The sequence below is a fragment of the Epinephelus fuscoguttatus genome, linkage group LG21 (assembly GCF_011397635.1).
Source record: "Epinephelus fuscoguttatus linkage group LG21, E.fuscoguttatus.final_Chr_v1".
NCBI lineage: Eukaryota > Metazoa > Chordata > Actinopteri > Perciformes > Serranidae > Epinephelus > Epinephelus fuscoguttatus.
Window position 1 is genome coordinate 4,350,730 of NC_064772.1, and position 117,830 is coordinate 4,468,559.

At 40.2% G+C, this 117,830-nt stretch overlaps 1 protein-coding gene across 2 annotated transcripts; it reads right to left on the reverse strand.

Moving 5' to 3' along the window:
- Positions 1 to 8,274: 8,274 nt before the first annotated feature.
- On the reverse strand, positions 8,275 to 109,951 carry LOC125882095 (melanoma receptor tyrosine-protein kinase-like). 2 transcript variants are annotated; one of them, XM_049565763.1, is made up of 27 exons: positions 109,709 to 109,940; positions 63,800 to 63,951; positions 62,615 to 62,822; positions 53,637 to 53,771; positions 51,902 to 51,970; positions 48,801 to 48,919; positions 48,108 to 48,249; positions 43,468 to 43,581; positions 43,260 to 43,386; positions 42,870 to 42,943; positions 42,498 to 42,588; positions 42,093 to 42,292; positions 41,868 to 42,000; positions 41,071 to 41,161; positions 37,455 to 37,612; positions 37,311 to 37,343; positions 32,128 to 32,272; positions 31,695 to 31,817; positions 28,883 to 28,981; positions 28,169 to 28,354; positions 25,813 to 25,968; positions 24,064 to 24,139; positions 21,361 to 21,507; positions 19,898 to 19,995; positions 15,014 to 15,157; positions 14,649 to 14,742; positions 8,275 to 14,342 (listed from the first exon to the last, which is right to left on the reverse strand). In XM_049565763.1, exons 1-27 carry the CDS (start codon positions 109,788 to 109,790, stop codon positions 13,978 to 13,980), a joined length of 3,561 nt encoding a protein of 1,186 aa, XP_049421720.1. In that variant the 5' UTR covers positions 109,791 to 109,940; the 3' UTR covers positions 8,275 to 13,977. The 2 variants fall into 2 exon arrangements, 1 of the variants encoding a protein (XP_049421720.1); XR_007448298.1 differs by lacking the exons at positions 8,275 to 14,342; positions 14,649 to 14,742 and adding an exon at positions 19,684 to 19,746 and having other exon boundaries at positions 15,020 to 15,157; positions 109,709 to 109,951.
- Positions 109,952 to 117,830: the final 7,879 nt, after the last annotated feature.

Here is a 117,830-nt window from a genome sequence, read left to right on the forward strand (position 1 = left end):
TTTTTGCCAACAGCAACTAGGGGCGCTGCGGTAGCGCTGCCGCCATTTTGGACTGTTGAGCGTGGACACCCCGCACCTGGCCTTCCACCGTAGGATCCCGACAGGTAAGAACTCCAGAGGTGTATGTTTTAAAGTGTTTTAATATCAATTTAATATGTATATGTATATACATGTATATATATCTATATCTATCTATCTATCTATCTATCTATCTATCTATCTATATATGTATGGCCTCTTGGACCATTTATATCAGAACTGATTACTGCTTTAGCATTAAAATATTATACATATATATATATATATATATATATATATATATATATTGTATTATATTATATTATTATTATTATTATTATTATCATTATTATTATTATTACTGTCCCCTTACTGTACAAACTGTAAATAAATCTTTATTCCTGACTATGTGACGTCGCCATTAATGTGTTTATAGTTAAAATATTGATTTTTTTTTTTTTTTTAAAAATAAAATTATTTTTTGGTAGATTGGCTTATGGGGTGATTTTGAAGGAGTAATTAAAGGTAGGGTCTGGAGGATTTTCCAGTTGCTGTTTGTAAACACACATTCAAATTCAGCCCCTCCTATCAGGCTCAACTCTCCTGGGTGTACAGAGCCCAGAGGTACAGAAGAAGGCTTCACAGAAGAGGTTCAGGCAAAGCTCGCGCTGGTGCACGCTCGGACACGCTCGGGCACGGCACCTGCACTCTCTCATTGGCTGTGGAAATCTCCGCCCAGAAGCGGTCAAAAACATCAAAATACAGTTAAAGGGCAGGAGCTCTGCAAACAGAGTCACTGCCAGATATGAGTAGAAACCCATAGGTGATTATTAAGCAGGATTTCATTTGTATACGTCTATATTTTGTTTTGTTTGAAAATCCTTCAGATCCTACCTTTAAGTTAATCTTCTCTTAAGTGGATGTAATATGTAGAGATGCCATCTCGGCCGTTTTTCTTCGTTTTTGTTTTTTTTTAAGGCTATATTTTGCTTTACAAAAACGTGAAAAAGCAGCTGTGACCAAGCTATCACGAGGTGAGTAGCACTGTAAGCATAGTTTGTCTGTGTGTTTTTGTATGCAAGCGGGTCTGCTGCGGTCTGCTGACAGTCCAAAATGGCGGCAGTAGGACGAAACCATGGGCGACTCTGTTGCTATGGGGCGTTCTATTGAGCTTCGCCTCTTGGTATCCATGCTCTTTGGAATATAACAGAGTCACGACAACGGAAGTCCAAAATGCTTGTGCGTCACATGACTCATGTAGACCCGCCCTGCGTTCCAAATCGCATACTTCTTTTAGTATGTACTGCAGCTGCCCTTAAAAAGTATGTAGTGTAGTATGCAGTATGCATGCAGTATGCATACTATTGGGACACACTACATCCGCCATCACATCGCTCCCTGAACGCCGACCCTCTTGCTCACTTCCGCCGCCGTCCGTAGCGCCACATTTGAATATTTTGTTTTGTTGTACTTTGGAGATGCAGTAAATCTCCTCTCGTCGAGCTTGCCAGAGTCATGCGTACTGTCGGAGGAGCCAGAGAGCTCTGTTGCTGTTATGTCGTAATGTATGTTGTTGTTTCTAATAAACTGACATGTTCACGTAAACAGTTCCAAGCCTATTATTAGTGACCTGTCTATTGAACTAGTCACCAGTAGGCATATTATACACACAGCTGTCTGTTGCTGGCAGATGTTTGTTGTTAAATATATTTACAGCTATGCAGCTGCTGGCACTATATTCTGTCTGCACGTGAAGCAGCCTTACATTCACATTACTTTTATTTGTAGTGTAACATATTTGCACATTCTTACTACATTACTTAATATGTATTTGACTTTTACTATTTATATATTTACTAGTCTATACTGCTCATACCTGGCCCATAGTGTATTCATATTTAGTCATATTCATTCATTATTTATACCACACTTACACCACTGCCTATACTGGTAGAATCTTCTATATTGTAGTCATAGTTGAACCCTAACATTGATTATACTATAATCACAATAAAGTTGAATGTTGTAACCGTGTTCTTGCAAAACTGTATATGTGACAGTATATAATCAGATCATTGCAGTCCTAATATGTAGTGTCTTAGTATCTCAAATTAAATAAACCATGTATGAAAGGAAGTGTGGGCGCTGGTTGCAGCTCAGTCAGTGCGACGTAACTTCCGCTGCGCAAAGGATTGTGGGTCAGAATGGCCAAAGCATGCTGACATGCATACTGCGAAATATGACCGGATGTAGTAGAACATCCTGATACTTTTGGCATACTGCATCTGACATACTATGTATTGGGACACACTAATTCTTTTTCTGGCATACTAAATAGTATGGTAGTATGGGTATTGGAACGCAGGGCCGTAGACCTCGGATAGTTCCTGGAAGTTACTGGCGGGCCGTTTAAATACATAATACTGAGAGACAGAACTCTGATTTTGGTAAGTAGCTGACGATAACTACATTGATTTATAATATATGTGTAGCATGCTATAAACAGTTACATCTTGTAAAAACAGTTGTTTTTTAAAGTAAAATGTGCTAATATTTGAGGATTACTGTTACTACGGTTAGGTAAGACTCTATTAATCCCAACCTTGGAAATTCACGTTACAGCAGCTCAGAGCTCAGAGCAGAGGTAATAGAAAAAGGATAAAATATTTTTTAAATACAAATTAGACATAATGAAAATAATAGAAAATCCATACACCTTTCACTGAAACAGATACTGTATGCTCATGATTAATAGCTGCACAGGATGAGTGTAATATACATGATGTGTAGTATTTTTACTGTAAAAATATAGAAATGTATAGATATCCCACAGGAAGTGGCAAAATATTGCACACAGGAATATTACTCAGTATGTACACAGTGCACAGTTTGAATATAAGGGATGTGGATAAGGATATGTATGTATATATGTATACAGGCCAGTATAAGTATATTAATGACATAGCATAATTATATGATAGAAATGTATCATTACACAGTATAACTATGTGTAATGTGTATATAGTCTTTCCTTACCTTGGTGAAACAGCATGTTGCTTTTATTGCTTTAAATTATTTTTTCAATTCTGTCCTTAGTCTTGTATGGTTGTGAAGAGCAATCACGTCCTAACATTTATTGATAATGTAATGATTGTAATGATTTATAACTAATGTTATCTTAATTACTTTCAGTGGGACAGAAGGAGACCGACGACAGACAGCCGAATCACACTCAAGCTCTTTCCTTCAGTCAACAGGTCAATCCTGTTCTATTCACTAGCTGTCTTTAGCTTACACTCAGGCAGTCCTGTCCCAGGTGAGACCGGCATCCCTCCACTGTTAGCTGGCTTTAGCTAGAACAGCACACTCACTGTACTGTCCAAGCGATCAGCAAATGGCGTCCTCTCTTCAGTGGCTTGCCTACAACAACTTTGCGTTATTCTAGCTCAAAAAACATTCACACAAATCACTCACTCCAATCTAGTCTGTGACTAAAAGTAACGTACTGGTTTTTTCTCCTCTCTTCTCTGCTCCTTTTCTTTTCGCTTTCCCTCTCTTTTCTGCACTTCTCTCCCTCAGAGTCCCTCACCTCCATCTCACCCAATCACAATCTAGTTACGCTGGCTACAGTAACCAATAACACAAAATAACTGAAATTAAAGATACAACCTGCATTTTTCTCTTACTGTAAGTTCAATCCAGAAGCTTCCAAAGAGGTAAAGTCTCTCACGGACACCCAAGAAACACGACTGTCAAAAATATTTGTGGCAGCTTTGGGCGCTCTAGTCGCTCATCACGTGAATCATTGAACGTTCAATCGTGTTTGTCAGTTTAAAGGAGCCACAAAGCTGACTAATGGTTTGAAAGCAACGTAGTTGCTGCTTGCTGTTGTCCAGTCAAAAAGCTCATAGTTGGCCTACAGAAAGTTATGTTTGGTCAATGAAAACAGAAAACGTATGTCATCCCATTCAAACCAAGAAGGAAGACTTGCATGCTCATTGCAACATTAGCCTGCAATTCTCTCCTCTATTACTAACATTACACACTTCAAAACTCACCAGACCAACCAACCACGTCCGCGAAGCAGTCCCAACCCTCATTCTTTTTATTTTGGTCTCTTTAACTGAACAGCGACACATTATAAAGGACTGTGTGGGCACGAATGCAAGTAATAAACTTCTCGATATCCATTGTCGGAACAGCTGTAGGAACCAAAGTTACATGGCTCGTTCTCTGGGACCCGCTTCATCGAAGCACATCAGCATTCCGATTGGTTGTCGCTGAACTGTGTCAGAGCTCATTACCATAAAGTTAAACAAGTTTTAACTTCCCTCCGGACCAACTCCAGTCGCTTTGGTCACCCAAGTTGCGCGCCTGACAACCAGGTCGCCAAAGTCACCCAAGTCACCCAAGTCACTGGGCTCTCAATGAAAATGAATGACTTGTGCCTTTTGGAAGCTCTGGTTGCTGTTGGTTTGAACGTACAGTTACACAGCTTACCTCAGTTTGTCTTAAAAACAGTTACATTTATATTCTGCTTAAAGCCCCTACAAGGAACTTTCCTTTTGAGTTGATTTTGGCGACCCTGTGGACAAAAGCGGTAGTGTTTTGCCAGAATGAAACCTACATTTCCCATGAGCTCTAGCGCGTATTGTCGTAAAGACGCTTACCTGGCTCGATTTCCTGACTTCCCGAGGACTGGATTTTCTCTGTGTGACTGAGACGTGGCTGACTGTTGGTGAGTCCAGTGCTTTCACAGAACTTTTACCCGATGATTGCTGCTATTTTAACTCCCCGCGGACATCGGATCGAGGAGGAGGAATATCAATCAATCAATCAATTTAAAAATAGCGACTATTTATAAGAGTCACTATAAATGTAAGCAGCTAGGTAAGATGACGTGTGCCGTCTGAGTGCCGTAAATCATTTCGTCCTGGAAGCGACCTGGGGCGGACCCGGAGACAGTTTCCTAAAGGTATGGATATACACTATATAGAAATAGCTTATCTTCACACCGATGGTCTCATTTGCTGTTGTAGGTCACGCACAGACATCAGCAGAAACGAGAGACTTTTGCATATCCAGTTAAAAGTTCCTTGTGGCGGCTTTAAGTGTATTAATCCTATATTAATCCTTCAGTTAACCACTTCCTCTTTATTTACTAAACAAAATTACTGTCAGTTTAATGGCCCCCCTGCATTATTTTCATTTAATTTATAGGAATTAACTTGTTTTAATACCTTGGTTTTTACACCGGGCTACAAAGGTGTTTTATGATTGTTTAATATTCTCTGAGTTTTTATGTTTTTATTAAGACTTGTCTTACTTTGTTTAATTCACATCCACAAAATTAAAACCAACCCAACTTCAGAATTTGAGTTCAGTCCACGGTGAGAGTAAATTATAAACAGCTGATACTAAACTGTGTTTAGAGAAAACTAAAGATTAAAGATTTAAATAAAGTTTAATCTTGTTTAGACACCAGGGGCCTCATTTATAAGAGTGCTTAGGATTCATACTAAAAGTTGACGTGCGCCCAAAAGCTGAAAATGGCGTGCTCCAAAAAAGAATATGATTTATAAAACCGTGCGCACGCACACTTGCACACCTGCACACCTGCACACTATCTCTTTATAAATCACAGACCTCCTGTAGTTGTGCGCACCCAGATCCGCCTCATATTCCGCCCTCTACACGCCCTAGTTCAACCATAAATGGTCATGCAAATCACCTCATGAATGCGATCTGCATATAAATAAGCCGGCATGCGGGTGAGAAATGAACCAAAAAACGGAATTTCTCCGAGACTGAGCTAGAGACCCTTTAACGGGAAGAGGAGGACTGAAGAAAGATTTTATTTGGTGGCCACAGCAGCGGGATCACTAATAAAAGAAAGCGAAAAAAAAGTGGCAACACATCAACGCTGCTGATGCTGTCAGCTGTGTTTGTGGGACTGCACGGACAGTGACAGAGAAAAAAAAAAAGTGGTCTGATCTAAAGGTAGACCAAATACTTCTACTCCTTTACCAACATGTAGTTAATGTGTTGCTTTTAAATCTGAGGATGTTTGACATTGATGTGCGACATAAAGAATCACATTTATTAAAGGTGGAGGCAAAAAGGAGTATGTGCCAGTGCCATCTTGCGCAATTACACACGAGGGTCACTGCAGTATTTATATGTTTATGGCAATTAGTCTTATCAGACACCTGGCCTGAATTACAGCATGAACCAGTGGTATCCCTGTCCCAAAATACAACGTGTAATTTGAAATACAATTCAAAGATGAAAGTGTAATAGGCGAACACGTTTCTTCATGCCGGTTTTGTCATGAACAGCACATGTCTAAGTAGGGCTGATGAAATGAGTGTAACGGTTGTATAAATATATATATATAAATATATTCCATGCAGTCGCGCCGTCCTCTCCCCCTCCTGCGCTCACGGAGTGGACAATGAGACGTTAGAGGCAGTGCGGATTAAATATGCATTTAGAAAGAATTTCAATTCAGGATTTGAGTTGGATTTTACAACGTTTTTATGAAACAATTATCACTCACTCCAAGCACAAGATAAGGCTGCTGGATTTAATTTCAATGATAACGTGGATCTAAGGCAGATATAGCGTGACATTAAATTTGTGTGAGACATCAATAAAAATCTGACTCCACTTCTCCACCTCGCCATCTGCGTTGCCACTTCCCAGTGTCTTCCAAAATGTGCGCACGCATGACTCAGAGTTTGCTTACAGGTGCGCACATTCTCCTGCCAAGTTTATTTTTATAAATCACAACCTTTGCGTGGTAAGTGGCATACGCCACTTTCAAGGCCTGTTTTGTACGTAAGCAAGCTTTATAAATGAGGCCCCAGAACACAGCATGAATTAGTTTCAGTGACATCTGGGGTGTCTTGAAACAATATTTCTCTTTCCTGTGTATATGTTCCTAAAATATCTTTTTTTGTTTTGTTTTCTATCGTCACAGCGTCATGTTTACCATAGTTTGTCCTTTGTACTGAACTGTTCTGCTCTGTTCTATTGTATTTAATTCAACAAAGATTTTGGGGGGTGAAAAATTGAACATATTTTTGTGGTAAAATTGTTGACATAAAATGGCAGCATGTTGAGACCACAAACAGAAAGTTTTCCCCGGTCAAAATTAGACTTTTGCTGAAATTATCATTTTGTTCACTTACCATGCAGATACTCAGCTTCATCTAATGTAAGACAATAAAACAGACACAACTTTAATGTTTTTCCAACAAAAAGGTGGCCTTGTTAGCAGGTTTGATGAACCCTGTAGAACAACCAAGATTACTCAAACTGTGGCTTCACAACAAATTTCACATTTTTTGAGGGGGGGGGGGGGGTAAAAATGTGTAAACTGCATCGTTAAGGCAGACGAGTGGAGCTGGTAAACATCACGTTTATACACTTTACACAGAATTAAAATCAAAACTGAGTTAAGTAAAATATTTACTGAATGTGTTAGTGTCTGTTAATGAGTTGTAAAAAATAGTAAATCATTTTTCAGAAGATGTAGATGTTTATCGTAAGCTAGCTCAGGCTCTGTTAAATTTAACAACATGCTAACATAGCAAGGCAAGCTAATCACTAACATGCTCATTTAAAAAGGAAAACAACCAGTGCCTTGAGATGGCTGTCAGAGATGACAGAGGTATGATCACGTTACACTGTCTGAAGTGTTACAGGTGCTGTATTCCATGTTTTATTTAAGAGGATTAGCGTACCGTTACCTAACTTTTACAACTGGAAAACACCAATTACGATTCAGCGCCAGAAGTTGCGCCCCCTTAATTCACACAAGGATCATGGGGGCTAGAAATATGGTGGATATAGTTGTAGTTACAATTAATCATGCAACAGTAAGTGCGTTAATATCCACTTGTTTTTATGCACATTTTTAATTTCCTGTTGTATGAGGTGCAAAGGTTGGGGTGTCAATGAACACTTTAAAAGCTTTTTAAAGATGGGCAGTAAGTAACGTTCCATAAATATGGGCACATTTGTTTCTCTTGTGATCAGTAATTAATGTCCTCAAGAACCTGAAGAGTAAACAGTCTCTCAGCTTCCGTACATTTGCACTAACAGCAGCAATGAACAGTAACAAGCAGTGATAGTTAACAGAGTCAGTGTGCAGTTACAGTAAATCAGAGTTTGGCTCATTCTCATCAAGTAAAGGAGAAAATAAAAAAAACTTTTTACACTCAAGCACAAATTCATCAAAGCTAGTACACGAAAAAAAAAAAAAAAGCTTAACTCAAGGTGTTTCAAGTCAAATGGTGACAGAAGGTTTTTCACTTTGTTGTGATTTAACTGGTGACATTAACTAGTAAAACTGCTTGGAAACCTTCTCTCCTAGTTCAAGTGGGAATTTAACCTAAAAACAAGCAAATTATTCATTCAACATGTGAACACAAATGTTAATATTTACATCATCATTCAAGAGCTCACCTGTCTAACACAAATACTGTTGGTCCATCCAAACAGTCACTGCCCAGTGGATGGAAACTCGCCTTCTTCTTCTACGTACACAACAAACCAAACTAATTAACTCAGCCAGAAGGAATGCAAATAAAACTAAACCCAGGTGAGCAGAAACTTTCAAAATGTCCACAGCATGAAATAAAAACCTTTCAGCTTCAACAGAGGAGGAGTCTTTGAGAATTTGTTCTCCAGCCAGTGGCGCCCCCCAGAAATTTCTCGTCAGTGTGGTCAGATGGGGCCATTCTGAAAATCTTGGGGTGGCTCAAGAATACCAGAAGCCATCACTGAATTTCATGAATTAGCTCATGTTGTTAAAGTATAGAGGCTAGTTGAAAACTATGTTACTGTGGAGAGTTAAGGAATCACATACTGATGTACTTTTGTTTCTTATTTTACAATGAATGTTACTAATTCTCTGATGTGTATAGACTAATAAAGGTAAGGTTATCATTTTCACTTCCAAGACAATCCTGTTTTAATGTGTTGTGTATCTGTATTCGGTGATTCATTGTTCTTCAAACAGGCTAGCCATGCCAGTGGTTCCCTGCAAAATTTTGCCTAAATTTGGAGGGTTATTCAGCCTCTGACAAGCTGTGCCAACATGGTTGGTACCAATCAGCCCGTTCTCATTCTGAAGTTGTTGAATACAACCGTTTTGTCAGTGATTTCAGCCTCAGACACCTGACGGCAAAAGCCACCTTTGGCGACGGTATGTTATGCCACCAGGTGGTGTCAGATTGAAAGGATGCCGGCAACAACATAATATAAGTTGGAAAGTCCCTATGGGCCGGGTGGGAGGGTTGGTGGATGGGTCCAACAAACACTGGACTTTGACCCAGGAGCCTGGTATTCACTACCTGTATGAATGTAGAGGCAAACCATGATGTTTCTTTCCAAACCACATGCCTTTGTTAACATCCCAGTATTGGTTGCGGCGTCATGGAATGTCAACAGCAGACACAGGAGGATACCTCACATGTAATATGTAGACATGAAAGGCCACTGGCAAAGCTGCGATATGTGATGACCTGGCATGAGAAGGTGTTGTAACAATGGGTGGTTAGGCTGTCTAGATAAACCAGATAAATTGTGCCCAGATATAAATGAGTGTGCTGCCACCCATTGAATTATTTTCTTGGGAAGGGGGGTTAGTGCCACCAAAGGTAAAAAAACAAACAAACAAAAAAAAACAGACTCACTGTTCCTCTGGAATTACTGCTCCTTGAACTCAACGCTTTTCATGGACCAAAGTTTTAAAAGGAGATGTTGTGAATATTGAGAACATTGAGTGGGCACTCGATGGAAATACAGCTACAAATACAATTAAAAGTTTAAGATGGGCAAAATATTTAATATTTAAGGATATGTTGTCATAACAAAAGTTTTTCTTACTTAAAATGGAATAATTTGGTATCTAACAACCAGGACTTACGTAAGTTCCCCTATTTAGCATTTACAAGCAATAACGTTTCAGAAATAATTCATAACAGACTGGAATGTAGCTGTAAGTAGATCTAAGTGTTTGTTAACACTACTATAACTAATCCTGTGGACAGACAGAAGTGGAGGCTGCTATATAAATAGATCATGAATGATAATATATTAAAGCTGTTTAAGTTATATAAAATATATCCTCATAGGAAATTTTTTTAATTGTTTATGAAAACAAAATTAATTGATAAACATTTTAAAAAAAATCTCATAAAAATCTGTTATATTGAGGTGTTACCATAACATGAGAAATATCTTGTTATAACATGAAATATATCTCATTCTCACAGAGATTTAAAAATGTCTAATAATGTTACTGAGTTTTCAGCCTATGGCGCACTGAGAGATATGCTCCAGAGGCTTCTCACCCCCAGTTGGAGGCGCCACTGTGCTTACTGATACATGATGGAGCTAAGGATCTATTAGGTATCCCTGCATACTGTCTCTCTACAGCCTTTCTAAACAAGACTATATGATTACAAATTATAAGACGCAGGTCACAACCACTTTGTGTTGATTTGATGACAATTACGAAATACTAGTCATAAGAACACATTTGCAATGTTTCATCTTTGGTGAATCCACCTTTATAAACCTTGTGTCAGTTTATTAATTTTCAGCTTTTAAGTCCTGATTTTGTTTCTCTCATTCTTATTGTTGATGAACAAATTCATGCAGGATGGAAGGAAGGATGCAAAGGAATGATGAGGTGGAAAACAAATTGAAAATGATGTGGTGCTTTGTCAGCAATAGAGAAAGGTCTGGAATCACAAATGATCTTTCTGCTATATCAGGAAAAAAAGAAAAAAAAATTGGCTTGTTTGCATTTCTTTTAACCAATTACAGGGGCCAGGATGCAGTGATGGTGCTCTTGCAAAATAGTGTCAGGGGTGAACTTGTCTTGATGGAACATTTACATGTGGGGAGGTGAGTGCTGTCATTGAAATGGCCCCACAAAAGGAAACGTTACAAAAAAAGATTAACAGTCGTGTGTCACTGTGTGATTCAACTTTTCGTGATGAAAAAGACAAACATGATCAAATACTCAGAGGCCTGATTCTACTTTAGCTCTGGAGGAGCTCCCTGGACCCATTAAAACCACAGATGATCTGCTGGCTGTATGTGGCTCTGACAGAGCATTATTATGATGATATCACAGAAGCTCATATGAAGTGGAACAGATCGGTACATTACTGTAAATTCAATCCAGAAGCTTACAAAGAGGCAAAGTCTGTCGTGGATGCCCAAGAAACACGACTGTCAAAAATATTTGTGGCAGCTTTGGTCGCTCTAGTCGCTCATTACGTGAATCATTGAATGTTAGATGGTGCTTGTCAATTTAAAGGAGCTGCAAAGCGGACTACTGGCTTGAAAGCAGCGTAGTTGCTGCTTGCTGTTGTCCAGTCAAAAAGCTCATAGTTGGCCTACAGAAAGTTATGTTTGGTCAATGAAAACAGAAAACGTATGTTATCCCATTCAAACCAAGCAAGGGAGACTTGCATGCTCATTGCAACATTAGCCTGCAATTCTCTCCTCTATTACTTACTTTACACACTTTAAGGGTCCTATTTAGATGGTCTAAAATGGACGGCAGAGGGCGCATAATCCATGTCGCAAGTGTCACTGCTATTTAGATGCAGGCGTAGTTGTCATTTTCACGCCCTGCGCCCTCGTCCCCTAACAAGCAAATGAACTTGCGCTTCTCTGGGTGTGTTGGTCTAAAAATGAGGAGTGGTCAGGCGCAGTCATGGCGCGTTGCTAGTTAGATGACGTAAAAAGCAAATGCGCCAGTGACCAACAAAAACCTGGTCTAAAGTCAACGGCACAGTATTTCGCTGTTAAACAAGTTAGTAATATGCGTCTCTAGGCGGGTGCACAACGCGCGTGCACTCTGCTCAGACACACACGGAGCAGCCACACATATGCAAAAGATAACAAATAAAAATATTACAATGTGAAAGGTTATTATTGTGCACATTAAAATATTTATCAGAAACACGTCTTAATGGTCAGTCATTAATCAGAATGATCTAATCGCAGTAATAATGATTATCATAATCTGTAATAATGACAAATGAAATTGTGAAATTATCTGACCAATCCATCATTTTTTTGATTGAAAACCAAAATTCACACATTGCATTTATTTTAACATGTTATACTAGGCTACATTATATACTAGGCTACATTATATTATATTATTATATTGTAATCTGAGTGTAGAGAGGACACACATGCAAATAAGAGGCAGAACACAGCTCTAGGAAACATGTGAAAACAATTCACAAACGTGGGTGGGGGAGAAAACGCTGAACAGGTCCTAGCTGCAGGATTAGCGCCTTGGGGAACTCTGCGGCAGTCCTGACAGCTGTGCTCTGTTATATGTTGAAAACAGGTTTGAATAATATTCCACAGATATTTAGTAATGTCTTTCTTGTATTAGTGATCCCACGCCTGCTTTACCTCGGGGAGCTTGGGTGCCTGTTTGCTGTCCTCGTAGATCTGGTTCTGACGGGCCTTCACCTTCCACACAAGGAGATCCATCTCCTCAGCTGTAAAATGCTCACTCTTTCCAGTTGGTAGGTCCGCCATCTAACTAGCTCTCTGCCGTGTGCTACAATCGCGCCTCTTTTAAAGGGAATGAGAGGTGACACTCTGATTGGCTTATTGAATGATACGCCCAAAACACACCCATGACTAATTCACAGAGTAAGTCCAACCCTTTTAGACTCTCCGCCATGGCGCACAGTCTAAAATCGCGCTGTCTAACTAGCAAGTGACTGGGACACGCCCATGCGCCGCACGCCTGGTGCTTTGCGTTTTAGACCATCTAAATAGGGCCCTGTCACTCCCCAGACCAACCAACTATATCTGCAACGCAGTCCTAAGCCTCATTCTTTTTATTTTGATCTCTGTAAGTGAACAGCAACACATTATAAAGGACTGAGTGGGCGCGAACGCAAGTTACAATCTTCTTGATATCCATTGTTGGAACAAGTGTGCTGTAGGAACCAAAGTTACATTACATGGCTTGTTCTCTGGGACCCACTTCATCGAAGCACGTCAGCATTCCAATTGGTTGTCGCTGAACTGCGTCAGAGCTCATTACCATAAAGTTAATCGAGTTTTAACTCTGCTTCGGTCGCTTTGGCTGCCCAAGACGCGCGGCTGACAACCAGGTCGCCCAAGTCGCCAGACTCTCATTGAAAATGAATGACTTCCGCCTAACGTACAGTTAGCGAAGTAACTGCCACTGGAGATGAGGTGCTGCTGCTAGAGTTAAAATGTGGCAAATTAACTCCCAGTGACCGTGTCAGAAAACAGATCAACATCAGGCATGAGAGTCCTGTAAGTCTGGATTTTTCCGAGGTGCGTTCACAAGTGGTTTTATTTGTTATAGATCTTTAAAATAATTCACTGAAACAACAAAGCAGATGTGTCTTATTACACGATCCAAACCTTCATCAAAATGTGCCTTTTTCAACGTGTAAGCTGTCAAAGGTTGTTGCTTCCATAGTGAAGGGGATTTGGAAACAGTAACACGCAGACGGCACTGGCAGGTTTCCATCCACAGTCTACATCTGGTGAGTCAGACTACCATCTGAGGGACCGGGATGTACCAATTAAAATCACTGTTCAGGTGACACTGAAGAGTTTATGTGAGTTTTGTTGAGAGACTCAACAGCTTGTGGCTGTTTGGTTTTCACGTTCCCACTCCAAGTGTCAAACAAATGAATGCAGCCATTTAAAAGTTGAAGAAACATCCACTTTGTAAGCAGGAGGTTGGTTTGAATCCCTGCTTAAAGTCTGGCTCTCCTCTTCCTCAGTAACTGTTTGGTCAGCGTGTGGGTTCCAGTCAGGATTTCCTGGAAATTTTTACAATTAAAACAGATAAATTAAATACTGTCTGCAGCCACAGAAACCTCACACCATCAGTCTAAACTCTCTGAGTGTTGCTGCCCCCTAGCGGACAGGGGTGTGCAGTGCAGCACCCAGACCCAGGTACTCGAGGTTCTCTGCTGCCGGCAGGAAAAGACCGTTCCCAGTTAAAGTGGTGGGGTTGGTGCTGGGGGGCGTTGCCTGTGGTGGGAAGTCAGCCTGGTAGTCCGGGCTGTTGAGGCTGTCGCTGTTAGTCAGGGGGAGCGAGTTTTGGGCAGTGTTCAGGTATTCAGGTCCCTCAGGAACTCGGGTGAAAGGCTCCGGATCCTCCCGCAGGGAGGGGTGCGAGGCGGCACCCCATCCTGGGCTCAGGTCCTCGTAGTTGGGATTCAAAACCTCCGACAGCTTGCTGCTACAGCTGGTTTCACTTAAACTCTGGTTCATGTATTCTGAAAGAGAGAAAAGGAGAAAAGATTTGTGTGTTTATTTACTCACTGATTTATTTATTGTCCTTCAGTCTTTATTTCATGTGTTTTGTCTTTTTTCATGAAACACTGAGTGACATTTTGCTCTGTATAAACAAATGTTTGATCATTCACAAATTAGCTAAACCATTTCCACTGTACCACATGCTGACTTAGTGTTTTTTACATTTCTTATTTTAACAAGCGTGTCACATTGTTTTCTGTTAGGTTCTTAATCGTTCTGTTATCAATTTTAATAATATTTTGTCAGTAATCCACACAGATGTGTACCATGGCTGGTGAAGTCTTCCTTATCCAGTGCATTGTGAGTTGGATCGGTGATGTAACGCAGAGCGATACTGTTCTCTCTGACTGGATGACCGTTCTGACATGAAGAAAGAGAGGCAGCAGAGGACGCACATTTTGTCAACAGAACACTTGAAGAAAAAGTTTGTTTACTTTTCATGCAACAGATCATTTTAATTATTTATTTACTGTTTTTTTTTTTCTATTTTATCTCTTCTTCAGTGACACAATTTTTTTTTACATCATGTCAATGACTCAAACTGAAAGTGGAGAGAGAAAACAAGAGACCAAAAACATAAGTTATTAAAGGTCATACAGACCTGATAACTGTAAGAAAGGTGTGTGTATACCGTGGTGTTGCAGGCACGGTTGTCATGGTTATCCAGTCCTTTGTAAGGCAGCAGGTACTCATCTGCATCGACCACGTCCTCCATGTCATCTGAGCTCAGCAGGCGAGAGTAAAACCTGCTGTCTGTGGGACTGGGGAGGTCACCCTGAGACAGGAGTCAGATTATGTTCACCATTTTTAGTGCTATTTTTGGTTGGGTAATTTACCAACATAAAAATGCAGTTATTTTGACCAACAGGCGCAAGTTTGACAAGAAAACTGTCGTTCACAATGATGTGCATGTGATATTTAGAGCTGCAGATGAAAGGCTGCACATTATTATTTTTTTTCTTCTATATAAATATGCACACATACACAGAGGTGGAAAAAGTACTGAAAATTCTACTCAAGTAAACATACCTACTTTTACTTTAGTTACTTCCAACAACTTGATGGGGGTCACTCATATGCAGTGCAAAAATGGTCCAGGTAGGGAGTATAAGTAACTTAAGGGGTATGCTGTAAATCCAATCTGAAAACTGGTTATTTTTCTATGATGAACCATAGAATTCAATCAAATTTAGGGCTGCACAATATCATTAGAGCATCACCATCGCAATGTGTTCTTGTGCAATAGTCACATTGTGAGACTCGCAGTTTAAGTTCATCATAACAATATAATATTAGTCAAAGGCAATATGCCATACTTATTTTGCTGGTTAATACTTTAGGTTGTGAAGTTCTCAATTTCCAGGACAGTTTGATTGTAAAATGTATATTTCATGCAAATACAGCCTTTCCAAAGCCCAAATGATGACTTCTTTCCAAATAGAGCTATTCAAGTTATTGCAATACACTGTATATTGCAAGGGCGGCACAGTGGTGTGGTGGTTAGCACTCTTGCCTCACAGCAAGAGGGTTGCCGGTTTGATCCCAGGTGTGGGAGCCCTTCTGTGCGGAGTTTGCATGTTCTCCCCGTGTCAGTGTGGGTTCTCTCCGGGCACTCCGGCTTCCTCCCACAGTCCAAAGACATGCAGATTGGGGACTAGGTTAATTGGTGACTCTAAATTGTCCGTAGGTGTGAATGTGAGCGTGAATGGTTGTCTCTATGTGTCAGCCCTGCGATAGTCTGGCGACCTGTCCAGGGTGTACCCTGCCTCTTGCCTGATGCCAGCTGGGATAGGCTCCAATGAATGTATATTGCAATACATGTCACAGTATACAAAATTGTCGTCGCATTGTCAGTTTTGCCTAATATTGTGCAGCCCTCATTCATTTTGACTCACCAACACAACTGTTAGACTGATGATACACAGAGCAACTTTTTGAGCAATGTCGTTGGGCATTATTCTCAGGGATGCAAACAGGTGTATGGTCAACAAAGAGAGAGCTTGTCAAAGTGAAATTCTCAATATTAAAATACACTAACCCTGGGGCATCGGTGGCTTAGTGGTAGAGCAGGCACCCCATGTACAAGGCTGTTGCCGCAGCGGCCTGGGTTAGACTCCAGCCTGTGGCCCTTTGCTGCATGTCACTTCCTCTCTCTCCCCCCCTTCACACTTGTCTGTCCTATCAATTAAAGGCTGAAATTGCCCCCAAAAAATACATATATATAAAAAAAATACACTAACCCTAGGCTAATTTGGAAGAATAGGTGTATTCCAAAACAACAAATCCATTGAGCAACAGTGTTTTCCCTATATGCAACTAGCAATGGTGGTGCTCTGCTGCTGAAATATGACCACTGCTGCTGATTTATTTTTCTTTTTTTTTTTTTTTTTGTCTTAGCTCTTTAGAAACTACCGTTATATTATTTGGTGCTATGGACCCTTCATATCCAGGTCAATTCACACACCTGTGAGTAAAGCATATAAGGGGAGAGGAGAGCGCTCCGTCTTATCTCTTCATAAACTAAGGTTATATTTTTTTGAGCGACAGACGCTTAATATAATAACATCACAATATACTATTTATCATGTTATATGGTGAAACATTTCACTTTATAACGTGATGACATTGTTTACACAACAGCATGTCATTTCTGTCTCTACATGGTCGCGCCTTTACAATCCTCCTCTGCTCTCTATATCACGCACAGCGGATTTCGGTCCCGATGCACGCGCACGCACATACACACACACACACACACAAACACACACACACACACAGACACAGGTGAGCACAGAAGAGCGCGGCTTGGGCCGTATTTTTCTGACCGACAATTATACACGGCACTGTGCACACGGGGTTTTCTTTTATTTCGTTTCTTTTTCGTTCATTTCAACTGTTGTGTCTGCTTTTTTTTTTTTTTTCAATGTAGCGAAGTACAATACTTCAGTCAAAATTTACTTAAGTAAAAGTAAAATTACAGATTTCAAAAACTACTGAAAAAATTACAAATTACACAAAAAAACTACTCAGTAACGCGAGTAAATGTTATTAGTTACTTTCCACCTACACACACACACACACACGCACACACACACACACAGCCTGACTTCATTCAACAAGTGTTTGCTCATATCGTCACAGTCTGGGCCTTTCCCAATCTGCCCCCTACACCCTCTCCCCATCCATTTCCACAGCATTTAATGTTCACGCTGAGGTGCTGTCCCAAACCAACTAGCAAGGAATGGAAGTGCATTAGAAAACCCTCCAACAGCAAGCCTGCACCGATGCCTTATTGATCATGTGCAACGCAGAACTGTGTTTGTCATGGAAGATGCTCCGTACAAATATAGTTCCACACAACTACCCTTAGCAATGTTAACTGTTCAAACTAAGGTAGACATTTAAAATTGCCATACAGATGTTAACATCTTAAATGCGACAGTGTATTTAGGACCAAATCTACACCTCTCTAGTCTCTATAAAACAGTAACTGTTGCAACAATGAGCAGCTTATAAACATCAGAGTGAAAAACAAGAAGTTGTTAACAAAAGTAAAAGACAAGAAACATCACCAGCTAATCTCAGGGATAAGTTTTATACGCTTTTATGTATTATTTATTTACTTATTTATCCATTCATTCATTTATTTATTTATTTTAACGGCAAAAGGATGATATACGCTACCAAAATTCTGGTAAACCTCAGCATGAATCAAAGAAAAGTGATACATATAATACATATAATGAATATAAAATGGGAGTAATTTTTCCTCTTGATGACCAAATATAAAAACAGCTCCTTTTTCCACTGCAGAGAGGGAAGTATGTCCCAAAGCCTGCTGCTGTGTGTACACCCTACACCTTGATGTAGGGTGTTTCATTCAGCTGTGAAGGTGACTACAAACACACTGACTCGCCGAGCTGGAGTGGGGTTGGGAAGGGTCCGGTTTTGGAAAGGCTCTGTCACAGGCGTAACTTCCGGGGGGGATGCAGGGGACATGTCCCCTGCAATATTTAGAAGAGATGAAATTGCCCCCCCCCCCCCCAAAAAAATAACAACAATGACAACCCCTCCCCTAAAGAGGTAAAAATCACAGCCCAGCGGCTCTAAACACTTAATTATCTTTCTTATCCATAAAATATCGATAAAACAATAGCATATTGTCTCGCGACAAACACTTATGCGCCTTCGATAGAAAAAACGTTCGATATAACTTTCGATAATGTTACTGTATTCTGTCAGGAAAAAACACAAGGAAAGCCTCGCGAGTTACCCTCGGAGTCAAGCTGTGCGAGGTTGGTTGCATAAACGCACTCACTTGCTCCCTGGTAACCTAGCAACGGTGTCACGCAAACAGCTAACAACATCAGGTTTGGTTGCGCCATTCTCGTGTGTGAACACAGGTCCGCTTATAAGCCGTGGCTTTGGGCTTGTTTTTTGTAAAGTTGCTTACAAATATGGGAAGTCGCGGGTTGAGTTTTTTTTGGGGCTTGTTTCTTGGGCTTGCTTTCTAAACGTCGCCTTTTGACTGCAGGATGTTTCCACAGCTCCGCTCCCTCCGCCCTACCCATCTCCACATACACACAGGTGACAGTCAGTCAATGAGACTTTTCACATTTAAATTGCGCGATTAATGGTGGTTCTTTAACTACTTCACTAACAAGTGGGCAAAATATGGAAAGAATACAATAAAGATTTGTAGAAAGAGAGAGGATTAAAAGCTTCGACTTCAAGAGGGGGACGATTCAAAGGCAGTGTGCCGAGCTGTTACATGTCATTACAAGTCTACCTCAGGTTTGCACTAATTTCTACATAGCACTTTCCTCACTCTGTGAATCACTTATATGGCTGTTGCCGCCGCGCCCGGGTTCGACTCCGGCCTGTGGCCCCTTGCTGCATGTCATTCCCTCTCTCTCTCTCTCCCCCTTCACACTCAGCTGTCCTATCAATTAAAGGCAAAAATGCCGAAAAAATATCTTTTAAAAAAAAAAAAAAAAAAAAAAGATGTATTTTCTCCTGGTCCTTATTTTGAATAGGTTATAAAAAAAATATTGCTAATTATCGTTATGAATCAATATGAACCAGCTATATCGTGATATACTTTTCAGCCATATCGCCCACCCCTAAGGTGTGTTTCTTCATGACTCCTATCAAATTAAAAATGTTGTCATATTCATTAAAACAGTGATGTAATCCTGGTGCTATAAATGTTACATTTGATGTTATCATCATAAATGAGACACTAAAATCAATACCGTAATTTAAAAAGTGAAAATCTTAAACTGTTGGTTTGTTTCCAACCTGTTTGATCATCTGCTTTTCTTTTTAGTGACATCAACATGTTGACAGATCTCAGCTGTTAACCTGGTGAGTACAAAGTTGTTATTACTGATAGAAATAATAATGGACAAAACCACCAAAATAAGACCCAAGTTCTGATGAACCGTTATGTTCTTTAACGAAAGAGGTCATTCTGTCTTACACACACACACACACACACACACTCTCAGTGTACCTGTACGACCAGGTATCTGGACGGATCTCTGGCCATTTTTGAGAACTCCACTATCAGCTCTCTGAACCTGGGACGACTGGATGGGTTGATCATCCAACCTGGACAGAGAGAGAGGAAATATGGACTCAATATTGTCCAGCTGTCTTTTTTAAAATGGTACTGCAGTCTTTTCAGTCATGCTAGCAGTGTGGGATGTCGGTTGGCCCACTCCAGACTGGTAGGCCTACTATTGTCTTTGACCTACAGAAATGAACAAACACTAAACTTAAAGGACAAGTCCAGTATTTTGCACTTTGAGCCCCATTTCTGGGTTGTTTATGATGAGAATTTTGCTTTCCCCTGCCTGGCTTAACAGTGCTGCCTATGGCCATGTGTGAATCTGTCCCTAAAACCACCCTAAACGTTAGTTTTCAAAGCCATGAAACTCACCCAGTGATCAGTGGTGTTCATTGATGTTCTGACATAAAAATTGTAGCAAACTGTGGTTGCCATCCGTGTTCTCTAAGTTTTTATTGTAAACTTCCACTTGATCGTTCGTTTGACCCTGAGGCGTTATACACTCCAGCCCACTTGATGGCGATAATGCTCCTTTACGTGGGTGTCACCAATCAGGAGGAAACCATTGCAACATAATGGGACACAGAGAAGAAGCAGAAGAAGAAGGTTGCCGTTTTGTTTAAAGGCATCGTACTGCGAAGGTTGTTTAAACGCGAGTAATCCATTGTGCAGTTTTTTAAACTTTTTTTGTTTTCGTTCGTTCTCGTTCTTCCTGCAGGAGCACACACAGCACTGTCGATCCGGCACTTTTGCTGAGCTAAAAGACTACAATGACTACAACCTTGTTGTAAACAACCCCCTTTCTGTTTCCGGTGGCGGATTACTACCAACAGACAATGAGGTTTTCTATAGAAAATCAATGGGGTAGACAAAATGCCAGATAAATCATCACGGAAACCACAGTTTGCTACGATTTTTATGTCAGAATATGAAAGAACACCACTGACCACTCAGTGAGTTTCATGGCTTTGAAAATGAAAGTTTAGGGTGGTTTTAGGACAGGTTCACACATGGCCATAGGCAGCGCTGTTAAGCCAGGCAAGGGAAAGCCAAATTCTCCGAAAATGAGCAATCGTCACTATTTTGGTCTTAACCACTCTATTTCATCATAAACAACCAAGAAATGGGGCTCAAAGTGCAAAATACTGGACTTTTCCTTTAAACCCCTTTCCCACCAAAATTAGCAGGTGTATGCAGGTTTTTTTAAACTATGCTTAAAACAGGCAATTTTCCCATTGCCAGAAGACCAGAGCTGTGTGCATGGCTCTGCAGCAGACAATATGCCTCTGTGTGTGTGTGGTCATGTTAGCGTGCTGATGTTAGCATTTAGCTCTAGTCTAAGAATAATCTAAAAGAGCTGTTAGCATGGCTGGTCATTCTTTGTTGTGTCTATCTTCAGCTCTTACATTTCACCATGATCATGTAGACATCAATGGTGCAGACAGGGGGTTGGGGCAACCGGTCTCCTCTCTCCAGCACTGAGGCAATCTCACTGGCCGGGATGCCATCATACGGCTTGGAACCAAATGTCATAAGCTCCCACACTGTTACACCTGCAGAACACAGACCATCAACCACTCAAACTGACTCGCTAGTTGTTAAAGTCACGTCAACACAGGTCCAAAAAGACAACTGTTATCAGAAGGTAGAATTTTCTTCTGATGAGTAAAAAGCTGGTTGTTTGAGTATTTTAAGGAAACAGTATTAAACCATTTAGACACACAGAAAGTGATGTTTTCACACAGCTGACATGAAGTTGTTGCAATATAACCAATCAGGGCCCTGTCCATTGTTCCACCAGCTCATAATTTCAGACCCCCAGTAGTCCAAAATATGCCCCATTTGACTGAAGGGCCATTTCTCCGACAGCCCAGTATCCACAAAACAATAGTACCTTGCTCTGAAGACTACACACTCTCCGAAACAGATGCACATGACTAATTATATTGAACAAACATTTAAATGTAACACTTTTGTTTTTGCTCTCATTTCTCACAGGTTTAAGTTAAAGATCTAGGGCTCTAGTTACACAGACCGGGCGAGGCGGGGCGCAGTGCACCTGCGCTTCACCAACTGGGTGTGGCCAGGCGGATTTTACCGTGCGCGCTGGCGCAGCTACTCCTCTTTCCCACCTCCGTCCCTCCTACCTGCGCAAGTCGGAAAGAGGGAGGAGAGAAAGCATGGAGTGGGTTTTACACACATCACACCAATCAAATGAGCCCCTCTCCTCGCACTTAAATGCGCCGCGTGAAGGCGTAATGAGAGTTTACTCAATTCGCCATGGCAGAAGAGAGCAGCAGCGTCAGACGGCCAAACTTCTCCCAGGAGGAAACTAATGTTTTGGTCCAGGAGGTCCAAGCTCGCAGTGTCCGAAGATACGGAACTGCGAGCAGACCTCCACGGGCTGATGATGCAAAGGTAGCCTGGGGAGGAGGTCACCACAATTGTAAATCAATGTTGCGTTTCTCTCGTGTGCGCGTGCGCTCTCTCTTTCTCTCTCGCAGTCTCACTCTGTTTCGTTTCTTTTCTTTTGACTTTTCTAAGATGACAGATGCTGAATATATACTCCCTATCTGATGCTGTGGCTGTTTGTGGTTGGCTGAGAGGAATGTGAACTCATTAGTTTGCAGCTGTGTTAATCAAATCAGGTTGGGTTTCCATTACACGTGCCAAACGTGCCAAACGGTGCCAATCCCCTTTGATCTGACATCAGATGTGACAGGACAGTTGATATAAAGATACATTTATGTGCTGATTGCAGATAGTTGCATTGAATAGTGTTTTTTTGGGTATTTATTGCATCGTTAATGTGCCTGATATTCTGGAAACCTGCCTGTGAGGTTTTAGTGACGTGTGCGCACTGTCCGCCGGTCAGCCAAAGTTCGGCTTACACCAGCTGACTAACTTAAATTAATTTGTGATCAGTATTTTAGAGAAACAATACATCTACTGAGTGCACAAAAAGTCTTTGTTGTTTAACTTAAACTTGTGAAAAATGGGAGCAAAAACAAAGTGTTGCGTTTACACAGAATGACCTTGTTGGACTTTAGCATGACACGCCCTACTCTGCCTCTGATTGGCTAGTACCTGTTGCAGGGTCATGCCTTCATCAAAGGTCTGATGACATCATTCTGCATAATTAGCCATATGCCTCTATTTGAGAGAGTTCCCTTCAGAGAAATGCATGTTTGTTTTGGGTATAACGAGCTGTTGGACAAATGGCCTTTGGGTCCAGCGGAGCTTTGGAATTATAAGCTTTCAGAATAGTTGCATGACACCGCCTGTCATTAGTTTGGAGCTAAATCTGGACCAAAAAAGGAACAAAACAAACAAACATAGAAAAGAAAATAGTGATTGTGAATGTCTCAGAGGTGTCAGATGTCAGGTGGCTGCTTTCTTTTCAAATGGTAAGGCTTCACAAGTCCTGAATCTCAACGTCAGAGTTTAAAGCTAGCTGCTGTTGTTAAGTTCTGATCGTTGATTGGTTGATGCTGTTAAAGAAAACCAGCAGTTTGTTAGCAAGAACATAAAAATACGAAAGCTCTACATTGTTGGTCACATCTTGACATCAAGATGCGATGAGCGTGAAATGCATCTGAGACTTGTTGATTTTTGACAAGGAAAATCTTAAAGGTAGGATCTGGAGGATTTTCAAACGAAACAAAATATAGACATGTATAAATGAAATCCTGCTTAATCATCACCTATGGGTTTCTACTCGTGTGGTGGTGACTCTGTTTGCAGAGCTCCTGCCCTTTAACTGTATTTTGATGTTTTTGTGAGCTCGGACCACTTCGGGGCGGAGATTTCCCCAGCCAATGAGAGAGCACAGGTGCCGTGCCCGAGCGTGTCCGAGCGTGCACCAGCGCGAGCCTTGCCTGAACCTCTTCTGTGAAGCCTTCTTCCGTACCTCCGGGCTCCGTACACCCGGGAGAGTTGAGCCTGATAGGAGGGGCCAAATTTGAATGTGTGTTTACGAACAGCAACTGGAAAATCCTACAGACCCTACCTTTAATACACCACTGAATACAGTGTCAAGTCTTACTGCAGGTTTTCTTACATGTGACCTCAGGGCCCTGTGCAGGCATGAGAACCAGAGGTTGACTCACCGTAGCTCCAGACATCACTCTGATGGGTATAGGTCCACTGGAGGATCGACTCCAACGCCATCCATTTAATGGGAACCTGCATAGAGAGAGGACAAACTTAAGACTTCTGGAGACATTTAAAGGGATTTAAAACCAAGTGGCAACAACCGGGGCTAAAATATGAAGCCAACACTGTAGTGCCACAAACTGCAGTTCCTCTAATGTCCACTTGAGGCAAGTTCCAAAAGTGAGTCAATCCTCATAGACCCCCAGTTTTGGGCTTCAAAGCTGAATTACTGTATAATTCTCCTGTTGACATTTTATCAAGGCTAAGAGTTACGCATAATTAAGGGTGGGGTCTCTCTGAGTGACAGGCTGTCTGTTAGGTGTCAATACAGTCCGTGAGTCAGATCCACCCCTCGCTCCATCACAGCTCCACGCTCTCGCCCAATTATGGTCATCTGGCTCCACAAAACTACGATGGTGATGACCAAAATACCAAAATCATGGCTTCAAAACAGCAGTCCACGAACCAATGTCTGTGGTTAAAACAACTAGGTGGTTTAGTTTTAAACATCAATGCATAGTCAGAAGAACCGTCTGAACATATTAGGAAATCACAAAGGAGCAGCTGGACATCATCGCTGTGCATGTTTAGCCTAGGGGTGTTATTAGTACACAAAAAAACTTTTTTTTTTTTTTAGGGGAGGGGGTGATACTAATTGTTGACTGACTGTGATAGACTGTGAATATGACAAGAAATGGTGTGAGATCAGGTTTGGCAACAGGTCAGTACGTGCTCCGTTCTATTAAAACGGCGCGTTCGTTAAGGGGGTCGTTCACCAGTGGGTTACAATGAGTACCGGGCCATCAAATCACAGCATCCGCGGTGAGAGGACACGGAATTGTTTGCGCTTTTATGCACGGGTCAGTGGTGAAGTGGCGCACATGACTCGTGCTACGGACGGATGGACAAGCCATGTATCTCGGTGCCGCTTAAAAACAGGTAATACATCTGGCTACATCTTTCCCACATCAAATATCTGTGATCGCCTAGACCCGTGTGCGTAAAAGTGCATACAATTCCATGTCCTCTCACCGCGGATGCTGTGATTTGATGGTCCGGTACTCACTGTATCCCACTCTTACGAGACCCAATAATAATAATAATAATAATAATAATAATAACTTACTGTGGGCGTATATGCTATACTTTTTAATTAAATTACCAGAGGAGTTCGCCAAAAAACAGGTAATGTCAGCCTGAATTACTCGCGTGCGTCCCTGGTGAAAATTGCTGACATGCATGGGAAATACGGCTTCTACAGGCTCGCCATAGCTTACTGTCAGGACTCAGGGACCAGAATTCGGGATGGCAGACCGTCAGAATGGCGATATTTCGGAGTGGCGGCCTGTAACCGCTGGTTAAATGGCCCGTTTGGTTGGTATTCGGATAGCTGGGGCTTTACTGGTATAATGCAATAGCACCACCCAGCGGTGAAACCCGTGTAGACGTTTACATGAAAAAAATTACCCACTCCAAAAGTTTAGAGATTTAGAGAGATTTTTTGTACACGAACTCACCCCTAGTTTAGCCTAGCTTAGCAACAAGACTGGAAGCAACCAACTGTTAGCCCTGTGGTTCCATCAAAACTAAAAAAATCCACCTTCCAACAACTCTAAACTCTCTCTACATGAATTATTCATCCTGACCAGTATTTTCTATTTCCAGGGTAACAATATATACAATTATATGGATAACAAACACACTTTTCCTCCATCGGCGTGGTATTCCTTCTCATTGGCTGTCAGCAGCTTGGCAAGGCCAAAGTCGGTGATCTTGACGTGGTTTGGCGTTTTCACCAAGACATTCCTCGCTGCCAGGTCTCGATGAACCAGGTGACGTTCCTCCAGGTAGTTCATGCCCTACAGGAACACACACACACAGGTTCAAGTGAGTGTCATGACTGTAAACCGGTCTGTAAGTGAGTCTTCTTTCATGTTCATAGTCTGTATTGATGCTTCTCTATTTTATTTTAATGTTGAACAAAAACATGCCTTTTTTAAATATTTAATTTAATGTTTTTACTAGTGTCTCTCCTGTCCTTTGTTAAAGCACTCTGTGGAGAAAAGTGCTGGCTATACAAATTAAAATAGTATTTATTCGTAAAGTTGAGTTACGACGGACATTTTTGCCAAAGTGTGTTGTTGAAGTGCCTTTCATATAGCGTTTTGGGACCAAACTGTTCTAGGTCCTCTGAAAACTACTACATACCTTCAAAGGCTCAACTGTCCATCTGACTCAGTGATGAACTGATTACATTTTGGTGGTCAAAGGTCAACACAGGTCAATACAGGTCAACCTGTATCATGATAAGGATGCCTCATGACATCCCGATAAATAGACTAGCATATTTGATTTTTTAGTTTTGGTTTTTTTTTCAGCCTTTTCAGCAGCTGAGCAGCTTGTGCCGCCAGCATCAAACTTAAATATAACTTCTAACGTTAATGTGGGAGCTAAGCATAAAACTTTATCAGTCATGCCCGTCTGTAACATTAATAGACAATGTTAGTTTAACAGGACAACACAATTATGTGTGTCTGAAAAGTTATGTAAACTGTAAAGTCTCAGATTGAAGCTGAAAAAACTTTGGTTTCTCCCGTAACCCCTGGTTCTCTGATCAGAAACAGGAGCATCCTGAGCCTAAACTACCAACTCTATTTGATCAGCAACAAAAACATGGTGCCAGTTCACCAGAAGCATAGAAAATAAACAGGGCTGTAGATAAATACATTTGTATGGACAGATCTTGTTTCTGGTTGTTATTTATTTTGGGGGGAATTTTTTGTTGTTATCACTGATGTTACTGTTCTGATCTTTATTTAAAAAATGACATGCCTCTTAATTTTTTGCTTCTGTATCGAAAATGGTATTGAGTATTGAATATTTTCCTGGGTATTGATATCGAGTTTGAAATTTTAGTATCATGACAACCCTATACTGCTGTTATCATTAGTCATATTTCTACTGTTATTATACACATATGATTATTGTCACACATGTATACTATCAGATATTAATATATACTTTCCACATATTGTAGCACAATAGCCGTAATTATTATTATAATATTATTACTTTAATTAATGTTGTTGTAAGCTATTATCATTACCATCTGCATCTCTCTCTGTCTCTGTCTCATTGTGTCATACAGATTACTGTTAAAGAAGCAACAGACAGCATCTTTTCCTAAATATATCATTATGAAAATAATGTGGGTTGCACAGGGTAGTGTCCACAGTAAAATCAGACTATCACCGTTTACATAGGTTACTTAGTGGCTTTGCAATCTTTGTAATAAGCTTCTGCCACCGGTGCCGAAATTTCGCGGAAAAAATCTGCTTTACGGCAGGAAACACGTTATGTGTTGCAAAACTGGTCGGTCAGCCAATCAGGGAATGGAGCTGGTCCTTATGAGGAGTTGGGCATGAGATAGTTGAGTCACGAGCACAATGGCAGATGGACAAAGTTTGGAAACAAGCGAAAAACGGCCTAGCATTTCAAAGGGGAATATTTTAACCATTAACCCTTGTAACTCTGTAACTCTGGGGCAAAGGGCCACGTGATAACAAGGGTCAATGGTACAGTAAAAATAAAAAATGGGATGGAGCCTTAGGGGAGTTGTCAGACACAGACCCACTAATCCAAATCTATTCCACCGTCCGACAGCTCAGAGGGAGTAAACTGGCAGCTTAATGCTGAACAACAAAGATTTCACACTGAGCTCATGACCTTGTTGTTTGTGATTTTCCCAGCACTTTAAAATCCAAGTGAGACTTAAAACAGTCTGAACAGATTAACACTGTCTCAACACACACACACACACACACACACACACACACACACACACACACAGAGTTTCCCACTGTATTCAGGCTAATAGGTCTCAACAGGCTTACAGGAGCTGCAGATAGAGCTGATGCCTCAGGGACAGAACGAGCAAGGAGGGAGATCTTCTTTTTCTTCTTAAACAAATGTAAACTAAGATGTGAGTTCATGAGCAGAGGGCTGCAGGTTTGTAGCAGATGATTTACAGTCAGACTGAACCCGTTTATCTGGGCTCACCTTAGCTATCTGGACACACCAGTTGAGCAGCCACTGAGCGCCGATGTGTTCCCTGTGATGCCGGACGTAGTCCAGCAAGCAGCCATACTGCATCAGCTGAGTCACCAGCTGGACTGACGACGTCAGGCAGATCCCCAGAAGACGACACACATGAGGGTGATCCACGCTTGCCATCACATACGCCTCCTGCACACACACACAAACAAGTACGTTGGCGTCCTCAATCACCACAGGACGTCATGAACTGACCATGTAACTACAGGATGAGGTAAGCAGGAGACTGGCAGGGATCAAGTTCGATAGATTACTCTCTAAATGTACTTAGATGAGCCTTTAATTATTCATTTTGCTCATTCAGATTAAAATTCAGGTTATCAATGTTTTTTTCTCATGTGGGGACGAGTGATCAAGAAGTGAAACCTGAAGTGTATCCATGTATCTCAATCCAACATCAAATTCAAACAGTTTTATATCCACATTTAAAGGAAAAGGCAAATAATTAAAACCTTTGGGAGCATGATTTCGCAGCCCATAAATGCATAAATAATTAATTTGACTCCACAAATCAGTGATAATCTGGCTGTGTAAGGAGGAAGCAAAGTGAGAAGAAGAAAGATGAACAACAAGCAGAAGGAGAAGAGGAAGAGAACGAGGAAAAAATAAGGAGGAACCAGTGGATGAAAAGAAGAATGAGAATAAAAAGAGGAGTCTTACATCCAGGATTTCTTTGTTGGCTTTAGGTGATGTGGCCTCTCGGAGAACTTTGATGGCTACTGGGATCCTCACATTTTCTCCTTCAGGAATCCACAGACCCTAATAATATTTATTACATTCAATGTAGAAATAACAGGATGATGAACTTTAGAAATATGTTAAAATGATTAAAAAATAAGAATAATGAAAATACAATAGTAGTGCTTAAGTACAGCTGCAAATTAAAAGCAACAATAGATGTAAAAACACACACACACACAATGCATCTGTCTGAGCATTTATACCTCCGACCGTGGCAGTGACCGCCGCTGAAAATTATACATTTTGATACATACAGGTGGCTATACATATTGCAAAACTCTGTAAAAGTACACCAAAGCATACATTTTTGTTTCCAAATATTTATTTGAAAACAAAACCATTCATACGGTCAATAAAAGAACATTTTGTTAATAATAAAAAAAACAATGTAATCTCAACAGTGACCGTGCCAGCCGGCGGGACTGCGGCTGAACCGCTTCCCATGTTCATTCATTCATTCATTCATTCATTCATTCATTCATTCGTGTGTTCAATGTATGTGTGTGTGTGTGTGTGTGTGTGTGTGTGCTGTTAGTATGTCAGAGAGGAGGAGTATCAATAAAAAAAAAGGTTCCACTAATTTCCACTAAGGGTTTTTTTCATTAAAATGCGTAATATAGCCAACAATATTATAGACCAAACATTAATCTAATTTATTATTGTAGAATGTATTTAGCAAATCACCACTTTCAACTGGAGACACAGTGCAGCAGCAGTGCAGCAGCAAACAAAAAAAAGGCATTATAAAGAGCGACAAATAGTGTTAATTAATTGACATGAAACACTGGAGAGGTTGTCAGCCCTATTCTACAGTCTAATTTTTTTTTATTTTATCATAACTTCTCGGAAATTACTCAAAAATGCATTCATTGTGTCCTTCTGAGCACACGGGCAGCATAAACAATGAAGTTACATATGATGGTCTGGCAGATCGTTGTGGCGCTTGGAGGCAGTTGACAGTGACAGTTTTGTCAGCAGCCATTTTTCTTCCTACCAATAACCTATGGTTGAGGCAGCTCCAGCTCCAACTCCGCTCACATGCTCTGACTCAGGCATCAGAGCCTCTGAGCCACAGCGATAGATGCATTGGCGCTGTCCGTGGTGCTTTACACTAGGACTGCCAGGATTACAGCGCCCCTCCAAGCGCCGCAGTCCCGCCGGCTGGCGCGGTCATTGTTGACATTACATTCGTTTTTTATTATTAACAAAATGGTTTTTCATTGACAGTATGAATGGTTTCGTTTTCAAATAAATATTTGGAAACAAAAATGTATGCTTTGGTGTACTTTTACAGAGTTTTGCAATATGTATAGCCTACCTGTATGTATCAAAATGTATAATTTCAGTCGGAGGTATAAATGCTCAGAAGTCTAGTGTGTTTCATTTTTGTAATTTATAGGCTTTAGAAAACATACAGGACACATTTTTAGGAAAAGTCAAAGGAAGAGAAGCTTGTAGGTTTTATCTAAACAGAGTTATTTGCATTATAAAAACCGTTGTGGTGGTTCTAGGACAAGTGCACTTACATTGGTCACTTCCATGAAATAAAACGAGAAATTGGAGAAGATTGAAAAAATTGTTAAAATTAAATTAGGGAACTGATCACAGATGCATTGTGTCTGTGTGTTTTTACATCTATTGTTGCTTTTAATTTGCAGCTATACTTTTAATGAAGCTGACATGTCATGACAGTCAAGCAACCGGGATTACGGCAGCCAATCAGCGTTTAGCTGCAAGTGATGGGACCCAGCGAAATACAGCTCCAGATGGGATTTCTCATCTCAAGCGACGAGCGAAAAATTGCTCTGTCGCTGTTGCTTGGAGCCCGAGCAATTTTTCTCCCAGGCAAATATACGCTCAATCGCCCGTTTGCATTGACTTTGTATGTAAACTCGTCTCTAGCGAATAAAAAAACAGGTCCGGTGTGTGCACACACCTTTAGACACAGCTCAGCTGCTGCTCAGCTGTGGAACATCTAAAGAATAGGAGTCTTGCATATTTTTTCCATGTGACACACACAGTTTCAGCAAAATTGAAAATGTTCTTTTGATAATCATACTGAGGTTATATCACATTTCAGTGCAATTTCAAATATAAATATTTTTTAACTCAACCTTTTTTGTTCCCTTTTCAAGATAAAAGCCCTTTGACAGCATGTCTGTTGACAGAATCCCCTGATTTGTTCACACAAGGCTTTTTACTTTGAAATATTGTAATGACAGTGTTGATAGTGGCTGCATGGCTCCATAAATAAATGGAGTACTTTTAATCATGGAAATACAGTAGTTATAGCAGCAGAGTCTACATGCTGCTAACATGTTGATGTTTTGCAGGTATAATGTTTACCATGTTCACCATCTTAGTTTAGCGTGTTAGCATGTTAGCATTTGTAATTATCAGTAAACAAAGAGTCAAGCTGAGGCTGATGAATGTCATTAGTTCTGCAGGTATTTGGTCATAAACCAAAGTATTGTACACATTAACTTCTTGACCTGATGACGGCGCTGGATAAAAAGTCAGAGGATCACCAAAATTAATAAGACTTATCCTCTGGGAACCATGCATGTTCGTACAAAATGTCATGACAATCCATCCAGTAGTTGTCGGGATATTACAGTGGAATAAAGTGGTGATTGTCCTACATTTCCACTCCAAGGCTTAAATGTTGAGACATAGTGGCTTCAGTAAAAGTTTCATGAAATGTTATTTTTCATGTATCAAACAACCTCACCTTGAAGACAGTCCCGAAGGCCCCAGAGCCGAGCACCCTGATTTTTTTAAACTCTGTCTCCTTCAGGATCCTCAGCAGTGCCTGATTAGGAGCTTCACCGCTCGGAGTCAAGGGCTCCACCAGCTACAACACACACATTTTAATAACTTTATTTGATTCCTCCAAAAACAAAACAGCCCACGTAGATGGGATTCAAATATTAACAGGGGTTCTATACAGATGACACACTGCATCTGTGTATGTTGTTATGTTCTCTCTAGTTTTAATTTTGTTCGCAATTCCTATATTCACTATTAATACTGTACTCAAAACTCCTCGTCATTTTTAGCATATTTTAGTCGACAAAAACTGTTTTGTCTCATCTTCATTATGAGAAATAATAATAATCACTGAAAAAGTTTGCATCAATGAACTTAACACAAGCCTCTCCCACCTCTCTCTCCTGCAGAAGACGGCGCAATGTTCTCTTCCGCCTTATTTGCCGTCGCCGCAGCAGCACAAAGATAACCAATGACACAATGACAGCAATCAAGAGCCCACCAACCACGCCCACCGCCAACATGGAGTGGGTGGCAGCACTGTGAGGACACACAAAGTGGACATTTTTGTTATTAATTATACAGAGGTAAAAACATTTGTAAAATTTCTCGTAGACTCCCATTTAAATGATTCACCATAGTCATGCAGTTTAGGCACATTAAGTTAGAATTCACGTAGCATGGTCTGGTAAAACTTCCATTGACTCCCATTCAGATTAAGCATGCTGAATTTGTATAACCAGCTGACCAGGCCATCAATCAACTTCAGCATCAGGAGACTGTCAGGTGGTTACAGCAGGGCAACACAGGGCTGGGGTGAGGACCAGCCCCTAAGATGTGGTCAAAAGCCACGAAGAAGGAAAGAAAAGAGCTAGTCGTCTTAGAAGTGATCAGGATGGAGGACGAGACATACAAAATCAAGGAAGATGGACAAACTGGGAGGCAGTCACCAAAAGTGGTCATAACCTGGGTAGACATGTGGATGATCCCTCAGGCAACACTGAGCTTCCTCATCAGGTCCATATATGACACCCTCCCAAGCCACCAGAACATATATCTCTGGTATGGCTTGGAAACAAACTGCAGTCTCTGTGCTGCCCAAAATCCAAACTTGCAGCTCAGCTTTGACTCATGGCCTGTACAGATGGCGGCACCACCAAGTGCCAACAGAGCCAGCCTGTCATTCTCCAAACCACAGATACATTTCATCAGGCAAGGAGCTGAAGCGGAAAACATCAACCGGAGGGAGTGCCAAGACAGTAATCATGGCAGAACTCAATGTGCTGTGGGGAGAAGTGATGGAGGCAGCCTTTGAGAGGAAAAAGGAGAAGTACAGTGAGCTTGCTGCGGCTTGCACTGAGGCAGGGTGGAAGGCATGCACCTACCCTGTGGAAGTCAGATGCAGAGGCTTGGTTGGAAAATTCACCCAGCAGCTGCTAAAAACCGTCAATCACTGGGTCCAAGCGAAAGAACGCACTCAGGGAACTGGCCAAGGAGGCAGAGAAAGGGAGCTTCTGGCTGTAGGGGAACCAAGGACCCTAGGGCCAGTCACAGGGAGCAGTAAGGAGATGTCCCCACCGCTGCCGCACCACCTAGAGATGTCCTGGAATTCAAGTGGTGAAACATTCATGAAAAGTGGCTCCCAGCTGACGACCCTGCAGCTGGCCTGCTGGCACCAGTGGAGGTAAGACAGGCAGAAATGCCTTGCAGGTAACAAACACCTGTGCTTGCATCTTGAACCTTTATATACCATCTAAAGTTATCAGCATGCAAGGGAAGACTTAGCACTGAAATTACTTTGCTTTCAAATTTAAGGATATGAGTCTCATTAACTCCCACTTATACATATATATTTATGTAAAGGTAGAATTCCCAGTGACTCACATTTATTATTGGCATTCTACTCCTCTTCAAATTTAGGATGGTAATGGAGAATTCATCAACTGTCCTTCAATTGTTACAGTATTATTCACTCTATGTGTTTAAATGGTCTCTGATGGTTTTAGGATGTAGAAAGTCCTCGTTACAAACAGATGTTATTTAGTATGAAGGGTTTGTTTTGTACGTGGAGAACACTGTACAATGGTTAAACCAGACTGACAACTGAAAGAGACAATGATCCTTCTGAGCAACTGAAGAAATCAGCAGTCATTGGTTAAACAAACTGGAAGCTTAGCATCAAGATGTGAGCAGAGTTAAACAGGAACAGGTTCCAATAATTCTTTCAACAAGCTGGAATTAACTTTAGCAAAGCTCCTCTCCAGACTTTACAACAGCAACAGAAGGTTAGTCTAAGGTTAGCACTGTTGGAACTAGATCAACATGTGGTCAAAGGCCACACTTCCTGTCTGAATACACCTTTAGAGATGTTATTCAGGTGAAAGGAAAGGTTAATTTAACACGTTTAACCCTCAGGTCCCCTTATAAAAAATCACACCTTTCCCCTTTGAGATGTTTTTCATCCTTGTTGAAAAACAACCATAAAAATATTAAATATTAATATATATATATATATATATATATATATATATATATATATATATATATATATATATATATAGATAAATACATATATATATATATATATATATATATATATATATATATACATATGCTTAAATCTTTTAACCAACTCCTGAATGAATTATGAATTACTTTATTACTTTCTGTATAATAAATATTGGATGGATTTTTTTTCTAATTATCACAGTCTGGGATATGTGAGTGATTAATAACAACACCAATTTTGATACATCGTTATTTTTTGTGCAGTTTCAATTTTTCAATAAAAGACGATACCTTTCCCCTTTGGGACGTTTTTGGTCCTTGTCGAAAAACAACCACATAAATATTAAATATTAATATTTTTTTCTACTTTTTTTTTTGCTTAAATCTTTTAACCAACTCTTACTCAGATTATACATACCAAACAGTCATTCATTTTGAGGACTTTTAACAATTTATATGCCATTTTCTTTACATAAAGTCACTGTTTCTTTTATATGAAAAAAAAAAAACATGAATTATGAATTACTTTCTATATAATAAATGTTGGATACATTTTTTTTCTAATCATCAGTCTGGGATATGTGAATGATTAATAACAACACCAATTTTGATGCATTATTATTTTTTGTGCAGTTTCAATTTTTCAATAAACACCGACACCTTTCCCATTTGGGACATTTTTCGTCCTTGTTGAAAAACAACCATAAAAATATTAAACATTAATATTTTTTTCTACTTTTTTTGCTTAAATCTTTTAACCAACTCCTGCCCAGGTTATACATACCATATTCATTCATTTGGAGGATTTTTAACCCTTTAAATACAAATTCTTTTCCATAGACTCACTGTTACTTTTATGAAAAAATATGAATTATGAATTATTTTCTATACACTAAACGTTAGATTTTTTTTTTTTTTTAATTATCATAGTATGTCAGTGATGCAGTGTGTAACAGTATTTCCTCCCCATGCTGGATGAATGCAATGACGAGTCAGCCAAGCTATATGCATTTATAACTTTTGCTCCAACTCCAGTTGCATAAACACACTGACCTAAATGAAGTCAGTTTTATTTTTGTTTACTCCGTATTGGCACCTTTGAAGTCCAGTAAACTGATTGCATGATTGCAGATGTGTATGTCACTGTGTAAGTGCATGTACACGTGCACATGACCTTTGATGAGGTCAAGTTTACTTTAATATCAGTACTTCAATAACTGATCTGTCACACACGCATGCACACGCGCGCGCGCACACACACACACACACACACATGCACACACCCCTGAAATATCACAAAACATCACACTACTACTGAAATCTATACAAAAATGCACTGCACATATGAATGTGTAAATTATTTTCTATTGAGTCTGAAAGCCTGTGCCTGCACGTGCATGTGCCTGCGTGTGTGTGAGTGTATGGATGAGTAAAAGTGGGTGGATGTGTGTGTGTGTGTGTGTGTGTGTGTGTCTGAGTGAGTGAACGAGTGAGAGAGAGAGAGAGAGAGAGAGAGAGAGAGAGAGAGATGGAGAGAACAGTAATGTAACCTTACCAACCTGCAGCTCATAATTTGCAATTTGTAGCCACAGACACACACACACACAATATTTTTTTAGTAGCTACACAGCCACAACCCCCAGACATCCATATCAACACAAACTTAGCATCAAAAATGAAAAAAATAGGAGAAAAATACAGGCAATTTTACTGCTTATTATTTAGTGTGTGTGTTTGCTCTGCTGGGGAAGCAGGAGAAAATGTATGATTCAGCTGGATTTTAGTAAAAACTTCCATTTTGATCCCCTAAATCTGGAATGCATGACTAATATCATGAAATTCATGTTTCTAAGTTGCCATGAGGATGTGATGAACAAATACGGAATTTATGGTTTTACATTTAGCTATATTTTCACATAGGGATTTGACATTGTGCATTTTGAGCCCATGTACACACACACACACACACACACACACACACACACACACACACACACACACACAAACTAATACTGCACTATTTTTATACAGACCACACTGTCATATCCTTATGAGCACAGCAAGACCATTTTTTCATCTACTCTGCATTTGTCCTCCCTGTTAGGGGCCTATAGTGCCTCAAGTGGCCAACCCAGGAATTGCATTGAAAAGACAGCAGGGCCCCAAAAATTGAAATTGGCCCCATCTGTTTTTTGTTTTTTTTTCTACTATTCTTCGGTCTCTCTTACCAACCTGACTGCCAGAGATAGAAAAAAAATCATGTTTTTTATGTAAATTGCAGGGGAATAAAAAAAAAAAAGTCATTTTAATGGGTATTAATGGGGACATTTTTCGTCCAAGGGGGCATGGAGTCGTAAAAGGTTGTCATTTGTGAATTTTAGGCCTGATTTAGGAGCGGCTTTAAAATTTCAAAAATATCACCAAAAATAAATTTTCTGACCAAATGTCATGCTATATGCATGAACATAGCCAAAGTTATCAAAAAATAAAAAATGAAAAATGACTGAAAAGGACGTTTTCCGTCCGAGGGGGACCGGAGGGTTGGCACAATCCGACTACTACTGGCAGTCTAACTCTCTCAAAGATGTTGAAGTTTATTTAGATCTTTGTGAAGCTCTGACATAAGCTTTCAGAAGATAAAATGAGATCAACTAGCAGACAAGATTGAAGACAACACACAGATTTATAGGCCGAGTCAATGTGATGTTGCACTGACAACAAAAATCACCTCTGGACAGAAAACTGGCAATTGATTACAATAGCTGAGATATGCAAAATCGGCAAATTTGTTGTGAAATGACAATGGAGTCTGGCGAGTTTGATAAAACAACTTTAATTCCATGTCAGAAAAGTCTGACAAGGTAAAGCGGTGAAAATATTCCGAATATAGCATACACTTTAACTGATGCTGATTTTTTTCAGGTGGCTTAAAAACTACCCAACTGAGGTAGCATCTGCCAATATCATTTGGTTTTATGCAGGTGATGACAGAAATTTCTTCCTGAAAGTTACTGTAATAAAATTGATTCTGCCTAGTGGGAACTGAAACAGTTTGCAACAAAGTACCTACCCGGTGCATCCAGAGAGTCCAGCACCTGAACACCTGCAGACACAGAGAAACAACACTCTTTTTATTCAACTCACTTTTATTAATCCATATGTCATCAGAGACATCAATGAGCACTGCAGGATGAATCAGTAACATGTGTCTCACCCCTGGGTGCAGTTCTGGTGGCAGGGCTGGCACTGGCCTGTCCTGTCAGGGTATTTCCAGATCAGCATGTCTTTGTCTCCCAGCACACCATGGGGGCAGCGTGGCACGCAGTGGGGGCCGTCTTTAAAATGGGCGCACTGGGAGCACTGGTCTGGACCCTGCAGATGGGGACAGAGGAGGGATGAAGGCAACTAAGGAGTCATTTATAGAAAATCTTGTGAGTTCTTAAAGTTTTTCACTACTCAGTAATTATCAGGGTTCCCATGGTCATGGAAGCTTGGAAAAGACATGGAATTTCACAAACTTGTTTTCCAGGCCTGGAAAAGTCATGGAATTAGTAAGAATCATTTAAAGATTTGGAAAATTGTGTTGTGTATAATGAAATGAATTGTTACTTTAATCTTCAGGTGATAACCTTCCACGTAATATAGCATAACAGCAAACTTATGTTCTGTAAGTTAGCTGTTGACATAACATACAGTGGCATGCAAAAGTTTGGGCACCCCTGTTTTAAATTGTGTTAACTGTGAAAAATAAAGCAAGTAAAGGATGAACTGGTTTCAAAAATGCATGAAGTTAACGATGACATACTTCTTCAACAAGATCACTTTTTAATTTCAATCTTTTACAGTAACAAAACAACAAAAAGGGAAAAGGGCCCGAAGCAAAAGTTTGGGCACCCTGCATGGTCAGAGCTTGGTAGAGCCTCCCATGACAAGTATCACAGCTTCTAAACACCTTTTGTAATCAGCAAAGAGTGCACTGCTCTTTTGAGGTCTATCCACAGATATTTAATGATGTTTAGGTCAGGGGACTGTGAGGGCCATGGCAAAACCTTCAGTTTGCACCTCTTGAGGTCGTCCTTTGTGGATTTCAAGGTGTGTGTTGGATCATTGTCCTGTTGTAGAAGCCGTCCTCTCTTCATCTTCAGCTTTTTTACAGATGGTGTGATGTTTGCTTCCAGAATTCACTGGAATTTAACTGAATCAATTCTTCCCTCTACCTATAAGATGTTCCCCATGCCACTGACTGCAACATGAGCCCAAAGCATGATCCATCCACCCCTGCGTTTAACAGTTGGACAGATGTTCTTTTTATGAAATTCTTGTTTTTCTCCAAACATACCCATGCTCATTGTGTTCAAAAAGCTCTTTAGATAATAAATAAATATTCGTGGCAGCGAAAGCAGCTCAAGTTGCTCATGACATCAAATTCTGAACGTTCGATGATGCTTCTCAATTTAACGGAGCCGCAAAGCTGGTTACTGGCTGGAGCACAGAAATGTGACTTTGTGCATTTGCCTGAGTGCAGAAACGTTCACATTTGGACAAAGAAAACAGAATAAAAATTCTAAATAGGTCTGACATTAAACATTAAACACACACAGTCTGTGTTGCGTTCAGGCCTTGTCACGTAAAATTCCAACATGGCCGTAGCACAACACAGCAGCATGTCAAGTGGGCCAAACCAGAACTGAAAATGAGCAAAAATTTTTGATTTATTATTTCCCCCCAAAGTTGTAAACCTAGGGGAAACACTGTCAATGGTTTGGATTTGAATGCCTATAGTGCGATTAGTTAAACTGGTGGTAAGGAGAGCAAATGAATTGCATTCCCGCTACTAACAAGTGTTCTAGAACACAAATTGTATAAGTACGTGCGCTTGTCCACACTTGTGTATCGATTCAACAAGGAAGAAGACACTCTTATAATTTGTGCTGCTGTGTGGTACCTGCGTGGATGTAGCCGCCGTCGGGTCTGGGTTCACGATATCCTCCAGGGCCGTGAACAGCATGGGGAATATCATCGGCTGGTGCGGGAGCTGCGGCTGGATGGGGAGAGGTTCCAGCGCTACTTCAGGCTGAACATAGATCAGTTTGACAGCTTGCTGCTTGTTTTGAAGTAGGAACGAACGTGTGGTAGGAACTAAACATTCCGAAGATGTTCTCTGGGTTCCACACAAGCGATGGACATCTACATTCCGATTGGTTGCTGGTCATTTGCAGCTCAAACGCATCATAGCTAATTTGCATAAAGTTAACCAGTCTTCAACTTTGATTTGCAGCTCAATTTGCCAAACCACCGCTCATCGCTTTTGCAGCTCAAAACGCCTCTAGTCATCACATGTCCATTGAAAATGAATTAGATCTGTCGCCTTTGCAGCTCTGGCAGCTTTTGGCGTGAACGTACAGTAACAATCCTACAAACAGCTTTCTCAGAAAGTTTTCCTGGCCTTCCAGAGCTCAATTTGACCTCCACAGTTCCTGTTAACTGCCATTTAATAATTACATTATGAGCTGAGGAAACAACTACCTAAAAACACTTTTCTATCTTCTTACAGCCTTCTCATGCTTTGTGGCCATCAGTTATTTTAGTTTTCAGTGCCAGGCAGCTGTTTAGAGGAGGCCATGGCTGCTGATTGTTGGGACAAGGTTTCAGGAGTCACAGTATTTATAAAGCTTTGAAATTTGCATCAGCTGCCCTTTACTAATGATGACTGTCAACAAGCCAGAGCCCTAACAAGCTAATTATGGTCTGAGACCTTGATAAAAGTTGACTGAGAGCTCAAATGTCTTGGGGTGCACAATGTTTTGCAGGGTGCTCCTTTCCTTTTTTTTTTTTTAACTCTAAAATTGTATAAAACAAAAATTAAAACGGTAATCTTGCTTACAATGTTAAAAAGCATGTTTCATCTTTAACTTCATGCTTTTAGGAGATCAGTTCATCTTCAACTTACTTAACTATTCAAAGTAATTAAAAATTTGACCAGGGGTGCCCAAACTTTTGTATGCCATTGTAAATCCAATATACGTCAACTGAGGGCTGCATGATATATCATTTCAGCATCAACATTGCGATGTGCAATAGTTGCAACACAGAATATACATTGTCAATTACAGCAAATTAACTCAAACAACTTGTTTGCTGCTTGAGACAAAAGGAAAACTCACGCTGTTCTCATTTTTCATGACAAATACGGCCAAGCCTTCCCCTTAAAGAAAGGTTATGTGTATGTGTGATGTAGTGTGGCAGCGTTTGTTGTGGAAAGTGAAATTCTGCTGCGTGTGTGTAGAAAAGTACTATGAGTGGGCTGGCAAGTGCAGCAGACACAGTCCTTAAAAAGATTTGAAATTTTGTCCATGAAAATGTGTGGGAACCGTGAATCATTATCCTGCTTTTAATTTCTCATCGATCAAAATCATTCAAATTATATGAAATTATTATTTTCTTTAGTTTGTTGGTGTAAAGCCCTAAGTAATAAGGAATTTCATTGAGAAAAGTGCTAACTTATTAACTTATCGTTAGTTGTATGTTACGTTTAAGCCATGAGACGTTCTTATTCAGCCTAGGAAGACCATGCTGAAGACATGATTTATGGTTTAAAGTTGAGCAAATGTAAGTGGACCCTTGAGTTTAGATTAGTTCGTTGCACAAGAAATGTAATATTTTATTTCCATAGTGGATCATATCAATGAGCGCAAATTAATGTGAGAATCAATCAAAGAGTAGGAGAGATGATAACAGACAGGCTGTGCTCTGACAGTCTGGCACCATTTGATACTTCACGTATTAAGATTTGTACATTAGAAATGAACCCCAGCAGAAGCTGGACTGACCGGTCCATGGCAGGCTGGGGTCCCTCTCTGCAGCAGACACTCCGGGTGACACTCGACACAGCTGCCGTTCACCTCCACCTCTCTGGGCTCGCTGCAAAAACACACAAAGAGAAATCTACAGTCAGGACAGAAGATCACAAAGGACAACCTATCATAGAGCACAGATTTATACATGTAAGATAAAGTGCCAAATAAAAGCAGTGATGTAATACAAGAATAACAGCCTTTTTACTTCAGAAAAAGTAGTAATACCACAGTACAGAAATACCGTGAAAAACTTTACCCATGCAAAAGTATAAAGGTATAAGCATCAGAATATACTTAAATACATAAAAGTGTCTGTTTATATCAAGGCAAGACACCCCAGATGAAAAGTGTTTTTTCACGCACTGGTCAATTTTGAGATTTTGGGCTAATGATGTCTCAGTTTCATATTTACACATATAATTTCAGAAAACTTGTATTATAAAACATAATTGTCTTAGTGTAAATAATCAACTGGGGAAGTTTCATGGTAATATCTGTTAGTAAAAAAAATTAGCCGATTCACCTGGCATGTCTCCCATGTGATGATGTATCATATTAAATTTGTTGATTATATTTTGTGTAAAGTGTATTTAAAAAGTTTAGTAATAAGTTTGTACTGCAAATACTCCAAGTTTACTAACATCAAAAGCTTTAAAAACTGAATATCAACAAAATTCTAATAATATTTTCACATGGGGGCATATTAGGTAAAAAGTTCACAGGTGCAAGTCCCAGCAGGGAGAATCTGCTGTGGTTCAAAGCTCTCTCACCCCTGCAGCAGGTTACAGAATGCCACACAGCGCCCCCAGCGGTTGAAATGGCGACAGGACACACACATGGTAGGACCTGGACCCCAGCAGCCATCATCTGTACATTCCAGGTCACAGGTTTGATTCTGTTGTTCTGAAACACACAAGCAAATTTTCCCATTTTATTCACTTCTATTAGCAGTGATGGCAGTTACAACCCCAACACACACAAACACAGAAACTCACCACAGACTTTGGGGGGGGCGTTGTTGCGCATGCTGGTGGTCTGGTCGTTGGATCTGAAGAGGCGGGTCCACTGGTCTGGCCCAGTGTAACAGAGCTGAGAGTTGTCCTTCATCATCACCCGGCCAGCACTCACCTCCTTCAGAGAGCGCAGGCCCAGCCAGCGGAGGTGCTTTGCCCTCACGACCGCCAAACTGTGCTGACTGGACCAGAAAGATTTATTATGAGGGGAGGTTTATGAAATATATTCAATATTTAACTAGTAAAAAGTGGTGGAAGATCTTTCACTTACAGTAAGTAAAAGTAATAGTACCTCAAGGTAGAAATACTCAGTGACAAGTAAAATTCCTGTATTCAAAACTTAATGTTTTTTTTTTTTTATAACAATATATTTATCAGCTGACTCACGCTCGTGTTGTTCTTCCTCTGATGATCTCCAGGTTCTCAAACACTGACAGAGAGGTCAGATTCTCTGGCCAGGACTGGATCAGCAGGAAACCTGGAGGACACACAAACACATATATACCCAGACTGTACCTGCACTGTTCAATGACATCAACCATCCTCTACAACACTGTAAAAGCTTCTCAGAAACTTTGTAAGTAGTTGCTTTTGACACAATTCAGTGAAGTTCAGTCAGTAGATGGTCAATAATTCTGTACCAGCAACCAACTCTCAGAAAGTTAATGGTCACAAGTCAGAATGAGTGTGTAACCAGGAGACTCATCATAACAATTCAGTGTGATGAATGAGGAGAAGCATTAATGAATTTTGACCTACCTGTGATTTCCTTCACTGTCCTGAAGTACTCCAGTTTAGCCGGGTCCATGGGTGGGATTTTATAGTGTGCGTCCCTGGAAGAGCCAATAAAGGAAAAAACCTTAATTTCAAGCCTTGCAGATCACAGAACCTTTCCTTCACTGCACATCAGGAAGTTAAAAGTTCTGTTTCAGACAACAGACCTAGTCTCAATAACTGTGGTAAACCTTAACATTTAGTTAAACCTCTGACTTGTCAAGCTCTTAGGTGGAAAGAAATTGCTGTGAAAAGAATTCATAAAGATCTGTGTATCTTTTCCAAGGTAACCAATGACACTGTAAAGTCACATTGCTGTTGAATTTTTTAAATGTCATCTTGACTTCCTCAAACTAAATGTTCTGAGTATCTCACCCAGTGAAAGAGGTTTCAATGAGGGAGACGTCCCCATTTATCTTTGTGCAGTTCCGGAAGGATTCAATATTTGAGGCATTGACGGCCATGGTGTTGATCAGAGTGCCAATGCCGACTCCGTCACAGACTGGAGGGAAGAGAAAGACTCTGTCAAGTTATTTGTTTAGTGTTCATGTCTGTCTCTCTGTCTGTCTCAGTCTCGGTCTACCTTTAGGACAGGGACCGTCACATGCTTTGCAGCGTTGGACTCCGTTCTCCTCCACCTCGTACATTCCAGCGCTGCAGGTACGAACACATGATCCACCTGTCACCACGTAATTATCTAAATGAAAACAAAAACAAAGCACAATTTTATTTGTTTATAAGACTCCATTGGTGTATTGTTGCACTCCTGAAACCCTGTCTGACTTCAGGTGCTCTAGTTTCACAGACTGGGCGAGGCGGGGGCGCAGTGCACCTGTGCTCCGCCAACTGGGTGTGGCCAGGCAGATTTTTTTGGCACACCATGCGCCTGGCGCAGCTACTCCTCTTTCCCACCTCCGTCCCTCCTACCTGCACAAGTCAGAAAGAGGGAGGAGAGAAGGCGTGGAGTGGGTTTTACACACATCACACCAATCAAATGAGCCCCTCTCCTCGCCCTTAAATGCGCCGCGCGAAGGCGTAATGAGAGTTTACTCAATTCGCCATTGCAGAAGAGAGCAGCAGTGTCAGACGGCCAAACTTCTCCCAGGAGGAAACTAATGTTTTGGTCCGGGAGGTCTGCTCGCAGTGTCCGAAGATACGGAACTGCGAGCAGACCTCCACGGGCTGATGATGCAAAGGTAGCCTGGGAGGAGGTCACCACAATTGTAAATCAATGTTGCGTTTCTCTGGGGTGCGCGCGCGCTCTCTCTTTCTCTCTCGCAGTCTCACTCTGTTTCTTTTCTTTTGATTTTTCTAAGATGACAGATGCTGAATATATACTCCCTATCTGATGCTGTGGCTGTTTGTGGTTGGCTGAGAGGGGTGTGAACTCATTAGTTTGCAGCTGTGTTAATCAAATCAGGTTGGGTTTCCATTACACGTGCCAAACGTGCCAAACGGTGCCAATCCCCTTTGATCTGACATCAGATGTGACAGGACAGTCGATATAGAGATACATTTATGTGCTGATTGCAGATAGTTGCATTGAATAGTGGTTTCTGTGGCTATTTATTGCATCGTTAATGTGCCTGATATTCTGGAAACCTGCCTGTGAGGTTTCGGTGATGTGTACGCACTGTCCGCCGATCAGCCAAACTTCGGCTTACACCGGCTGCGCTCCGCCTGCACTGACAGTAGACCTGGTTTCAGCTGGCGAGCTTTTAGCGCACCTTCGGCGAAGCCTTTTGGCACGAAACTGTCACTGTGCCAAGCTGGATCTGTCAACACCTCCCCCTGCTGCGCCGCCACACCCATCTCAGCACACCTCGGTCTGCCAAATTACCAAACTGAGCACGCCTCGGGTTGCGCTGCTCGAAACTAGCTCTGTGCGGGGTTCGCCACCCTGCGCCGCACCGGGAAACTAGAGCCCAGAGTAAAAAAAATGATGCAGTAGAACCAGAAATATCATCTTTTATGTTCCCCACATTCTTCTGCCTTGCACCTACATTACCTACAATGCACCCCTCCCTCTAACAAACTGGTGGTAGATTGTGGTGCAGCAGCTGATGAATCCTGCAGCACAGAAGAGCAGCGAGCTACATAAGTCTGTTAAGCTCAATTCTTTCTAACTGCACACTGCCACTTTACACTTGAAGTCTTCAACTGAAGCTGACTCAAGTGACATCACTTAAGGACATTTATCAACACTTTATTATCGTAGTTGTAATAAACACTGCAGCCTGTAGGGGGACTAAATGTGATTATTTGAAGATAAATCACCCAATCTTGAGAACTGGGACAAATCTTGTTCTACCAAAAAAAAAAAACCTTTTAAAGTAAAACTTAATAACACACTAATTCTGTTTCTGGGGCAAAACATTATTTTTAAAGGATTTATATACATGAAATAAATATGATTTATAAAATATTTTTGATCTCCTTTTGTTTTTATGCCTCCACACTGGCGATAGCCGTGGCTGAAGGCATTATGTTTTCAAGTCATCCATCTGTCCATTCATCAGTATGTACGTATGTCTCATCCTTGTAAACATGATATCTAAAAAGCACCTCAGGGAATTTAGTCAAATTTGGCACAAAGGTTCTCTTGGATTCTAGGATGAACCGATGAGATTTTGGTGGTCAAAGGTCAAAGTGTAAGGTTGCCATGACCTAGCATTCATCTCATTCTCATGAATGTGATATCTCAAGAACAGCTTCAGGGAATTTCTTTAAATTTGGCACAAATGTCCACCCAGACTAAACGACGAACTGATTAGTTTTTGGTGGTCATCGGTCAAAGATCAAGGTCACTTTTACCTTGTCTGTTGCACTCTCATAAATGCGATAGCACAAGAACGCCTTGGGGGAATTTCTACAAATTTGGCAAACATTCACTTAGACTTGACGATAAACTGATGCGATTTTGATGGTCAAAGGTCACTGTGACATTGCATCTGTCTCATTCTCCCAAACACAATATCTCAAAAACACCTTGAGGGAATTTCTCTAAATTTAAAACAAACGTCCACTTGGACTGAAGAATGAACTGATTAGAATTTTGTGATTGAAGGTCAAAGGTAAAGGTCAGTGTGACCTCACAAAATATGTTTTTGGCCATAACTCAAGAATTCATATGTTAATTATGACAAAACTTCACACAAATGTCTAGCAGGATAAAATCATGATGTGTTATATCAAAAAGGTCAAAGGTCAATGTCACTGTGACATCATAATCAGTATAAAGACTTTTCTGTCCTTTACTCAATGTCATAACTCAGGAAAAGAAGGTCAGAAGATACTGAATTGGTGACTCTAATGTTGAAATTGTGCTGATCGTACAGATCTTCTGTGCTGCCATGGGTACAATGTGTGTGAAGCATCCATGTTTTCACAAATCTCTCAAGACAGATTCTGCAATTTACACTGTAGAATCTGTCGGCAGCCCTGTGGGAAAGACGACTGGGGGGGGGGGGGGTAGTAGGGCTCTGAGTTTGAACGATGCTGCGCTTTAGCCAATCACAATTGAGGGGGCGGGGCCAAGGTGTGCAGGTGTCCCCAGGAAATGTGCACCTACAGAAACAGCAAACTCCGCATCCATGGCGACCACTCCACCCAAAACACTGTTTCGTCAACGTGAAAAAATTTTTTTTTACCAGCGGATATCTTAGTTACAACATGATTGAGCTAACTGGAGTAGTTTCATGTCGTATCCGACAACGGGAGGCTTTTAACAGATGACGTCCTGATGTTACCTTTAGCTGTCCCTGTCAGCTGCAGCCACTGATGCTTTCTAGACATCGTGATTTCCCAAAACTGAATAAATACCACACATAGCAACTCAAAACTGCTTTGCTAGCTCAATCATGTTGTAACTAAGATATCTGCTGGAAAAAATATTTTATTCACGGATTTATTAAATTACTGAGTTAATACAGACACCGCTAACAAGGCTAACAGCTAAAGGTTATCCCAGCTAATCTACGATAACCATGTTATTAATTACAAAACGTGCACACAGAGATAGTAATGTTTGTTCAATCATTGTGTTTATAGACTTTACAAACATCAGATCAGTCTAAGCAGTGATATAGTGACATGAAAATGTGACATATATATATATATATACATACATATATACATATATATATATACACACATAGCTAAACTCTGCCGGTTTTCTACCTGGAAGTATTTGTAAACAACAAGGCGATTCCCTGGGAAGGGGAAGTGAAGGGGTTGAGCGATCCCCGAGGCCCCTGCACTTCCGTTAATCGAAAAACTACAGGCAAATTTGTCTAATGCGCTAGGGCATACAACCATGGGATGGTGAATTTTAGTTTAACTACTAAACTTGTCTTTTGTCAAAACACAGCCTTCTCCTTGACAGGAATAAACAACTTTAAACAATTCAAAATGTGTTAAAAGCCCTTACAATCTAAAACTAACTAATGAATTATTGTTTAAAAATGAGTGTTTTAATTAGCATTAAGAGAACTCTAAGCAACTTTGAAAAATAAAATGGCTCCTCACCACCACTGCTATGAAGTTAACAAATATATAACTGTCTTAAATTCTTCCTGATCTGTGTTCAGTATTTACTCTGTAGTTTGTTCTTGGTGACTAATTCTCCTGTTATTACAGATCCTGTCATTCCTCCATGCCTGGCCTTCATTAATTCTCTTCACCTGAGGCTCCACGTCCATCTCCTCACCTGCACTCTATTCCCTCATCAGCTCCTCAGTATATATACTAGCCCATTTCCCCTTGTCCTCTGCCAGATTGTCTTAGTTTCTCGGTAGCATTCCAGCACTTACCTTTTCACCTGAATACTGTGTTACTCTGCCTCATCTCCTGGTTCTGACCCTTGCCTGTTTGTTTGATTAAACCTTTTGGATTTTGAATTGAACTGACGTCTTGTCATGCTTGTGGGTTCATATTGAGTCAGTGATCGTCACAATAACTTTTGTCAACTCTGTCAGATCTTACCTCTGACATCCATCATGTACACTATTTAAGAAAAAATTAAATCACTGGAAGGCTGGTCCATTACAAGATTTAATAGTCAAGACTTTGAACTTTTAAAATATATTTTCCAGCCTAACAGAAGAGGAATCCCCAAAAATAATGTTTGTTTGGCTTGTCCCAAGTCTTAAGAATGGGTGATATACAGAATGAATTATAGGAGTGAAGTCAATAAATATAAAATAAACAGTTTAAAGTCCATACGTGGGCAGGCCTTGAAACAGGTTGCCCCAAAGGTGAACTTGGCGTTGGGGTTGTTGACCACCTGGTGGGTTTTGGGGTCATAGAGTGTCAGAGGAGGACAAGCATCTTTACAGGTTCCATCATCATTAAAATCCCTGCAGGCCTGGAGAAGACGTAGAGAGACAGAAGGAGAGACAGTGTCTTCATTATGTGTATCTGTAGTTTTATAAATATAAAAGGTATAAGAGTGGATAACAAATGAAGCACAACTCAGCCACAGAGAACAGTTGCTGTTAGTTGATACATTTTATTTTTGAAAGAAAAGAGGTAGAACTAATGAAATAATTTTGTCTGAACTAAACTGAAATGATCTGGACTACTATTTAGCAAATTTGCCTCTTATTCACTACGGTGGCTGTGATCTACCTCTGATGACACGACATGAGCTTCCTGCGGTTCAGTGTCTCACCCATGGTCTTGGTTTGGGACCTGCCTGCCTTGACCGAGAACTCATCTGTCCTGATATGGGACCTGCTTAACGTGTGACTTAACTAGGATCTTGAGACAGATGGAGACAGGTAAGTCTCAAGATTCTGTTTTTCTGAAGTTACCTTAAAATGTCCCACACATTTGCACCTACTACATGCAAACTGTTGCAGCTATCATGAGTTAAGACCAACAGTACTGTAGCAGGATAATGCAGTAGACACTGACCAGGCAATCGGTGGCTCGAGGTCCTGTGCAGCCAGCAGCACAGTGTTCATTACAGCAGTCGATGGGCTTTGGACCGCGACACCTTCTGCTGCACTGCTCCGCGCACTGCAACTTTGTGACTAGGAGAGACACATTTGATTACATCATTGGTGGTGCAGCTCATCAACATGAAGGATAATTATGTTTTGTTTACACACTAAAAATATACATTGAATGTACAAAAAAGGATCTGTGCATAGAGAGTAGCAAACAGAGGGTCTGATGTCTTCAGATTTTACATTTAATGGAATAACAAGGCAATGAAAGTTTGACGAGCAATCAGAATGTAAAGGACCACTGGTTCCCAACCTGGGGTCACGAAGACTACATGGGGAGTCGCAAGGCTTTTTTGATTATAAGAAGTCTGAGAAGGCCCTTCAGCATGTGAAATCCAGGACTACAAGCCTGACAAGCTTCTACCCACAGGTGGAAGCTGAATGACAGCAAACAATATATAATTATATCTATATCTATATATATATCTATATATCTATATCTATATATATATGTATATATATATATATACAGTACAGGCCAAAAGTTTGGACACACCTTCTCATTCAATGCGTTTTCTTTATTTTCATGACTATTTACATTGTAGATTCTCACTGAAGGCATCAAAACTATGAATGAACACATGTGGAGTTATGTAATTAACAAAAAAAGGTGAAATAACTGAAAACATGTTTTATATTCTAGTTTCTTCAAAATAGCCACCCTTTGCTCTGATTACTGCTTTGCACACGCTTGGCATTCTCTCCATGAGCTCCAAGAGGTAGTCACCTGAAATGGTTTCCACTTCACAGGTGTGCCTTATCAGGGTTAATTAGTGGAATTTCTTGCTTTATCAATGGGGTTGGGACCATCAGTTGTGTTGTGCAGAAGTCAGGTTAATACACAGCTGACAGCCCTATTGGACAACTGTTAAAATTCATATTATGGCAAGAACCAATCAGCTAACTAAAGAAAAACCAGTGGCCATCATTACTTTAAGAAATGAAGGTCAGTCCGGAAAATTGCAAAAACTTTAAATGTGTCCCCAAGTGGAGTCAAAAACCATCAAGCGCTACAACGAAACTGGCACACATGAGGACCGACCAGGAAAGGAAGACCAAGAGTCACCTCTGCTTCTGAGGATAAGTTCATCCGAGTCACCAGCCTCAGAAATCGCAAGTTAACAGCAGCTCAGATCAGAGAGCAGATGAATGCCACACAGAGTTCTAGCAGCAGACCCATCTCTAGAACAACTGTTAAGAGGAGACTGCGCGAATCAGGCCTTCATGGTCAAATAGCTGCTAGGAAACCACTGCTAAGGAGAGGCAACAAGCAGAAGAGATTTGTTTGGGCCAAGAAACACAAGGAATGGACATTAGACCAGTGGAAATCTGTGCTTTGGTCTGACGAGTCCAAATTTGAGATCTTTGGTTCCAACCGCCGTGTCTTTGTGAGACGCAGAAAAGGTGAACGGATGGATTCCACATGCCTGGTTCCCACTGTGAAGCATGGAGGAGGAGGTGTGATGGTGTGGGGGTGTTTTGCTGGTGACACTGTTGGGGATTTATTCAAAATTGAAGGCACACTGAACCAGCATGGCTACCACAGCATCCTGCAGCGACATGCCATCCCATCCGGTTTGTGTTTAGTTGGACGATCATTTATTTTTCAACAGGACAATGACCCCAAACACACCTCCAGGCTGTGTAGTGGCTATTTGACCAAGAAGGAGAGTGATGGAGTGCTGCGGCAGATGACCTGGCCTCCACAGTCACCGGACCTGAACCCAATCAAGATGGTTTGGGGTGAGCTGGACCGCAGAGTGAAGGCAAAGGGGCCAACAAGTGCTAAACACCTCTGGGAACTCCTTCAAGACTGTTAGAAAACCATTTCGGGTGACTACCTCTTGAAGCTCATGGAGAGAATGCCAAGAGTGTGCAAAGCAGTAATCAGAGCAAAGGGTGGCTATTTTGAAGAAACTAGAATATAAAACATGTTTTCAGTTATTTCACCTTTTTTTGTTAAGTACATAACTCCACATGTGTTCATTCATAGTTTTGATGCCTTCAGTGAGAATCTACAATGAAAATAGTCATGAAAATAAAGAAAACGCATTGAACGAGAAGGTGTGTCCAAACTTTTGGCCTGTACTGCATATATATATCTATATATATATATATATATATATATACATATATATATATATATATATATATATATATATATAGAGAGATAGATAGCGATATATAGATAGATATATAGATATATATATATATCTATATAGATAGATATATAGATATATAGATATATATATATATATATATATATCTATATCTATATATAGATATATATATCTATATATCTATATATAGATATATATATATCTATATATCTATATATCTAGAACATTTTCTCATTTTCACATTCACTCTCTGCTAAAGAGCCTCATCTTGCATTAGAAAAGTACACAGTTAAAACAAACAAAGAGCTAATACAACAATGGGCAAAAGTCAGGAACACTGAATCTATCAAAAAAGAAGCCTATTGAGTATGATTATTAAAAAATTGCAAAGAATTATATAAAAAGTTCCTAAAAAATATCAGGAAAACTCACCTCACATGTAATATTCATAGGGAATAATTCATCCACACTGCTCTTTTCTACACCATCTTCCTGAAGTTATAACATTCACTATTTCAGTCAGCTTTACAGTTGAATATAATATGAATATAATATGAAATACTTATTAAAAAATGTCACTAAGCCAGCGGTCATCAGTTTACTCAGTGACAGAAAAGGGGTCCATTGAGGTAAAAGGTTGGGAAGCACTGGTCTAGACTGTTGGAAGTCGGTCAGGTTTAACTGTTGATTAAGTCAAGTTAAATTAAGGGATGAGAGGAAGAGAGAGTGAATGGGACAGAGGAGGGAAGGAGGATAAAAGGTGGAGAAAGGTAAGATGGTGTAGAGTAGATAAGATGATGAGACAAAGATAATGCTGGGGAGGGAAGGGGTTGGAAATGTGTGACAGTAATTGTATCGGCGTGTATTCGAGTGAGTGTTAGTTTACATCTCTGACAGTGATCCGGTCCTGCTGCCCAACATGAACCGTTTACACACCCAGGATCACACTTCTCACCTGGAAAAACACACATATTATACACAGTCAACAAGACATTTAGAATGTGCTCAAATCAGCACACCAAGCTCATCACTAAAAATACTACTCCACCATTTCCATGGCAACATAACTGCCAGAGCAAACACTACACCAAGACAACACCAATGCTACAGAATGGATCACTTTGATGTTAATGTTGATCCATAGGCAGGACTTCATTTTAATGAATGGGTGGGAGAAGAAGAGAAGAACACAAAACTACTGTTGTTTTTAGTAGGGCCTACATATCACACGTGCTCTATATGTGTTCATGTAATGGGGCTAAAATCTATAAAAAAAAAAAATTAAAAAAAAGTCATAATAGTCAAAATATATAGCCAGATATAGTCAAACTGGAAGTCAACATTTATTAAACTAACAAATCTGAAACATGTTTTGTTCGTTATATCAAATGACCTGAAAGGGTGATGAGCAAAATTCCACCTAAAAATGATTTACTGGGATATCTTATAAAAAATGATTTAACAAATTCTCATAATGGGCTGTTTCTGTACCTGTTAGACTAATGTTTAGAATATTACACTTCAATAAAACAATTTCAGAATTTCTACTTATCCACTGTATTTGCAGAAATTCTCTATCATACTTATAAAGGCTTATAGGGATTAATTGGATTAAATTAGTTAGTCTTATTTTCTTTAATGAATATAATTGATGGTCCTGTTTGTCAGTGCAGGTGCGTACTTGAAGTGCAGACAGCCAGAGTGTGACCGCAGTGAAAATGTTGTTTTTGAAAGCTGAACACCATCAAATATGGACTGGAACAGAATATTTTGTTTGATTAAAACATGCTGTGAATTTTGGAAGTGATTACATCTATCTTTTTTTTAAATTCATTTTGACTTTTGGGCTTTACAACGCACTTGAGTTATTGGAAATGCCTGGAATCCTCTGGCATCCTCCATCAGCTGTGCCACTGACATGGTGCAACTAGCTTAAAAATACATGTGAACTTTGTGGATGTGGGAACTAAATCTGTACATGGTGAAATAATATTTTTCAGCAAAGATCTTAGTCATAACAAGACTGAGCCAGCTAAGCAGTTTTGTGTTTATATCTAGGGTATTTACTTAGTTTGGGACAACCCCTTTCTCTAGAAAGTATGATGCTCATGTTGGCTGGCAGACTTAACAGGGACTAGAAAACATGTCTGTATGGGTGTTACTAATGTTCCACCTACTCACTGGAGTAGTAAACTAGGTTTTAACTGACCTGACTGATTGTTCTCCAGTTATTAGTCAGACTCCCTGTATGGCAGGTACACAAATTATTTGTCACTTTTGTTAACATTGTGAGACAGGACTACACACACTGAACTGAGTTAATGTGATTTTATTGAACGCGAACAACACGTTTCGCCCCAGGCTTCTTCGGATTCGCTAAACTTGTGAGACAGGACATTTGACCTTGGTGAAATCGATGTCATACATCTTAAAATCCAGTAGATGGTGGTAAAATTCAATAGTGACAAAGCAGCTGATGGTAGAAATACTTTGACTCCATATTACAATCCACTATCACAGGTAGCAGTAATCCTCTGGAGTAAACTTCACAGGTAGCTGCTCAAACGTCTTACAGAGAGCTGTTATTATGGAGGACTGTGTGTCCATTTAGTTCTACTTACATTTACGTGTGAAGGTTTCTGTCTTGAAAAGCATGCTGGGATTGCTGGCTTTGTCCAGGATGTCCCACCACTGGATGGTTTCAGTGTTACACAGCAAAGGATTGTGGGTCATCTTTACCCCTCCCTTCAGAATCTCTGTGAGGAGAAGATGGTGAAGTTTTAGCATCATAGAGTTCAGAAATAAGTCATGTGTCAGTCCTCTCCAGGTCCAAGTCAAAGGGTTCAGGATTTAAGAGGATTTATTTAATTTAATGGGCTGATGCTTTGTGTTTGAATATTTCACTCAGATTATGCTGTATTTAATTTACAGTTTATATTTTCAATAAATCTAAAGAAGAAATCAATAATCCAATATCAATATAAGCATCAATTAAACAAATCTTCCACCTCCAAGTTGTCTCCTACTATTGCATTCAGCAGTGTTCCTGCTCTTAACACAAAAATATGTCCTGGAAATGAATCATACAAAAATAAATAGTAAAAAATAAGTGTAACCTAATTTGTACCACATGCAAGAACTATTTATACTCTTGTTAACTATCACTGCATGAATAATAAAGCCCCAGTGTCCTCAAATGCGACGGTTATAAAATCCCCATGTCCTCAAACAAGACTTAAATAAAATCCCCATGTCCTCTAACAAGACAATTATAAAGTCCCCATGTCCTCAAACAAGACTTTAATAAAATCCCCATGTCCTCAAATCAAGACAATTATAAAATCCCCATGTCCTCAAACAAGACTTTAATAAAATCCCCATGTCCTCAAACAAGACAACCTATAAAGTCCTCATGTCCTCAAACAAGACTTCAATAAAATACCCATGTCCTCAAACAAGACAACTATAAAGTCCCCATGTCCTCAAACAACACTTAAAAAAAAGCCCCAATGCCCTCAAACGAGATGATGAAAAGGTCCCAATGTCCTCAGAGAAGATGCTAATGAACATCCAATGTCCTCAAATGGGACTGAAATTAAGTCCCTGTGTCCTCAAATGAGACGATTATAAAGTTCCATTGTCCTCAAATGAGACTACAATCAAGTCCCAACGTCCTCAAACGAGATGATGATAAATCAAATCAATCAAAAAAATGTTATTAAGCATAAATAAGCAAAAAAGCATTCTGATTCTGTTTTATAGTTGCTTTTAACTGCCTACCCTTTGGATATCAGTTGTTTTTAACTGCTCAAAGGATTTCTTAGCCATCGAATTCTGCTTTTAAGACGCACTTTGATCTGCCTGCGTTTGACAGCGTGGGAAAATTCCTGTCTGCCGGCAACCACCTAGCTTACCGGACACCCAGTCACCTCACCAGGCCCTACTTGGGCCCGTGCCGGTAAGTTTCGCCTCCTCTCATAATCCAAACCGTCCTGTTTCTGTGCCACTTAAACGCCATGGACTCCAACTGGAGTCTTCGTGTGTAAGTTTCTACTGCCTCCTACTGAAGCTACACTAGCGATCTAGCTAACCGCAAGTTGACTAAGCATAAACAAACACCTTTGCTGCCAGAGCTGTTTTCTCTGTTTCCCCAGCCTCCATCTGCTCCAGCCATGGCACCACGCACCTCACCATCCAACATGCCCTGGGAGGACTGCCAAAAAGCAGAAAGACACATCACTCACCTCAGGGAGGACATCAGACGGCTCTCAGATGAACTCCGGAAAAAAGACTCTCTCCTCTCCGAATTCATCGACACTGCAGCCACACAGTCTAAAGTCATCTCCTCCATGAACTCAGTCGTTGCCAACACCATCCTCTGGGACCCTTCATCACCATGCTGCTGGCCCTCTTCGTGCTCAACCCCCAGCTCACAGGCTCCCTAGTTAGTGGTGGCGGTCCGAGGTAAGAGGGGGAATCCCCGTGCTGTCGCGCCTCCGTCCCTCAACCTGACAAACCGCTTTGCCATGCTACCAGCTGATGTCCCTGTTCACCCTGCTGATGTCTCCATGGCTGTTCTAGTGTCTGGTGCTCCTCCTTCTCCTCATGTGGAACTGGACTACGTCCCAGCTGTGACAGCTGTAATGACGACGGCAGCGATGGCGGCTCCTCCACCTCCAGATGCGTCGGCGCCTCCTGCAGCAGTTGCAGCGATGGCGCTCCCATCGCCAGCCGCTATGTGGTCCAGGACTGGAGCCAGACCTAAGGTCTCAGCCTCCAACTTCCCACCAAACCTGTCTACACACCTGCCACTCTGGACGGATGTGGTTCATGGTGAACACCTGGCCTCCTCGATAGCCGCTGCTGCTGCTCCTGTCCCCTCTCACACTGCTGTGAACCAGGCACCCACTCCTCTCGTCCTCCCCATTGCCTTGATCGTCGGTGATTCCATCGTTCAGCACATCCGTTCTGCGAATGCAGTCACTCACTGCTTCCCCAGGGCTACGACCGCTGACATCCTGGAAAAATGTCCTGGTCTTCTGGAGTCATCGGCTCTCTCTTTTTCTCTCAGCCTCGCAACAAATAAACAAATAAACACTCCTCGTTCCGGGGATGACAACAGTTGCATCATTCGCTCCTTTTGGACACTGAGATCATGTGAGCCAAACAGAGTTAGGAGGTCCGTTGACTGCTCTGTGTTAACCCCTGTGTCGCGGACTCAGAAACTTTCCCATGTCACTCTTAAACTCTCCCTCTTCAATATCAGGTCCCTCACAAACAAAGCAAGATTTAACTTGGACATTGTCTGCCTTACTGAAACCTGGCAGCGGCCTTATGACTTTTTTCATTTAAATCAGTCTCTGCTGCTGTTGTTTACATTGCTAAACCACGCACTTCCGGTGGCCTCGCGCTGATCTATCGTGACAGTTTGAAAATAGTCCCCCGTCCTTGTCCCGTCCCCATCATTCCACCTTCATCACTGAACTATCATCTATTTTAACAGATCCATGTGCCATCACTCCACATATAATTTTAACTGCGGATTTTAATATTCATGTTGACAACCCCAAGGACATTTTCTCATTAGACTTTGTTGGAATTCACAGGACCACAAATGATTTGTCATTTGTTGAAATCTAAACTGGACATGTGAAGGCTTTTCCTCTCTGCATGCTCTTCGATCTTCAAAAAAAGACAGCTATCTGACACTCATCTCTACAGGAGGTCATCTCACACCTCAGTGAGACACAAGTCTCAAAACTTGATTAGACAGGACTTTTACAGTGACATGTGACTCTGTGATGTCACAGGCATCTGTACAAGGTCTGCTCCCTTCAGACAATCTTCCTCTTACTTGGGAGCTGCCGAGCAGCCCACACCTCTCTTCTCAGCTGGGCCTGGACCAGACCAGATACCCAGACCCCTGCTCCATTGCCCCAACCCACTGAAGGGAGGGCAATTGCTCACAGACTGTCTTTTTCCTGGACCACAACTTGCCCATGCTCAAGGCACAGGCAAACCTGAACCAGAGAAGTTAGACTTGCAAGCACAAGGTTTGCAACTAGCTTTCTAGCAACAAGGAGAACCAAGTAAGTTAGCATCCAGCGTCTAACTCTGTAAAGACCTCGAGTGACCAGCTTCCTCAGAGTTTAACCTTTGGAACAAAGGACACATCAAAGACTGCATCTGTAACCACAGCTCTTTCCAGCCTTCTTCTGCCAGCTAACAAAGCAGCACACCACCAACTGACTCTTTCTTCCCATTCACTCAAGGATCAGTAACGTAACAACTGGGCATAGCTTTAACACAGCTTTACAGGCTAAGTAGGACTGTTTAACTTGTTGTATGTAAGTTAATGCTGTCATTGAATGATTGCTGTGCCTCTGCACAAATCCAGACCAATATTGCAACACAAATCACATCCACATAGACTCATCAACAAATAGACTTTCAACAGAGCTACACCCAAAGAGGCAACTCAAAGTTCCCGCTTCTCTTCCTTTGTCTTTGTCCTGACCACACGGTCAGACAAACACCTCCCCGGATCTGAAGCCAGCTTTGATTTGGCCATCTTGTAGCTCTCTGTTGTCAGCCATTTTGTTTTGTAGGCAAACGGCTCTTTGATCATCACACCCGCCTTTGTCTCTCTCTCTCTCTCTCTCTCTCTCTCTCTCTCTCTCTCTCTCTCTCTCTCTCTCTCGCAGACACACACACACACACACACACACACACACACACACACACACTCACACATATACACACCAAGCTTGTATATAGTTAGTTAGAGTTTGTGTGTTTTGGTTTTGCTTTGCTTATTTTGTGAATAAATATAATTGTTTGGAATCATACCTGCTGTCTGTTTAATGTTGCACAAGAGTGAATGAATAGTCAGCCATTGCTACGTCAAGAACTCCGAAATCCTTCAAGGTTTTACTGTTAATTTTGGTTATTGTCATTAATTTAATTATTAATCAAAATTCTAAGTTAATAGTTTAGCGTATTTTATGAGACTGATATCTTTAACTGGCTATAATTTTCCCTTTACGGGAATGGTGCCCCACGAGGTGATTTAATGTTAATTAAGTCACATTATTCAACATAATTTTTAATTATTATCAAAAATTATTAATTATTTCCGATAGCCAATTTACAACATTAATGGTGTCCCCTTGGTGAGGCCTAATATTGTTGTAAATTGGCTATCGGAAATAATTAATAATTTTATGACGCCCTGAATTTATGTTCCCAACATAATTGGTGCCGCCATGTGAGACCTAAAATTATGTTCTCAACAACTTTACCTCCAACCTGGACAGTTTTGAAGTCACTCAGTATGTTGTATTTCCAACAATCAATAAGGGTCATATTTTGGACCTGATCTGTTGCTCTGGTGTTGTTCCATTTAATCTTTCTGGTAAAGAACTTCCGTTGTCAGATCACAAATTCTTAACTTTTGATGTCAACCTTCCTGTCTGCAAATCCCGTCAAGAGCGTATCATGTCCTTCCGTAATATTAAGAACATCAATATCACAGAACTGAACAGTTTAATTTCTATGTCAATCTCTCATTGACACCTTTTCTCCACTGCTGAACTTGTTGATCATTACAATAACATAATACTCGCTGCACTGGACACCCTGGCTCCATTGAAAACCCGCACAGTGACTTTTTCTAGGTCCACTCCGTGGTTTACCTCAGAACTCCGCCAACTTAAAATGCAAGGTCGCCACCTTGAGCACCTTGCCAAGAAAACTGGACTCACTGTTCACTCTCAAATGTACTCAGATCACATCACCTCCTATAAGACTGCTCTAAATGCTGTCAAATCTGCCTATTACTCCAACATCATCCAATTTGACGGAAACAATACCAGGACTCTGTTTTCCACAGTTAATACACTACTCAAGCCCAAAGAAACTGGCACCCGCTTCACGTCAGCCCTTCAGTGTCAGCAATTCTTGGACTTCATAAACCATAAAGTGTATTCCATACACCACCAGCTTACTCCTTCCCTGTCTTCTCAGTTAAACACTCCTTGATTAAGTGCTACTGTCTGGCCCACCAGTAGCCTATCTGCCTTTCATGTTCCCTCAAATCAACAAGTATCCCAACTGATCATGTCTTCCAAGTCTACTACTTGTCTACTCACTCCACTTCCTACTACACTGGTCAAGGCTTGTCTCCCCACGCTCTCCCCTTTCATTACACAAATTGTTCACTCCTCCCTGTCAACTGGTATTGTTCCCTCCCTACTCAAAACTGCTTCAGTCACACCCATATTAAAGAAACCTGGCCTGGACCCAAATGAATTCAATAACTATCGCCCTATCTCAAACCTCTCATTCATCTCAAAAGTTATTGAACGCACAGTAGCCTCCCAACTTCAAGATCATCTATCAAAAAATAACCTCCTTGAGCCTTTCCAGTCTGGTTTCCGTCCCAATCACAGCACAAAAACAGCTCTCACTCAAATAAAAAATTACCTTCTTCTGGCAGCGGATTCTGGCCTTCTCACCATCCTCATACTCCTGGACGTCAGTGCCACCTTCGACACAATATCCCACGCCATCCTCCTAGATCGTCTGGCTGGCACGGGGGTCTCTGGCATTCCTCTTCAGTGGTTCCATTCATATCTGTCTGACCCTTCTCAGTTAATCCAAGGACAAACCAGATCATCACCCTCACCAATCACTCACGTTGTTCCACAAGGTCTCGTGGCCAAAGTCTCGGCGATATTTTTGACAGCACCCTCTCATTCACATCCCGCATCAATAACATCTCACACACAGCCTCTTTCCATCTCCGCAATATCTCCAGACTTCGCCCTCCCTCGCCCAACACTCCACTGAAGTCTTCATAAATGCTCTGGTCACTTCTCACCTGGATTACTGTAACTCCCTCCTCACTGGCTTACCACATAAACTCATTCACCGTCTACAATCCATCCAGAACTCTGCTGCCAGAATCATCACTCGTACCAAGTCCTCGGATCACATCACACCAGTCCTCATTCAACTCCACCGGCTCCCTGTCCGACAACGGATACAATACAAGCTCTGCCTGTTAACATTCACAAAATTTGATCAGGTTTCTGCCTTGTCCACTTTTGCTTTCCTTGTTTGTACACTGATCTATTGTGCTCCTGCTTCCATAAGATTGAAAAAGTGTCCACAAATGAAGACAGCAGGTCAAAGTTAAGCAGAATTAAGTATAAGGTGGAGCAAATCCAAAATGCAATGTCCTCATATGAAGACACAGGGTCGCAGGCTAATGCCGTATTGGAAGACAAAATTTCATTTTAATTCAAAATTTTCAATAAATCTACAGAATGAATTTATTATTGTGCGTAAAGATCCATCTCAAATATTTTTTTTTGCTACAGGTAAACTTAATTATATCACACATCAAAACCACAACTCAAGTTCCATCACATCCTTCACCACCTCCAGCTTCAGATGCAGAGCTACGAAACACTTTAAGTCTAGTTAACACTGCTGGATCTCACACTGACAGGGTAAATACGCACTGTGAAACATCAACGTCATCAGCTAAAGTTTGTGAGAGTGCGGTCTATTTCCTGCTGCCAGAGTACAATCTGGTGTTGACTGAAGATTTCTAAATAGTGTGCAAACTCCACCCCACCTCCACCCTCCCAGGCCTGCTGCCAGTACAGCAAGCGTGGCAACATCCCTGACACTCATCAGCAGTAAGTAACCAGCCCTTCTTATCAGCAAGGTATACCCACCTCTTTATCTAGTCCTTTAAAGTCTACTCACCTATCAGCCAACATGTCATTGACATATTTAGTAGAGTATACCCACTTCTCCTCTGTAATCGACTCATCTACCCAGTACTACACCCCCCTAATCAACTACCACTTCACCACTGCTCTCACACCCTCTGGCTCTGTGTATTCACTGGAAGCTCAACACTCTGAGTGTCCCTGTACTACTCACTGGTTCTGTTTAATTGCCCTGGAGGTCCATAAAATCAAGGCCCCTTGAACTACTCACCAGCTCTGTATATTTGCTGGGGAAACTTTCTCTGGCCCTGTGTGTGTAGGTTTGTATACTTCATATTTTAAGAGCGTGAGTACTTATATATCTATGATTGTGAGAACCAATGTGACTTTTAGACCTAGGAAGTCAGGACATTTTTGGAAAGCAAGGACATTTTGGCCAGTCCTCACCTTCAAAGGTCTGTTTGAGGGTTCAGACTTGCTTTTAAGGTTCAGATTAGAATCAGGACAAGGAGCCTTTTTATCCTCAGTGTGTGACCACGGTTACCAAGATTCCTTTGGAGTCTCCAAATGTCCTTTTTTGGGAATCTAGACATACCCTTGGTAAAACCATGTGTAAAATATTCATTTTCTGTGGTACTGTTATCTACTTTGAACTCGGACTAGATGAGGCTTGATGCTGTGGTCCCACTCTGTTTTCCAGCCAATAAGCCCCAGTTATAGTCATCTGCAGGCATTTCTTTTCAAGGAAATATTCAGGCTGAAATAGAGTGCTCCAGGGATGATGTTTTTCCGTAGGCCAATATGGAAGTTGGCATTGCCTTGTTTCCCTCATCAAAAAGCCTATGGGATTTGATTTAATTGCAGAAAATAAGCTCTGTGACAAACAAAAGTTAATGATACTTACACATTTTGTTCAGCAAGATAATCTTCACAAATGAACACCACTTTTATGATTTTTGCAGCGTAAATACATTTGCCAGTGGTATAAAGCTAACATTAGGCTATAAACAAACTACATCACAGTCGCATGACTGAACATTTCTCCTGCAACACAGCTGTAAAGCCATGTTCAGCTTGATGATGTTTTGTAGTCTCATTTAGCCACTTGTTAGCAACCACCTTTTTAAAACACATACAGTAAAAGCTTCAGAATTCCCAATGGGGTATTTACTGATGTATTCTGTGTTGTAGAACAAAACGTGAAAGTCTCTTCAGCTTGAGTTAACAAAAGAGTCTATATTAGACATTTAACTAAAAACACATTCAAAAAACCCACTAACTTCAAGACGAGGGAACCAGGGACACTAACATACTAACTAATTACCTGGCTTTAGGACTTATTCCTGGAGCACTCCTCCTTATGTGTGTTCAGACTTCTATAACTCAATGCCAATAATAGCACTTGCAGTGACTCTGACTGAAAAATCCTCAGAATGTTATGTTTCATAAAATCATTCTTTTATTTTATCGTTATAGTTGACTATTGTATGTAAACTTACCTCCACAGAACAGAGGTTACAAAACCTTCGAAACAAGCCATAACTTTACTGCTTAAGTATCACTAAACCCCAGCTTACAAATGTATAATCTATGAGCTTGTACTTAAGAATCACTAAAAAAAAATGATAATAAATGAATAAAAATTAAATGCTATTATATATGCCTTACTATTGTTAAAATTAAAATAACATAGATATAGATAATAATAGATCATGACAGAATTTTCACTACCTTGTATGTAAGGGGCTAAGGGATGCATTATGTCAGTGAGGGTCTTCACCAGTAAATCAGTACAGGGTTTTGTGTGTGTGTGTGTGTGTGTGTGTGTGTGTGTGTGCGTGCGTGTGTGGGTTTACCCGTCAGGCTGCTGAGCTGCAGCTGTCTCAGCCCACTGGTGTAGTTGAGAGTTGCAGAAGAGGTGTTCCTGTTGTAGTTGGATATCACCAGCAGAGCGTATTGGTTTTCGTAGAGGTTCTGGCCTCGGATCAGCCTCAGATTGACCAACGGGATGTTGGCAGCCTCGTTCATGGCGATCAGAATGTAGCCGCCAACTTCCTGGATGGACTGAAGAAAGAAGAAATCATCAATGTTTGTTTTTTGTATGTTTTTGTTTTGTTTTAGATCTCATTGATGTGCTCTCAGTGACTTTACATCTACAAAGTGGACATATTTTAAATTCTTGCTCATCATTTTCCAACAGTCACCCAACAGCATTTAGACTGGTTCTCTTCCTTTGAAGCAGCCAAAGGTTTCACATCATTTTAGGGACGTTAACTACTTACTGTTTATTGGTTAACTAATTGAAAATATATTCATCCACAACAAAGACTAAAGTCTGCTGTGAGGAGATCAGTGTCACCAGTACACTCAGTCTCTTTCTGTTTAAATATAAAGTATTATTATTATTATCTGCCATTCATTGAAGAGCAACAAACCATTTGTATTTATTGCCTAAAATGCCTCATTTACTTGGATTCTGGACAGTGTTGGGCCCATGCCAAAAATTTAAACACAATAACAATCTATTGATTCTTAATATGTTCAATGATCGATTAAGGAAATCCTGTACAGTTGATGTGAGACTTGTTGCAGAGGGATTATTTAACATTACACAGTTAGAGTCATTCCTGAACATGCAGCTGTGAGCAGGGACTGTTTTGAACTCCCTCTGTTGACACAGTGAAAGACGCTTTGACCTGCTTCGCTGCAACTTTTTGTAAAATCCACGATTCTTTTCAAAGTGTCCGTGTTTATCTTCTGGGCTTTGATTTTTCTGAGCTCCTCAAGGTAATGCTGTTTGGCATCAGTTCACGAATGTCAGAGCGTCCTCAAATGCAACACAAAGACAGTTTTTAAAAAGCACCCTGCTCACATCTGCAGCACTACAGTAGGGAAAATGTCACTCCAACAGAAAAATGAAGTTTCATAGAAATGAGCTGAAACCAGCAGCTCAAATCCAAAAACTGATGGATGATTTTAAAACGATCAGCAGGAATAAAAGGTGTGTTTGACACCACACAAATTTAGTACTGGAGACAGACCTGGAGGAAGGACAGGTCCTGGTGCTCCCGGGTGTAGGTGATCTCCAGGTTCTCCAGGACCACAGAGCAGTTGGAGTACATCCTCACCATGTTGTCATAATGATTATCATGGGTCCCCAACAATGTCAGCTGGTTACTCATTCCCTGACACACTGATAGATAAAGAGAGAGGGGGAGAGTGATATAAGTTAGTTACAGTTCATCTAATGGCCACTATTTTCCTGATTTCTCAGGTTGCATTGAAGTGAACGGGAAAACTTTCAACAACCATTCATGCTTTCCTAATAAGAGCCTATGTGGCATTTGCATGTTTTTAGTTAAATTTTGAGGATATTAACATATAAAACTGATAACTTAACCCTTTAAAGTCAGGGTGTGAGGAAACGTACAATATAAAACAAAAGTTATTTTAGTTATTTTATTTTCCAGTTGCTTTAAAATGAGTGCTCTTGCATTTATGTTGTGTTGATGTGGATGAAAAGATCCCCTTTCACACATACAGTCTATCTCTGAAATGTTCAAGAACACTTTCTGCATGGGGTCATGTATGAATGGGAACAGGGAAATCTACACTGCCAGCATACCCGCCTCAAGACCTTGTAACATTTCAGGGAAAATGCCGGTTTGGCTGTGTTGTGAGTGAAAGCAGTAACACTGCGGGAACAAGCAAGTAAAGGGTTATGTCCATCTGACGAAAGACGCTTTCACGTGGAGCAAGAGAACCAATCACAAGACTCTGCTGTCAAAATATTTGAATTGTGTAATGTACAAGAACTAAAATAACAAAGCAAAACAGCAAATGTTAAGCAAAATGCAAAATATAGCAAATATAGAAACTGGATTACAGTAAGGTGTAAATTAGGGTGCAGTAACAAACCTAGCTAACAGTATGGTGCAAACAAATAGCTAACAGTAAGGTGAAAAATATAAAAACTATCCAACAGTAGGGTGCAAAAAAACCCAGTATGATATTTTTAAAAAAAATACTGGCTAACCGTATGGTGCAAAAAAAAAAAAAAAAAAAAAAAACCCTAACAGTAAGGTGCAATATAAAAAATTAGCTAACAGCATGGTCCGAAAAGCTAAAAGTGAGGTGCATAAAAACAGTATGGTATCAAAAAACCCAAGCTAACAGTAGGGTGCAAAAAACAAACAAACAGAACAAAAACTAGCTAACAGTAAAGGTAAAAGTAGCTAACAGTAGGGTGCAAAAGAAAAAAGATAGGTGCAAAATACAAAAAGTAGCAAACAGTCGGATACAAGTATAAAGACTAGCAAACAGTATATATAAAACAATATAATGACAAAATCAAATTCCTTGTGGATAATAACATATACTTCTCTCAATTTACACAGTTACAACAGTATGGTAACTTAAAAATGTGTTTGTACACTGTTAAATCCGAGGTGTATGAGTTCAAAAGATTTACTGCCAGGACTGTCCCTTACCTGATCTATTCCAGCATTGCCATGGCATGTTGAAAAGGCAAGAGATGGACAGTAGTGTATGTGTGAAAAGTGAAAGTCACAGGTGCCTGAAAGGTTTTTAACAGTTATTCTGGGGGAACTATGTGTGAAAGAGGCTTATAATTGTCTTATATTACAGTCTAAACAATAAGTTATTCAGTAGAACCAATAAAGACTGATTATTTCTTGTTGAAAGACTGACTCAGTTGATCTGTGGGTGGGTGGTGCATCATATTTGATGTCACAGACAGGTCAGAGAGCAGGTTAGTAAACAGTAGAAAGCAGGATGGAGGCGAGTGAAAATGTTATGGTGGTTACATTTTTTAATACATTTCTCACTAATTCCGCCTCTCTCTCAAACTTGGTGCCACTAAATAATAATAATTGGCAAACTTTCTGGGGAAAACCTGGTCTTATTAGGAGAGACGGCATTCATCCCACTTTGGATGGAGCTGCTCTCATTTCTAGGAACCTGGCAAACTTTATTAGTAATTTAAATCCCTGACAACCCAGAGTTGAGACCAGGACTCAGAGTCGCAGTCCTAAACGCCTCTCTGAGCTTCTAGTTCAGTTACCTAGCCATAGTTTTAATAGTTTTATACAAACGGTGTCTGTCCCCCGACCGCCTAAATTATCTAAATCTAAAATTAAACAAAGAGGAGTTGTGCATAACAACCTCATAAAAATTAAAACCTCTTCTGTGACAGAAAGACAAAACAGGAGAATTAAATGCGGACTGTTAAATATCAGGTCTCTATCGTCTAAAGCAGTGTTAGTAAACGAATTAATATCAGATAATCATATTGATTTACTCAGTCTCACTGAAACCTGGCTGTGTCAAGATGAATATATGTCTAAATGAGTCCACTCCTCCCAGTCATAATAATACCGACATTCCTCGAGGCAGCGGCCGAGGAGGGGGAGTTGCAGCCATTTTTAACTCTAGTCTGTTAATCAGCCCTAAACCTAAATTAGATTATAATTCATTTGAAAGCCTCGTTCTTAGTCTTTTACATCCGACCTGGAAAACCTCGCAGCCACTTTTATTTGTTATAGTGTACCGTGCTCCTGGCCCGTATTCTGAATTTTTATCTGAATTCTCAGAGTTTTTATCCAGTTTAGTTCTTAAATCAGATAAAGTTATTATTGTAGGCGATTTTAACATTCATGTCGACGTTGATAATGACTCCCTGGCTACCGCGTTTATCTCATTATTAGATTCCATTGGCTTCAGTCAGGGTGTACATGAACCTACTCATTGTTTTAACCATACCCTTGATCTAGTTCTGACGTATGGAATTGAAATTGATAACCTAAAAGTCTTTCCTCAGAATCCCTCGCTATCGGATCATTATCTGATTACTTTTGATTTCTTTTACTCGATTACACGCCACTCAGCAACAGTTACTATACTAGATGTTTATCAGATAGTGCTGTCGCAAAACTTAAGGAAAAGATTACCGTCGTTAAATTCAATACCAATACCTTCAGTAACAGAGGTTTCCGTGCCGACTTTAACCTCTCCCGAATTGATCATTTTGTTGATAGCACCGTAGGCTCGCTACGAACAACGCCGACGACTCTGTAGCTCCTCTTAAAAAGAAGTTAAAAAGCAAAGAAAGTTCGCTCCTTGGTATAACTCTCAAACCCGTAAGTTAAAACAAATATTAAAATTTGAAAGGAATTGGCGATTAACCAAACTGGAAGAATCTCGTTTAATCTGGACAGACAGTCTCAAAACTTATAAGAGGGGCCTCCGCAATGCCAGAGCAAACTATTACTCAGCTCTAATAGAAGACAATAAGAACAACCCCAGGTTTCTTTTCAGCACTGTAGCCAGGCTGACTGAGAGTCAAAGCTCTATTGAGCCTTGTATTCCCCTTAGCAGTAATGATTTTATGAGCTTTTTTAATGACAAAATTCTAACTATTAGAGGCAAAATTCATGACCTCCTGCCCTCAGATAGTACCTATCTAACCTCAGACACAGCTGTAAAACCTAATATATATTTAGATTGCTTCTCCCCAATTTCTCTTCAAGAATTGACTGCAGTGATTTCTTCATCCAAATCATCAACGTGTCTCTTAGACCCCATTCCAACTAGGCTACTTAAGGAGGTCTTTCCTTTAGTTAACACTCATATATTAGATATGATCAATATATCCTTATTAACAGGCTACGCACACAGTCTTTTAAGGTAGCTGTAATTAAACCTCTACTAAAAAGCCCACCCTGGATCCAGAGGTGTTAGCCAACTATAGACCAATATCTAATCTTCCCTTTATGTCAAAGATCCTTGAGAAAGTAGTCGCAGACCAGCTGTGTGATTTTCTCCAGGATAATAATTTATTTGAGGAATTTCAGTCAGGATTTAGAGTGCATCATAGCACTGAGACAGCTCTAGTTAAAATTACAAATGACCAAAGGACAAAGGACTCGTCTCTGTACTTGTTTTATTAGATCTTAGTGCGGCGTTTGACACAATTGACCATCAAATTCTACTGCGGAGACTGGATCACTTAATTGACTTAAAAGGTTCAGCACTAAGCTGGTTTAAATCTTATTTATCTGATCGTTTTCAATTTGTTGACGTTCGCAATGAACCATCCTTACGTACTAAAGTTTGTTTTGGAGTTCCGCAAGGTTCTGTGCTCGGACCAATCCTGTTTACTCTATATATGCTTCGTTAGGTAACATCATTAGAAATCACTCTATAAATTTCATTGTTATGGATGATACTCAGTTGTATTTATCAATGAAGCCAGAAGAAAGCAATCAATTAACTAAACTCCATAATTGCCTTAAAGACATAAAACTTGATGAGCACCAATTTCCTGATGTTAAATTCAGACAAAACTGAAGTTATTGTTCTTGGCCCCAAACAACTCAGAGACTCTTTATCTGATGACATAGTTTCTCTAGATGGCATTGCTCTGGCCCTGCCACTACCGTAAGAAACCTCGGAGTAACATTTGATCAAGATTTGTCTTTTAATTCTCATTTAAAGCAAACCTCACGGACTGCATTTTTTCATCTGTGTAATATTGCGAAAATTAGGCCTATCCTGACCCAAAAGATGCAGAAAAATTGGTCCACGCTTTTGTTACCTCAAGGCTGGATTATTGTAACTCTCTATTATCAGGTAGCTCTAGTAAGTCCTTAAAAACTCTCCAGCTAATTCAGAATGCAGCAGCACGTGTACTAACAGGAACTAAGAAACGCCATCATATCTCTCCTGTTTTAGCTTCTCTGCACTGGCTCCCTGTAAAATCCAGAATTGAATTTAAAATCCTACTGTTAACTTATAAAGCTCTAAATGGTCAAGCTCCATCATATCTTAGAGAGCTCATAGTGCCATATTATCCCACCAGGACACTGCGCTCTGAGAACGCAGGGTTACTCGTGGTCCCTAAAGTCTCCAAAAGTAGATCAGGAGCCAGAGCCTTCAGTTATCAGGCTCCTCTCCTGTGGAATCATCTTCCTGTTACGGTCCGGGAGGCAGACACCGTCTCCACATTTAAGACTAGACTTAAGACTTTCCTCTTTGATAAAGCTTATAGTTAGGGCTGGCTCAGGCTTGGCATTTACCAGCCCCTAGTTAGGCTGACTTAGGCCTAGTCTGCCAGGGGAGCTCCTATAATACACCAAGCACCTCCTCTCCTTCTCTCTCTCTCTCTCGTGTCCTATTACTGCATCTTGCTAACTCGGCCATTCTGGATGTCACTAACTCGGCTTCTTCTCCGGAGCCTTTGTGCTCCACTGTCTCTCAGATTAACTCATATCGCAGCGGTGCCTGGACAGCGTGACGTGTGTGGTTGTGCTGCTGCCGTGGTCCTGCCAGATGCCTCCTGCTGCTGCTGCTATCATTAGTCATTAGTCATACTTCTTCTGTTATTATACACATATGATTATTGTCACACATGTATACTGCCAGGTATTAATACATACTTTCAACATATTGTATCGCAGTAACCAGAACTATAACTATAATATTATTACTTCCATTAATGTTGTTGTAAGATACTGTCATTACCTGCATATCTCTCTCTCGCTCTCTCTCTCTCTCTCTCCCTCTCTCTCTCTCTCTCTCTCTCTCTCTCTCTCTCCCTGTGTCATATGGATTACTGTTAATTTATCATGTTGATCTGTTCTGTACGACATCTATTGCACGTCTGTCCGTCCTGGAAGAGGGATCCCTCCTCAGTTGCTCTTCCTGAGGTTTCTACCGTTTTTTTCCCCCCGTTAAAGGGGTTTTTTTAGGGAGTTTTTCCTTATCCGCTGTGAGGGTCTTAAGGACAGAGGGATGTCGTATGCTGTAAAGCCCTGTGAGGCAAATTGTGATTTGTGATATTGGGCTTTATAAATAAAATTGATTGATTGATTGATTGATTAAATATGGATCAATGTTCGAGCGCTGCTTAGACGGAGATGGATGGTATTTTGTGGCAGCCTGTCATTGCATCTTGCTGGGAAAGAGGCTAAACCCAGGTGTCATATGTCTATCATTGCAGATCAGAGCTGGAACTGATAAATACCCATAACTACTGCAGTCATTTCACCCGGGACTGAATGCTGATAATAACCTTTACCATAACATTTAGTGGCTTAGTTAGTGGGTTTTTATGCAGCGGGAAAAGAGGCTTTAGTTAGTTTTTCTGGCATGTCTTTATTCTGTTTTTGTTTAAAACACATTTCACTTTCCTTTTTGTAAAATCTTAATCTGAAAATACAACTAGTGAAGTAAAGCATACAGTATATGCCTCCAAGATGTAGTTGAGTGGAAGTACAAAGTAACATCAAATTTAAATATTCCAGTAAAGTACAAGTACTTCAAAATTGTATTTAAATGCAGTACTTTCCACCACTGGTACCTGACAACTTGTTTTCTAAATTCATACTGTGGTTATTAAATACGCATTGAACATTTGAACCTGTTTGGATTTCATGGTTACATCCAGTCAGGTGTCGCTCAGGTAATGTTTCCAGATAAGACGTCATTGTGTGAAGTATTAAAAGAGACTTGTCAGGGAGGAGCAGGAAGGTGTGGAACCTTTACAAAGAAGAACGAGTTCAACAGCAGCTGCAGGACACCTCAATAATCTCAGAGTGGAATGAAACCCTACAGGCTCCGTTTGTACGAGTGAGCAACTTCCTGCAGAACCTCTGAAACAACTCAGACCATTCAGGATGAAATTAAAACACCATCCTGTGACATCACAGGATGAGAAGTGTTTGTCAGGAGGGTTTAAAAAGTAACGAGTCTGATACCAGGAAGAGAGACATGCTCTGTCCAGGCTTCTGGAGTATAAAATCCTGCAGCTTCCTGACCAACAGCCTGCAGCAGAGTTTGTCTCACCTGTCCTGCAGATTTCTCACCACACCTGATCTGATTCAGCAGGAAACAAATGCCAGAGTTCAAGTGAGAATAGACAACACTGACTACGTCTTCCCAAGAGTATGAACAAAACGTTGACCACCATCATGAGGCTGTAATGCTCATTACACACCGGGAAAAACCTAGCTAACAGTATGGTGATGAAAATAGAGATTATTAGTCCCTGAAGTGATGATGACTTTGGTCTCAACTTGTTTCACTTGGCATCATTCCTGCTGGCTGGCTCCCAGCTGTGATGTCACAAAGACAACACAGCTGCAGCCTGCACTGCTCTCTGCCTCTGTGTGATTGGCTGACGGCTCACTTTGGGGGCAGCCCATTTGTCAGAGCCCCGTGGGGAGCAGCCCACATCTGGACACACATACAGAACCACATAGAGTATATTTATTCATAATGTAAATATAAAACTAACATTAGAAATTAAAATAACCTTTTAAAAAATAACTTTTTCTTTCTTTACTTTCCTGTAGTCTCCTTCTTCCTCTCTCTTCTCCTCTGTCATCTGTCCTCTCCCACTTGTTAATTCCCTTCTCTGTTCCCTATTTTCCTCTCTTTTCTCCCTCAGTTCCTCTTTTCTCTTCTGTCCTTCAGTTCCCTGACTCATCCATCCTCCCACTACATCTTTATCCTGTTCCTCCTCTCTTTCCTCTGTGCCTCTTCACTCACTACATTTACATGCACAAAATATTCCAGTTTTTGCCCTTATTCTGAAAAAGACAATAAGATAAGATAAGATAAGATAAGATAAGATAAGATAGTCTTTATTGTCATTGTACAATAAAGACACCTATACAATGAAACTGCGCTTGCTATCTGTAATACTGATCTGTTTAAATGACCAAAGACTATTTTCCTAATTACTCCTGTGTTAGTTTTGGATGTTAAGGGTGGCGTGTCAATTTACGCTCTTTACATGCATTGTGTCTTTTTCAAAATATACTTCTGGTTTTGACAGGAAATGTTTCTGCTCATTACATGCATACTGTCTTTTTCAAAATAAACTTAAAACGTTGGTTAAATACTTTGTTTTTTGGTTTATTTCCCTAAGTTTAGCAAGTAAACTCTAACAGAAGGAAAGGTCATGATGTCAGTGACGGCATTCAAGGAGCCAGACTTTGGTGTCAGTTCTATTGGATTCAAATCACACTATAACCCATCATATCTTTGTTCTTTCAACTTTTACTGAAAAATCTTTCCACAAAATTAAAAAACACACATTAGGTTTTGTTGACTGATGTTTTATATCTAAGTGTGTGCGTTTTTTCCCTTGTTTTTGGTCTCTAAACAGATGTTCAACAGCTGCATATAACTCAACTCAAGCCCCTGTTTGCTCCAAGATAGCTAACACTGCTGTTAGGATTATCAATAACTAACCAAACTTGAAACTATTAATGATATTTAATAATTATAAGGAAGGCTAATGTTAGCCAGCTCTATAATGCTTCCTAATATAATCAGGAGGTGGTGCTAATTGTCAAATTATCATGCATCTGCACTTTAATCCGTTACCAGTACTTGTTACTTTGTTTGTCAATTAGCTAAGCTGGCATTTGCACTTTGTTTAGCTAACAGTAGCCAGCAGACACCCTACATTAACTGGGAAATAAAACCACAATATTAGTAAGAAATAATCCCTGTAAAGGTGTAAAAGAAACAGACAGGGAGCTGTGGTGTCAGGGAGTGACAGCAAATGTTACAGCCTCTCCATGAAAGTAAATCACTGAGGCAAATTGCATGGTATCAAGTTCTAGTTTGACCGATATTTACTAAGTCCAGTAAGAATAATAGTCAGAGCCATTAACAGACCGATGTGGTTATAACTGCAGTCTGATCAGTGATAACAGGTCAGACCTACCCCTACCTGTGGTCATGTATCATGAAATCTTGAAGCAAACAGGGGCTTGAGATGAGCTATATGCAGCTGATGTAGAGAGCCATGATATGTTTTGAGACCAGTAACAACGAAAACAAACACACAGTTAGATTTAAAAAAAAAAAAAAAAAAAAACATCAGTCAACATCATGTAATGTGTGTTTTTTAATCTGGTGGAATGATTTTTCGGTCAAGGGTGACACAACAACAATATGATGGGTTACAGTGTGATTTGCTTTGCCTGCCCTACTGACTCCAATAGACACCAAAGTCTGGCTCCAATGCAAAATTTGAGCACTGTCACTGACGTCATGTCCTCTCCATCTTTTATAGTTTCCTTGAAGCTTAGGCAACAATAGTCTGTGGTTAGGTTTAGAACAAAACATCATAGCTTGGCTTAAAGTAAGTATGGTTGTTACTAACGTAATGTCACATGACATGTTTTCAGACACAGTGTTTTCTGATCTGAAATCCAAAACTATTACAAAATAAATCAGTTTCATAATGTGACAGTGCTCTGGGTAAGGCTTGGTTTGGTCTAGGCACAAACGCAATGCAGAAAAGAAAATCATAGTTTGGGTTAAAATTACTTCTTTGTTATGGCTGTTGTGGTTACAGTAAGAACTACATGTTAGAGAATGATGGCAGTCATGGTTCAAAGAAACCAATGTTAAACATCGGTTTGAAACAGGAAGTGCACAGCAGCCATGTGTCAAAGTCACATGTTTTTACTAATTCCATGACTTCTCCATGCCTTGAAAATGTGATTGTGAAATTCCATGACTTCCAGGACTGTGGGAACCTTGTAATAATAAACAGATATGATGAGCTTTTATCTGTGCGCATGAAAGAGACACTGATAGTGACAATTTTACAAGTACACACACTTCACTGCGCACACACACACACACACACACACACACACACACACACACACACACACAGAGAATGCCGTTTGTTCAGGAACAGGTCTGATCTGTCAGATTGTTTCTTGGATGGCGTCCTCAGCTGCTGTACGGCACACTGTACATGAAAGGAGTGCTCCTGTGTGTGTGTGTGTGTGTGTGTGTGTGTGTGTGTGTGTGTGTGTGTTTCGCTACAAAGGCATGGGCGGCTGTGGCTCAGAGGTAGAGCAGGTCGTCTACCAATCAGAAGATCGGCAGTTACTGAACTCAAAACTGCTCCCGATGATGCTTCCATCAGTGTGTGAGTGTGTTAAAAACGGAGTAGCAGGTAGCACCTTGCATGGTAGCCTCGGGAACCAGTGTATGAATGTGACCAATAGTGTAAAAAGCACTTTGAGTGGTTGGATGACTAGAAAGGTGCTATGCAAATGCAGGTCCATTTACCAAAGATAATGCAGGAATGCTTTTGCAGTCTTCATCATATAGAAGACAAATGTTTATTGTCTCAGCAGCTTTGCAAGGCAGTCTGAATACATCAGAACTAAACATCTGGAAAAATTACAACTTGTAGCTGATTGTACATTTTATCTGATACATTTGTTGGGTGAGGAAGCCCAGACTCCCAGAATAATATGTGTCACCCCAAATGTTGAAAAACTAGAGTTACTGTGTTTGCCTCCACGAACCAGTCAAGTTGCAGTTACACTTTACATCCATGTCTGTCCAGATTCATATGTCACCATGACATGACAGTCATATGCATGTTGCTGCAAAGAAGCTACAACTAATTTTAAAACATGGATGCTTCACACAGGGGCGGCACGGTGATATGGTGGTTAGCACTCTCGCCTCACAGCAAGAGGGTTGCCGGTTCAATCCCGGGCGTGGGAGCCCTTCTGTGCGGAGTTTGCATGTTCTCCCCGTGTCAGCGTGGGTTCTCTCCGGGCACTCCGGCTTCCTCCCACAGTCCAAAGACATGCAGATTGGGGACTAGGTTAATTGATAACTCTAAATTGTCCATAGGTGTGAATGTGAGCGTGAATGGTTGTTTGTCTCTATGTGTCAGCCCTGTGATAGTCTGGCGACCTGTCCAGGGTGTACCCTGCCTCTCGCCCGATGTAGCTGGGATAGGCTCCAGCCCCCCCGCGACCCTCAAGAGGATGAAGCGGTTAGAAGATGCTTCACACACATCTTAAACCCCGGCAGCACAGAAGAGCTATACAGCAGATTTACAAGATCAGAGTAACCAATTCAGTATTTGACCAAATGTCTCCTGTGAGATATGACGTTAAGTAATGGCCAAAATAAGTGTTGCAGAAAATTATGATGTCACAGTGAAGTTGACCTTTGACCCTTTGGATATAAAATCTCGCCATTTCATCATTTTATCCTATTAGACATTTGTGTGAAGTTTTGTCATAATTAGCCCATGAATTCTTGAGTTATGGCCAAAAACATGTTTTGTGAGGTCACAGTGACCTTGAACCTTGACCTTCGACCACCAAAATCAAAACCAAAACCACTTCCATCTATCCTCAACTCAAAGTGGACATTTGTGCCAAATTTATATCACACTTAGATGGGTGCAAGGTAGCCCTAACTCTTAACCACCAAAATCTAATCAGTTAAAATTAGAAAAAATCTCCTAATGCTCATATCATTCCAGACCCAGCCACTCCTTCCTGTCCTCCTGTCATCACCTGATCTCCCCCCTCCTTCATACTCACCTGCCTCCCATTTCCCCTCATCACCCAGGTGTATATATACCAGCTCATTTCCACCACCTCTCTGACATTTAGTCCTGTTTGCATTTTTCTAGCATTACTGTCTGTGTTCTCAGCCATGACCATTACAGACTACAGCTACGGCTGAAAGAGTTTCTGTAAGGTGTGGTTTAAAGGCCTGCAGAATGAGGGTAATTAGAAGAAGATCTATTTGCTGTGTTTTTTGCATGATGAAAATCGTAACACTGCCCTCTTACAGCGAGAGAGATAATGTGTGATTACAGAGCGATAAACCACGAATTAATCAGAGCAACAAGATGAACATGAAGAAACCGTATCTTTCAAGTCCTCTTCAGCCATCTTTCCTCTGCCTCCACATTTCTGCTGACTCAGCAGTGTGTGTGTGTGTGTGTGTGTGTGTGTGTGTGTGTGTGTGTGTGTGTGTGTGTGTGTGGTTAGATCAACTGTTCTAATTTTCTGGGTCAAACTGCCTCAATTATCTCAGTCAACAGGTCGTCCACCTCCCTTTGTCTCTTTCTCAATGTTTGCTTCACCCTTTAAATGAACAGTTCAACAAAAATCCACCTTAGAACAACTCCAGAGTCTGTCTGATAAACATGTTGTATCTTGTTAACTAACAAGCTCGTCAGCTGGGTTTAGTTGACTGCAGAGTTGGGAAAGAGTTCAAATCTGGTGACCCATAACCGCCCAGAAATAAATGAGGAACCTTTAATAAGTTTTGTTTGTGGTAAAAACATTAAAAATCCCCAAAAGTTCACCAATTACCATGATGGATATGGGTTGGCTTTGTTATTCAGGACAAGTTATGTCACTAAACCCAAATTTTGGGGTTTTAATAAATACTTAATGGATTGTAACATACTAAGAAAGTTAAATCGTTTTTCTGTTAGACCTTAAGTGTTTTAAAGGGTAAAAAAATAATTTATCTATTTTTTTTGTTTTTGAAAGATGCGCCACTAAGGGTGGCAGCAAGTCTGAGTAGCTCCTGTTTTTAAGTCACGTTTGAGTGTGTTTTTTCTTTTTTAATGATGTTAATTTTTCCAATTAAAAAAATTAAAATTAAAAAAGTAACGTTGTGTATACGAGGGACAATCTTCTGGCTCTGAGAGCAACCACTTACGGAGTTACACACCTGGTACTGGCTGAGCTTAGGAAGATGTTCAGAGGCTGGCTTCTCTACTGTGCAAGCAGACAGGGACGCAAAGGCGAGCAGCAAAAAAAGAGGTGGGGGATTTATCCTGCTTGTGAACAATAAATTGTTTCATCCTGAATATTTCACAGTGAAGGAAAAGATCTGCTGTCAGGATAATGAACTGTTGGCAGTCTTAGACAGTATGCCACGGGAGTTTTCACACATTGTTGCCATTATTGTTTACATTCCACCGCAGGCAGCAACGGCAGTGGCATGTGACATCCATGAAACTGTTGCTAAGATTCAGACTCAGCATCCTAGTGCATACGTTGCAATAATGGGGGATTTTAACAACAATATTCTGTCCTCCCATCTCTCTGGGTTTGTTCGGTATGCGGACTGTCCCACCAGGGAGAATAAGACACTAGATGTGTTTTATGGAAATGCCAAGGATGCCTACAGTGCCTCTGCCCTACCACCTCGTGGCAGATCAGATCATAATCTGGTCTCTCTAGCCTACATACAAACCTTGTCTATTAAGGTTTCCTGCTACCACCCACTCAGTCAGGAAGTGGTCCCCAGAGACCAGTGAGTCTCTCAGAGACTGTTTTGAATGTACAGACTGGACTGTACTACTGCAGCCACAGGACAACAACATGGACATGGACAGTAGGGTGGGTATTCTAACAGAATATCTAAGCTTCTGTAGGGACACTGTGATGCCAGTGAAGACTGTACGCAGCTTCCCCAATAATAAACCCTGGGTTAACAATAATATCAAGCACCTCCTCAACCAGAAAAAGCTGGCGTTCAAGAAAGGGGACAAGGACAGGCTCAGGGAGGTTCAACATGAGCTGAAGGGGAGACTGAGACAGGCAAAGGTGGACTACAAAAGAAAGGTGGAGAGTAAACTGCAACAGAACAACATCAGAGAGGTGTGAAAGGGAATGAGGAACATCACAGGCTATTCAAAGACGAATAGCCAGGTTATGGATGATGATGTGGACAAAGCCAAAAACTTCAACCTGTTCTTTAACAGGTTTGATGGCGGGGGCAGTGTTCACCCTACCCCTGCATCCATCCCCCCTTCCACAATGTCATCTGCTACTGCTGCTCCTGCTCCACTGTCACCTGAAAGTAGCCCCTCCCCCACTACTGCAGCTACAGCTACAGCTACAACATCTACTACCCACGGCCAACTACCACTGTCCTTTACAGCAGAAGAGGCAAAGGTGGAGCTCAGGAGACTGCGTACAGGGAAAGCTGCAGGCCTGGATGGAATGTGTCCAAGGCTCCTGAAAAACTGCAGCCCAGCTAGCAGAGCCCCTTCAGTGGCTCTCTAACCGGAGTCTTCGAACAGGCAAAGTCCTGGTGCAGTGGAAAACATCTTGTCTCGTACCGGTGCCCAAGGTGGGGCGCCTGGCTGAGTTAAATGATGTTTATGAAGACCCTGGAGCGCCTGGTCCCCAGCTTCCTGAAGTCAGAGGTCACAGAGGCTTTATAAGCTGCATCGGGCCTACATCTACTTGGAGGAGCCGGGATGTTGTGTGAGGATCCTTTTTCTTGACTTTTCAGGTGTGTTTAATTCTATCCAGCCCCCCATACTGAGAGACCCGTTGGAGGGGATGGGAGTAGATCGCTTCCTGTCCTCCTGGATAACAGACTACCTAACAGAGCGGCCTCTGTATGTCAGGCTTGGAAGCTGTTTGTCTGGGACAGTCAGGAGCAGCACTTGTGTACTGCAAGGAACTGTTTTAGCACCATTCCTGTTCACATCCTACACAGTGGACTTTAAGTACAACTTAGAGTCCTGCCACATACAAAAATACACTGATGATACAGTTATTGTGGCTTGTATCAGGAGCAATCAGGAGCAGGAGTACAGGGACCTTGTGGATGCCTTCAGGGACTAGTGCCGTAAGTGCTGTCTCCACCTGAACACAGCCAAAACCAAGGAGATGATGGTGGATTTCAGAAGAGGTCACCCCAGCAATCAGTCTCCATACAGGAGAGGACATTGAGGTGGTGCACACCTACAAATATCTGGGGGTCCTCTTGGAGAATAAACTGGACTGGTTTTCTAACACTGACGCCCTCTACAGGAAGGAGCAGAGCTGCCTGTTCTTCCTGCAGACACTGAAATCCTTTGATGTGTGTGTGGAGATGTTGACCATGTTCTATCACACTAAAGTGTTGCATTGGACACCCTGTTGTGTTACACAAGTGCACTGCCTTTTTCTTTCATTTGGACTTTCGGCTGTCATCAACACCTATAAAGGGCATAGGATTCAAACCAAGTACGAGACCTTGTGTTGAGTCAGAGGAGAAAGAGAGAGAAACTTAAACAGAGCTAGGAGTATCTAATGACTCAACATGTGACCCTGGTGACTCTGTTATTACAGAGGAATCTGAGTAAAAATGTATTCTTTTAGTTTATATTTACCCTCAGCAAAAACTGTAAAAAAAAAAACCAGACCCTATATGCAGTAATTTGTAAATAATTTTATTGCTATTACCAACATAATAACATCAGAAAAAAAATAAGAAATGGTTGTGGCAACACTTGAAATATATACAAGAAGGATGGACTCATGGAAGCACTTAATTTAAAAACATGAGGAACTCTCTATTTAAATTCAATATTTTACAGACTGTAGATGACCTGATGAGGCTCGACTTTCCCAAAATCCACATCCCAAAGGACCTGGCATCCCAGTATGAGAGACCCTCAAAGGACACAGGACAGGATGGATGCCTGAATGGAAAGAATTGGACACTATTAGTGTTGCAGATAAATCACTGCTGTGTTTATATTTAAATATCTATCTATTGTATATTATTTAGTACATTTCTTGTAGTTTTTGTTTTTTACATTTGCTAAAAATAAAGTTCTTTTGACAAAAGACTTATTTGTCATTTGTGGGTTTTTTGGTATAATGAAACCTTAGTGTTCAGAATTGAGTCTACACAGTTGTGAATGTTCTGTGGGGTGTACAGATTCACCAGGCCTGGATGGTGTATCAAACATGTAGGATGAACTGGAACCTGGTCCATTACCCCAAAACCTAATAGATAAAAAAAGACACAAGGCATACTGTTTCAGAAGTAAGCAAATATAGACTCAGGAGACAACATCACTGCATAGAACAAATACTGATCCAGGAAGCAACATGCATTTTACTATGAAACTTTGATTTCATATAAATGCTGTGGAGAAACTGTGATACACTGGTACATCGTACATATTGTATATTACAAACACAAGGTAAAGATGATTATAAAATGCAGCTACATTTTAGTAGAATGGTTTCAGTAAACATGACAGCTGAGACATCTGAATGTACCAGTTATTTATATTCATTTGTTTTCGTATAATACACAAATCTGTCATCTCAATCTGCTGTGGTAAAATTGATGAATCCACGGGTTAAAACTTTTGTGGTTTTAATGGGGAATGTGTTCGTAGCAGAATTTATAATAACTTTGATATTATTATCCAACACAAGCTACATTAGTCTGATCATAGATACGGCTGCTTAGATAAAAAAAAAACAAGTAATGCTTTACACCATGTCATATAACAACTGAGTGCTGCTGTTGGTGTTTCCACGTTATGTAGTGACTATATTTTTAGAAACCTTCTGTACTCTGCAGCAGACTTTTCCAACTTCATTCAGTCAGAGGACAGACATACAGTTGTTACCATAACGTCAGATAAGTTACAGTTGTCATGTTACAGCTGAGAGGCGGCTACAAAAGAAAAACTTACCACTGAGGAGAAACGTCCAGCTCCAATCTTTGATTCAAAGCGGCTTCCGAGTCTATCGGCTTGTATTTCTTCACTCAAATTGATGAGGGTGATCAGCCGCCATTATTAGCTTAGCCTCTGTTGTTGTTTTGCGGCAGCATCCGGAGGTGAAGTCAGATAAGGTCAGGGGCGTGGCGTTTCTAAGCCTTGCACCAATCAGAACAGACTGAGCGAGCTGACCAATCGGAGCAGACTGGGCTGCTGGGGAGGCGGGATATAAGCCCAAACACAGCGTTTCAGAGGTGACAGAGGTGGTGCAGCAAGGAGCAGTACAAGACATATAATGTGTGTTTTGAACATTAAAGCTCATAAATCTATTCCACTAGACCCCGATATTACATATTTATATCAATATGACCCTTAAAAAAGCATAATAGGTCTCCTTTAAAAAAAGATATTAATTACAATTCTGCCCTACAGAGGTAGGTGAGTGCTGGTCCAGGAGGTTTAAAAGTCATTATGAGCTTGTTAGAAGCAAAAAGTCTGAGTCACTTTGATGAATACAGCAGTGTTTCTAACACGTTCTAACATCTTCTGACTGTTCAATATGAATTGTCTTCCTATGTGGAACAAATCAACTTCCACATCTGACCAAAACAAAAAGGCTTTTGCTGCAGTCTGTTGTTTTATGAAGAGAGAGGTTTTCTTTGATTCCAGCGGACGTCCTCCAGATTCTAATCACAGCAGCCAATCAGAGCTCAGAGAGAAGGCAAAGAATTTATCTGTTTCACAACCTGCAAAAGATGAAGAGATAACACACACACCCATACCTGCACCCACACACTCTCTCCACTTCCTCTCTCATTGCAACATTCATGTTTTTCAGGTGTGTGTGTGTGTGTGTGTGTGTGAGAGAGAGAGAGAGAGAGAGAGAGAGAGAGTATTAAATTAGCTGTAATAAGCATAGCTGCTGACTGCTCTTTAACAGTCAGTGTTCACAATAACAACCTTCAGTCAGTCAACATGTTGTTTCTCGGCACTGAGGCAGTGTGTCTACTTGTTGACAGAGCGAGTTGTCCAATCAGCTGCCTGAAGAATGGCCTGATGGACCCCTGTTACACATACAGACCCAAGTCTGAACCCAAACTGACCTGAGATCAACAAGTCCTCCAAACTAAACAACAAAACTGGTCTGTTTCCAGCCAGAGTGTTCAACATGAGGGTTTCCAGCCTGTACTCATTTAGAAGTTGTCGAACACTGGTGCTTTCTCAGTGATTTTAGCATCAGACAATGACACCAAAAGCCACCTTTTGCTGTGATTCCAGAGGCAATTGTGCGACCAAAACGCGTTTTCTAGCGACACATCACAATGTTTCCAGCAGTCACTGCATAGGTATTTTTTACCCAAAAATGATATTTTCCTAAATACAACAAGTGTACAATACAAGTGTTTTTTGTGTCTGAACATAACGTAATGTGATAACAAATGTGTTAACCCCAGTGTTGTTGAAACAGAAAGTTTCAACATATCTGTTGCATACAAATGTAACATATCCATGGTTTGTAGACACGTACAATGCCAACATTTATTCTGGTGATTGAGTTGCACCCAACAACAACATCTTACTGCTGGTCTGAGCAACTGCATGCTGTCGTTTTTTTAAAGTCTGTGGTCCAACGAGTAAACTAGAAAAACCCGAATCTTTCTCCAGTCTTTGTGGTTACCCTGCAACAAGACTAAACCATTTTCTCTTTCTCTGACAGTAACTAGGAGCTAAAGTTGTTAATTAATTGTGGTAGGGTTGAACTATAAAGTATAAAGTACAAGTACCCCAAATTTGAACTTAACTCAGGTCCCTCTTATAAAAAAATCACACCCGTCCCCTTCGGGATGTTTGTCGTCCTTGTTGAAAAACAACCATAAAAATATCAAATATTAATATTTTTTCTACTTTTTTTGCTTAAATCTTTTTTTTTCTCAAGATATTTTTATTGAATTTTTTCACAAATACATGGTAAAGGTATAATATGTAGTTTTTCCACATAAAAATGTCGACTAAACGAATATTATATATTTTGTTTAGTTGTGTATGTTTGATTATCAGAAATGTTTCCAACAATTTTTCAAACCCAGATAAATATGAAATATTAATAAAAGTTACGGACCGTGTCATGAGATCGCATGTCAATGGTGACGTAACTCCAGTTACCATAGCCATTAAATGAAGGAGAAGAAGAAGCAGACCGGATGAGACGTCAGAGAATGAACATTACTGTTGCTAGGTTAAGCTAACTCGTCATGGATCATGATTATGCATTGACGTTTGTTGCACCTTCTGACACTGAAGCTGTCCCAGTAAACAAGCTGGTAAAACGGAAACGTACGGGAAGCGATCCCAGAAAAATTTGGGATAAGAAGAGGTGGTGGTGTGGCCTTTCCGAGATGGAGAGAGCTTCGTGAAAATCTAGGACTACAATTCGACGCCAACCTTGCGTGTGTTCTACTAGACAGGTAAGCAAACATCTGGCTGATGTTATCGACATATTAATCATTTCCACCTAGTGTTGGGTACCGAAACTCAGTACTTTTTGTACTTGGTACAGATTCACGTCGGTACTACCGAGTACCGAGTCACTTAAAATGAAACTGTGCCAAATTTCGGTATCTGAAGTGGAGGCGGAGCGAGAGCGCATGACTCACACCTCAGACTCAGCAACAAAGGCGACAAAAAAAATGTGCAGACAAAAGTTAACATGCAGCACAGTTCCTAAATGTTTTCAATAAAATGTTGAAACTGAGAAGTTTAGACTATGGGCCCAAACGACATAGTGTGTCCAAATTCACACCCGTTCTTCTCTGTGGTTTTTCTCCGTGACCATGTGTCATAGCGAGAAGCCATGCATATCACGTGAAACGGCAGAATTGTAGCTTTCCGACAAGGCCAAGCACTTGTTGGTAATCCAGTGTTTTCACAGCAAAAAAAAAATATTTTAAATTTACAATAAATGATGTATAACAGAGCTTTCATAAAGCTTTGCACACACATTACTGTTGGATGGATTACTCGCGAACGCAGGCTTGCACAGACATGCCATGCATATCACATGAAAGCGCAGGACCATTTTTTTTATTTTTCTATGATCTTAGATGTAAATATTGCATGTTTCTTTCAGATAAAACACATTTTTGACTTGTGAATGAGTCAATGGAATTTCTTGCAATAATGAAAAAATACTGGCAATCATGTCTGCCTGGCACAAACTACATGTTTTGGACAACTGTGAAGTGACAGAATGTCCCAGCATCATGGTTCTTATATTGCCAGATTCCAGAGAGTCTCCCCTCTTCATATATGGCAGAATATGTCATTTTCCAACTTGCTATGGTGAGATACATATAAAAATGTAAGAATTTAGTCATACAGATTTGTTTTTTTTTCATTGATATAAAAATTAATATAAAATACAGGCACATAGGAGGACATGGAATGATGGCAAATCTGGATAGCCCAGATTGTCCTAAAAAAACAAGAAATAGCATGTGTATGTAGCCTTTATAATGACTGTGATATGAGCTTAAAAGTAAAGGCAGTAAAAATACCCCAAAAAGGCCTAGGGCCCATAGGGTTAAAAAGTACCGCAATAAGGTACCGTTTGGTACCGGTACCAAATTCCAGGTACTGGTACCATATCGGTTCAGTTATGAATGGTACCCAACCCTATTTCCACCAGTGTACTGCAAGCACTGCTGCCAGGGCACCAGCGCTCCGGCCAGCCACAGTCGGTTTTGGTTTCATAGAGTGAGGAACGTCAGATCTCTATCTGTTATATGACTACAACTCCCATGATCCCACGCTACTTCGTGACATCATCCAACTCCGTCTTCTGTTATTGTTTTGGTTTGAGACCCCTAGCGGCAGAAAATTACATATTGCATGTTTAAGTGTAAGACAGGAAGTTTATAAAATACACAGTCAACTCATAGGTCGAGAGAGATAATCCTGTCCATGCACAGTTGGGAGAAAATAAAAACACAAAACAAAACAAAAAAACCTTATCTAACCCCCCCACCACACCCATGATTTCCAAGCCAGACTTTTACATAAGAGAATAAACAGGACAAATAGACCAATTGTACTTCATTCCTGGAGTGATACAGGTAACAGCTGGAAGTCGGGTTTCAACCTAAGAAGGTAAAAAAATAAAAAAAATAAAGTAAAATAAATAAATAAATAAATATATATATATATATAAATTATTAACCCACGCATGGGCCAAAAGGAGGCATCAAAGAGAGGACTGATTTATACACTTTGTATTGCTGATGTAATAACAGAGAACTAAGTGTGAGTGAGGGATTCAATCTCTAGCTAGTTTGAAGGTCATGGAAGTATTCCAGAAAAGGTCCCTACACTTTTTGAAACTTATCTTTGGAGTTACAAATTGAGGAATGTATTTTTTCAAGGTTTAAACAAGACATAACATCTCTCAACCACTGAGCATGGGTGGCCGGGGCAGCATCTTTCCACCTCAGCAATATTGCACGTCTGGCCAAGAGAGAGGCAAAAGACAGAGTTCGGCGTTTGGCTGGGGTCAGGCGCACATCTGTGTCACCTGTGGTCCCATAAAGAGCAATCAGAGGGTCAGGTTCCATGTCCAAGTTGACAATTAGGGATAAAGTTTGGAAGACTTCCCTCCAGTATTTCTCCAAGCTCTTATCCAAAACATGTGGATAAGTGAAGCCTCCTCTCTGACATCTGTCGCAACAGGGATCTACATCTGGGTAATAGTGAGACAATTTTGATTTGGATATGTGGGTCCTGTGTATAACTTTGAATTGCAACAAGCGGTGACGAGCACAAAGAGAAGTTGAGTTAACCAACTTAAAATTGGTGTCCCATATGTCCTCAGACAAGGTTAGATTCAGATCTTGCTCCCATGCGATTTTATTGTTGTTGAGTGGGGCCTCCCTTATGCCTAGCAGTTTATTGTAGATAATGGAGATCGAACCCTTGCATGATGGTTGTAAATTGAGAAGTGCATCAGCAATGTTCATATCAGGTGTCTGAGGGAAGTTTGGTATCTGACAGCGGAGGAAGTGTCTTATTTGTAGATACCTAAAAAAGTGAGACTTTGGGAGACTAAACTTTTCAGCCAGTTGCTCAAACGATACAAAACTAATTTCCGTGAAGAGGTCTCTGAAGCGTTCAATACCAAGTCTCCGTCATTCCTGAAATGTTGGGTCCAGTAAGGAGGGTTGGAAAAGATGGTTGGCGGAAATGGGACTTGAGAGGCAAAAATCGAGGAAGCCAAAGTGTCTCCGGAACTGAGCCCACACTCAACGTGTGCCAGACAACTGGATTGTCTATGAGTTTATTTGGTGGGAGAGGGAGTGGAGATCCAAGAAGTTCTGAAATGGAAAAGTTTTCAGCAGAACCCAACTCCATTGCCACCCGTGAAGGGCAGTCAGATCGGTTATGAAAATATGACCAAAAAGTAAGACAGCGATTGTTAGCTACCCAATAATAAAAACGAAAATTAGGCAGCGCCATACCCCCTTCTCCTTTAGGTTTTTCGAGATGGACCTTATTTAGCCGAGGTCGCTTGCCCTTCCATATATAGGATGATATAACAGAATCTAATGTATCAACGAATGATTTAGGAATGAAGGTCAGTATTGATTGAAAGATGTATAGAAATTTAGGGAGAATATTCATTTTGATGGAGTTAATTTGGCCAACCAAGGATGTATAAAGGTGTGACCACTGCGTCAGGCACCGTTTTGTGTGGTTTAGCAGAGTGAGAAAGTTTTCTTTGAAAAGGCACTTGTGGTTTTTCCTGACTGTAATTGCTTAAATCTTTTAACCAACTCCTACTCAGATTATATTCACTCATTAATTTTGAGGATTTTTAACCCTTTTTAACCCTTTATATGCCATTTTCTTTACATGAAGTCACTGTTACTTTTATGAAAAAAAACATGAATTATGAATTACTTTCAATATTATAAATGTTGGATGATTTTTTTTTTAATTATCACAGTGGGATAATTGGGATATGTGAATGATTAATAACAACACCAATTTTGATAGATTATATTTTTATATTATATTATATTTTTGCAGTGTCAATTTTTCAGTTAACACCAACACCTTTCCCCTTCGGGACGTTTTTCGTCCTTGTTGAAAAACAACCATAAAAATATTAAATATTAATTTTTTTTCTATTTTTTTTTTTGTTTTGTTTTGTTTTGCTTAAATCTTTTAACCAACTCCTACTCGGATTATACATACCAAATATTCATTGTGTGTGTGTGTGTGTGTGTGTGTGTATGTATGAGAGAGAGAGAGACAGAGAGAGAGAGAGAGAGAGAGAGAGAGAGAGATGGAGAGAACAGTAATGTAACCTTGCAGCAACCAGCAGCTCATAATTTGCAATTTTTAGCCACACAATTACACACATGCACATGCACACACACACAGACACACAATATTTTTGTAGTAACTATACAGCCACAGCCCCCAGACATCCATATCAACACTAACTTAGCATTTATTTTACTTTTTTCTTTGGCAACAATGGCTCCCAAACCTCAATAATGAAAAAATAGGAGAAAAATACAGGCAATTTTACTGCTTATTATTTAGTGTGTGTGTTTGCTCTGCTGGGGAAGCAGGAGAAAATGTATGATTCAGCTGGATTTTAGTAAAAACTTCCATTTTGATCCCCTAAATCTGGAATGCATGACTAATATCATGAAATTCATGTTTCTAAGTTGCCATGAGGATGTGATGAACAAATACGGAATTGATGGTTTTACATTTAGCTATATTTTCACATAGGGATTTGACATTGTGCATTTTGAGCCCATGTACACACACACACACACACACACACACACACACACACACACACACACAAACTAATACTGCACTATTTTTATACAGACCACACTGTCATATCCTTATGAGCACAGCAAGACCATTTTTTCATCTACTCTGCATTTGTCCTCCCTGTTAGGGGCCTATAGTGCCTCAAGTGGCCAAACCAGGAATTGCATTGAAAAAACAGCAGGGCCCCAAAAATGGAAATTGGCCCCATCTGTTTGTTTTGTTGTTTTGTTTTTTACCATTCTTGGGTCTCTCTAACAAACCTGACTGGCAGAGATAGAAAAAAAAAATCACGTTTTTTATGTAAATTGAAGGGGAATCAAAAAATGTTGTTTTAATGGGTTTCAATGGGTACGTTTTTCGTCTGAGAGGGCGAGGTGTCGTAAAAGGTTGCCATTTGTGTATTTTAGGCCTGACTTAGGAGCAGCTTTAAAATTTCAAAAATATCACCAAAAATAAGGTTTCTGACCAAATGCCATGCTATATGCACGAACACAGCCAAAGTTATCAAAAAATAAAAACGGAAAAATGACTGAAAAGGAGGTTTTCCGTCCGAGGGGGACCGGAGGATTAAGTACAGTATTTAAGTACAAGCCCTTTCACCGCTGATATTTTGTCTGTCTATGGTGGTGGGCATGTTTAGGGAAATGTTATTACTTTGTTGAAGTTAAGGGACTTAACAGTTACAGTACTAACCACTGGGTTAAGGTGACACAATGATCATCTTGTTAAAAGGAATATCAACTCATGATCTCGGTATGATTTGATGCATCCGTTTAGAAGCTGCTGAATATGTGAAGAGAAATTCTGAATTCTTCTCTGCTCTCTTTCTTTTCTCATCATCTTTATTTATGTGACCTTCATTGAAGCAGCTAATCCCTCTGAGAGTAAAAAAAAAAAGTTGTAGCCACATGCACACAGAGTGAAGTCACTGTGTCTTCACTGTGAGGCAGCCGCAGTGGCGGCATCTTCACAAAGCAGCGGGACAAAATCAATCTTCATAAAAGATCAGAGAGGAGAAGAAAATAGGGGAGAAGATGGAGAGTGACTTTCAACCAGATTTCTCTTCATCTCTGAGACAGAAACAAAAACAGCTTGACTCAAACTTTAACCCTTTAATGATCTGTGTGAAAGCACACAGAATCAGCTGAGTTTATTTTGTGATGCTTAAAGGCCCAATAAAATCACATTTCCAAAGCACAACTTGTCATTTTAAAACTGTATCCTTTTTAATTTTAACCCAATCCCCAAAATATATTTCTGCATACCATAGCACTACATGTGTGCATTGTTATGTAGCAAATACACTGAAAGTCTACATTTTAGCATCGCTGTGGTTAACCTGTGGTTATGTTTAGGCACAAAAACCCTTGGTTATGGTTAGGAAAGATCATGTCTTGGCTTGAAATATCTGGTTTTGAGGGTACAATCCCCACTGGAAAACCAGCAACGACTCGCTACATCACAATTGCTTTTGTTGCTTGATGGTCTTTAACAGTGGTCTGAAGCTTGGTGTGAAGGTTGTTAAGGTGTACTCTGTCAGTATTTTCACTAGTTTTACAAATATTCTAATACTAAATAAAATAATCATAGTAAAATAATCAGCAGATGAATCCATAATGAAAATAATAATTAGTTAATAGTTGAAAATGAGTTCCACCTCAACCAACTGCAACAGTAAAACCCGGCTTTTACATTAATGCATGAGTTAGAATCATCTCATTAGATCATATATAACATATAACTGTCACTTTTAATTCTTTAACTATGTTTTACCGATTGTTCGTACATACTTTTGCTGAAGGTAAATCATACTGTGTACATTTGCTTGTTTACAATATTGAAAAAAATGCAACTGGTTGGAGAATCTCCCCTTTATATTAGTTATTTTCAAAAGGGAGACTTTTTAAGCATTCTTCCATTAGAAAATAGTTTCAAGTTTTAATTTCTGGTACCATTTGGTTCAGACAATAAAGTATCTATTCTATTCTATGTATTTTATTCAATTCTATTCTAATTATAGAAACAGACCAGCTTATAAAACATCTGTCTGACCAAAAATAACCATTCTGTTTTCATTCCTTTAAGGGTCAATCTTTCTGATAATAACTGCAATACTTGCAACCCTAACTGAAGAAACATTTCAAATGCAAGACTGTCAGAGACTATTTTTATTGCATGGTATTAGTACTTTTCCTGCAGTACAGTATCTAAATACTTCCTCCACCACTGCCAATCGGACAGCAGAGTTACAGAGTGGAGCCTCTTTCTCTAAGAAACAATCGGACAGACAGAAACCAGACCAGTTCCACACAAAATATTAATCATCTACGCTGACATAATGATGTAACTCTTGTCTGTCATTTTTAAAAGTGAAAGTGAAACTCAGCACAGACTAGAAATGAGAAGACTCGAATATCCAAAATGTTCTCATACCAACTTGTCAAACTGCTGCTTTGTCAGTGTACCTATACTTCAAAATATCATGCTCAAAGTACACTCCTGCATCTGTTTTGGACGATCAGGGACACTGTGTCAGTTTACGCCTGTTACATGCATTATGTCTTTTCAAAATACACTTCATTTTCACCGGAAATGTACAGTTTCTGCTTGTTACATAAATAGCCTTTGTCAAAATAAACTTACAACTTTGGTTAAACAACGTTTTTGGTTTTACTTCCTTCAATTTAGGCAACACAAGTTCCTGGTTAGGTTTAGAAAAAACATCATGGTTTGGCTTAAAATAAATACAATACAGTTACAGTTAGTTACATGTGATTTCTGACTCTGTATAGTGGCCTAGGGTAACTTGAAAAACAAAAATAAATTAATAAATAATAATTAATTAATAATAAATGAATAAACAAATGAAAATAAAAACAAACAAGAACAGAAAAAATAAAAGTAATGTCATGTGACATTTGTGACATCTGGTGTAGCATGCTACACATATCACAGGGGTTAAAGCAAGAAAAAAATTTGTGCCTGCACGGAAGATTTGTGTGCCTGAAATCTGAAATCTTTTCGGAGCGGGGGGCTTGGTGTTGCAGTCACAAAATGAAGAAATAGATATGTATGTGTTGCAAAGGAACATGTTTATTATCAAAACGAACAAAAAGATTATAGCTTTAGTAGTTACTTTTCAAATTAAACTTTTATATCATAATGAGTTTATAAATAAAGATTAAACTTTCAGTGGTTACCAGACTGTTTGACTTATAGCTCCTACATCTTTTTTGCCTTGGTGCTATTTATTTTTAGAAGCTAAATCACTTAGGCTGTTTGCAAAATTGTATTGCGCTGATGTGAATTAAACAGGCGGTTACGTCGAAATTTCACCTCTGGGCAAGCATGTCATCATTGAAATGGATCACATAATGTTGTGGTGGTGACTTTAAAACTTCAGCACAGAGGATTTTTATTGCAACTTTTGTTTCTGTCTGGTTTCTGTTACCTTACCTTCAAAATTACCGCTGGCTTACCAGAGCCTCTCCCGCTCCATCTGTGCTCTGTGTCTCAATGTGACATGATGTGAAAGCATGCACAGGCGTCAGTGTTGATTGGCTATCACTTGTGCCGTGTAACCAATCAGAGGGGGCTGTAGGCGGGACATTGTTACAAAGCCCAGTGCAGTGGGGACTGCAGGCAGGGAGGGAGACAGCTGTATCAGAGCCAAAGGAGCGAGTTTTGATCGGTTATTGATGAAAAAACATCCGATGCCGATTACAGTAAACAGTAGGTGGTGTTTACTCGCACACTGTGCGCCTAAATCATTTTCCCGGTTCGCACATATATATATTTTTAGGGGCAAATGCGAGTGAAATGCTCGCACTGCAGAGCACTTCTGCACGTGCCGGACAGAAACTTCACCACGCCGGAAATCCGGCGCTGTGCGGGAGAACTTTAACCCCTGCATATCAGCACACTACATTGTTAGTAAAATACGTCCATTGACTTTTGGTTTCACACGGGAAATGAACAGCAGGCTCCCGGTTGAAAGTCCAGGGTTTTTTGACGGTGCCTCTGTGAGTCGGCATCTGACGAGATCATTGACAAAGTGGCAGCCAAAATGCTTTGTTTGTTAATTAAAAAAAAAAAACAGAATGAAAAGAGATAAAAGATTCAATCAGAGGTTCATTAGACTCTCTGAACCTGACCCTTATCATAAGATCAATTCTGATTCAGTTCCAGAGACTGTAAAGATTGTACTGATCATTTTATTTTTAGTATATGCTTTCTCTGCTTCTTCCTGTCATTATAGTGATGTGAAGTACTTTTGCAATTCACACTTTTGTATTAAAGTTTCTCTAAAAATAATATTTAGAGCCATCAGTGCTAAAATGACAACAGAAAAAGAGTTCTGACTGAATGACTCTGAACCATAAAAAAAAAAAAAAAATCGATCCATAAATCTCATGTTTAAAACTATGAAATGGGAATGACTGGACTGAGTGTCTGACCTGCAGTCACCCCGCCTGCAGCTCCACCTCTCAGCTGGACTTCAAATATTCATTCCACAAAATCAATGAGGGCTTTTTGATCGCTGCGCTCTAAATACACTCGATAAAGCCTCAGATTTTAAACTGTAGCTAAGTGCTTTTATTGGTATTTGTGAACGTGACATGACAGAAACTGAAGAGGCTGTCAATTTAAACTGAGCTGACCTGAGGCTGTGAGACTGCTGCTGCTGAACCTGGTGTTTGGACTAAGACTCAGACCACGACATAATGCTGCAGAATGCCATGAACACAGTGGCCTTGTCTCTGTCAGGAATGTGTAGACCAGCCGAGAAACGCTTGTCCTGTTGGACACACACTCGGCTGGTTTGAGCTCTGCTGAGAAACATTCAGTCTCCTTGAACAGAAAGATGACGTCCGTCTTTAAATGTTCTTCTCTGACATAAAGTGAGCCTGTTACCTCTATGCCCACTTCCACCTACCACACGTAACTATGGAGGAAGGTTTTCATTGACCACTGTTGATGAAAACACTGCACAGAAAGTACACCTGGGATCAGATGTATAAATGATGAATGCACACAAAATCTGTCATACGGACAGCCGTGCAGCTACTCTGATGTTGGAGAACCTTGCTGACAGGTCTAATGAGTGGTGGAGCGAGTACAACTAATCAATGTGCAAACAGGGTGTTTCTACATCAATTAAGTTGGAGGGAAATGAGGCTAGTGCATAGGGCCTGGTTCCACAATCACTGAGATTTATTAAGCAAAAAATATTAATCTTCAAAAGACTGTATAGGTACAGTACATTTCTGTCTCAGTGCAGTCTTAGTTTTTTTATGCATCAGTCCTCTGGTCTTTCAAGACTTTCATAATGGCATTATGAAAGTCTGTGATTATGATTTAAGGAGGAGTGTGTTGGATTTAGTGGTGTCTAGCAGTGAGGATTGCAGATTGAAACTTCTCCTGGTTAGAATTTCTTCAGTCTTCATTAGTCATTAGTCTCTTCCTCTCCTAAACAAGCAGACCAGCTGATTTAAACCAGTAAAAACACTGAGTAAAGCAGTTTCATGTTACTGATCAGATTTTTTTTTTTCAACTCTCATCGCAGAGGGGATAATTACAGAGACCACTGCAAAAACATGAATGGAGTCCCATTGAACTGAATGGAAATTAACTGAATATACTTTATTTCAAACATTTTGGAGAAAAAAAGAAGAAAAAAAAAGAAGAAAAAACTAGAGGAAGAGACCTCCATGCATAATTCAGCTTCCAGTAAAAACCTGAACAATGAACACTGAAGGAATTGTAACCAGAAATATCAGCTGGTTGCAATCTGCAAGCCTTGCCACTGGATGCCTCTAAATCTGTCACACTGTTCCTTTAAAGGGTTATCTTAATGCAGAAGACTGAATTAAGCTTTAGGATCATGGTGCAAAATTTTAAATGAACTGCATCATCAATTTATGCCTAAATTCTGTCCAACAAAATCACTGTTAAGCAATTAAAATATTGTTTTTAGTAGTTAATAAAATATGAGTGTGCATTAGTGAAAACCACAAACATAGCTACTGTGACGTCACCCATTGGTTTGGTGACTCCCACTTTGAAATCTCAATATTGGCATTATGGCTGTCTCCGTCTTGGAATTTTTTGAGCCAGAAGTGACAATATTTGGGCAAGAGGGTAGAGTTTTAAAGGAGCGAGGAGTGGCTCTGACAGAGAAGCCCAGGACACTATCAGCAGACAGCCTGTCACTCAAAGACGCCCCACCCTTAATTATGCATAACTTTAAGCCTAAATAAAAATTTAAACAGGTCAGTAATGTAAAAATCCACTCCATGAACAGTTTTCATGAATGTTGAAATTAGCTACAGAGACCAAAAATGTTTTGTACCAGGCCGTAACATGTTTATTTCTGCTGTGAAGTTGGACATTTTAACATGGGGGTCTATGGGGACTGACTCACTGTTGGAGTCAGCCTCAGCCTCAGTGGCCACTTTGTTAAGGAAACCTGAGATATTTCCTGTCCGTTGTTAGTGTCATAACGTTTAATCAGTTTGGTTGGGCTGTGTCTGTCTGCTTTGTTCTGGTCTGCTCTTTAGTTCACTCACAGAAATAAAAAGATCCTACATGTTTGGCTGAAAGGATGACCCTGAACAAATATTTTCCAAATCAAAAACTAATCACACAATCTGCACTGTGCATGTGTACATATGTGTCTGCACGTGTCGGTTCAGGTGTGTGTGTGTGTCCCGCCTGCAGCAGTGTGTGCAGGTTGGAGCGTGACTCTGCTTGCCTCTCACTCTGTTGCTGTTGAAGGAAAATTCCAACAACTGAACAACTTCTGTTTACTTTCTTTGAACACTTTCAGAGTAAATAATGTCCCCAGACAGAGGATACGTCCCTTTTCTTCTGTTACAGTTGGAGCTAAGAGATAAAAACCCAGAGAGGCTCAGCTAAAGTTTCTCCCTGTCCGATCATTCTGACAGAGATTTCTGCTGAGTCAGGTGGATCTTCCTCTCAGGCAGCTACTGGCAGACTGTACCTCAACCACCACTGTGACTTTAAGTCTAACATACTAAGCAGCCTGGCACAAAGCTCTAGAACCTGCAGACACTGCTCAGGGCACAAAAACATAAACATTTCATACACTGTATAGCTCTATAAATTATTATTCATTTACAAGAAATGCTTCCAGACCTCTGAATTCTTGTCCACATCTCAGATTTTATTCAGTAATTCAGGTCTCATTTCGTGTTCACTGACCAGCCTTTAAAAAACAAACGACCAATAACAGTTAAGTGGGCAGGGGCTTAAAATTAGGTTTTCATCTTCTTACATAGACAGCTGACTAACAACTGTGGATGAGATGGACTCAGCTGCACAGGTTGTTTCAAGTCAACTTACAGATTTAGTCATTCTTAAATCAAACAATTTTTTGACATCATACTGTAAACCCCCCTTCTAACAACAGCTCTGTGATTATCAAGCTTGTGAAGTCAAGGCCCAGACACACAAAACCAGGTTCAGAGAACTAGCGGTTGACGAAGGCCCCCTGCTGTGTTGACTGACATCACTGTGTCTCTGCCAAAAAGTCGCACATAAGCACACCGCAAAGACGACACCTGACAACCAACCAGCACATACGTTCTGTATCTGCATGAGTGGAAATATCTCTACACACCAGCAGACAGCGGTCTGAAATCATCATTCAGAAAGGGAAGTAAGAGGACCGTCTTGATGCTAGTTAGCCAATTAGCACATTAACAACACAATCCAATGTTGAAAGAACAGACCATATTTACTATGCACCAGTAAACATTAACACAAATCTTGGGGGCTCAGCTGAACTGCCAATCAGTTGACCAACGGCCGACCAATGTGTAAGGGCCCTTTAGAGAAAATAAACTGACCTTTAAAGAGTAAGTACACCCAAACCCTTTTTTTTACAGCAGTAAACCTAAATTTACAAATTTTCTCACTGAAAAAAAACAAGCACTCCCAACTCATCAAATATGGCAGCTTGGACAGTGGCTCTACCTCTCAAACTATGATGCTGGAGGTACCCCCATAGCATCAGTTCTCAGGGATGCTCAGAGAACGCATGTCAGTTCATTACATGCATTATTTCTATTCAAAATAAACCTTCACATTCACAGGAAACATAGGTTTCATCACCAAAACTACTTGGTTAGATTTAGAGAAAAGATCATGGTTTGAGTTAAAATAAGTAAGTTTGTTGTGTAACTCAAGAAAGTTAATGACAACATCAGGTGACGTATGTAACATTAACTATGTAACTTTATTTTAAAAAATGGGACAGGGGCATGAACATCAATATCCTGAGCGAAAGTCCTTTGTTTGACCCATCCGTCACCTGGACCTCTTGCCCTACTCACATTCTCTCACTCTTTGTACTGTGTCATTACTGCAGATGGATTTAAACTGGAGTTAGCTGAAAGCCCAGTGCATCTCATATAGACACATTAGGGTGCCTTGTGTGTTGGAATCAGACACTGACAGCCCCTGACCAAGCTGCAGTATTTGACACAATGGGATTGAGAACGGATTGTAAAAACATAAAAAAGTCATTTTGTCAGCAGTTAATCACACATGTGCTTGTAGCTTCTTGCTAAATGCAAAATGCATGAGTACAAGAACAATTAACTGTTCTTAATCAAAACACGATATCAACGAAGAGAAAATACACTCTCAGTATACAGGCTGGTGAAGATGTGGCAGATGATTTTGAAAGATTGATCTACTTTTGTTCAAGTTAATCTGTGTATTAATAACTTTCCATTCAATATTTATCACTTATGAGTGACTTTTGCACTGTAACTTAGTCAGAATCTTGTTAAAATTACAGCTTTGAATAGTGGCTGGAGACCTCTGGTACTAAGCTAATTTTAGCCCAGCTACCTGACATAACTGTCACAGATGCCAGCAGAGAGGCGCCATCACACACAAAAAAGAGATTGATATCTCCTCTGTGGCAATAAACACAACATATGAGCAGTGGTACCAATTTCAAATAAAAAGTGACTTTTTGCTCAAATGCCCGACTTAGCATCTGCTAAACAGGCTAACACATGAGACCAGTTACTGTTATTAAAAAGTTATAATCAACATAACCATGAAAATGTATTTTGTAAAATGAAAATGACAGAGGTCCAAGGATTGAACCCTGTGGAACACCGCTGGACATGGGGGACCAGGAACAAAGAGGTTATTAGTATAATAACAAAAATATTTCTGTTTTTAAAGCATGATTGTCATCAATCAAGTATTAAATGCCAAATGCCAACATGTTCTTTTTTCTTTTTTTCTTAAAATTACCAGATCAGTTTTTGTATTGCTGTGTCAGAAATAAAGGAGTTATCACAGGAAGTGTTTTGAGAGCACAAATTACTTAAATGAGGTAAAGTTTCTTCACCACCATCTTGTGAATTCTGTAATAAAGATCCATTACACTACACACAATTTAAGGCTCAAGTGTGAATACTGAGAAATGCAGCCGTATGCTGATATTTGCTGCAGATTACATGTGTGGAAACAGCTGACAGAGGTCCAGCTGCAGACCAAGCTCTGTGTGAACTCTGACCTCCAGGGACTGACCCAGGAGTGACAGCAGTTTACTTTGAAAGAGTCAAACACAGGTTAAAGATGTTTTCATTTTCCTGCCTCAAACACAGAGTTCACGTTACAGTACAGAGAGCGAGCAGCCTGTATAATCCTGCTAACTGTTTCTGAGCTCCATTATTGACATTCTTCACATTCCAGCTCTGAAAATCCCCCAGGCTGCATCGCTGCTGCCTGTAAGTAAAGTCAAATCAATTTTATTTATAAAGTCCAGTGTCACTAATTTGCCTCAAGGGCTTCACAATATGTGAAGCATATCACAGCCTCTGTCCTTAGGCTCTGCAGGTCACTCCTGCAATGACAAAGCTGCAGTTGACAGCCTCTCACTTTCACTGCTGGAAAAGCATCTGCACACAGTTATTCTCATTCATTACTTGCTCAAGGATAATTGGAACAACTTAAGTTGCCCACAGACTGACAAATGTGACATGCTCAGATAGTCAGAGTACACACACAGAGTCCCTTCACATATTTGTGATGCATCGCTGATGGAAATCACATTTACGCATGCTACGTGATATCTGTGTGAAGCTTACATAATTTATGTTTATGTAATAAATAATAAAAGTCAAAAGGAACAAAAAAAAGTTATGTTTCTGTTTTTACTTTTCGCTTACATATCTGTAACTTGTTTTTTCAGGCAGGTGTATGTTTATGTGAGTGCTGGATTAGCATTAGTGTGCACGCTGTTCTGGTGTGAAGAGGACAGTCAAAACTTAGCAAACATTTTCACGTTGAGAAAAATTTCTGATGCTTCCAACTGTATGAGAGGCCAAGAAAACTAAAACTACGAAAACTGCTATGAAGAGAATCAAAAGGTTTCAAAGCGGCCACATAGAGATACAAAATGACCACAAAGAGAAGCAGAATGAGAACAGAGATGAACATTTACAAATATGCATGAAAAGACTAAAAAAAAACAATTGCAAAGAGATGAAATCAACCACAAAGAGATTAAAAACAACCACAAACAGATAACAACAACCACAAAGCAACACAAAACAACTACAAAGAGATCCAAAACAACTACAAATAGATGCAAAACTGGGGTGTCGGTGGCTTAGTGGTAGAGCAGGCACCCCATGTACAAGGCTGTGGCCGCAGCAGCCCGGGTTCGAATCCAGCCTGTGGCCCTTTGCTGCATGTCATCCCCTCCCCCCTCACACTCAACTGTCATGTCCAATAAAGGCAAAATGCCCTAAAAAATATCTTAAAAAAAAAAAAAAGAGAGAGATACAAAACAACCTTAAAGAGACACAAAACTACTACAAATAGATGCAAACAACCATAAAGAGATGCAAAACAACTACAAATAAATGCAAAACAAGCATAAGAGGCACAAAACGACCATAAAAACCCAAAAATATTTAGTGTCTTTTTCAGTGTTTTGGTTGGAGGCTCTTACATGTCCATGCCATCCATGCAGCCTGGTGAGCACAGTTTGTCCTGAATCTGGCTGATTGTTGTCGTAGTTTTCAGTCAATACAGCTCAACTCAGTATGCTAACAGTGTTGTCATGGTTACCTCGAGGCTCCAACGTCTTCTTTATTGTTAGTGTTTCGCTTAGCTGCTTCCAAAGAAACACACACACACACAAGAACATACACAAAAACAAGCACACACACCGCCAAGGTTTTTCCCAAAAGTCAGAGTCAATGGGAACAAGGTTGACACACACACACACACACACACACACAAACACACACATTTCTGTTGGCAGACTGAAGGTCAAATCACTCAGTTCAAACATTTCTCTGCAGTCACAACAATCAGTGTTCCATCATTTAGTGCAGCTAAAGCTCTCAGGTTTAAAACGTTTAAACATCCACAACACACAACAAACCAACCAATGGTTGCTCAGTTAACACACACACACACACACACACTATTCTCATTTTTATATCGATGATTGCTCACTGCAGAAACAAGCTGAGAGACCTGATTAATGTGCAGATTATAATTCCAAAGTCTGTTGACCAATTAGAAGAGGCCTCCGCTAGCTTCCCAGCTAGCCCCGGCTCTCCGTTTGGATCCAACTGAAGCACCAAGCCCCGGTTTGTTATTCAGTTTAAAGTGGGAAGAGAGTGAAGTGGAGCCTGCGGAGGAAACACCGGGACCGTCTGGATGTAATAGTCCGTGGAGGTGCTGCGGTGCTCGGCTGCACAGATAGGAAATCCAGGATGTACCACTCTCTCACTCCGCCACTTTGTTTATCCCAGGCATTCCTCGGACTTTTGGTTTCGCTTTTTGCGTTATCTCCTCTCATGCAGGCGCAGAACGTACGTGCTACTTGGCCATCGGATGTAGTCTTTGAAGTGTGCTCAAATGCAACTGACACAGGGCGACATGAGGCGACGTAGACGACGCAACAGTTGGCTTTCGTCACCGCTAGTTCTTTGATGTCAGTTTGGTGTGTCAGCACTTTAAGCAGAGTGACCGTCCGCTACTGACCAATCAATGAACTGCAGTGTTAACAGCTCCATCTTTTAGTATCAGATCTGTGTACTAGGCACCCCAACAGAAGGGGCACCAAAACTGGTAACAGTTAGGAACCGTTCCATTGGTACCATCCACAACTTTTCACAGTGGAAACGGAAAAAAAGCATACCAAACTGAGCTGGACCATAACGTTTTGTACTGCTTGGTGGAAAGAGGGCTTTAAAGACCATGAAACCATTTTAAGAATGTCTACTAGTTTATAACATCTGTCTGAAGCTCCTACAAGGAACTTCACATCATGCTCAAGGCCAATTTTATCCTCCTTGGTGACCCTTTGCAATATATTCAAGTATTCTTTACAACCTGTTGAACTGTAAGGAACAATGGGCCCTCCACAAGGACCACTGGAACCTTGTCAAGGAATTCTTCAGCCTCCTCAAGGACACACAGAACTTTTCCATGAAACTTTGCAGCCTTTCCTGAAACTTCCTCAAGGACCTCTGGAACCAATCCAAAGATACACACAACATTTTTGAGAATCCGTATGACCTTTACAACATTCTTTAAGACCCTGAAACCTCTTCAAGAACATTTACAAATAAACCTGAAAAATTAAACCTCTTTAAGAACTAGACAAATGAACCTCAAAATTAAACCTCTTTAAGAATGTCTACAAATTAATCACATCCATCTTGAACCCTCATAAAGAACTCCATCATGAGTTCAAGCACCTTTTAAACCTCCTCATTGACCTCTGCAACAAACTCAAAGACCTTTTACAACCTCCTGATCCTTAAGAAATACTAGACCCTTTTAAAGGACCCTTGGAACCTTGTCAAGGAATACTACAATATCTTCAAGGACACCTAGAACCACTTCATGGACCTCTGCAGCTTTCTTGAGGATCCATGAAACCTCTTTACTGTTACTGACAGCCTGAATGTCCCACTGAACCCTGTTCAAACGTTCAAACTATATGGAAAAAAAGGAGCAAATAGTCAAATATTTGTATCGAACAGCCACATCTAATTCAACTGACATAATTCTAATTCGGGTAAAGGACCTCTACAACTTCATGACATCTGTGTGGAACCTCCACAAGGTACTCCTAAAGGTGGTCAGGAATAATCAGAACCTCTTCAAATATGTCTGGAAAGTCTTCACAGATCTCTGGTACCAACTCAAGGACCAACTGAACCACCTCAAGGAACCCTGGAATCTCTTTTAGGACCTCTGGGATGGACTCTACAGTCTCCCACTATATGTCTGCAACCTCCACAAGTTCATTTGCAACCTGCTTGCAGGTTGTAACCGCCTTGTCAAGGATCTCGTCAGTGAACTCTACACTCAATATTCAGACTCTGAATCCTGGTGTCTAATTGGCTCGCGGATTGGTGTGGGAAGCAAACCCTCAACTCTAACATGAGACTGAAACATCTGTGTGGATGTAGTGAACATATAACAACACAACAAGAGTCTATTCAAAACAAGGACAGACACACAAACACACACTGAGAGTCACAAAAATCCTTCATAATCAAATTATTGCCAAGACAAAGAGAGAGTGCAGTCAGCTGTTTTCACGTTTAAGTGAAACACACACACACACACACACACACACAGATAACAGTCTGAACAGCTGAGCTCAGCATTTTCTACCGTCATTCCTTAGGTTATTTATTCTTTCATTCTTTCAGGAGACAAAACTCTTATTTCAGCCGAACAGCCTGATAAAACAAACAAATAAAATATGCTCAATACTCATCAGTCTGACCTCCTGTGATGCTTTGCAAACTTGTTTTTGTTTCTCCTGTCAATTCAGCTGGAAAAAGGAAAGAAGACTAATCGTCCTTGATATTTGATTTTATATCTTTGGTGTTAGGACTGTTAGTTGGACAAAGTGATTAATTATTTGAATATGTGATCTTAAGCTTTTAGAGATAGTGACATGCACTTTTTCACTGCTTTAAAATGATTGGTTAGAAATAACTTAATTAATTGATAAAGAAAATAATCATTAGTTACAAACTTAGCTTACATTCAATGTACAAAAGGTACATGTACAAAAGGTACAAAAAATTAATGTGATCATGTACAAATGTGAGCTTATGGGTACTCGCAGCAGGTTCATTAGGCATTACAACCATGCAGAGCCAGCCATGAAGCAGTATAAGCTGTTCTTTGGGCCCCCTGGGAAATACCTTTTATGAGACAATAAAACATACTGAATGTCCTGAACAAAAAGACAACAATTTGTGCCATATTTGCCAACAAATACTGACAACACACTGAGGATATTTGCAGTGGCAGGGTTCCAACAAGTTTCAACAAGTCAAATTTAAGACTTTTGTAGACCTTTTTTAGACCTCTTTGAATAGAATTTAGACCTATTCGCGACACCATATGACAGCTTTTTGTCATCCTCGAGGTGATGAAATTAGGGATTTCACTGCCATACAGAAAAAAGTCTGAAGGATAATTAATATAAAATAATTAAGTCCCAAAATTAATCAAAAGTAAATTTATTAAAGTAGAAAACAGTCATTTCATATGAACACAGTCACAAAAGCTCAGTTCAGATCAAAGCCAGAGCAATCAAACCTGGTTGATAAGAAAACTGAACCAGTCCCGAACAACAAAAAAGTCACTTAATCTTTCTGAGCTCTGCAGCTTTTCTCTTCTGAGCCTGCGCTTCTAACTCCTTCTTCCCTCTCTCCTCTGTAAGGTAGTCACAGTACTTGGTCCGAGCTCCTTCCACAGAATTCAGGAGCTCCTTAGTGAGTGGCACCTGTCAGGGAAATTCATGTAATTGTATTATAAAACATTGCATTGCTTTTAAAACTAATAGATCACTTAAAGCTCTCTACCGGTTTTCTTTAATAAATGAAGAAACTTGATGAAATTAACACACCTTAGTAACAACAGTGTCCTCCATTATGTTGGTTGTCTCCACCTCTTTGTTCACCGAAAAGCCTCTCTCGACAGACGCTTGACCATGGGACAAGATGAGCAGCTTCTGGCAAAAGCCCAGAGGTCAGGGTAGGGCTTGCTGAGGACATCACACAAGAACTTTTGCTGCCAGCATCCTGACCTTAACTTTTAACATCTTTTAAACCTATTTAAACCTAATACACCATTCTTTAACCTAAAAACACTGTTTACATCATTGCAATCAACACAAACATCACATCAGTTTTAAAAGGTATACACACAAATGCTGCATCAAGTCTAAGTAGGTTAAATTATCACACTACCTTGAGGATCGACTCAGCACCAAGGCCATTGTCAACATCCTGCAGACAGACCCAGTTCTTCCTTTCTATGACATCCAGTCAGGTCAGCTGGACTGTTGTGGTGTGTTGGAGGAGCTCCCTCTTGATAAAGCGCCTCAGAAAACACTGTTAACAGGCACACTAAAAAGTGAACAGATGTCCTGGCAAAATGTAAAACTGACAGTTCAGAACAGGGAAAAGGAGAATGTAAGCATTCACTGACTCTATAGAAGCTAGAAATGGCATTACAATGATCCCCGTATGAATCTTTACCTTCAGCAACTCCACCAAGTCACTTCCTAAGAAGGGCATCACTGGCTCGTCCGTCTGGTATCTCTTCAAGAACGGAGTGAACAACCTTGCAATGGCCATGTAGAAGTGGAGCTTGGCCAGGATGAGAGGACACTTTATAGCTGCCACTATGGTGTCATATGATCCTGTATAAAATAGAGAAGAAAAATATAAAATGTATTTCATATAATTGGTAGAACTGCATGCACACTGACATTAAGGTTACCACATTACAGTAACTCTCAGTTGCTTTCCCCCTCAAGTTTCAAAGTTCACAACTATCAGTTAATTCAGGTAAACAACGTGTCAGTAGAGAGGAAGAAGTCATCAGTGTTCTCCAGTCGTATATTTGTATAACTTATTCAGAGTGCTCACCTGTTCCAGGGTTGGGGACTTTCTTAGTTCTCAATGCCTCCATGTAGATGAGGAGTGATGGCCAGACCGCCAGAGCCCTCTCCACCACAGAAAGGTTCTCCACCCAGCGGTGGGCACAGAAGGACAACGGGAACACACTTGACTTGGTGACCTTCATGTAGTCCTCCCTCCTTGCTGGCACATTGTTAAACAATGTGTGCATTGCCTTCACAAGAAAAAGGCATGTTCATTTGTCACATGCACATGGTAAACATTGTACAGTGAAATGTTCTTGATGGCTTCCACGACAATGTGCAACAAGACTGAAAAATAGAAATAGAAATTAAAAATGAAATTAAAATTAGAATAAAGTTTCAGTAAGTAAGTTCAGTAAGTTTCAGTTAACACAACAGCAATGTACAGAGTTGTACAGTGAGTTGTCGGTGGGGGGAACCATGTGCACAGATAAAATTTACAATACAGTTGTACTAAACACCCCTTTCCTGATGATGTCATGCTGGCAGCAAGCTCCACTGCTTCCAGGTGGAATTGATAACATTAATTGTGGCCCTATCACTGGAATGGCTGTGTCACACTAAATGGAAGAGGTGCATTCATTAATTTGATCAATTACATCTCTGTTTCCAGGCAGCTGGTACATTGTTAGTAAACAGTGAAAGGGGTCTATTGGGTTTAACAGCAGAGGTGTGGAGCTCATGATCAGACTGCAAATCAATATTTACAGCAAGTAAATAGGCAGAGGGGGATTATGAATGTAGTACAGACTTATTATACCTTCAGCAGTCTGTCCAGCTCCCATGCCACAAAGCCACACTTGAAGGCATTGTGAAGTGTGTGAAGACCACAGCTCCCCACAGCCACCAGCTACTTACCTGTCATTGAAATTCATATAACCTTATTAGAAAATGTATATAACCATATCAGTTTAAAACTCTTCTCTGTTGTGTCTGTAGCAAAGTGACATGTGGTATTAACAGGACATGGTGTGACTGTTGAGGGATACAAGAGTTGGAGGCTGTCCTTTCTCTTCCCTAGTGGTCTAGGGCTTTGGCCATAGGCTTTAGGGAAATGAGTTGTGTGTTTGTGTGATAAATAATCATGAAGACGCTTTATATAGTAATGATTCTAAAACACACCTCCATAGCGATGAGCCTGCTCCTCCTGGAGAAGGTCGAAGAATTTCCAATTTACATTGGGACCGTCCATCGACACAGAGACCAGGCTCCTTACATGGAGCTGGTTAATACACTCCTGAAACACAAAAATTAATGTTAGGCAATATCCATGTTGTTCATAGCCGAGTTCAGCATTACAAATGAAAACAACAAGGGTTGCAGGATGAACAAATGTGTAGTCTAATACTCAACTGCAGCTACAGGAAGGGTGACGGAGAATATTCAAATGGCTGTGATAATTGCAATATTGGCTACGTACCAACACACATTTCAAATGTACTCAAACACTCATTCCTATGAAGCTGAAAATGAATATACATGTTGCTAGTATGTTCACAGACAAGTAGGCTAAGTTAACGTTAGCCTACAATAGGCCCAGTGATATAAAGTTAGCTGGGACACTACAGCTAGTGGCATTCTAGAAAAATGTTTAGCTACCAAATGGAACAGATAAATAATTGATTTGCGTTAGCTACTTACTTTGATACTCACCAGCAAGTCCTGCGCGGTTGCATGTCCCATGAACTGGGACCCCAGGTACCTCGACTGGACTTCCCCCTCATCCCAGAAACCAACATGTATGTCCAGCTGCTTGGTCTTGGTCACCTGGTTCAAACTTTCATCAAACATAACAATGAACAGTCCGTTGTTGACTTTCGCGACGAGATCCCTCTTGATGTATTCTGCCAAACCGAACTTTGTGATATAAGCCGTCTTATCACCATCACATGCAAATGTTTTCGCGATGTCGGAATTGGGGAACATGTGGGCAAAAAGCTTGCCTATGCCTTCGTTGCTGTTATAGTACTGGTGTTTAACTATGGTTTCCAGCATCCACAGCACTTCTGCCACCAGTGTTGGCGTGGATCCCAGCGCAAGGTCGATTCTTCCTTGAGTAGCGGGAGGCCGAGTAGAGGCACCAGGAAGCTGGGTAGCGGTAGCGGGTGGCTGGGAGGTTGGAGGCGGAGCCGGTGCTGCAGGCACTGGGTCCCTCGAAGGAGGAAGCATGGAGGAGAGTTGTCTGGTGTGTTGCAGACCTCTTATTTGGGTCTCATGTTTCGAAGACTTCACATGCGATTCCAGAGCCTTTACCCCTAATGTTCCGAGCTGAATATTTGTTTTGCTCAAAGTGCAACGGGCTTCGTGCAGATTCCCATCCACTGCTTTTAACCAGAAAGGTCACTGTAATAATAATCACTTAAAAAAAAAACTAAGACTAAAGTCGTGCTCCAAATGAACTGCTGATTAAACTGGTCTCCTTTTGTCTTTCTCATCTCATCACTGTATCAGACTTAGACAACATTATTAGATACTTGTAATAAATGTTTGCTCCTCTCCATATGACTGCCATGTTTTAGGTCGTGTCACATCTTTTCTACATTCGCACATCTTACACATGAAGACAGGTGAGGTTCAACCCTTTACAATGAGACTACAGCACTAAAATATGCATCAGACTTGAACTAGATCAATCAAAACGTTCTGAGAAGAACCATTAAGGGGGTTATGGAGCAATAGACAAATATAGTATCTACTGTACTCGATTTGAAGCTAGTGTTGCTGCTAACAGGTCTCAGTTTGGTCTTTATATGCTTGTCTGTACTAAAATTAATAACAGTGCCATGTAAAGTGGCAACTAGAGGATAACACAGGAGTGGATTTTCACTTCTGTCCCATCCCCTTCCTGTGTTGTGTTTTTAAATAACAAAGAATATAGCATTTAATCATATTAGAACAAAATATTTATATGGAAAATTAAGCACATTCAATTAACTATACAGAGAAGCATGCTGCTAAAATAACAGCTCAAACAGCTATACTGTACATATTTCTATATTTTTAAAAAATATCTTTTTCATATGTTTATTGTAACACTGCTATTTTATATTTATGTTCTTGACTGTTGTCCTACTGTGCCTTTGATTATATTTCCTCTTAATACATCTATTGTTTGCACAAAATATCAAGGCAAATTCCTTGTAAGTGAAAACTTACAAATGTACTAAGCTTTATTTTGATTCTAACTGCTACAACCATGTGGCAAATAACTAGCACACAGTCCATTAGCTCTATGCTAACATATAATGGGAATTACCATTAACACGCTAACATAAATGAGCATCGCAATAATATTATCTTAATAAATGATCAATTTTACTTCACATGCTAAACATAAGTGTACTCATATACTTAGAGGTATATATTTCCTCTGTGGAAACGAACTAATAGCTGCAATAACTTCACATTGCTAGGCCAATATTTTTATTATGATTACTGTCCTGCCCACTACCGCTGACTTTTTCCCTGTCCAGTCCCAGTCATGTGATGAATGATAAAACAGACTCCAATCCCGCGGAAATCCCACAGTAATCCCATGACCTCCAGGATTCCCGAAAAAATGTCAGCCTTGAGTGGCAGCACGTTTCAAAAGAGGGGCCCCATACCAAATTCTGCTCAGGGCCCCAAAAAGTCTAGGGCCAGCCCTGCAATATGTATTTTAAACACATTGGGGAGTTACAGGGTGTTAAGGGTGAGTACTGTGAGATATCAGTAATGATATGATCTGTGTGATCCTCCCTCAGGTTATCACTCCCATAGGGACACTTTGAGGATCACTCAGAATTTAGTTCACACACCCAATAAACATCTTTTCATTGTGCCTGTGAATACATCAAGACAACGACTGAGGGATGAAAATTAAAAACGTGTGAGAACTGAAAAGCTTGTGAATTTAACTGATGCTGTGATTAGCACGAAGGGTTTGATTAAAACAATAATAATAAACGTAATGAACAGAAATATTTCTCAAGAACAATTTCTGGGGGGGGGACAAAGTTGCAATCAAATTTACTGTTGTTGTAAAACATATAAATGGAACCAGCATGGTCAAATGTAATTAAAGGCAAAAATGCCCAAAAAATCTCTTTAAGAAAAAAAAAAAATATATATATACATGTATATATGGGTGTCGTTTTGCTTATTACAAAGACCGAAAATCATGATGAAGATAGTTTCAGTTTGACTTTATCTTGATATCATATATTTATGTGGTCATTCAATAAGTGTCACTCATTTTATCTCTGCTACAATGCCATGCTGGCTTTTTACAGTAGTAGGAGCGAGGCAACACCTGTTAACTAAATTAAAGCTAATATATGCCTAATTGGATTTAATTTTCCCAAAGAAGCAGATTTATTTGTTTTGCTTTCAGTGTAAAAAAAAAAAACGCTCACAATTTTTGTTTTTTTAAATTGTTTTTTGAATGTGTGTTTGCTGTAATTATATCATTTTTTTAATCAAGTCTTTGTTTATTTAAAAGATTATAAACAAAATCACACCATGACAACAACTTTAAATGTAGGAAAAATATACTTGGAACTTAATTGTTTAAGGTACGTTGATTTTAAATACAGAAATATTACAGTTACCATCTACAAAAGATTAGAAAAGAGAATTAAGTATGAGAATTAAGTATTCTCTTTCATAAACACACTTCTGTAAATTGTAACAATCCAAACTGCACTTATATTGGTCCAAAATTATTTGAGTTTGACTGATTTTTAGCAGCAGGGCTGTTTGTATGACTGCTGCATTCAGACAGAAGACTCAACCGCAAGGTAATGACGTGAACGAAACGCTGTCTGGTTGTATCTGGTAACGTGTTTTATCCTGTAGAAAAGAAGAAGTAAATAAAAGTGTTGGTCAGTCTCTGGAGCTCAGTGACCTCTACTCTGACACACTTTCACTGATCCACAGTCAGTCCTGCCGAGTGCTGCTGTGTGCCAGTGTATGCGGACATGGACCAAACCATTGTGAGGCAGATGAGGGGGGAGGACGCAATCTTTTTAAAGTTAAAATTCATCGGGTTGCATATATAATGGGCACAAGTGCTTTCAGTTTTTATTATTAAGTAGTTTAAAATTATAGAGTTTCCTCAAATGATATATTTGGGGGGGGGGGGGCAGTTAACCATTTTTCCAAAGAAGGGTTTCCGGCTATGTTTAAAGCTCCTTCAAAGTCCCTTCTTTACACCGTATTTTCATTTTTAACACAGAACCAAACATCTGCGGCATAATGTCGCACAGCATACCAGCATCATGGAAGCAAAAGAGGCATGACATGTAACACGACAGCGTCGGCCTCTCTAACAGTCACTGTTCTTCTTGAGTTACCTGCTAACTGCTATCAGCTCCTTTTAAAATCTCCCAGCAGTGTGTTGAACATATATAATGTCATCAAAACGTCAGACCCATCCCATCCTGCAGGATGTCCCTTTAACACAGACTTGGATTTTGCGCTGTTACTACCTCCACTGCTGGCTGAAAGGTGAGACAACTCTGTACCCCCATTCCATGATTGTACCTTTTATAAATAGCGTAAATAGTTATATGTAATTAAGTTGGTGAAAATGGGTTACATCTGATTTTTTTTATTTTTGGTAAAAAGCTTATATGTAGAATAAAACATTCATTCTGTTGCTTCACATCTTTCACCATGCAAGAATCCCTTCTTTTGGCAGATTTCCACACATTTTTAGGATTTATTGTCCAGTTTTTTAACATTTGTGAGAAAAGTAATCAAACTGTAATCAAATGTAATGAGTTGCATTACTTTGATGAAGAAATTAAAATAATAACAATGCATGTTACATTTTTAACAGGGTAGGCCTAGCTAGTAATCTGTAACCTCGACCAAACAATCAACTAATCAAGAAAATAATCAGAAGATCCATCAGTCATGAAAATAACTGAAAGTTGAAGCCCTACTGAAGCTCTTCCTCATCAGTTCATGTTTGTAACAAACAGGTTATTCAGGCTACAGCCACAGTGAGGGCAGACGAGCTCGGAGAGTTGGCTCAGATGCAAAGAAAACAGCAGGAAATGAACGTTTAACTGGTGATAATTCAGTAATGAAAGAGTTTAAGTGTAGTTTCTCTCCTGTGATGTTCTGACGGGAGCCAAACTGAGCTCACATTTCAACTCAGTTGTAACCCGTTACATGAATCCACTTTGTCTGTGAGCTGTTTAAAGTGTTTCTTCTGCAGAAACTCCATGACAATAATCTAAACTGTTGTCACAATTAGTGTTTATGCCTAATTTATGACTGAGCATATTAATCACTATTATAATGTTCTTATTGTGGTATAAATTGTACTTGTAGTTTAACCATTCATTCCTATAAGAACCTACATATCTAAACTCTACTTTCACTAATGATGATAACGTTATATGAATTTAACCAATTGTTATAAAGATAGGCTACATTTACATTTTGTAAACAGTTGACGTCTTTTATAACATTTCTGTAATATTTCACCTTATTATCATTTTGTGAACTTTGAATGTATTAAAACTCAGTTTGCGTCAACCTATTCATAGTTTATCTTCTTTTTTACACAACTGTAGGATAAATAGCAGGCTACAACTCCTAAGGTAAAGTAGCAGCAATGGAGATACATCGGTAAATCTCTTGTTTAAGTAAAAACAGCAGAAACAGTCTTAAGTTCACTTTCCAGGGCTCTCAGCCCGGGCTCCTGCTCCCTGTCTCCCACACTGACACGCTCTCTCTCCGGAGCTCTCACCCCGGGCTCAGTCCTACCTTTCCTGTCGGGACTGGGGCAGCAGCAGCGGCCGAGCAGCAGCATCAGGAGCGCCGCTCCTCCTCCTCCCCAAAACCTCATGTCTGCAGGTGTTTCTTTATTTAAACTCCTCAAAGTTTGTCTCCTTGTGATAGTTGAGAACAGATGGTTTCTCCATGAGTAGCAGTGACAGCACAGGCACTCGCGTGTTTGAGGGTTGGAGCGGATCTAGGTGAACTAAGACAGCAGAGAAGTCCACACCTCCTCTGTCTCCACACCTCCTCCCTCTCTTTCTTTTTCAGTTTCAGTTAACTTTATCGACATCTCATACACATCACATACATGTGTGGTCGACTTTGCTGAAACTCAACATCATTGTCTGTCAGAGAAAATGCAAACAACAGCACAAATAAAAAAAATCATGAAATAATGTTCGTGGAATAAAAAACACTTCACTGCGTCCATTCGAAAGGAGACAGGGAAGAGACAGAGTAATAGGGTCAAATTTTTACCTTATAGATATTACCAGGAAACGTACCCAGCGCGTTGGCTTTAATCACCCTAACAGGAATAAATAAAGTTTTATTAAATTAAAGTAAATGAATCAAATCAACAGAGGCTTGTATTTCTTTCTTTCAGAGGCCCCCTGGTGGCCACAGGCCAGTGAAAAGTAACACGTGCATTAACTCAGTGGTGTACGGAAATACAATTTTAAGGGTACTTTTACTTTAGAATTTATGCTGCTTTGTATTTCAACTCCACTAGCCTACATGTCAGCGGGAAATCGTTAATTTTTTATATATTTATTTATTATTTAGAACAAAACATTATGAGTTAATAAAATAAAATTCTCTCTTAAAGACTACACAGCAACTAATTAATATATTTTCATCATCAGTTAATTTATTGTGTAATACATTATATCATAGGCATAGATTTCAGGGGGGATGCAGGTGACACATCCCCCTCAATATCTAAAACATGTGCATCAGTCTACCCCTAATAAAAACACAAAATGAACGTAGCAGAGGACTTTTATTTTAACTAAATTAAAGACATTTACACAGTAAATTGGCTCATAAAAATTCACCAGAATGCAGGAAATCAAGTGTTTGATGCTCAAAATTTTCTGGTGAAGGACCAAATACTCATTATTCAGGTTTTTTTTTTTTTTTAATAAGAAATAATCAAATGTTAGAATAAAGTCTGAATAAATGAAAGTCATTTAATTTAGTAATAGTATGATTTTTTGATGACCCTCCATCAGTCTGGACCTCAGTTTGGGAACCAATGATGGTCCATCAACACAGGAGGTTTTGTTTTACCTTAATTTTAATTTCCTATTGAATAAAGTAAAGGAAATAATATATGGTTATAGAAATGCGATCCTGTCAAACCTGCTGCTCTCCTCAATAGAAAAACAACACAAAGTGAAAACACAAAGTGAAAACAAAAGGTGAGTCATGTGCCAATGTCAAATACGAACAGAGAACACAATGATGAGACATGCGATCAACCTGAACAGATGAGGAATGTTCAGCAAACATCAGACAAACATTCACATGCAGTCATAAGAATGTCAGTGTGTACTTTCAAAAGTTTTCTTCATTTAATTTTTCCTGGTTTCAGAGTGGCCTTTGTTTCAAATCACATGTTCATCATTTCTTTCTTAAGTACTTTGTTTCTTCTAAATAAAAATTTCTTACTCAAAAATAATTCTCTTTAATCTCTGCATATTGCATAATAATTGTTCTACTGTGAACTTTGCACATCCCCTGATTAATATTTTTGCACATCCTGCTCAAAACTGTGCAGCTCTCTTATTCTGAAACTGCTATATTATACATATTTGTTTGATAAAAGTTTTTTTTTTTTTTTTACTACAGTGTCTACTACAGTTTGGGTGGCGGGGGCAGCGGGGGAGTACAGACTGGAGTCGAGCCTTGGCTGCTGCGGCATGGGGCGCCTGCTCTATCCAGTAAGCCACCAATGCCCCAAAGAACTGAGAGACTTAGAAGCTGTGATACTTGCCAAAGGGGGCGCTACTATGTTCTGACCATGCAGGGTGCTCAAACTTCCTTTTTTGTTATTTTGAAACTGTAAAAGATCTAAATAAAAAAGTGATCTTGCTTTGACTTCCTTTTGGAAATCAGTTCATCTTGTACTCACTTAACTATTCACAGTTAATGAAATTTTGATCAGGGGTGCCCAAACTTTTTTGTTCTATATTTATGTTCTTGAATGTTATGCCTTATTTCTATTCCTTTTAATTTGTTTATTGTATGTTTAGTATATGCACCAAATACCAAAGAAAATTTGAGAGAAGTGAAGTGAAAATGTACTTCCTGATAAAACTGATTCTGATTGAAGTCGGAGAGTGGCAGAAACACACATCAAGAAATGTATGTAGTGATTTTGGACTATTTGAAGGGGTGTTTTTTTAAGCTTGAGAAGTTATTGTCCGGTGCCATTCTGTTGATCATGTGTGGACATTTTAAAAAGTTTATTTCTACAGGTTGATGAAGGTTCATTTTCTGCAGCTTTTGAGAGCCCGATCTTCTTTCTCTTTCTCTGAGTTCTTCTCTGAACACCAACATTAATTATCCTCTGATCTAAAAGTTATCAGAAAGTTATCAGTTATCAGTTATCAGAAAGAAAAAGAAGAAAGAGCTTTGAGACCAGCTGAGTATAAACCAGGAGTGGAGACCTTGTGGGACAACAGGACATGCAGATCCGGATCAAAGCTCAACAACAAATTGACAGTACAGTCAAAAGTTACGGACAAATGGAGGTGAAGTTTCAGTCTGATTATCTTTCTCTCTCTGCTTGTTCATCAGTGCTGAAGAAGTCCAGAGGGGAAGGACACTGACAAGAGAGGTGGAGAGGAGAGATCAAACCTTGACTTGGGTACTTGACTGTTTGTGTTTGCTCAGTTTGAAACAGACTTAAAACTCTCAAGTGCAAAAAAACGTCAGAACCGTCCAAAATGGTCAGCTAGTAAGATGAGGTTTTGTGTCTCACTACATTTTCTAAATGATATTTGACTTATTATTAAATAAAAATCTCAGTTTAGTGTTCAAATTTTAAAAGCCTGGTGGATCTACCAGTACTGCAACAGACATGTTTGTATTCTGTTAATCTGCTGGTCATTTTCCTGATAGGTCATTAACTGAGTCATTGGGCGGAAGTTCGCTCCAGAGATCAGCCTCTCATTGGGCGGAACAAGCCACCCGCTGAAGTCCCGCCCTACCACCTCCAGCTGTGTAGCAGTTTTCAACCGTTTTCAACACGTCCTTTACTAACTTTTGCGGTGTTTGATCTTGCGGGGATGTAGCCATTTTTCTGCCATGGTTTGCGTCCTGTAGGAGATATTTTTGTGGGCGTGTTACACCAAAACCTGTTTCCCCCCGGCAATATTTTTGCAAGCCCACCGTTGCTGTGGCACCGCCCAGAACGATTGTGATTGGTTGAAAGAAATACAAGCAGCCAGGGTGTTTTTTTCTCCAATCTAAAAGTGAGAGTTGGCCCCAGCCAGACCTTTCTTTTCTTGAGAAAGGTCTGGTGAGTGAGACTAGCGCACAGTTGACTTACTGCTTTTGAGTATGGCAGTTTAGCTCTGCTAACTTGGATGGATAAATTGATTTAATCTTATGGCTCTTCTAGACTTTCCAAATGTTAATGGTCCCTATGGATCAAATAATGACACAAATCATTTCACAGTGGTTGTAACGCTCTAAAAAAAATGTATCCACTGATTTACAGATGAGATGATTTACAGAATGAGATGAGATCGCAGATACAAGTGAAATCTGATCAGGATCCTGCTGGACGCCTCCTGTTAGGAGTGTTATGGGCACATCCAACTAGCAGGAGGCCCCTGGGCAGTCCCACAACAAGGTGGGGGATTATGTATCTCATCTGGCCTGGGAGGGGATCCCCCAGGAGGAGCTGGCAAGTGTCACTGGGGAGAGGGACATCTGGAGTACTGACCTGGCCTCAGGTAAGTGGATAGATGGATGGATCATCGTCAATTCTAATCATACGTATTGCATTAACTCACACAGATAAGGCTGTGTCAGACACAAAGTGGTTTGAGCTGTGCTCACTGCAGGTTCAGTGCACACAGTGCAGCTACAGTGCGAACTTGTTGATCAGCGTGGTCATACTTTAAGGTTATTATTATAGTTATTAATACGGTCAGTTGCACTTAGGGCACCCAAATGGCCAAATTATGAAAACAAAATATCAGAATAGTTGCAGTGGTGCCTTTACAGCAACTCCTTTATCAATCTGCTGTGGCTTCCAAAGCTGTTTCACTTCACTGTTGGGAAGTAAAGTTTCTTGATGTTTTTTTTTTTTTTCTCTAAACTGATTTCGAACTAAAAACAGAATGTTAAAGTTGCAGAGCTCAGACACCTCTTTAGTTTCTGTTTCAAAATCATTACATTTTATTTAACGTGTCTCTCCTTCCTTCGCCGTCTGTTTGTTTATCATGTGTTCATGCTAATGGGGTCACTGATTTTACCCACACTGCAGTATTCTCTGTATTCATAATTAATAACTCCTCTGTGCTTTTCTGTTGTTTACCTAAAATCCTTCGTGTGTAGCCGCTCGTTTCTCGCCAACAAAGCAGAACAAAAAACCCTTAATGGATTTTCTTGTTCATTTGTGTTTAATAAAATGTGACAGCGTGTCGCCGGGCAGAAAACACCTCGACTCAGTTCACATGTGGGTCAGAACTGAGGTCAGGTGAAGCTAACAGCTGACTGTTCACCTGAGAAACAGCAGCTTCACAAACACAATGAGGATGACTGAAATTGAATTGAAACAAGATTCCCACTTACCTTTATCTGTTTTATCATAATTTGTCTCATTTCTTTGACTGACAGCTGATTCATAGATGAGTCGTGTTTCTGATGAACGTCAGAAATAATGTTTATTTTCACTCTGTGTGGAATGTTTTTGTAGTAAATCCAGTAGCATGAGCCTGACCACACACACACACACACACACACACACACACACGCACACACACACACATACACACGAATTCCAAGATCTGGTCCTGATTAATCCCACCAGTGTGACAGTTGCAGTGTCTTAGCATGCCCTCTTCAACAAGTTACAACACAAACACACACACACACACACACACACACACACACGCATATCTTATCTGTGTCATCCATCTGAGAAAATACGTGAACCAATGGGAAAACAGCAAAGTGAGCGGGCAATGACATCATCTCATCCAGTAAATGATTGGTTCATGGGAACATTTCTTCAGAAAAACTGCTGTCATCAAACAAATATTAGCATATCATATGTAATATTATATACCAGTTTATCAAATATTTTATAATAAACCATATTATATAAATTTTAGATTCATGTAATTAACTGATGGATTCAACATTTTAAATAAAAAAAATGGAGACAAATGACAACTGATGCCTCGCCCACACATACAGGAGTACAGATAGACAGCTATCTGTGACTGCGATGATCACATGATTCAGATATTATGATTATAAACAAACAGCTAATGCTGGGTTAACAGCAGATATCTGCAATAATATCTGAATCACATCCCTGGAAACAGTCTCTGTTGTGTTGTGAGCTTCTTGCAGCACTTGTTCTAAAAGCTGTTCATGTGTCATCAAATTGATGTCTTTGTGTGAAGATGCTTCTTCATTTGTGTTTTCTTATTCTGCAGTGTGTTGAGCCTTCAGGGCCACCATAAAGCAACAAATGTCTTACTCTTGTGGTGTGGTGTAGTGTACATTGTTTAGGCTGAACTAATTTTGATTTTAGTGCATTATTATATATGCTGGTAGTTCAGTCTGTGTGATGAAGTTTGCAGTCACTTTGAGAAGCCATCAGTTGTGGTGCTTTGTCTCTAAGTGGAGAAATAAACGTTACTACTGCTTATCTAGTTGTACTGTCTTGCTCTGTCTCACAGAGGTGCTCTACCCAAATTATACACTTACTGCTTAAAAAAAATTATAAAAAAAGAAAAAGGCTTTTCCCTCTTACTATTATTATATTATATTATATTTCTGCCAATATTTCCCCCTAAATCCTACACACTGGACCTTTTAAAGGATGTCTCAATTCGAGGGGTCATGAAAGATGGTGGCTTTAGTTATATAATGAAAAATGAAGGAAAAGCATTTTCATTTTTCAAGTCAGTGTTCAGTATCCAAGGACCATAATCTTTCACACAGCTATATGTGTTTAACAGATCCATAAAACACTTTAAATCATGATAGTTAAACTTCCATATTTATCATAAATGAGTCCTTGTTTCACATTTTTTATGAAATGTCATTTATAGAGCTCATCAGCTGTGTGATTGTAATTTGTAGAAGTCAGGGTTCTGTCTTCCTCCCCGTTTTTCTTCCTCCTCCTCCTTTCATGTTTCTCTGCTCTCACTCAGTTAAATCAGGATTAAAGATGACCGTTTTTTCCTGTTTTTCAGCTGCATTGTGTGTTTGCAGGTGGAATTAGGTTAATCGACTGAGAGCTTTCAGTGGAAAATGATGGATGGAGAGGGGGTGAAGAGGTGGAAGAAAATTAAACAATGGAGAAATGCTGAAAAACATGAGGATCACTACAAGATTTCTGTGCTGTGTTTTGTAGGAAAAAGATTCAAATGAAAGAACAGCATCAAAATATTTTAATGTCACAGAAACATCCATCACCAACATGATGTCATGACTTCTAACTTTTGTATTTTGGGGGATGATTTGGTGGGAAAATTTTGATGAACAAACATTTGCTGCTGCACACTTCACATCAATATCATCTTTCACCTAATGATACCATTAGAATCATCTGACTTATTAGGCAGTTGTAAGTCTTTTGCAGCAGCAGTGCCCATGCTGTCGAGCACTTCAATGTTTTATGCTGTTTTTTTACTATTGTATTTTTTCTGAGAGTTTCCTGTAAAGTCAAACTAATCAAAAGGAAACTGGAGACCGTGTTGGTGTTTCAGTAAAAGCTCACCAGGTCTGCTGAGCATGCAAAAATAAGAACATAACAATTCAACATATACGAAGAATCATTAATAAGTAATGCATGAATATTTAGCTTTAGATGGAGCAGTTCTTTCAGAGTAACTGCTCAGCTTCACTTTTCTGATTTTCATCTGTCGGTCAGTCCGAGGAGAGGGAGGTGGGGCAAAACAAAGGGAGAGTAGATTAGGAGAGTGGAGAGAAGAGAGTGAACTAATGAGCCCTGAGGGCTTAACAAAACACCCAGACCTGAAGATGAGGATTAAATATAGTGTGTGTGTGTGTGTGTGTGTGTGTGTGTATCCACCACTATCAGTGAAAATGTCCTTGGGCTAAACACTGACCTCACACTCAGAGACAAGCTGCTGCTTGTTCAGTGCAGTTTGAGGTAATTGTACTTCACTTTAGTATTTCCATTTCCTGACACCATTCTAACACCACAAAAGTTATGTTAAAACTTTATTTACTTTACAGCATGAATGCACAGAGGGCTTTACATCAATAAACAATACAATAAAATACAAAATAAAATAAGGACTTAGAAATTAACAAAGTAAAAAGCATAGAATAAGACAACGAATACGACGAGAAGAAGACAGTGGTTGGCTATAGGTGGGCGAAAGCCTGCCTGTACAGGTGAGTCTGCTGTTTAAAAGTGCTCTCAGATGGGACTGAGAGCAGGGCCATGGTCAGGGCATTCGAGAGCCTTGGGGCCACTACCCCAAAGACTTGATCCCCTTTTGTCTTTAGTCTGGTCCTGGGGACCACCAGAAACTCCTGGTCGGCTGATCGTAGTGACTGGCTGGAGGAATATGGGAGGATGAGATCAGATAGGTAGAAGGGGGCGTGACCGTGGAGGGCTCTGTGGGTAAGCAACATGACCTTGAAATCGCCGCTATTCACCCGTGAGCCGCCTGGTTGTGTCTCCTTGTGGCGTCTTAATCTCCTCAGGTGAGCCTCCTGCGCACCGCCAAGCTTCTGTTTAAAAATCTCCAATCACCGCGGTCCACTGGAAAGCTTGGCATGCCGGCAAGTTGCAAGCATTTAGATACACAGAGCCGGATTGGTGAGTTGATCCGAGGTATGGATGGAGGTATGGTTAGTCATATTGATGGAACCCTTTTAG

Coding starts and splice junctions, on each gene's coding strand:
- LOC125882095 (XM_049565763.1), bottom strand. CDS start 109,790: ATGAGGTTTTGGGGAGGAGGAGGAGCGGCGCTCCTGATGCTGCTGCTC. Junction 37,344..37,454: donor CACCAGAACTGCACCCAGGG/GTGAGACACATG, acceptor CTGTGTCTGCAG/GTGTTCAGGTGCTGGACTCT. Junction 19,996..21,360: donor CTACATGATCATGGTGAAAT/GTAAGAGCTGAA, acceptor CTCTCTGTCCAG/GTTGGATGATCAACCCATCC.